General features: G+C 35.1%; 1 long non-coding RNA gene across 1 annotated transcript; it reads right to left on the bottom strand.

The window, feature by feature from the left end:
• Positions 1–106705: 106705 nt before the first annotated feature.
• LOC144291118 (uncharacterized) lies at positions 106706–107763 on the bottom strand. The gene is made up of 2 exons (XR_013358487.1): positions 107226–107763; positions 106706–106969 (listed from the first exon to the last, which is right to left on the bottom strand). It is a non-coding gene; the product is annotated as an uncharacterized LOC144291118 (long non-coding RNA).
• Positions 107764–144179: the final 36416 nt, after the last annotated feature.

Raw genomic sequence — 144179 nt, 5'->3', positions numbered from 1 at the left:
ATGTGGAATTATTCCCAGAATCATGGGGTAAGGAGGGATTGCACCGCCTGGTCTCACTCACTTCCTCTAGATAAGTGAAAACATCAATAGTCCTAAATCCCAACAATTGACCCTTATATTTTTATGGCTTCAGCAGAACTTTTAACTGCTTATTGTAGCATTTAGGAATCCTTGGAAAGAAAAATTAGTTTTTCTGGGCAAAATATTTTTCCTAGATAAAAATTAAATCCATTTTTCCCTGGCTTCAAGTTAAGAACAATTGATAAAATCCTATTAAAATGTTATCCATCTCTCTAGAGCCAGATAAATTTCATCTCTGACCATTCCAAATATCAATAATCTAGTTTCTTTGACTCTGAATATTTATAGTATTTCTTAAAAGTCTATGTTATGTAAGTAGGATAGTACGGTTTGGATTTTATTTTGCATTTATTATTAAAATTTCATTTTCTTATTTCATGAATTGTAAACTTATTAGTGCTTTATATTCTGCTGTATACATCTTTATCTAATTGCATGTTACACACAGTCGATGTTTTATTTGGCTGGTTTCTCAAATGGATTACATAGAGGCTAAAATCCAGAATTATATTTCACTTCCCATTTCTCTATTTTGGCTTTAGGCTAAGGTCGGTTACATACAATGGAAAATGAGGACATCTTAGAGGCAATGTCCAATTTTAACTAATGAGCTCAGGTGAAACTATTCTCCACAGTTCTCCTGGATTAACATCATCTAATTTCACTTACTAGATATATGCATTTCCAAAATTAGCATGTTCTATCCCAAAGTGCCACCTGAAATCATTATAACTATTTGGTAATACCATTTGGTATATTACAGTAATTAGTCAGTAATCAAGAGATAATACACGATAGGAAACTTTAAATGCCATAACATCAGAAGTACACAGTTTTGGAAGGAAAAATGCATACTTTTGCATTGATTAGAGAAGATTTTGTGGAGGAGCTTTCAGGTAGGCATTGAAGGATAAGCAGGGCGTGCGCGGATATTAATAGACCTGTGGGGATAGTCAGAGATCTGCTGTACAGGAAATAGTTGATATCCATTAATTTTCTCTTTTGGTCACCATCCAAAAAAGAAAAAGCTGTTCTAGTCTTATATGTGGAGGGACAGTGATGTGGGAAAAACTACGATAGAAAGTAAAACAAACAAACAAAACAAAACAAAACAAAAAACAACCTGAATTTTGTTCTTATTTTTATTTCTAATCAGACTTGGCTATTTGTTAACTCTGTGTAGGTTCTTCAAAGTTCAACTTCCACACCTGCAAAATAAGTAAGATGGCTTAATATTTACTAACTTCCCACAAGAATAAATATTCGACAAATTTATAGTATTTCAAAAACGAATGCGATTAGGTTTTCTGCCTTTCTTCTCTTCTTCATCTAACATGATATTTTAATCACTGAGTCTTTCTCATTTCTCTTTGCACATTTTGCTACATAATCCTGAAGTTAGCAATATGTGGTATTCACTCCACACTATTCCAATTTGACCCATGGGGCTGAGTCCATAGAAAATAAGAAAACAAAAGGTGAGGGGCTCTTGGTTGGCTCAGTCCATTAAGCATCTACCTTCCACTCTGGTCATGATCTCAGGGTCCTGGGATCCTGCTCAGCGGGGAATCTGCTTCTCCTTCTCCCTTTCTGTCTGCTCCCACCCCTTGTTTGTGCTTTCTCTCAAATAAATAAATAAAATCTTGAAAAAAAAAAAAGAAGAAAACAAAAGGGTGAGAAAATCAGGGTGAGGTCAGGTAATTGGAAATGTTTTTTTGTGAGGCTGGCTTGTAAGAAGTTAGAGATGTATAAAACCAAGACAGGCAGTAGGGATATAACATTTTATTTTATTTTATAATTATTTATTTTTACAAATTATTTTGTTTATTTATTTTTATTTATTTTTTAAGAGAGATCACACAAGCAGGGAGAGGGGAAGAGGAAGAGAGAGAGAGAGAGAGAGAGAGAGAATATATTAAGCAGGCTCCACAGCTAGCTTAGAGCCAGACTGGGGGCTCAGTCTCAGGACCCTGAGATTATGACCTGAGCCAAAATCAAGAGTTAGATGCCCAACTGATTGAGCCACCCAGGTGCTCCATAATATGTCATTTTAGATAGTTTAGACTTAATTCTCAGGAAACAGCCATTCAAGAATGTTAAGTAGGGGAAATGGCATGTTAAGATTTGCATTTTGAAAAGCTGACTTAGGACTTCCTATTTCCCACCTGGCACATAAAGAGCTTAGATGTTGCCACTCCATCGTAACAACAAGTAAAAAGCTGAACAGATTGAAAAAATCAACAACTCTTCTTAGGGATCCTAAGAGAAGGCCAAACTGCTGATCCCAAAATTGAAAGGCAGATACACAGAAGCAAAATTTACCAGAACAGAAACACAGCCACCAAGACTTCCATTGGTACCAAGGCCAGCGTAGGAAAACCTGAGCTATAATTGATGAATAGTTGGAGACAGCGTGGAAAAGCTTGAGAGTCCAAAACCCTAGGTGGACTCCCACCCCACACCTCCAAGAGCTCAACCAGGTCCTTGAGAGAGCATCAGAGAAAAATCCTCTCAGGCTTCTGTCAAGGAGAGTGGAAAGGTCACCATTTTGAAAACACCTGTGCATTTGTTCTTCTTTACAGGATTGGTCACAAGAAAAATGTTAACCAGAGCTTAAAGCCTGCTGGGGAGTTTTTTCAGAGCCTACCCTACCTGGGGGAAGGGAAATACTCAATTATACCCTCTCCAGCTCTCCTATCCATGTAAGGTAGCAGTTGGTGAGAACCTGAACAATGCTTGCAGGGTTCATACAGTAGAGCAACACGGGCTTGCTAAAATACTGAGCCCTAACCCCAGGGCTATGGAGGCTACGGAACACTCCCTTCCTGCCCACCTCTCTCTACTGAATTACTAAAGACCTTTTCTAAGAAATTCCTTTTACCTAATGCATGTCTAGCTATCCAAAAAAAAATCACAAGGTATACAAAATGGCAAAAAAAAAAAAAGAGTTTGAAGAGATAGAGCAAACATCAAAACCAGACACAGATATGACATCAATGTCAGAATTATCAGAATTAGAAGCCTACCCATCCCTACAGGTGATTTTGACACACACTGACATTTGAGAACCACTGGCCTAGAAGACAGATCTGGATACTAAATTTTCTCTATGTGATTTTTCCATCCTGGTTTCTGTTTTGTTTTGTCATTCTACTCACAGATCTACTCACTACAGACTTCAAATACTTGTTCTATGCCTGTAATCCTTACCTCTACAAAGTTATAGTAAATCCTTTGAGAGGTGTACCATGTATGTGTTTTATGTCCTTTCATGGCCTAGAATGATGATATTAAAGAAATATGTAGTAAGTCCTTAATGAAAGAAAAGTTAATAGCTTGATGCACCTGCTAGCTACAGCTGGTTATGCAGTTTTTCTGCTGACAGTGATCTGGGTAGAGCACTACTTTCTAGAAGATGTGGAAAGCCAGTGTGGCTTCGTTTAAGTTTCATGAACTGGTGATGACTCCCTTTTATCCAGAGACATTTTGTCTCATTTAAGATGATCTAAACTAGGAACTCCTGTCCTTTGTCTTGCTGTTATATAGCAAATATACAGAAGAGAGGAGACAAAATAAATCTGATATATTGACATGTTGCTCTTTAGGATCAGGTCTAGGAAAAAGGTTTGATGGAAATGACCTGTGAGTGTTTGATAAGCACTGAGGGTTCTAAGCAGTAGATACATTTCATTCATCAGGCTTGATTGAATGCAATCTAAGTTATAGGAAAAACTGATCTTTCAGGCCGATCCTGCCTTATTCTCAAGTTACCCAAGTGAGTATGTATTGCATTTTACCCGGAATTTGTTCTTCCAAATTCACTTGTGGTCTGAAAATCCTGAGCCATACAAGAACCAAAGAAAGCTCCTTTCCAAGGGCACCTGGATGGCTCAGTCCATTAAGTGTCTGTCTTTGGCTCAGGTCATGATCCCAGGGTTCTGGGATGGAGCATGTACATCTGGGTCCCTGCTCAGCAGGGAGCCTGACTCTCCCTCTGCCTTGCCATTCCTCCTGCTTGTGCATGCTATCTCCCTCTCTGTCAAATAAATAAATAAAATCTTAAAAAAAAAAAAGAAAGAATGCTGCTTTCTAGTGTAAATGGGTCATCTATAATCATGCATACCTTCTACATAAAAACCCAACCCTGTGTTCACATCATACTTTCTTCTTATTGATCAACCATAAGAGCAGAATCTCAACTGATAATCCTGACTCTCTGAAAGCTTAAATATGTATAATCTTAAAATTTCATATATGTATTAAATAAAATAATATAAATATTAATATAATATATAATATATATACTAATAATATATATACTAATATATATTAGTTATATATATATATATATTATAATATATATAATAGTCTCTATGCCCAGCATGGAGTCCAACATGGGGCTTGAAGTCACCACCCTGAGATCAAGGACTGAGCTAAGATCAGGAGTCATTGGCTTAACCAACTGAGCCACCCAGGCACTCCTAAATTTGCATTTTTTATAAGTTTTTTTATATTTATTCCACTGTTCTCAGTGATTTTCCTGTATTTAATCTCTACGATTTCCTAGTAAAAGATGTCCAGTTACAGTTACTGACTGATGGGAATCTGAGGCTCAGAGAGGTTGATAAATTTTCAACAGGTCATACAACTAGTAAAGGCCAATAAACAAACAAACACACAAACACACTTATTGTGGCAGAAAACAGGATTTCTTAACCATATTGCAGACCTTAACTAAACACTTATTTCTTCAGAACTTTAAGTGGTTATGACCTTAGTTTTTGTCATGCAATTTTTAAACTTAAAATTATCTTTTTGTGGAAACCTTGGTTTTTTTGGCTTCCAAGTAGCAATTTTATTTAGTGTTCCCTTACTGATCTAGTCTCCTGTGAATTTCCTATTTACTTCTCTGGCCAGGGGACACAGGGATGTTTGCTAACCTGCTTGTACACCATGAGATGACCTTTCAGTTCCCTTCTGGTCTTGCTTGTTGGAGATTGTCTCCTTCCCACCTGCTTTTGTGTGTACTCTCTGAACCACTGTTTGCATTTAATTTTAAAATGTCTCCCTCTATTATCTCCTCTGGTTTTCAAATCTTTTTTTATGCCACTTTCTTTTATACCTTTCACACTTTGTAATTCATCTAAAACTTTTTAAAAAATATATTCTAGAGCATGAGAAAAGATGCCAACTGGGAGTATACTCAATGAAGAAGAAAAAGAAAAAAATTAAAGTGGACAGAAATGTCAAAAAGATTGAAATATAAGAAATATTGATAGATACCTGAAAAAATTTCTTAAACAGAAGTAAAAGAAATAGAGTAAAAATGAGAAAAAAAAAAAAAGTCATACCTAGGAGTTTGGGACAGCAATTGCCTGGGTAAAGTTGCTATAATTTCACCACTGAATCCTAGAAACATAAGCTGTGGATCTAACTGTCGCCACATAAATAACAGAGAATAATCTGAACTGACTTTGTGTTTAAATGAGAAAACAAAATGAATACATGTAGACACAGGCGTATTTTTTTTTTATTTTTTATAATCTTGTAAATGGGAATTTGACTTGAATAGTTCTTTACCTAATACTCTCTGTATTGGATGGACCTTGATCAGGGAAGATGCAATATGAGAAACATGTGTTCTCTTTTTGAGGTTGTCAGAGATGATAGGGCTAATTGCTGTCTCAGACTGAACTAACCCAAAACAAAATTACATGAAAAGTTTCTGGACTTTTCACTTTTGTACCTTTCTTATCTTTGATTCTATTCATGGAGATTCCAGTAACTTTAGGTTTTATGGTTTTCTCTTTTAACAGCATTCTTCTGAAGGGCACCTGGGTTGCTCAGTTGATTAAGCATCTGCCTTCGGCTCAGGTCATGTTCCCGGGGTCCTGGGATCCATCCCCGTGTCAGGATCCCTGCTCAGCCAGGAGTCTGCTTCTCCCTCTCCTTTGCCCCTCCCCCTGCTCATGCTCTCTCTTTCTCTCGTAAATAAAATCTTTAAAAAAAGGATTCTCCTATGTCTAACTATATTAGAAATATTAAAATATTAATGATATTAAAATATCATTAAAATATATAAATTATATTTTATATAAAATATAAAATATATAATTTATATATTATTATATATACTATAATATTATATATAATAATATATAAAATAAGAAATACTTATTGCTTATTTTATAGATATAATGATTTACATAAATAGAAATATAATAGATATATAGATATAAATTTATCCATTATACTTTTAAATTTTGAATATATAATATTTTAGGGCTCACTATATAATGAGAAGGAATAGACTCTACTAAGCATTGTATATTTGTCATTTATTTAATTAACACAACAATCCCATACAGTAGCTATTGTTATGGAAATCCTAAAACTTTGTGAGACTTCTCAAGTTATAGACAGTGAATACTTGAAGGTTTATATTCAGATTCAGGTTACTAGATATAGCTTTAAAGCCATAACTTTTTACCAGAGGTAGATTCAGGTTATGTAAAATCTGAGGCATATACAATTTGGGGAAACTAATTTTAAAAATTTTGTTAATTACCAATGTATACTTAATTATGAAAGTGAGAATTTAGAGTAAGGACAAAATGCAAAAATTGCACACTTTAAAAAGCTCTGCAAACACAGCAAACATTACAAAATCCAGAAAAATAACATGTTCAATTCAATGCCTCATATACTTCATAACGCATTTTTCCTATATTTTTTGGCTTCATATCACTCAGTCCACTATCAAGGTTGATCATATATATATTATTAAGATTTTCCAAAAATATTTGAGCTTCAAAAAAAAATATTTGAGCTTCACAGATCATTACTGTTATATTACTGTACCAGGGCTGCCATAACAAAATTCCACAGACTTGGTGGCTTGAACAACAGAAACTTATTTCTCACAGTTCAGAAAGCCGAAAGCCCAAGATCACTGTGCCCCCACATGGCATTTTCTCTTTGTGCACACATTTCTGATGTTTCTTCCTCTTATAAGAAAACCAGTTCTATTGATAAGTCCATCCTTATAAATTAATTTAATCTTAATTGCCTCCTTACAGGACCTATCTCCAAATACAGTCGCCATGAGGATAAGGCTTCAAACTATAATTTTTTTCTGGGGGACACCATTCAATCTATACAATTGATATTGTCATGCAAATATTTCATGTTGTTAGCAATTTTGAAAAATTCTTCGTCAAGTATTTGCATACATGAAAATTACACAAATATCCTTCTCTCATAGTACTGCTAGAAATGCATGCTGTATGAAAACAAATGCCATTAAATTGTACTTCCAGGGACTCCTGGGTGGCTCAAAAGTTGAGCATCTGCCTTTGGCTCAGGGTGTCATCCTGGAGTCCTGGAATTGAGTCCCACATTGGGCTCTTTGCGTGGAGCCTGCTTCTCCTTCTGCCTGTATCTCTGCCTCTCTCCGTGTCTGTCATGAATAAATAAGTAAAATCTTAAAAAAAAATTGTACTTCCATAATTTTTATCAAAAAATAATAATAATTGATGGCATATATATAGTTACATATGGCATGTTATTAAGTAGACACAGATTGAAAGTACATATAGTATATGAAATGACAAACCAGCAAATTAAAAAATACTTAATCTAGCTGGGATGGTCATAAGTGTTCTAGAATTTACTCATAGGGAAGCTACAACCTATTTTAGTTGCACACTGGTCCACATTTTTTTTTTTACCTTATTCGTGGAACATTGTCTATCTCAGTTCATCTCATTCTCTTCTCACCCATTGCTTGAAATTCTTTAGTCACACTCTTTTTTCTTCCTCAAACAAATACATCTCATATCTTCCTTTAAACTTTTTCATGGATTACTTTTTCCATTTGATATATTCTCCTCCCAGATTTTCATACAACACTGCAATATGGCTCAAGTCTGTTTCCAGGAAAATTTATGTACCAAGGATTCAATTTACTTCCTGCCTGAAACTGCAGTAATATTTCATGTAAAACATATGAAAATGTTTTAGATATAGAAGAGTATAAGACAGCAATCACTTAGAAAAAAAGAAGAAATGAGATGATCCCTAAAATTGCAAAACTTCCTAGCTGGAGAGAGATTCCTGGCAATGGATGAGGGTGAAATTGCTCAGTGAGAGCCTGACAATCTCCCTGACCTAGGGTTTGGATATGGAAATCTAGAGAAGGCAAAGCAGCTCAAATGTATACGGGACAGTGCCACAGGAAGGGGGAAAAAAAAAACAACTTCACAGCGATAGTTCCAGAGATATCTTCTAGAATTGGAGATAATCCACTTTTAAGTCTTCAAGTGAGCACTGATCAGTTCATGTGGGCACAAAAACTACCCATGCTTTGGAAAATCTACCAAGTAGGAACAGAGGGTAGAATCCTGGGGATCGCATAGGTCTGAATATAATTTATATTCCTATTAGGCAGAGTTGAAAATATAATTTCTGGGCTATTGAATAGTCAAAAGAATAGTCAAAAGCTCATTGCCTTGGCAGTGTGACAAAATCAGCCCTAGAACTAAAGTCTACTCTGGTTACATCCAACAAAGTTTAAAAGCAAGTCTCAAAGGTCTCAAACATTTTCTAACTAAATTAAATTAACTAAGTATATAATGGAGCAGAACTCAAAAAATATATAAGAATACAAAAATATCCTGCTTCCTGTATAGTAGAATTCACAGTACTTGTGATCCAATCAATAATTGTTACATGAAATAAAACAAGAAAATAAATGCCATAGTAAGGAGAAAAAACAAACAGTAGAAATATACCCAGGAATAAAATAAATGATAGAGTCGGCTGAAAAGCATATTAAAACATTTGTGACTATAACCCATATGTCAATAAGGAAGCGCAAAATTAAACTTGTTAAGTACATATATGGAAGGAAGGTTGAAACAAATTGAATATCTAGAGAGCAAAATCATGCCTGAGATTAAAAATAAAATGCAATGTTTAGATAATGTAGTTAGGAGATCACATATGGTAAAAGGAAAAAATATTGCATGTGAAAACATAACGATAGAAGATATTCAAAATGAAATATAGCGAGTAAAGAGACTAAAAAAATAAGGACATAATCAACTTAAAAAAATAAAGAAGTTGAGAAACAACTTCATGTGTATTAACATTTAATTGAAGTTCCCAAGGGGGAAATTGAAACAAAAAAATTTTTTATAAAGATATAATGGCTGAATTTTTTTCCAAATTTGGTGGAAATTATAAACTCACATGCCAATAAGCTCAACATGCCCTAGCACAAGAAAACTATATAATATGAGAAAATATTAAACATAGAGTTTAACACGTGTGCAGGCGGACATACACACCATGCACGGTGGGACAAAGATGAGGATGACGACACATATCTTGTTATAACACTAATCAAAATATAGTAAAACATTTAAAAGACAGAAGAAAGCCATCCCTGAGTTTCATAACCAACAAAAATATCTTTCAGAGATAAAGGAGAAATAAAAAAATTTCAGACATAGAGAAACTGAAATAATCACTATTGTCTAATATGAGAAATGTTATAGGGACTCATTTAGGAAAATTATAAGAGAAATTTGCATTCTTCACAAAGTAATTAAGGACACTAGAAAGAAAAGATGTGATGAGAAAGCAAAAAATAAGAGGCTACTTAGAAAACATTTTCTTACATTTTAAATATTAAAAAAAAAATTAACCAACAAAAGAAAAATAATACTACTGTATTATAAGGTTTAGGATATATAGAGGTAAAATATAAAAACTAATATAACAAAGCCAAAAAGTGAGGAAATGGAATTACTATATTGTAAAGTTTTTATCATACATTTAGATGAAGGTAAAATTTGTGAAGTTAGAGATGCATATTAGGAACTGTAAGGCAACCAGTAAAAGGAATTTTATAAAGAGACAGTTAATAAACCAACAGAGAAGATAAAATGAAGTCATAAATACTAATTAAGCCTAAAGGAGGCAGAAAAGGAAGACAATGGGAATAATAACAATAGTAAAACCCATGGGACAAGTAGAACACAAGTAGAAAGATGGTATGCCAAGCCCAACCACACCAAGAATCACATTAAATATAAATAGCCCAGGGGCACCTGTGTGGCTCAGTCAGTTGAGTGGCCAGATCTTGGATTCAGCTCAGGTCATGATCTCCCAGTGGTGAGATCGAGTCCTGAATCAGGCTCTGTGCTCAACACAAAGTCTACTTCAGATTCTCTCCCCCTCTCCTTCTCCCTACAGCTCTAACTCTCTTTCTCAAATAAATAAATAAAATCTTTTAAAAATAAATGATCTCATCATATTGTTTGAAAGGCAGGATCATCAAAATTGATTTAAAAAAAAAAAAAGTAACACCCAACTCTGCATTTTCTACAAGAAACAAACATATAAAAGGGCACAGACAGTTAAAAATAACTGGCCAGAAAATAATTAGCATGCCAACACTAATCAAAAGAAAACTGAAAAGGCTAAAATGATAGAAGGCGAAGTAGATTTCAGAAGACTATTACAAGGGATTAAAATTAATAATATTTAAAAAAACCCTCAAATCAGAGGATAAAACATTCCCAAATGTTTTGAACCTAATAAAAGAGTTTCAAAATACTTGAAGAAATTTGTAGAATTATGAGATTAGATAGACAAATCCATAATAACAGTAAGTTGTACATGGGGCATTAACAGCATAAAATATATGATAACCACAGTGAAAGTCTCATCTCAATGGATTTTAAATGTTTAATAACACAATATATATTCTTGATCACAATACAAATATTTCTGTCCTCATCCTCTTTTCCCCAGAATTTTTAATGCCTTTGTTTGTGCTGTTATTCCTTCTTCTTAGTGGCTATGGATAATACTTTTGCTTAAATGCTTTTGACCAAGAAGCTACTCAGCTCAGCTTATTTGTTGTTTTGTGGAGTTCTCTACTCTAACATTTTCAGAGATGTCACTGTTGGTTTTTGTCCTTTTTTCCCTGAGTATAATCCCCTTTGCCCATGTTATGTTGTACATTGATATACACAATTCCTTTAAATTGTTGATTCATGTTTGATGGTATGGATGTACAGTTTACTGAACCATCAAATGAACGGTTTGGTTTTTCCCATATTGGGCTATTTGAAATAAAGATACTGTGAAAATCTGTATATGGGTTGTAGGTAAACATAATTTGTGTTTATTCAGAAATAAATACGATTGTGATTTCTGGATTGTGATTTCTTCGACTGTTGTAGGTTTAATTTTAAGAAACTGCCAAACTGGTTTTTAGAATTGCTGCATAATTTTACCTTCCCTTCAACAATAAATAAATTATCAAATTTCTTTGAATCTTCACTAGTTTTTGGTGTTAACATGGCTTTCTCTTTTAGTCATTCTAATAGATGTATAGTGATATCTCATTGTGGTTTAATTTATATTCCCTAATGGTTAATGAAATTGAACATGTTTTCATGTATTTATTTGCCATATGTATATTCTGTTCAGTGAAATTTCTGTTTATGTCTGTGGTACATTTTCTAATTGTATTGTGCCATTTGCTAATAGTATTGTGTATTTTTCTGTTTTGGGATATATATATATATATGTTATATATATATATATAACAGAAAATATATATATATATATATTCCCCCAGTCCTTTGTTGGAAATGTGGTTTGCAAGTACATTCTCCTAGTCTTTGATTTGGTTTTCATTCTCTTACTAGGACCTTTTGTAAAGCAAAGTAATTTAATTTCAATGAAGTCCAATTTTTCTTTTATAGATCATGCATTTGATGAGAACTTTAAGACTTTACTGCTTAGCCCTCGATTCTGAAGATTTTTTCCCCTAGGTAATTGTTGTAAAATGTAATAGCTTTACATTTAAAGCCATAATCTAATTGAGTTTATTTTTGTATAGTATACAAGGTTAGATATTTTATTTGTTTTGCTTTGTTTTGTTTTGCCAACAGATTCCAATTTCTCCATCACCATTTTTAAAGACTATTCTTTCTCCCTTAAATTGCTTTTGTAACTTTGTAAAAAATCAGTAGAGCATGTTTGTGTAGATCTATTTTTGGGTTCTTTATTCTTCTCCATTGATCTATGTATAGATCCCTATGTGAAAACTACATTGTTTTGATTACAGTAGCTAGTAATAGGACTTAATATCTTATGGAGTGGTTCCTCTTATTTTCTTATTCTTTCTAATATTGTGTTACCTATTCTAAGGCCTATGTCATTCCATATACATTTTAGAATAAGCTCATCTATGCTTTCATAATTGCTGATATTTTTTTTAAGATTTTTATTTATTTACTCATGAGACACACAGAAAGAGAGAGAGGCAGAGACAAAGGCAGAGGGAGAAGCAGGCTCCATGCCGTAAGCCCTATATGGGACTCAATCCTGGGGCTCCAGGATCATGCCCTGGGCCAAAGGCAGACCCTCAACTCCTGAGTCACCCAGGTGTCCCACTTGCTGGTATTTTGATAGGAATTACATTAAACAGAGATCAATGTGAGAAGAACTGACATCTTTACTATGTTGAATCGCATGTATTGTGATTTGTCTAATTTTTCACTGGTTTCCACATTTAGAAAATGTTTTCACATAGGTAGAAGTTTGGTTTTTTTATAGTAACTTAATCTTCAGCAAATATTATGCAAATTTATGCATAAGGAAATTATCTCAGGAATACAATTTTGGCAGTTTGGTAGGGGCAGATGTTCTCTTTTTAGAATTTGGCTTGTTTCAAAGAAAGACAATGGGGCAAAAAGATCTTCTATGTCTAACACAGGATCATGTAATTCTTCAGTTCATGAATCAGAAATATCCTCCATTTATACTTCGTATACCACTTTGTCCTCTAACAAGGCTATCAAAGTTTCTTTCAATAATTAGAATTGAACTACTCCCTTGCTCCTCCATTTTGCTTTATTTAATTGTATTTTAAAAAATTCTAGCTATACCCAAAGCTCCATTGAAATGTGTTTTATACTTGTTAGCGTCATCATTCCCCTATGTGTAGTTCCAGTGAAAACAATTTTAAATGTATGAAATTGCTTTTTTTTTTTTTCCAAAAGTGACTTTTTGTTTTCTCAAATTATACTTTATGTTCCTAAATAAGTGAAAGAGAAATACATGGAATACCCTGAGCTGGCCATGTAATCTGAATTGATCAAGTCACATAGAAGGAACCAACTTAAATGCTTAGGGAGATTGTTATCTCTTTCTCTTTGGAACTCTCTGTCTCTCTCTTATTCTTTTTTTTTTTTTTAAGATTTTATTTATTTATTCATGAAAGATACACAGAGAGAAATCGAGACCTAGGCAGAGGGAGAAGCAGGTTCCATAAAGAGAGTTCAACATGGGACTCGATCCCAGGTCTCCAGGATCACGCCCTGGGCCGAAAGCAGCATCAAACCATTGAGCCACCCAGACTGCCCATCTCTCTCTTATTCTATTCCACTGAAGAAGAGACTTAGTAGTCTCAGTTGATTCAGGAAGCCTTTTTGTGACAATAATAGACAAAGATGACATAATAAGGAAGCTAGAAATATGTTGTGATGAATAACTCTGATCATGTGATACCCAAATGCCTTTTTATGTGAAATTATAAATATCCTAATTCTTAAGCCAGTTCCAGACAGATTTTTATAACAGTCCCAATGAACTGAAATGATTAAGAATTTTTTTTAAAAGAATACTTATAGGGATCCCTGGGTGGCGCAGTGGTTTGGCGCCTGCCTTTGGCCCAGGGCGCGATCCTGGAGACCCGGGATCGAATCCCACATCGGGCTCCCAGTGCATGGAGCCTGCTTCTCCCTCTGCCTCTCTCTCTCTCTCTCTCTCTCTCTGTGACTATCATAAATAAATAAAAATTAAAAAAAATAAAAATAAAAAAAAATAAAAGAATACTTATATATCATTGAGGAAAATAAAAATATTTCCAGAGGGAAAAGATAAAGAAAACAAAAGCAATGCAGGTAGGAAGAAGTATAAAAAACCAGCAAATTATTAAAATTTGCCTTAAGTAAATTTAAAATTAAAAACATTTTTTCTCTATCAATTTTGAATATTTTAATACTAATATTTTTAAAGAAAAAATAGATTTAAATGTAAATACATACATATCAAATGACAGAGTCCTAAATTGATTTTCATGATTAAATTTGAGGATATTTGAGGGCTTTCTTTTTTCTCTTTTACATTTTTAAACTTTCTAAATACTTACCAAGTTCAAATAACATCTTTGTGTAAATAAATAAAATGACAGTTGTTTTTGAAATGTAAATAAATGTAACAGGAACAAAATATTAAATGTGTACATTATAATTACACTGTTTTGACCTATTTTTTCTTCACAACTTGCCTAGCTATATCAAGAATTCTAGCTATCTTCACAACTTGCCTAGCTATATCAAGAATTTCTAGCATTGTTATCACTAACTTATGCACGTTACAGTCAACAATTGGCCTTTTATCTACAGAATTTTTTAAGAAAAAAAATCCCCTCAGCACAAGTGCTTGTTTGCATAGTAAATGCCATGACTTATTTATGAACTATATCTCTCTGTTTCTTTTTATATACCTATAACATTTATATCTATATATCTATATGTAAAGCATCAGATATATACCCCAGATTATCGATGGAGAAATAGTTTGAAAATTTACCATACCCAAGCATGTCACGAATGATATGTGAGATTGAATATAACAAAGTGCATGAAAACCTGCAATAATTATATGACCTTCGTATACATGTGTGAATGTGTATATTAAATTATCTTTTATTTGTGCAGGGTCAATTCATAAAATCAGGCAAGTTATCACAATCTAATTTATAGTTAATAAAGATATGATCTTGATTTTCTTATTTTGATTTGTTTGTTGTTTGTTATGGGAACTCTGTGAGTAATCTTAAAGAATATAGATGGTTGATTTATTTCTGTTTACTACTAAATCCTAAATCTTATTTATTCATTTACTTATTTATAACCTTGGGGATGACAGGTTAGATAAGTAAACAGCTGTTGGATCATCTTGCTATACTCTATATATTTTGTAAACACCTAATGATATGATAACTTGTTAAAACTAAGATGAGAGCAGATGAGTTTAAATAACCTGTTTAAGATTTCACATTTAAAGAAAACGAAATGTGTCTAAAAAAGTAGGACCTTTTGATCATATGATCAAACAACCAATAGCCTTGAAGTATATTTAATAAATTTAAAGATTTTATAGTCCATATTATACAACCATAAGCTTTTGAAAGCACTTGATTTTCACACTTAAAAAATTACCTTGGAGGGGTGCCTAGGTGGCTCAGTCAGTTGAGTGTCCTACTCTTGGTTTCAGCTCAGGTCAAGATCTTAGGGTCATGGGATCAAGACTTGTGTCTGGCTGCGTGTTTCACAGGAAGTTTGCATGAGATTCTTTCCCTCCCCCGCTCAATAACCAGTGCTCTCTTTGTCATTCTCTCTCAAATAAATAAATAAATAAATAAATAAATAAATAAATAAATAAACTTTTAAAAACCACCTAGGATAAAAAGCAAATGGAAGCTAAAATCACATGCCGTTTTAAATTTAGCAAAAGAGACTAACATGTCAAAAGTATAAAATAGAACTAAAACGTCATTTGGAGGAAAATTTAAAGTATTGAATGATTTTATTAAAAAAAAAAACTACAGATAGTAACTTCAGTAATAATTTAAATGCATTTAATAATAATTTAAAAATCTAAGTAAAATGAGAATAGAAAGTACTAATTAAATGTGTGAAGTCAGTATAACAGGAAAGTTATGAACATTAAATATTTAAACTGTTGCAGATTTGGGGAACAGACTGAATGTCTTCTCACCAATCTTATTTAAAATAAACAGAAATAAAATAAAATAAACAGCAAACAAATTTAAGTAAAAAATTGTAAAAAAAATATCCCTTAATTGCATAACAAGAAATTTCAAGATATTTAATGAAAAATGACTATCTCTTAATAAGGGATAGGTAAGTAGGTAAATATATACAAATGAATAGCTTTTATTATAGTACTATAGTTACTTGTTTATACATGAAATGGGGAAAATATCCCCTTTATTATAAATAGACAACTGTAAGCATGTAGAAGTAAATTCAAAAAGAAAAGTAAGTTGGATGCATGAATCACACTAATTTTGCTGAAGAACACAAAATTTAATCTAGGAGAAATATATAAATCTTTAGAGTGGACAAAATATCAAAATACTTCAGCTTTTATAAATTAATCTGTGCATTAAATGCATTTTCAATAAGAATTTGTTTGTAAAACTGGATAAAATAATTTAAGAGTGCATGTGATTAAAAAATAGTCATTTGAGAATGGTTAAGTTTTTTTGGGGGGGGATGTTTTGAGAGAGAGAGCAAGAAAGTGGGGCGGGGGAGACAAAGGGAGAGAAGAATCTTAAGCAGACTTCATACTCAGCATGCAGCCCAACACGGGGCTCCATCTCATGGCTCTGAGATTATGACCTAAGCGGAAATGAAGAGTTGGTTGCTTAACTGACTACGCCACCCAGGCATCCCGGAATTGTCAAGTATGGTTTAAAAAGAAGACAAGTAAAAAAATAAAAATAAAATATAAAAATAATAATAAATTTAAAAAAAAGAAGACAAGTGAGAAACAATTTGAGTAGCACATATTAAAGTATGCCATGGTCTATTATAACAATTGGTAGAACATGTATTAGGTTAGTATAAAGGAATAAAGTATAGAAACAGACGGATATTTGACTAAATATATATACAAACTATATATATGTATTTTTTCTATTGGATAAATTATTCATATAAAATAGAGTATTTCTAACATCAAATAAGCAAAGAACAAAACAGAAAATCCTGATTGACAAAGAGACCAAGCAAAGTCACCCATAGCCTGTAGTGACAGTTAATTTAGAGACAAAGATTTCTAAGCAAGTTATTTTTTAATAACCTTCTGAGACCAGCCGTGTCAACTTTGTTGCCAAAGCAAAGACAGAGGAACAGCTTGGAATAATGTGTAAAAGAAAAGAAAGATACCAGTCAAGGTGGGAAATAACTGAAAATCATTCCAAGACCTTTGGTTCCCCTGGATATATGAAAGAAAGAGGCTTGAAAAATAAATGTACCAGTAGAAAGACCTCACTTCCATAATAAAAAGAAGTACCTGTTATTGGAAATACCCCCTAAAGATCTAATAATGAAAGAAAAAAAAATCTGCAACATAAATAAGAAAGCATCCATGAATCAAAAGGAAGGATATATTTGTTTCTAAAAACCATCTCCCACTAAATAGAATAAGGGCTCCTTGGAGAAATGGCTATCTCCTAACCCAGAAAAGGAAAAGTACTAGCTAATGGAATATCTTAGGTCAAAAAGCAAGGAAGAACTCCAAAACTGACAGGGAGACTCATCAAAAAACAAAGTCCAAGCCTAAAAGACCTCCCATGGGCTAACTCTGGTACATTTAAGAAACAACACCATTAATAATGTATTATTATTATTTTTATAATTGATGATGAAAGCTTAAATAGAAATATCTGATTTGACAGCATCTTCACCAGGAATAGATTTTGTTTCAAGAAACCGCTTTCTTTGCTCATCCATCAGAAGAAACTTCTCATCTGTTCAAGTTTTTATCATAGGATGGCAGCAATGCAAACACGATAACAAGGAACAGTTTGACATATTGTGAAAATTATCAGTATGTGATACACAAATGAAGTGGGCAAGTGCTGTTCAATAAATGGCACCTGTAGACTTGTTCAACATAAGGTTCCCACAAGCCTTCAATTTATTAAGAACACGATATTTGCAAAACACAGTAGAGTGAAGGGCAATAAACAGACATGTTTATAATAAGAAATTAATCTTAGTAAGAAGAAAATAGGGAATCGTTTGTGTATGAGTGTAAGAGACAGAGAGACAAAGATACATATATATAGAGACAAATGCTAAACCCAATGATTAAAGTGTTTCAGAAAAAATAAAAATTCGAATAGTGTCAGAAGATACTCCATAGATTATATAAGAATTGCAAAGGGGAAAATAAGTAGGATTTTCCTTAAAAAGGTCTAGTGGTCATTTTAGTTAAAAAGCCATCAAATTTAACATCAGTAACAGTTGGATCCTGATTTAGGGGAAAAATGCATTTTGAGGATAAAAGGAGAAAACTTAACATAGATTGATAGATGATATCAGGAAATTATTGTTGATTATTTTCTATGATTTTATTTATTTATTTATTTATTTATTTATTTATTTATTTAATTATTTGAGAGAGAGAATGTGTGAGAGCTCAGAGAGGAGCAGTTGGAGTGATACAAGCAGACTCCACACTGAGCACAGAACCCGATGCAGGGCTCAATCCCACGATCCTGATATCATGACCTCAGTTAAAACCGAGAGAGACACTTAAATGACAAAGCCACCTAGGTCCCCCAAGAAATAATTGTTGATTTTCTGTTTGAAATGGAACAACTGATTCAATGAACTGCTAAAAGGTTCCTCATTTTTATAAGATGCCTGTAAAGTATTCTGGGGTAAAATGTCAAGATTTCTGTAACTGTCTTTTAAAAAGTTCAGTAAATACAACATAGATGGATAGAAAAAATATAGTAACTATATAAAATACAGTACCTATAGATGGATAATAAAAATATAATAACTTAAAATATTAAGAGTTACTGAATGTCAATATTTCTTATAAGAGTTATCATTGTATCATACTTTTTTACTTTAAGATATACAGATTTTTTTTCCCCATAATGTGTTAGGGAAATTAACGTATACATAAGAAATTCAAAATATTGATATATTCTTGAATTCTAAACAACAAAATATTCGGAAAATCAAGGTAAAATGGCCATATATATTATATAAGTTAAATTATTTCTCCATTATAAAATTTAATAGAAACATGATAAACAAGGGGTTAAAATCACAAACACAAAGAAAAATTTGAGAGTTTATTAAAATATAGATTCCAATAAAAAGAAACATTTTACAAATTGGAAGCGCACACACAAAAGGAAAAAAAAAAAGCCAAAACTCATGTTAGAAAACTTGTCAATGTCACTGGTATTTAGATCAATGAAAAATAAAATAGTAAAAAATGACTCTTTAAATACCTTACCAGCAACTATTTTAAGATTGATAGCATGCTTTTAAATATGTGAGGGACAGGTTGCCTAGGTGGTTCAGTGGTTGAGTGTCTGCCTTTGGCTCAGGTTGTGATCCTGGGATTCTGGGATTGAGTCCCACATGAGGCTCTCCGCAGGGAGCCTGCTTCTTCTTCTTTCTGCCTCTCTGTGTCTCTCATGAATAAATAAAAAAAATATTAAAAAATAAATATTTGAGGGAAAACACATTTATACATTGTTAGTGGAAGTGTATGTTGGAACAAAGTTTTGGGGAAAGACTATGCCAATATGTATTTAAAAATAAAATTTGTTACTACACATACCACTGAACAAACAAAAACACTGCCAGGTTAGGGTATTTATACAGGCGTAGCCACTAGAGCAAGTTATCTACCTGGAAACAACTTGAATGTCAAATAATACAGAATTGGCAAATAAATTATGCTAAATCTGTAGTTAGAAAAGGAAGCAGTTCAATAAATTAGTCATTCTCGTATTGATCTAGAATTGTCTAGAACACATGATTCCGTAGTGGATACTTCTGGTTTTATAAAATATAAAAAAAGGACAAAAAGGGAAACATATACCATCTGTGTCTGTTTCCAACTATCTATATCTGTATCTGCATCATCTCCAGGTGTACCTATACCTATGGCTGTCTTTGTACAAGGTCAAAAAGACAATGGTTTGAAAGCAGAAACCCAAATGGCTACCACTGTGAAGATACCTCAAGTTAGAGGGAGACATAAGGAAGGGGAAAGCTAAGACAATTGACAATTTATAAGTAGCTGTTCTTTGAATTGTTGCAAACACATATCCTTTCTCTGATTAAAAAATAATAACACCCATTAAAAAAAAAGCCTCAACAAAAGCAACAAAAGAAATTGCTACTGAATGAATTATGTCTATTCAGGCGCAAATTATTATTTTCTCATCTGCAGACGTTTGACTGCAGGCGTATTGCAAAGAGAAAGGATGTATGAATCTTTTCATGTAAAATTAATGATGTAGTATAATGTGCGGTCCTTTTACTTTAAAGAAAGGTATCACGATGTGATACTTTATTACTATGCCATTTTAATTGCTGTGGCTCGGTGTGCTTTATTGTGAATATTTTTAGTGTTGAATTTTTGACCCTAGGCAATTTCATTATGAAGCAGGGTTCCTTTTCATAGATTAGAAAATGTTACAAATCAAAAGGATAAATTATAAACACAATAGATTATAACTCAAACTCTTAAATGTCCTCATATTTTTCTCTTTATCCTGCTGGAACAAAGCGAAGACTCAGTAAGTTAGTGTAAAGTGAATAAATGAAAGAGAGAGCTGCAATTTTTCTCATGAAGAAGTTTAGGGGAGACTGTCGCTTCAATTAGTAAATTAGAGAAATCAGGAAGCAAAGTAGGTCTTTAAAGCTAAAACATAAAATGATACCCAGGGCCTAGAAAAACATGATGCTACAGTATCGTATAAAAACTAAAGAGTAATTATGATTTATAGGATTAGAAGACCTCAAATCCCCCAATACAAGTATGAGAACAGTGTTGTAAGAATAATAATTATATGGAAACCTCTTATCCCAGGTTTTCTTATTCCTCTATTATTGTCCTTCTAGACACTACAGACATGTAAATCTGTTCTATAAAACTTCTCCTGTCCACCGGATTAATAAACTCTGCTTGGGCTTTGTTCTTTTCTTGGGTGTCCTAAGACACAAGATTCATATCTCTTTTTGGAAATCACCATCTGACCTGGCATCTCACTCATCAGACTGTGAAACCTTGAGAGTAGTAATGATATCATTAATCTTTGTAACTTCAGGAGTGAGCAAAGTACATAACTCATATCAGGTGTTGGATAAATGTTGGCTGCATCCAATGAATTGACATACATGACATTGGACACATTCGAGGCAATTAGGAAATTGAATGGGATATCTTAAACTAAATGTGATGATTTATATTTTCCTTGGGAAACACAAACCTACTCTCAAACAGTCTATGGCAATGACCCTAGAATGTAATCTTTCCCATGTTGTGAAAGGATTATCTCATGTCTATTCTTCTATCATCAATTATCTTTTGGTCTTTGTGCTCCCTTATTTATAGTTCATGAAATAAATAATGCATTCCCACTGGAAGTCTGTCATCTTTATACCATCAAATCTATCTATACGTTAATCCTATTCTCTGCTTTCTCCTCTTTACATTGGATGGGATGTCCTCATTTCTATCAAAGGCCATGTCTTTAATTTGCTTAGGATCTCATACCTACTGTCTTTTCAGAGCCTTCATTAATATAATTATACTCTACTATCAATTACTAATTTCTCCCCCTTTACTGAATCATGATGTTTGTGCTAGATTCCTATTGCTATTGTACAAATTCCTACAAATATAATATATTATACAGTAGAAATTTATTATCTAATCATTATGGAGATGAAAAGCCAAAATCAATTTTACTTGACTACAATAAAATAAAATCATATAAAATCTGGAGGCTGTAGGGAAGAATCTGTTTTTCTGCCTTTCTTCTGCTTCTGGAGATTGCCCACAATCTTTGGCTTATGGCCACATCACTCTGGTCTGTTTTCATTGTCACGTTTTCCTCTAGGAGTCTGACTGTGTCTATTCAGATTGCTATAACAAAATACTATAGATTGAGTGGCTTAAAATCAACAGAAATTTTTTTCTTATAGTTTTGGAGGTTGGGAGGTCCAAAGAAAAGGTGCCAGTTTCCTGGATGATAAGTGGATGTCCTCTTGCTGTAACCTCACATGATGGAAGGGGTAACTGAGCCATCTGTGGGCTCTTTTATAAGGGCACCAATCCCACTTAATGAGGTTTCCACCCTTATGACCTAATCACGTCCTAAAAGCCCACCTCCTAATACCACCACAATGGGTTTTAGAATTTAATATATGAATTTGGAGGGGTTGGGATCACAAACATTCAGAGTACAACACTGACATCCCTACTTCCCTCTTATAAAGACCCTGGCAAATACATAGGGCCTACTGAGATAACCCAGACGAATCTCCCAAGATTCTTAATTTGATCACATCTATGAAGTCCTTATGTCATTTAAATAGCATATTTATAGGGGACAAGGGTGTTATATTAGTCAGGGCTCTCCATATAAACAGAATAAATAGGACATTTATGGTGTGTGTATGCACATATCTATATATGTATATGTATACATGGAATTGGCCCACATGGCTATGGAATTTGAGCAGTGCCAAAATCTGCCATTGGCTAGGAGGGGACTGAGGATAGCCGGTGGTAGAGTTCTAGCCACTGTCTGAAGGCTTAAGAACTAAGGCAGCCGGTGGTGCCAGATTCAGTTTGGCAGGAGATGACCCAGGTCCCAGCACAACCCCTAGCAAAGAGAAGGAATCCTCCCATATTCAACATTCATTGTGTTCTACTCAGGCCCTCAGTAGATTGGGTGAGGCTGTCCCACATTGGGGAGTGCAATTCATTTTATTTAGGTCTACTGATTCAAATATTATTCTTACCCAGAAACCCCCCCGCAGACACACCCAGAATAACACTTAACAAAATATCTTGACAACCCATGGCTCAGTCAGGTTGACACATAAAAGTAACCATCACAGATATGTACAGATTTGGGAGATCATTTTTCATCCTGTTACAATTCTTATTGCAATTCCTGTAAGTATAAAACATGCTCTAGCATAATTATCTGAGACTAAGGCACATCTTGTTTTATTGTGTTTTATTTTTTGCACTTCACAGATAATGTGTTTTTCTAATATATTGAAGTTTCATGGCAAATCCTGCATTGGGCAGGTTTATCAGCACTGTTTTTTCTAAGGGCATTTGCTCACTTCCTGTTTGTGTCACATTTTTGGTAATTCTCACAATATTCTCAACTTTTTCTAGCTGCATTGAGAACATTCGAGATTCATGGCAAGAGATCAAAATACCAACATTAACAGGAGTTTGGAAGGCAATTATGACTCTAATGGATAACGTTGAGGAGTTCAAGACTTCAGTGAAGGAAGTAGCTGCAGATGAGGTGGAAACAGCAAGAGAATGAGATGTGGGGCCTGAAGATGGGACTGGATTGCTGCCGCCTCATGATAAATGTGTTGTTTCTTATGGATGAGCAAGGGAAGTGGTTTCTTAAGATTAAATCTACTCCTGGAGAAGATCCTTGAAATTTGTTGAAATGACAATGAAGGATTTAGAATATTCTATAAACTTATTTGATGAAGCAGGGGCAGGACTTGAGAGGATTGACCCCAATTTTGAAAGTTCTACTCTGAGAGAAATGTTACCAAACAGCATCACATGCAACAGAGAAATCACTCATGAAGGGAAGAATCAATCAGTATGACAAACTCCATTGTTACCTTATTTTAAGAAATTGCACAGCTACCCCCACTTTTAGCAACCAGCCTGATCAGACTACAGCCAGTGACACTGAGGCAACACCCTCCATCAGCAAAAAGATTATAACTTACTGAAAGCTCAGATGATGGCTAACAGTTTTTAGCAACAAACTGTTCTCTACAGTTCATTAATTTCTAGAGAGAGTGCAGGGGCAAGGTGCTGAGGGAGAGAGAGAGAAGAGAGAGACAATCTCAGAAAGACTCCACCCAGCAGGGAGCCATATCCAGGCTTCCATCTCATGACCTTGAGATCATGACCTGAGCTGAAATCAAGTCAGATGCTTAACCGACTGAGCCACCCAGGCACCCTAGCAATTAACTATTTTTAAAATTAATGTATGTACATCATTTTTAAAGACATAATGCTATTTCACACTCTATAGACTACAATACAGTGTAAACATAAATTTTACATGCACTGGCGAACCAAAAAAAATCTTGCTTTACTGTCGTGGTGTAGACACAATATCTGTTCACCCACAATATCTCCACGGTATGCCTGCGAATTTTTGGTTGATGCTACATTCTTCTCCAGCTTACTCCAGTTCACATGCAAACTTGAAAGGGTTCTGTATATTTTCTCAAGCTTTAAAACTGAATTCACCTCTAAACCCTCGTTAAGTGGCATCTGGGCCCGTCCCTTTTACATCATCTTTTTTTTTTTTTTTTTTTTTTTTTTTTACTTCATCTTATATCAAGGTAAAAATGGCCTTCGGTGTTGCCATACATAATAACCACCTCTTTATCCTGATCACAAACTCTATCTCAAGCTCTCCTTTCCTGGCCTCTATAAAGCCAACTTCTCATCATTCAAGTTCAAGTTTGAATGCATCATTGAAGGTGTCTTCTCTAACCAGTATAATTAGACCCCCACCCCCACCTCAGGCTTCAGTTTTATTTTCCTCAGGATACTTATCATTTCTGAAATTATCTTATTTGTTTACTTGCTCGCATAGTTGTTATTCTCTGCCTCCTCCCCGGACAGAATGGACGATAGGTGAAGAAGGATCTGTATCTGTCTCCATACTCTGCTATTCTAAGTGTCAGGAACAGTGCCTGCCACAAATAAGTCAATAAGTAAATGATGCACTTTCTATTATAATATGCCGAGTATCACTCTCAAAGTTTATGTAATGGATCTGCAAAAATTAAAATTGTTGTAACCAAAAGATGCAGATCTAATTTACAGGGATGTTGCATTTTACAACTAAGACTAAATAAATGAAGAATGCTTCCAGAAGGGAGTTTATGCAAAATTAGACACAGACTCCAATGATGAATAGAAATAGAATGGCTAATGGCAAATAATCATGTACACATACATATAGACACATGCACATTTGAACACATATACATGTAAATTTGTGTATATATACATAGAATACATGCATGTATATGCATATATGTGTTTGTATACATTTGACATTTTAAAAATAAAAAAGATGTGACTATAATCTGACATCACCATCTCAAAATAGTTTTCTGAGATTAACTTCAAATTTATTCACTGTTGAAGAGAACTGGATTGTTTTTTTTTTTTTTTAATTTTTATTTATTTATGATAGTGACACAGAGAGAGAGAGAGAGGCAGAGACACAGGCAGAGGGAGAAGCAGGCTCCATGCACCGGGAGCCTGATGTGGGATTCGATCCCCGGTCTCCAGGATCGCGCCCTGGGCCAAAGGCAGGCGCTAAACCACTGCGCCACCCAGGGATCCTATAGAACTGGATTGTTTTGTATTTGCTTCTGGAATAATATCTATTAAGGGCTAAGATGATCACTAAATGAAATTTCAGTTTAATAATTTTTGGAAAGAATTACATTTTCTGACAGTTCAGGTTATAAAATGACCATAGTTTTTTTTTTTTTTTTTAATTAAGATGATATTTTCATACTTTTTTAAAACATAGATATTCAAACTGTCAAGAAAAATTTGTGCCTGATTTTCTGTGGGTTAAACTCAAAATGAGAATTTCTGCATTAATAAGGCCAAGAATAAAAAGCTGAAGTTTAAATTGTTGCCAGGACATACTGACCATTATAAAAGTCAAAGAAGAATGTTTGCAACCGAATCTTGTCAAGTAAAGACTTTCTAAGTGCTCTACATTATGGAATTTCTAGGAAAAAATTTTAATTTGTGCCTTTCATATAATAATTTTGAAAATTTTGAACAGGGGAAATAATCCAGTCAAAGTTATTTGAAACAACAGGAGAAAAGTAAAATATGTAAAGGTAGAAATATACTTTACAAAGAATAATTTTGACTTAATATGAAATATAGTTTAATATAAATGTATAAGTATAAGCAGGAGGTGTGAATTTCATTTGTATCTTCTCTAAGAACCATTTGTCTATACAGTGATCCTCCTAATATGGCCTGTTGACCTTCTATGGACTCCTGAGGCCCCTTCAAAGGGTATGCAAGATGACATCAAAACTATCCTCCTCCTCAAAAAAAAAAAAAAATATCCTCCTCATAACAGTAAGATATAATTTGCCTTCATCACTGTGTTGACATTTGCCCTGATGACACCTGAGCAATCGGTAGATAAGACTCCTATTTCCTTCACACATATTAAAGCAGTGGCACTAAATTGTGCTAGGAGTCCCTCTGTTCACTGCCATGGAAGAAACACATCCTGGCAGGCCCAGGCACACACACGCACACACATACATGCTGACCAGTTATACTGCAGAATTTTCTTTATGAAGCAATAAACATTATTTTATAAAAGCTGGACCCCCTCAGGTATTGTGTGTGATGAAATGGTAAATATGGATAAAACGTTTCTGTTGCTGACCAAAGTACGTTGCTTATTCAATGAAAATTGCTATGTGATTGTATTGCAAGCCATACCAGTCACTTTTCTCAAGGAATACCATTTTTGGAAAATTCAACTGGGTAAGCACAATATAGCTATTCAGCTTTGGGTACTTGGCAGGCATTACCTCCTAAATGAACAACACAGTGAATCTGTGGCTTTAGGGAAAACAACTGACAGTATTTGTTGCTGAGTAGGAAAAATTCAAGTCTTCCTGTGTGTCTCCTTTAGAATGACATCACAACCACCACATTCACAACACTTCTGATGCCAGGCCAGTGTGGAATTCTCTCACACCAACCAATCCTCTGTGACACCAGCTGGCTGTCCTTTATTTAGCCCAATTCTGGAAGTGTCTACCTGGGGATACCTTCAGATGCCACATGGTAGGGGCTTAGTCTCATGAGACTGCCTCCCACTTCAGAGGCCAATCACAGATAGTTAGTTGGTACCCTGGTCACCCACAATATATTGTCTGATTTGACTACAAATCAGAGGTTCCCATGACCTCTTCCCCCTTTGGTTATATTATTTGCTGGAACAGCTCACAGAACTCAGGGAGACACCTACCAGTTTACTATATAATAAAGGAAATGATAAAGAATACAAATACCCAGCCAGATGAAGAGGTACCCTGGGAAGGTCTGGGAGGGTCTCAAGTGCAGGAGCTTCTCTGTCCCTGTGGAATTGGGGGCGTGCCATCTTCACAGTACATGGTTGTGTTCACCAATGTAGAAACTCTCCAAACCCCATACTATTGGGATTTTAGGGAGGCTTCATCACATAGGCACGATCAATTATTAACTCCATTTCTAGCCCCTCTCATTTCTCTGGAAAATAGGGTTGGGACTGAAATTTCTGATCTTCTAATCATGGCTTGGTCTTTCTGCTGATGAGCTCCAATCCATGAGCCCACTCAGGGTTGCCTCATTAGAACAAAAAGGCATTCCTATCACCCAGGAAATTCTAAGGGATTTAGGAGCTCTGTGTCAAGAATCAATGTCAAAGACCAAGTATTAGGAAAAAAAAAAAAAAAAGATGCCCCTGGTGCTCTCATCATGTAAGTAGTTTTCAGGGTTTTAGGAGCTTTGTACTGGGAACTGGGCTCAAAAACTAGATGTTATAACAAAAGATTCTCCCACCACTTCTATTTACAAGTGTTTGGGGAGCTCTGTGTCAGGAACCAGGGGGCAGAGACAATATATATATTTCTTAATATATCACAGGTGCCATTGATAAAATTCAACATCTGAAGCAAGAATTCAAATTTTTGGTAAACTTGTCTTTGTCTGAGCTTGACAGCTTCTCAGACTTAAAGATTTTCTGGTGAGTTCAATAGTGATATGAATGATTTTTATATTGTATAATAAAATGTGTCTTTTTTTGGGAAAATCTATATAACTCAGTGACAACTGAACGATTTTACAAATTCATGTATGGATAAAATATCCATTTTAAGTTCAAAATAAACCAATGGGTTTTAATGTCACATGATATGATTCTTTTTTTTTTTTTTAATGTGGTTTCACATTGGCCCAAAATGGATTCGATTATGTTAAGTCCATGTCACCAAGCCAAGATTTAATTACTTTCAGCCCTCCCACACATGGAATCTTAAACTGGAATTACCTGATTAGCATCAGTTAGATAATCTGTTTGATTCCAGCCTTCCTTAAAGAGAAGTAACTTTGCAAGAACTTTTTTTTTCTTTCTTTTTTTTTTTTTTTTACCTAGTATAGCTTTCTCTTTCTTGTTCCTTTCTGCCTATGAAAGTGTCTCATTATGCACAACTCCACAATGCTCCCTTCTATCTCTTAGATTGGATGCTGCTAGATTTGAATCAAATTTTGCTGAAATAAATTCAAGACATTTTTAACGTGCCTCAGTTTACCTTTTTATACAAGTAGTTAAAAAAATACTGTTGGATAGTTTTGGTGAAATATCAAAGAAGAACATGGAGCACCTGGGTGGCTTAGTTTGTTCAGCATCCAACTCTTGGTTTTTGGCTCAGGTCATGATTTGGGGATTGTGGAGCTGACTCCCACAATGGACTCAAGCTCATCTTGGAGTTGTCTTGAGGTTCTCTTGCTCTCTCTCTCTCCCTCTGCCCTTCTTCTCACTCTCTCTCTCTCACTCGAATAAATAAATATATAAAATCTTAAATAAAAAGAACATCCACAATTATCTAAAAATGTCATTAAAATATTTGTGTTTTCAAAATCTTATGTATGTGAGGCTTCATTTTCTTTATACACTGCAATTCAAACACTTCTTTCCATATAGAATGCAGATGCAGATATAGAAATCCAGCTTTCTTCTACTAAGCCAGAAATTAGGAAGATCTATGAAAATGTAGAATCGTGTCACTATTCTTACTGTTGTTGCTTTGGAAAATATAATCATATGGGATGCCTGGGTGGCTTGGTGGTTGAGCATCTGCCTTTGGCTCAGGGTGTGATCCTAGGATCCTAGATGGAGTCCCATATTGGGCTCCCCGTGGGGAGCGTACTTCTCCCTCTGCCTCTGTCTCTGCTTCTCTCTCTCTCTCTGTGTCTCTCATTAATAAATAAATAAATCTTAAAAAATATATAATCATATATCATAAAATGTGTATATATTATTTACATTAGCATCTAATGGGTTTATTATTATTATTTATAAAGAATTGGCAAGTACATATTTTTAAATTTTAAATCACTTAAAAATGTCATTTTTAAATCAATTTCAATTCTAGTCTAGTAAAATCAGTAAATATAATACACATAAATAAAAGCTCTTTGAAGTCTTCAATAATTTTAAAGACTGTAAGTAGTTCCTGAGAACAAAATGCTTGAGGAACACTTGTCTATAGTTTTAAAACTCCTTTGAAGTTTGATTTTTTTTTTTTTTCAAACACAATCTTTCTTGAAATTGCAACAAATAGGAGATAGTTTGGAGCTGCTCTGTTGGAAGTGAGAAAATCCTAGCAGCTAAATGGCCCTCCTACTATACATATGTATTTAGTAACTACTAACTCAATAGATAGACCTACTATTGATAAATATACACATATATTTATCTGTAATATGATTATCTATAACATAGTTATTTGCATACTGTATTTATCTGTATAAATACAACTTTATATAGATGTAAAATAGAAAGACACTGGATTGTGGATATGGCCCATATACCCTTGTTTGAAAATGGTTAGGTTGATTTGAAGGCAAGGTTGGTATCTGTAAATTTGCATAGATTATATGAACGAATATGTATGCTACATGCATTCCATTGCTGGATCATATTGATATTTAGAGTCACTGTGGATACAAAAAAGAATTATTCCATATCCACCTGCTTATAAATAGTTCAAACAAGTTGTATATAGATAGAATAAAACTGTCTGAGTACAGACAGCAAATGGATGTAGGACTTACAAAATTACTTTGTCAAACACCAATACAATATACTTTCACTTAGTTAAATATTAGAAAATTAAAAGGATGAGGCTGGTCAAATGATTGATTTTTAAACAATATGAAATTCTTTCTACTTCTACTTATCTTTTAAATGTGGATCACATTTTTGTGGGGGAAATACATTATGTATTATTTTCATATCCTAAAGTTTTAAGCTTTTAGTCGGGTTGCAAGTTTCTCACCAGAGGATTATAAATGTATAGGATTCTAAACATGAATGATAAAGAATACACACAGAGGCATGTAACCAGGTGATGTGTGGCACGGTGCTAGGTGATGCTTTCTGCTGGCTCACAGAGGATTTTGCTCCACTGATTTGATGGCAGGTTGGTCTAGGTCACATTTTAACAAGTTTCATTTCTGCTAACAGTCGTGTTATCATTCTCTAGAGCTTTCTTCTCTGCACAGCATTTTCCAGAGGATGTGTAGGTGAGCGAGTGTGTATGTATAAAATGCTACTCTTTCACAGTGCTGAGTATTCAATAAGCAAGGTCACTTTTAAAAGCAGTCCCTTTAGTATTGATAGAGCTGTCTCCTCTGGCTTGTTTCTCTCAAAATATTGGCTAATGGATGGCTACAGGTGATTTTTAAAATAGGAGCATTAGTCAGGGATTAGAGCATCACAGCCTCCCTTACCTGTGTGAGAAGACGCCAGTCTGATGTGTGATGGATGATCTTGTACAACGTTAGGAGCCTCTCTCTCTCTTTGTATGCAATGTCTTTGGCCACATGAGAAATAAAATCAATATATGAGGCAATACAGTTGTAGCATTGGTCTATTAGAATAACTTGTGGACCCAACTGTTTTAAATAGTCCTTGTGTAACAAATGCCACAAAGCAACACTAATAGTGCAATCTCTGGTTTTTAGAATAGCAGGCAGGTGGTTGGTAAAGCGGTGTGGCTTAAGGTTGGAATGGCAAGAGGCTCAGCCAGGTCACTCTTCAGAGGAGCCCTTTAGGGAGGTTTCTCCCAAATGGGGTGTTATTGAATTGTGCTTCCCTCCCAAAGGATATAGTAAAGTATATATTAAAGTACCACCAGTACCTCAGAATGTGGCCTTATTTGGAAATGAGTTCTTTCCAGATGAAATTAGTAAAGTTAACACGACTGGAGTAAGGTAGCCTCTAAACCAGCATGCCTGGTGTCCTTCTAAGTGAGGAGCATGCCATGTAAAGTCACAGACACACACACAGGAGAAAGATGAGATGGGGACGTGGAGGAGAAGCTACGTGAAGACTTGGGCAGAGATTGGAGTAGTCTTCTACAGGCCAGGGAACACCAAGAATTACCAGCTATCACTCAGCCACAAGAGAGGCAGGCAACAGCTTCTCCCTCAGAAAGTTCAGAAGGAAGCAACCAGGCTGACACCCTGATTTCTAACTGCTAACTTCCAGAGTTCTGAGGGAATAAATTTCTGTGGTTTTAAGCTACCCAGTTCATGGTGTCTTGTTATGGAAGCCCTAGGAAATATGAATGCATGGGGATGCCAAGATGCTTATTGTGGAAAAAAAGAAATTGTGCATGTAACATATTAAAACCATTTTCTGGTAAATTATTCTGGTAGCATCTTGTTGCCTGCAAAAGCAGAGTCATATGGAGACTCATTCAAAGAGCTCCAAGTACAATCTGGATCAAAATTCCCAAGTATTAACCACTTCTTACTTTTATTTACATACATTAGCATAACATTTACATCTAAAATATGATGCAAACAGGCCACGGAGAACCTTATGCCATTGGTTAAATTCATTAAGTGATGGAATGTATAGTCTCCCTAGACTGAGGGGAGAAAAAAGTGCTGAGAAAAACAGCCCAAATCAACTTCAGTTGGATGGCCTTTTACCTGAGCCACAATAACTGTGACACTAGCATGCCATTATCCAAAAGTGATAGATAATGAGAAATGTATTCAGTTTTTCATAGGAATAGGTGATCTCCCACATGTGTTCTCCAAAACATCATCAGCCAGCACGGTGGCCAAGCTGAGGTGAGCCTCTTCTCCTAGCAGAGATTTTTTTTTTCCTTCATTTTCTGAATGAACTAGTTATTTTCTGACTGGTGCATGCATCTTTGAAGGAATGGAGAAAACTGTGATAACATTCAGAAAACAGAAGTCTATTTCCACAGGAAACTACCTGAGAAGCTGCAAAAGTAGAACATTACACATCAACCGAGGAACATCTTTGATCTTGTCATTGGTATGGTGCTTGACTTACAGAAGTTATTTAAATGAATTGCAAAAAATAGGTTTTTAATTTAATTAATATTTTTAAATTAAATAAGGCTGTATTTTTTTTACTGCTTTGTGATTTAATTTTTCTATTGTTCTTCTGAAATGATGGCATTTATTACGAATAATTAAATCACCAGTGCTTCTCTCTGTTCTCTGTAGCCGCGTTGGTTTTTTGTTTAGTTTTATTTTCAGCACTTTAGTGAAAGATATCTCATAATTCTCTGAGAATACAGTATGGAGATGATTTTTTAATACACATATAGCTCATAGAAAATAAGGGCATCCCTTTTTAAGGACCTCGCATTCTAAATTTTAGAAAATATGCTGTAATAGTACTTCTAACTATAGATAGAGAGACATCTCAGAGATCAACCAGTCCATTCCTTTCCCATTCTATTACATATGTGAACAGACTGAGTGGCAAGAGCATTCACTGATTATCCACCACATAGCAGGTTGGGGGCCAGGACATTTATGCATGTGATTCCAATTCATCCTTAATACAAATTTAATTATCAACAATTTATAAATGTGCAAACTGAAATTCAGAGAAGTTAAGTAACACATCAAGGGCATGCAGAAAACAATGGCAAATTAAACCCAAAGTTTCCTGTTTCTCTATTCGATGATCATTAAAAAACATAAATAAAAATTGGAAAGTAAAATAGTGTCCAGCAAAACAACCTTTTTTTTTTTTTACTTTTCTTCCGTCTATATACTCTCTTATTGATATTTAAATAATTGGTAATCATTGCAATTACTTTCGTTTTTGTCTTCTGTTTTTCATTTTTACCAATATACTACCATTTATCTACCTATATGCTTAAAATTAGGTATTTATTCTATTTGCAATGCTCTTTTATTTAAAAGCATTTCATATATGTAGTAGTATGTTTCTACATAGCATGTCTTGATGGTTGAGATTATCATGTCCAAAACATACTCCCAGTTCATATTATTTCCAAAATAATACCACTACTTTACAAAACTATGAGTTCTGAACTCATTTTGCTAAAGAATCACTGGTATTAAGAGTTAATATAGATATATTTTTAATTTCTAAGAACAATATCATATTTCTTAATTCTGTTCCTGATTATTTAATAGAATTGTTTATAATTTGCATTTTTGCCTAGTTATTTTTTTGGTATGTATTGTGACTTTGTACCTATTGGGTACTTAAAGTTTTCCTAACAATTCATATGTGCCAGCTGTGATTAATGTAATTCTTAAAATTACCTTATAAGAAAGGCATTATTTTCTATACAGTTATATCTTAAATTAAGATGTGATGTTATAGCCAGCATTGGAGTGCAACTCTGCATGATTATCAAATCTTTTTGTATTTTCTACTCTTAAAAACTAGGCTGGACTTGAAGGTCCCAGAGTTCCCTCAGAAACAGTCATTGAGGGCTATTAATAAGTCTTCTAGGCTCTCTGAAATATAAAAGTCAATAGTAATTTTGGGTTATAATTTTGTGATGATATCAATACTATTTTAATTAGGAACAATTTTTAAAGTTAATATTAAGTTATTGTCTGAGGAGGAAAAATGCGCTGTGTTCCTGACATATGAACTAGCAGAAGTGTGTGCACCACATATTTGTAACTGACAGTGCCTATGGCTCCATTAGGCCTGATTCATCAGTCATGTCATCTTCTGAAAGTACTAGAAATAGCAGCAAAGCTGGAGTGCCTTTTGAGATGTCCTTTCACACTTCCATAAGGTTATTGTACATCCATTAATACAGATGACAAAAGAAATGTCATCTGAGTTGAATGAATGGATGCCAAGACACTAAAAGCCCCATTGTCTCAGGTGAAGGGGCAAGTGTGCAGCCTTGGGAGATGGAAATTTCCAATTCTCTATCTTATGTAGTCACACATGATGCACATTGTCCTTACTGATTTGTGTGAAAGAGGATCATCAACCAGCTAACAACATGACATATATAGCAGGACCTTGCAGTTAACCCACATTAGTCTTCATCTGTTTTCAACCGATGGTCTCTGTTTTGTACTAAATGTCAGTGACCAGGAGGTGTGAAACCACAATGGATGTTTTCAAGTGTTCATTATTTGGCCACTTGAAAACATCCTTCTTGTTGCTTGATTGTGATATCTTACGTATCTAAATGTCATAAATCTGTATGTGATAGGACTACAGAGTTGATAGCATGGAAATGGTGTGCTGGTTAGGAGACGTACTTGGTCATATTAACTCTGGTAGAACAGAAGATACAATGAATGTTTGTAGTTTTTATTTCTTGTTAAAAGTGAAACAAAAACTCTCTGAGCTAAGGGAAGACTTTGAAGACGAAGGGCCTCTACCACTAAGTAAGTTTTTTTTCTAAGCTAGTTCATGACTCACCTTTAGAGCTATTTAAAAATTCAAATTTCAGAGCCTTCATCAGAACTAATGGATTTAAATTATTAGGGATAAAATCTAGAAATCTGGATTTGAAGCAGATTCATAGTTGATTCTTCTTGAGATGCATTGAGCTTGACCAACCACTGGATGGGTGAGCTCAAGTTCTGTTAGCTCAGTCATTTCTTTCAGCTCCCATGTTCTCTCCCTGTCCTTAAACTCATATTTTCCTGCATTCCACGGTGTTCACAATGGAAGGGGAGGTTGATGTATCCTCCTAAAGGTCTACAATTAAAAATGAGAAGTCCCAGAAATTTGTGAACGTATTCAAGTCACTGTGATTGTGAGAAATGTGCATAAATATAAGGCAGTCAACATACCTTAAAAAATAAAAGATTGTTTTTGTAAAGGTTGTATATAGCTTATATCTTCACCAAATGATCACAGAGCATTGAAAATTAAGAGATAGGATGTTGGCAAGTAGTATTCATAGGGAACGGGTTAAATGCAATCTCTGAATAAAATGGAGGTAAATTTTCCCCTGGTAATTCTGGAGTCAAAAAAGGTTAATAGATATGAAGCAAAACAGATGAAGTCTAAGAGATTTGAATTTCATTAAGTTGGGATCCAGAAGCAAGATTTGAAAATAATTTGTCAACACAAGTCTCTTCCTGATGGGTAGGGTTCGTTAAGTCCCTTGAACAAAACCTAACAACATACAGTGGCATCACAAAAAGTTCTCTCAGTGTTGCTTTTGTAAAACCTCCCAACTTCAGTTTTTTTTTTTTTTCCAACTTCAGTTTTTAAACTAGCTTTAGAAGAGAATCTCATAGCCAGTTTCCATCTACATTCTGAAAACACAATGTAAAGTAATATTTTATAGAAATACAAAACACTGCTTTCAGTTTCAATTGAGACTGTTGGTAACCAGACTTTAGTTTTTAGTTATCTTTTTGTTAACATCCAAACTAGAAAACAATAAAAACAACAACTAAAATTGAAAGGCAATACGTTTTGATTATTTACATATTATTTATATAAATTTAAAAAGTGATAGATAACGTTAACCAATTATATGCTAATGATAACAACAAACATTTATTTTCAGTCACCATTCCAATTAATTATCATGCACTGCCATTTAATTTAATGTAACAAAGCATATAACAAGATTTCTGTGCATTATTTGGCCACTTGAAAACATCCTTCTTTTCGTTTGATTGTGATATCTTCGGTATCTAAGTAAAAAAAAAAAAAAAAAGGCAAATATGCAAAGCCACAATAGACAGGGACTTAATCAACAAGGAAGTCCCTTGTTGCACTTCTGTGACGGGATTTCATGTTCCCTTTCTCTGTGTGATTGCTGGGTGTGAAGGAGGCCTTCACAAGTTCATGACACAGACTCTTCAGAATTGGAAGGGATGCACCTTGGCTACCTACCCTGATTCTTTTATGTATCCATGCATTTGCAACAAGTGATTATCAAATGTGTCTTTTAATCACCCTCAATAATGGACAACTTTTCTTAAACATTCCTAATTAACATCTCTGATACAACTAAATAAGGGCAATGTCATCACCTACCCAAGGGATCACATGGAAGCCCCAAATGTCACTTTCCCCCCCTCTCACCTTCCATTGAGTTGAAAGGCAAACAGAATGCAGGAGGACTGGGTCAACTAGAGTTGTAGTTAAAAATTCAGACTCTGGAATAATCTGCCAGATTTTGAATTTTGGCTTTGTCACTTAAAAGCTGTATGACATTGTGAAAATCACTTAATCTATATTTTCTCATGTATGACAGAAGTATGAGATGGTTAATTTTTTTGTGTCAATTTCTCTTTTGGTGCTTGACTGTTTGGTCAAATACTAGTCTAGATGTTGCTGTAAAGGTATATGCTTCATTCTTTATCCACATATGAAGGTATATGCTTTCACTATATTTTTCAACTGAAAATTTTATTTATTTATTTATTTATTTATTTATTTATTTATTTATTTATTTATGATATGATTAATTGACATGATGTATTTTAGTTTAGAGTTCAGTGAATCATCAGTCTCATATAATACCCAGTGCTCATTACATCATATCCTCCTCATTACATCACATACCACATACGTGTCCATTACCCAGTTATACCATCCCCCCACCTCTCTCTCCTCCAGCAACCCTCAGCTTGTTTCCTATGATTAAGAGTCTCTCATGCTTTTTCTCACTCTCTGATTTTGTCTTATTTTAATTTTCCCTCCTTTCCCCTGTGATCCTATTTTATTTTTAAATTCCATGTATGAGAGAGATCATATAATTCTCTTTCTCAGATTGACTTATTTCCTTTAGCATAATATCTTCTAGTTCCATCCATGTCATTGCAATTGGCAAGATTTCATTCTTTTTTGATGGCTGAGTAGTATTCCATTGTGTATATAGACCGCATCCTCTTTATCCATTCAACTTTGATGGACAGCTGAGCTCTTTCCATAGTTTGGCTATTATGGACATTGCTGCTATAAACATTAGGGTGCAGGTGCCCCTTCGGATCAGTGTATTTGTATCTTTGGGTTAGATACCTAGTAGTACAATTGTTGGATCATAGGGTAGCTTCATTTTCAACTTTTTGAGAAACCTCCATACTGTTTTCCAGAGTGGCTGCACCAGCTTGCATTCCCATCAACAGTGAAAGAGGGTTGCCCCTTCTCCACATCCTCCCCAACATATCTTTTCCTGTTTTGCTAATTTTAGCCACTCCAGTGTGAAGTGGTATCTCATTGCGGTTTTGATTTGTATTTCCCTGATGCCCTGTGGTGTTGAACACTTTTTCATGGGTCTGTTGGCCATTTGTATGTCTTCTTTGGAAAAATATCTGCTCATGTCTTCTGCCCATTTTCTGATTGGATTATTTGTTCTTTGTTCAGTTTGATAAGTTCTTTATAGATTTTGGACACTAGCCCTTTATCTGATATGTCATTTGCAAATATCTTCTCCCATTCTATTGGTTGTCTTTTGGTTTTGTAGACTGTTTTCTTTGCTGTGAAAAAGCTGTTTATCTTGATGAAGTCCCAATAGTTCATTTTTACCTTTGTTTACCTTGCCTTTGGAGATGTGTCTACCAAGAAGTTGCTGCAGCCGAGGTTCTCCAGAGCACAAGGTTGCTCTCTGTGTTCTCCTTAGGGATTTTGATGGATTCCTGTCTCATATTTAGGTATTTCATCCATTTTGAGTTTATCTTTGTGTCTGGTGTAAGAGAATGGTCCAGTTTCATTCTTCTGAATGTGGCTGTCCAATTTTCTCAACATCATCTGATGAAAAGATCAATATCTTTTTTCCAATGGATATTCTTTCCTGCTTTGTCAAAGATTAGTTGACCATAGAGTTGAGAGTCCATTTGTGGGTTCTCTATTCTGTTGCATTGATCTATTTTTCCATTTATGTGCCAGTACCATACTGTCTTGATGATTACAGCTTTGTAATAGATTTTGAAGTCCAGAATTGTGATGCCACAAGTTTTGGTTTGCTTTCTCAGCATTCCTTTGGCTATTTGGGGTCTTTTTTGGTTCCATACAAATTTTAGGATTGTTCCAACTCTTTGAAATAAGTTGAAGTATTTTGATAGGATTGCATTGAATATATAGATTGCTCTAGGTAGCATAGACATTTTAACAATATTTATTCTCCCAATCCAGGAACATGGAACATTTTTCAATTTCTTTATATATTCCTCAATTTATTATTTTTTTTCTCTTCCTCAATTTCTTTCATGAATGGTCTATAGTTTTCTCTGTACAGATCCTTTGCCTCTTTGGTTACGTTTATCCCTAGGTATCTTATGGTTTGGGGTACAATCGTAGATGGGATTGATTCCTCAATTTCTCTTTCTTCAGTCTCATTGTTAGTGTATAGAAATGCAACTGATTTCTATGCCTTGATTTTATATCCTGCCACGTTGCTGAATTTCTGTATGAGTTCCAGCAATGTTGGGGTGGAGTCTTTTTGGTTTTCCACATAGAGTATCATGTCATTTGCAAAGAGTGAAAGTTTGATTTCTTTGCCATTTTGGGTGACATTTTTGTTTTCTTTTTGCTGTCTGATTGCTGAGGCTAAGACTTCTAGTACTGTGTTGAATAGCAGTGGTGATAGTGAACATCCCTGTCATGTTCCTGACCTTAGGGAAAAAGCTCTCAATTTTTCCTCACAGAGAACGATATTCACTGTGAGATTTTCCGATATGACTTTTATGATAATGAGGTATGGTTTTCTCTATCTTTACACTGAAGAGTTTTAATCAAGAAAGGATGCTATACTTTGTCAAATGCTTTTTCTGCATCTCTTAAGAGGATAATATGCTTGTGTCCTTCCTTTATTAATGCAATATATTACATTGATTTGTGGGTGTTGGACCACCCTTGCAGCCCATGGATAAATCCCACTTTGGTCCTGGTGATAATACTTTTAATGTACTTTTGGATCCTATTGGTTAGTATCTTGGTGAGAATTTTTGCATCCACATTCATCAGGGATATTGGTGTGTAATTCTTTTTGGTGGAGTTTTTGTCTGGTTTTGGGATCAAGGCAATGCTGGCCTTATAGAAAGAGTTTAGAAGTGTTCCTTCCATTTCTGTTTTTTGAAACATCTTCAGAATAGGTATGAATTCCATTTTGAATGTTTGGTAGAATTCCCCTGGGAAGCCATCTGGCCCTGGATTCTTGTTTGCTGGGAGATTTCTTTTTCTTCTTCTTCTTCTTCTTCTTCTTCTTCTTCTTCTTCTTCTTCTTCTTCTTTTTCTTCTTCTTCTTCATCTTCTTCTTCGTCGTCTTCTTTTCTTTTTTTTTCAACTTCAATTTCCTTGCTGATTATGGATCTGTTCAGGTTTTCTATTTCTTCCTGTTTCAGTTTTGGTAGTTTATACATCTCTAGAAATGCATCCATTTCTTCCAGATTGCCTAATGTATTGGCATATATTTGTTCCTAATATTGTTCTTATAATTGTATTTCTTTGATGTTGGTTGTGATCTATGTCTTTCATTCATGATTTTATTTATTTGGTTCCTTTCTCTTCTTTTTTGATAAGTCTGGGCAGAGGTTCATCAATCTTATTAATTCTTTCAAGAACCAGCTTCTACTTTTGTTGATTTGTTCTGTTGTTCTTTTGGTTTCGATTTCATTGATTTCTGCTCTAATCTTTATTAAATCTCTTCTCCTGCTGAATTAGGCTTAATTTGCTATTTTATTCCGGGCTCCTTTAGGTGTAAAGTTAAATTGTGCATTTGAGACCTTTCTTGTTTCTTGAGAAAGGCTTAATGGCTATATACTTCCCTCTTAGGACCACCCTTTTTTGCATCCCAAAGGTTCTGAACAGCTGTGTTTTAATTTTCATTTGTTTCATGATTTTTTTGTAAATCCTTTTTTGATTGCCTGGTTGACCCATTCATTCTTTAGTAGGATGCTATTTAGTCTCCATTTATTTGAGTTCTTCTCAAATTTCCTCTGGTGATTGAGTTCCAGTTTCTTTTTTCTTCTTTTTAAGATTTTTATTTATTTATTTGACAGAGAGAGAGTACAAGCAGAGGGAAAAGCAAACTTCTGCTGAGCAAAGAGCCTGATGACGGGCTTAATCCCAGGAGTCTGGGATCATGACCTTAGCTGAAGGCTGATGCTTAACCGACTGAACCACTCAGGTGTCCCAAGTTCCAGTTTTAAAGCATTGTGTTATGAAAATATCAAGGGAATGATCCCAATCTTCTGGTACCAGTTGAGACCTGATTTGTGAACCAATATGTGATCTGTTCTGGAGAATGTTCCATGTGCACTCAAGAAGATTGTATAGTCTGTTACTTTAGGATGGAATGCTCTATGAAGTCCATCTGGTCCAGTGTGTCATTCAAAAACCTTATTTCCTTGTTGATCTTCTGCTTATGTGATCTATCCATTGTAGTAAATGGAGTGGTAAAGTCCCCTACTATTATTATGTATTATTATCAATGCATTTCTTTAATTTTGTTTTTAATTGGTTTATATAATTGGCTGCTCCCATGGTAGAGGCACAAATATTTATAAATGTTAGATCTTCTTATTGTATAGACCTAGTAATTATGAGACAATGTTTTTCCTCATCTCTTATTGCAGTCATTGGTTTAAAATCTAATTTGACTCATATAAGAATTGGTACCCCAGTTTTCTTCTGACACAGAAGAAAAATCTGGATTTTAATCTAAACTGAGTCTCTTGGGGTACCTGGGTGGCTCAGTCAGTTAGGCATTTGTCTTTGGCTCAGGCCATGATTTCAGGGTCCTGGGATTGAGCCCTTCATTAGGTTCCTTGCTCAGTAGGGAGCCTGCTTCTCTCCCTCCTACCTTCTTCCCTGCTTGTGATCTTTCTGTCTCATGCTCTCTCTTAGTTTCTCAAATAAATAGATAAAATCTGAAAATAAAATAATAAAATAAAAGAGTCTTTTGCAGACAACATATCAATGGGTCTTGCTTTTTTATCCTTTAGATACCCTGTAGCATTAACCCGATTTATATTCAGATTTACTATTGAAAGATATGAACTTTAGTTCTATATATTACCTGTAAAGCCACTATTTCTGTATATTGTTTCTGTTCCTTTCTGATCTATGTTACTTTCGGGCTCTCTCTTCTCTTAAAGAATCCCCTTTAATATTTCTTGCAGGGCTGATTTAGTGATCACAAATTCTTTTAGTTTCTGTTTGACCTAGAAGCTTTTTATCTCTCCTTCCATTTTGAAGGACAGCCTTGTTGGATAAGGTTTTCCTGGCTGTATATTTTTCTAATTTAGCACCTTGAATATATCATGCCAGTCCTTTCCAGCCTGCCAGGTCTGCTGCCAGCCTAATGTTTCTACCCTGGTACGTTATGGACCTCTTATCAGGAGCTGCTTTCATTAATTTCTCTTTGTCTCTGAAAATCACAAGCTTCACTATTATATATTGAGATGTTGACTTATTTTTTATTGATTTTGAGAGAGGTTGTCTGTGCCTCCTGGACCTGAATGTCTGTTTCCTTCCCCAGATTAGGGAAGTTCTCCACTATAATTTGCTCCAATATGCCTTCTTCTCCTCTCTCTTTCTTCTTCTTCTGGGATTCCAACTATTCTAATATTTCTTCACTTTTTGTTAGCACTTTTTTCTCAAAATTTCCCCTCATGATCCATTAGTTGTTTATCTCTCTTTTTCCCAGCTTCTTTATTCATCATTTTGTTTTCTGTATCACTAATTTTCTCTTCTGCCTCATCTACCTAGCAGTTAGGGCCTTTTTTTATTGCATCTCATTAATAGCTTTTTTAATTTTGACTTGATTAGATTTTAGTTCTTTTATTTCTCCAGAAAGGGATTCTCTAGTGTCTTCTATGCATTTTTCAATCCCAGCTAGTACCTTTATATTTGTTATTCTGAACTCTGGTTCCAACATCTTACATATATCCCTACTGATTAGGTACCAGCAGTCACTACTGCCTTTTGTTCTTCTTTTCTGAGGTGAGTTTTTATGTCTTGTAATCCTGTCCAGAGAAGAATAGATGAAAAAGAGAACAAAGTATTAAAATGGCAACAATGGCCCCAGAAAAATATACACTAAACAATCAGAAGAGACCCCAAACCAAAAAAATAAATTAATTAATTAAATTAAATTAAATAAGAGAGAGAGAGAGAGAATAAAATTAAACAAGTGAACAGAACAGGCAATACCCTGGATTTTGTGTGTATTTTGGTCTATTTGTTAGAAAACAATCTTAAAAGTATAAAGACAGAAAACTTTACATACGTACAAAAGTAAAATTAAGTATAATGAAAGATTAAAAAGTAAAAAAAAAAAAAAAAAAAAGAACATACTCTGACCGATGAACAGAACAAAGTAATACACTATAATTTGAGTGGTTCTTGGTCTGTTTCTTAGAAGAAACCTGTATCCCAAAATTGTAAATAAAAAAACTATATATATATATATATATAAAAATACACACAACAATATATAACTATATATATAACTATATATATAATTATATATATATAACAATATATATATACAACTCTGTATATACACAAACATAAAATAAAATGAAAGGATAAACATAACTGTAAAATAAAAATATTTTAAAAGTTGATAAATTAGAAATTGGTTGAAAAGGAAATAGAAAAAATCAAAGTAAAAAAACTGAAGAATCGTGAGAAACAAAAACCATGAATTCTATATACAGTTTTCCCCTAACATTGGAGTTTTGTAGTTCTGTGTGATCCATAAACTGGGTCTTAGTTAGATGTTCTTGCTAATCTTCTGGGGAGCAGCCTGTTGCACTGATTCTCAGGTGTCTTTGCCCTTGGGGGGAATGCACTGCCCTTGCCAGGGGTCTAGGTTAACTAATCTGCTCTGGATTTCTCTATGTGGCTTTTGTTTCCTGAAGGCTTTCCATGTACTTTTACAGGTTGAAAATAAAAATGGCAGCCTCCCAATCTCCAGCCTTGGAGCAGAAAGCTCATGGCCCCCACTCCTCAGTGTACCCTCAGGGGAAAGGGGTCAGCCACTCCCATCTCCCTGGGCTCCTTCCACACTCCATGCTCACCCAGCCTGTGACTGAGCACTTCTATCTCAAGCATGTGACACCATTTCAAGTCTCCAATTTCTATAGACTCCTGTGTGCACCTGTACCACTTCTCCCAGGGGAGGGAGGGGGGTTCTCACGTGGGTACTGCCACTTGCTGGGCCCCTGCTCCGAGAGTGGTCACCTGACTGTGCTGTGGTTCATGGTTTATGGCAACCCCCAGCTGAGAGCCCACTCCTGGGCTCAGTGTTTGCAGCTGGCTTGCCCACTCCAGTGCCTAGGAACTCTGCCACACTTAGGCACCCCTGCTCTTTTAAGTGATCCCAGGGATCCTGAGACCACCTTGTCCCACCTAGGATTCTGCTCCTAGCTCACCACCTGAGCACCTTTCAGGCAGGGAGACCCCTTACTGGAGCAGATTTCTGAAAGTTCTGACTTTGCTATTATATCACTTTCCAGTAGCTAGCTTATGGAGGCTCCCTCCCAAGATTTATCTTACCTTATATCGTCTTGGATTCACTTTGCACCTCCTACCTGCAAAAAGTGGTTGCTTTTCTATTTGTAGAACTGTAGCAATTATTTTCTTAGATCTCTGGTTGAATTTGCAGGTGTTCAGAATGTTTTGATTAGTTAGCTAGCTGAATTCCTGGGACCAGACGAAACTAAGGTTTCTACTCCTATGCCATCAAGGACTTCTTCTCACTATCTTTATTAATTCTATAACAGGAAAAAAACAGACAACCAGAGGCTTTATTTTTTTATATTTTGTTTATTTTATTTTATATAGAGACAGCACACGAATGGGGGAAGGGGCAGAGAAAGAGGGAGAGAATCCCAAGCAGACTCTGTGCTGAGAACGGAGCCTGAAATAAATCTCAGTCTCATGGTCCTGAGACCACAACCTGATCCAAAACCAAGAGTCAGCTGCTTAACCAACTGAGCCACCCAGAAGCTTTTCAAATTATATAGACATAGAATGAAATTTTAGTTATTTGTATAATATATTGTCCTCAGAGAAGGACATTCCTAAGCCTCATTTGTTCATTTGTAAAATGGTTATCATGACCTCTCTTTCATGGTGGGGCCATTGTATGGGAATTGGTCTATATTAGGCATTCAAAATTGATAGTACTGTGTTAATTTTTATTCATAAATAACCAGGTTATTCTAAATTGTCTTGCACCAACAGAGGGCAATTAACTAATTGCACAAATTTTACATTCAGAATCCTTTGTTTGTGCTAACTAAACTAGGTAAGAAAATTTTCCAGGGACTGTTAAATGATGTATATAAATGTCAGTTATTTTTATCAATGATATTAAGTGATATTGGAATTAGAAACATCTTTATAATATAGAAACAAACATTATTTAAAAAAAATCAGTTTTGTCTTTGGTTCAAATGACCTGCTCAGTATTTTACCAGTCACTCATGGGGCATACATTTTAAAACAGACATCTGCTACAAATGTCTTTCAAATATGCTAGCTTTATATAGAAGGAGTACTCTACCTTTTCATTCAAAAATCAATGCACTTTACCATGGTTTCATTAATAGAACATCTTTAGAAGTAATGTGAACTGATTTTTACGGAGATGTACATTTAAGCATTTTAATAGAGCAGAAAATATCCCATAAGACTTATTGCCTCATTTAGCATTTGCATTTGCATAGCACTTTGCATCTATTAAGAGCATGACAATCATTTTTATTAGTTAGAAGTGACTAAGGTCAATATTATTTCTCTCATTTTCCAGAGAAAATATTTAAGTGAAGAGAAATGAAGTGACTTCAGCCATGTAAGTTTAAAAAAAAAAAAAAAAGGTGTGATTTGCAAATTCCATTGTCAGATTTAAAGATACTTTCATATTGTTACATTCACAAATTGTCAATCAAATATTTATCTCATTTTCACAAGAGAATGGGGGGAAATGCCCAAAGATTACAAGTATAAATATTTTATAGATTTATATCTATTTAAAGAGAAATATTTTTAAAGCTATAACAAAAACTATTGAATATTCTATAGTCATATGTTTCCTAGATATTTTCTCTCTTACCATACAAATCATGTTTAAGATATTCTAAATTCAGTAGGAAATTAAGAAATGCAAAGAGAAACAAAATAAAATAGTTGAACTGTAAACTAAAATATAATGTAGTTAAATGTGTATTCTAAGTTTTAAAAATAATTTTGCTTTTCACTGTAAATTCTAGCAAAATATACTTTCTAAATGAGTATCCAAAATTTAGTTTTAATGGGAGTGAGAAAATGATTAACCCAAGATTGCTTTTGGTAAAGAACCAAAATCAAATATAGAATTTCAAGTAAAACCCATAATTCAACAAATATTTCCTAATTATCTATCTATCTATCTATCTATCTATCATCTATCTATCTATCTATCATCATCTATCATCTATCATCATCATCATCATCATCTATCTATAAACTTAAGTGATCATAATGGAAGATAGCTATAGGTCTTAGAGGTAATAGGCATTACAAATATTATCAAAACTGAGAAAAAGAATTTCTAGAACTATTTAATATTCCATGATGGCAGTGTGTCTTTCTCTTACTTATATAGAAATTATTTAAGGCCAATCATATACCTGAGCACTGACTATAGTGCCAGAAAAATATGTAGGTAAAGGTAAGTAAAATTATCATTAAAAATGAGTTAATGTATGTAAAAGTATGTTGGAAACAGCCTTATTATAATCATGTTTTTTTTTTTCTCACAATCTTTATTTTTTTACATATTCACTATTCATTCTACAAGTGTAAAGCCACCACTTTGGGTCCCAGGAATACTGAAATGAAAATCTATTTTTAGGAATGGTGTATATATAAAAAACAAGAAATTCTTTAAGGACAAATTCTCACCACAATCTTCATTTTAGTCTATGTAATTTCCTTTTTCCTTCATCTCTAGATTTGATCTTCCAAGGTGTAGAAACTAATAGTTCATCTTTTTACTTTTGTATCTCCCAGAAAAACTTTCCCACATAGAGTGGGAAAAAGCAATGAGGAAACTAAATGTTCCTTTCTCTTCTCATAGAATAATCAACTGGCCTTGAGAAAATCAATTAATGCACTAGAATTACCATTCCTCCATCTGCAATATAGGAATAATGACACCTTCCATGGTGCCTCAAAGAGGTTATTACAAAATCAATAGAAATTTAGAAATGGATTAATATCCAAACTCCAGATCTAACATCAAAGAAAATAAATGACAGATATGGTTTGACAACATAGAATCCAGTGGGCTTTGGCCTGTGAATTTTAAGAGAGCTACTTTCCTAGTATTTTGTTTTTCTTTCAGGAATAAGTAAAGAACTATTCTTGTTGTTTTAATTTAAATTCCAGTTAGTTAACACAGTGTAATATTAGTATCAGGTGTACAATTTAGTGATACAACACTTACATCCAACACCAGTGCTCATCACAAGTGCCATACTTAATCTCCATCACTCATTTAGCCCATCTTTCCACTATCTCCCCCTCTGGTAACCAGCAGAGTGTTCTCTATAGTTAAGAGTCTGTTTCTTGGTTTGCCTCTCTCATTTTCCCCCTATGCTCATTTGTTTCTTAAATTCCACATATGAGTGGACTCATATGGTATTTGTCCTTCTCTGATTGACTTACCTCACTTAGCATTATCTTCTCTAGTTCCATCCACATCACTGCAAATGACAAGATTTCATTCTTTTTTATGGCTGAGTAATATCACACACACACACACACACACCCATATATATGATATATGATGTATATGGTCCCATAATTTTCCTATTGTAGATAATACCGCTAATAAACATCAGGATGCCTGTAACCCTTTGAATTAGTGTTTTTGTATTCTTTAAGCAAATACCTAGTAGTGCAATTGCTGGATTGTAGGGTAGTTCTATTTTTAACTTTTTAAGTAAAGAACTGATTAAGAGAGAAAAATATTTGCATTCCTATTAAAATTTATTTTCTTTTTGTTGCCAAAGCCATCAAAGATTTATATAATCCCCACTGCTAAAGGCTCATCTGTTGACTTGGTGTCAAATCTGCTGATATTTAGAGATAAAGCTGGGAGGGAAAACAAGAACAAAAAAATAAAAATTCAACAAACATATTTTATAACAATATTTTTCTTTTACAGAAAGAAGCTACTGAATGATGTTAGGAAAATGGTATAATCAGATTTTTGTGTATCACTTGGAGAGAAAATTGCAAGGAAGCAAGAATAAAGCATCAAGAAAATATTATACTGATCACATGAGAATAACAGTGGCTTAATCTTGGCATTCAGCAAGGAATGTGGAGAGAAGGAAATAATGAAAAGATAGGGAAAAGGTAGTTGGACAGTCCATACTGATTGGTTGACTGTGGGAAGTAATAATGAGGAAAGAGTCAAAAATAATGCTCAGACTTCAGGTGTGGGTCACTGGTAGTGCTTTTCATGAAGTAAGGGTGAGAGTAAAGATCAGGTTTGAAGGAGGTATAATTAGCACCTTCAGTTTGGGACTTTCATAATTTGAGCTGTCCATAGAATAGCAAGTGGTATTGCCTAGTATAGATGTCTATATCTGAGTATCCATATGTATGCAAACACATATGTACATACCCACACATATCTGAGAAATATGTATATATACACATTTGAGATTAAGAAAGAGATGTAGATTGGATCTATAGATTTGGGGATTATAATTATATGGAGAATATCTTCAGTCTCAATAGCGAAGGACATCATTCAACAAATTTTCACCAATTGTCAATTATGTATGAGCCTTGATCAAAGTGTTGTCCGTACCACAATAGAAAAAAAAAAAAGCTATGGATGTGGCTTTTCTTCTAATGATTCTTCCATATTATCTAGGATGAGAATATATAGTAAGACTCATAGCAGAGATATTAAAGGCCAAGATTTTGATATTATCAGGAAAAACAACCAAAAATCATCTGGCATACTATTCTTTTTACATAGTATATTTTTCATTTTCTATATGATTTTAAAGGACTTATGTCATCATTTTTTTAGACTTAAATTTCAGAGATCCTATTAATTTACTGTTTTTAAAATTATTAATCCATTGCTTTTTTTCCCCCAACAAGCATTATTGAGTCCCTCTAAGTTTCATTTCAGGCATTGCTATAGTTGCTGAGGATACAAAGATGAATAAAACCCATTGTCTGAAGTTGACATATGAAGTTCTTCCTCTGTTGAAATTACATAATCCATTACATTTTCTTTTCTATCACTGTAGAGATTTCAGAAGCAGAAAAATTGATCATATGTGGGCTTTGTTTAAATGATGGGAGTTATGACAATAGAGCAGAACATTCCTGAAGGACAAGGCAACCTGACTACTATTGAATTTTCTTTCTCATTCTTTTCTACTGGCATGCTCATGGAAGGTTTCCTGCCTCTCCTGCCCCTTGACATGAGGGACAATCATGCAATTTGAATTGACCAACCAAATGTGGCCATTAAGTGTTAGCTCATAGTTTGACATGCTCTGTCAGCAGTGTTCCATATAGTGAAGATTCCATCACCTTGGATCCCAAATGAAGAAAATATAAAGACACTTCTACTTACTCAGGATGAATATATACCATGAGAAAAACAAGCCTTTTTTGTTTTAGACTACTAAGATTATGGAGGTTGGGCCTGCCTGGGTGGCTCAGTCAGTTGAACATCTGACTTAGGCTCAGGTCCTGATCTCAGGTTCCTGAGATGGAGCCCTGTGTTGCCTCCCCACTCAGCAGAGTCTGCTTGTCCCATTCCCTCTGCCCCAGCCCTACTCATGGTCTCTCTCTTTAACTCTCTCTCTCTCTCTCAAATGAACAAATAAAATATTTTTTTTTAAAGATTGTGTTGGTTGTTTGCTGTAGTAGCATATGCCAGTTTATCATGATAGATATAGGAACCAGAGTACAAATCTAAATAATGGAGTTTTACTCCTAGATTGACTTTAGTTCATAATTTTGACTAATGATTGTTCTGCTATGACATGGGTAACAGGGAAGCATAGATAAAGAGGAACATGAGGGTGAAAATCTTTCACTTCTTGTATACTTTCAAATTGATGATTGACTTCAGAGATGTGCTAGGTCTTCCCCAGCCAGCATATATTGAGCTAACAACATTCCAATTTGCCTGTAACTTAATGGAAACATGAAGAACACTAAATTGAAATGTCTCTAGGATCATTTGATTGGTGTTCTCCAGAGAGTGAACTTCACTGAAGAGCTAGTTTCAGTTTTTTGCTGATTAATTGTTTGAAGCATCGTAAAAGAAAAAAGTTGATAGACTTTTTCCCTTTATATGCACTATTTCACTCAATGGGCACAACATGTCTTGACAAACAAGACATTATACTCATTTTTATTTCACAAATCTGAAGGCATGAATACAAAATGTTTGATATTCTTGCTGTGATATCTTGACAATCCCATGTTTGTTTGATGCTGGGATAAACTACCAGTCAAGAGTCTCTTGAGAACTGGATAATATCAGAGAAAATGAAGTGTTTATTTCATTAGCTTTTTGATATGTATTACAGTTTCTTGTCTCAAACTGCAGGCCAATTCACCTCAACGAGCTTGGCAGTTTAAATATCACCTCTGCACATATAATAAGGAAGCAATATCCTTAATAGTGAATGATAGCAGAGATAATTTAAAAGGAGCAGTGAGTACAGAAACATTAAAGCTATACTCATTAACTTTAAACCAGGGCAATGTAGAACAACTCACTGATGTTTCATCTTTTTATTCTGGCATATGGATGACAGCAAATCTTTGGTAGCTGAAATCAGGATAGCAGAAGGGAGAGTATGAAGACTGGATGATCCATTAGAATAGTTGATGAGAAGTTCAAAGTTGTATTTTACAAAATATTAGAATCTCCAAGACCAGTGATTTTCAACTGTAGATAAGTTTGCTTCCAGGGGCATTTGGAGACATTTTAGGTTGCCACTACTAGAGGCTGATATGAATGCTGCTGGCATCCAGTGTATGGCCTAGAATAACAATATTGTCAAATTGAGGAATTCTATTTTAGACAAGCCTCCTTATTTTATAAAGACTATATCTAAGGCTTGTTAATCCATACCAAAATATTTACTAAATTCCCATGAGTGTTAGGCCCTATGTTCAGTAAAAGGACCACAAAAATGACCCCAAACAGTAAAAATTTTGCCCTCAGGAGGTTTGGGGACAGAAGTGGAAGAAAGAGATATTGTGATCCATTAATACTTTCAGCAGAAATATCAAGAGAAAAATATCTGGAATTTTTGAAGCCTGAAATTTTCCTGTGTTCATGTTCTCCTTTTTTCTCAAGACCTGACATCTAATAGTCTAATTTACTAAGTGAAAGAACAAACAAAATAAACCTATTATCATGCCCTAAAATAATAAAATCCAAAATGCCATAATTCAGCTTTTTTATAGAATAGTAATGGATTCCAAGCACATTTCTAAATGTTGGGCATATTGGAGTTAATAAAAGAGGCAAAAATCCTTTCTACCATTGAACTTATGTTTTAGGGAGGAGAGACATAAAAACCAAATAACTTGGTAATATCTATAACTTTTAAGGCACTTAGCAAAAAGAATAATAGTTGAAGAGGAAGAAAGAGAGGTTATTTGCTAAAGAATTGATTTATAGTAAATATTACCACTGAAAAAAAATACCTGGACTGTCCTTGAAAATATAAAGACACTTTTTATCCTTAACAGAATATTTAAGTTTAAGATAGAAAAAAAATGAATAAATGAACAAAGAAGATGGTGGTAGGGAGTTCTTGAGCAGAAGCAGAATTAAAATCTTAAACACCATGATCAAGGAATAATTGGCTGAGAAGATGACATGTGAACAAACCAGAAGAAGCAGAGGCAGTGAACCATGTAGATAATGAGGTGGAGGTAGTATTCCAGAAATAAAGAAATCATCAGTGCTGTTTAAGTGAACTAATACGCCTGCAGTGGAATAAACAAGAGTAATGGAGTAGGACATGGTTTCTTAGAGTGGGGCTGGAGGTGGGAGGTAGAATATAGCAGAGTGAAGGATCTTCCTCATGCTATAACAAAATTGTTCTGACTGAGTTGAGATAGTGAGGCAGGGAGATGGAGAAGAAGGAAAGGAAGGCCAGAGGGGAAGAGTGAGACCAGTTGGGAGGCTACCTCCATAATCCCATTGACTGTTGATGATGACTTGGATCAGAGGAAGATCAGAGGCAGGGACGATCATGAGAAGTGTTCACTCCTTGCATATATTTTAATAATATTGAAAGTAAAGCTTAGATAATTTGCAAGTGGATGGAATGTAAAGTATGAAAGAAGAAGAGAGTCATGGGTGGCTCTAAGGGTTTCGTCCAGAACACTTGGAGGATAAGAGTCTCCATTTACTGAGATAGTGAAAGTTAGGAGGAGCAGTTTGAGCTGAGTGTGGGAGAGTAACCCAGGAGGTCAAATTAAAAAAATCATTGATGTTAGGTTATTTACCAAAAAGATGACAATATGACTGGGAAGTGACTTGAAAAAAACATTAAACATATAGGTAGGCTTCTCACAGCAGGTAAGCTTGTATGCTTCATACTTCTTTCATCTTTTACTTATTTGACCCCAACTATCTCATTTGCATTCTTTTCAGAATAGATTAATTCTCACCTCTGTTTCTGACTGTACTTTTTTTTTTTTTTTTAATCTCTCAAGATTTAGTCCCTGCACAGGCATCATACAATATAATCACATGACCACTTTAAGGTTCGTCACACTGCAAGGTTATTAATACTGATTAAGCCATGACCAAAAGGCTTCATGGGACCTGACAATGCATTTCCTTAACAGGAGCCTCAGAGTTCCCCAATTTGGGGATAAAATAATCTGATATCTGGAATATTATATTTTTGTAGAGACACAAAGAATTAAAAACTTTTTTCCCTTAATATCTGAAAACATCTCTAATAGCAAAGTAATTTCATGAATTTAGAAATGTCCAGCAATTAAAAAGAGCACTTATGGTGCAGATAAGAAGTGGTATAAATTGAATCCCAACAACTATATGTCCATGTACTACTCTCAAAAGAGTTCATTAAAAAAAAAGCTGTTTTTCACATTTCATTCCCCTGTGTTTGAGATCATATATGTGCCTGTTTTTCATCTTGGGTTTGTATTTTGCTTTTCTTTTGTCAGGGCCACATGGATGCTCAGAAATAATTGTAGTTTAAGGAAAAAAAAATCCTTAAGTCCCTTAAGCTTTTCTTTTATCCACAGGAAATATATAAAGTTAGTATCTGTCTTGTAATTTGTATTTTGCTTATTGGTCTTTGTGTTTTACATGATGGTTAGGGCTAGTGGATTTATGCACAATTTGTACAACTTCCACTCTCGGTGTCTTCAGTCCCTTTTGCTGATCATGGTAAAAGCTGCATTTCCCTACTTCATAGTGTCATGTGTTTAAGTGTGTGATTGCATTTCCTGGTTCATCATCCCAGGATGGATGTGGAAGGAAGAGACAGAGAGGGAATAGGCTTTGCCTACAGAACCCAAAACTTTAAAGGATATAAAATGGCCTCTGTAGACTAGAACTTAGGTATACTGTCTTGCACGCTTTGTTGAATTATTGATTCGCTCTCTGCTATTTCTCGATATCATGTTTCACAGGCATAAGCTGATCTGTGTATTAGAATTTTTAATGACAGTCAGACCCTCATGAAGAAATATGGAGAAAGTAGATGAGGTTTACTAGAAGTTTACCATGTGAAAATATGCTTCAAAAGCAGCTGAGGGATACACATCACATACCACAGTCGAGTTTTAAAAGCATCCTACAAACCACAGAATTAAGCCTTGACATTTCAGCTCAATATAAGTTTTCTTCTGAGTAACCAGCCCGGCTAAGATCTTAGATAGAGAGCCCAGCTTGGATCTGTGGGTAGGAAGGGACACACTTGGGGAAATTTGCAAGTTAGTGAGGATTCGGCAATGTACAAACCTACCTTAACATTGACGTGAGAGAACACTCCAGATCTTCATCTTATTTTTTGTCTACTCTTATTTTGGGAGAAGTATACGTGGCCTCTGTTCCTTCAAGGCAGTCTATTTATTATTAGGAAAATTTGTCAGCAACCTCTTGGACTGTAAACTCAGCACCTCTGACGTATATGCCTCTCTATTTAGAGTTCTAACTGTTACATCTTAGATGTAGTGTAGAATTATCAGTGAGGTGGAAAGAGAAAAAGAAAGAGAGGGAGATTCAAAAAGACTTAAGAGACTGAGAATATATTGGGAAATGTCTATGGAAGAAATAGAGCATGGGCTATAAAGAAGCAGCGGGTTTGTATACAATCTTTATACATACTTGCGTGCCCATCACGCTTTGCCAACAAATTAGAGGCTGAGATTTGTCCTGACAAGTCAAATCCTTACTGGTATTATTTTGTGCTATGCTCAGTGCTCTGGGAACCTAACAGTGTGACAGTAACACTGTAAATGACAATGAGTGGGAATCAGGTCCCATCACTAGGTATATTAGTTCATATATGTCAACATCTAGGAGTAACAGAAGACTCCTGCTTTAATGGATCTAACAATCACAGCACAGGGGGTCTAAGGCTTAAATTCAATTCTCATCCTAAAACTGAGAAGAGTAGTATAGAACCTCTCACAGTTAACAATAACAAAATAACAAAATAAATCCAAGATAATGCAATAAATTTGACAATATCTAACAAAATCAAACCGAAGGGGAAAAAGATCTGCAAGAGCAGCAAAAGAACATGTGTCAACATATCACTATGTGTTATGGGCTTTCTCGAGGCTGTTAATGCTAATTAGTATCTAGTCATCACCAGCAAGTACTGATGATACAGGGTTGAAATACAGTGAGTTGAAGAGAAATGAGTGCTGGCTGAGGAAGAGAGACAGTTCACACGCAAACTCTTAAAATACATATTTTGACCACAAGATTGTAATATTTGATGCTAATGGGCCAATAAAAAAATCCCTATTTTATATTGAAAGTTGACATTAGTGGGATGGAGCGATTAGCATATAGCATTGGTGATAAATGTATTTAACAGCCTTACCCGATCAGGTTAAATTTTCTCTAACAATGTTTTAAAACCATTTTGGAAATTGGCACTTACCCAGTTCTGGTATATCTTGGCACATATTCTATAGTAAACTTCTTCTTTCAAATTGACATAATCCCCATCTAATCATGTCATATATCCATTCTATCCTCAGCAGTGTGTCCAGCCCCCTTAAAATAGAGGAAAACATATCATGAGCCAAGATTCATTTATCTTCTGATTCACCAATTGTTTAGACACATGGCATCTGGCACACAGTGGTTGCATACCACATGCCCCAAAATGCAAGAATGCACGTACTGTTTAATAATTTATTGATGTTTATACCATTCATATTTGCTGTGTGATGAAACTAGTCTGTAGCCCAGTATTGACATCAGGAATCGCTTTCTGCATTTGCTCTAAGTACTCTATAAAATGACAAGGCCACTTACTTAAATCTTCAGTTCCTACCTTCAATTCATGACGTAGTTAACCTAGCCCATCAATTTAAACATTTTAGTATTCACATTAAAAAAATAGGCCTGAATATTGCTTAAAGCACTTATGACAGCTTAAATCAGACTACGTTTCAAGTATTTTTAAATATCATTTTATCATTAATTATCATTAAAGAAAAATAGTGATCTCTATTTTATTTGATGAAACAAATATTTTTTTTTAAATTTAGAGATACTGTAATCAGAAATTAAAGTCACTATGAGCTCACAAATGCAAAATGCCTTTTTTAAGAAGCCCCATTCACAATTCCAGGCTAGAGAACAAGATTGTCACAGATCTGGCCTCTGGTGAATTGTTGGCTATGTGCAGAGGATTTACTGCAATTACCCATGCTGTGATTTAGATTAAGCCACTTGCAGCTTCAATTCACAAGCACTTATGAACATTCTCACTCAGATTTACTTAAAAGAGTCCCTTAAACTTCAGACTGTTGTTTTGGATAATCACAGCAGCCCATTTACTTTAAATGTTGGATAAAGTAAATGTTAATATAAAATTTACCAAACAGCACACAAGTAAAATAAAATTCTTTTGCTGCCGGAAGTTTAGTAAAATCTTGATCATACCTCATTCAGGTGAAGTTGGCTTTGGTAATAATAATAATAATATATAATAGGACAGATTGGTCTAAATGTTTATGTTATTGTTCATCTCACGGGAAAATAATTTAGTCTCAATCCTTATAAGAAAGAATTCTGTGGTTTGAGCCCCTTTGGAATGAAAAAAAAAAAAAGAAGGAATGAATACATGAATACATATTCATACAGTTCTGGAGACTCATCAGAGGTTATTTTCTCTTCAACTCTGATGTCAGATGCCATGTCCCTTTTTTTGTTTTTGGTTTTTAATATTTACTTATGGGTGTCTAAGTGGCTCAGTTCATTAAGTCTGCCTTTGACTCAGGTCATGATCCCCAGGTCCTGGAATCGAGACCCACGTCAGGCTCCTGGCTTCTCCCTCTGCCTCTGCCTCTCCTCCTGCTCATGCTCTCTCTCTCTCTCTCTCTCTCTTTTTCTATGTATTTCTCTGTCTCAATTGAATACATAAAATCTTAAAAAAAAAGATTTATAGTTTTAGAAAGAGAGACAGAGATGGGAGAAAGGGCAGAGTCTTAAGTAGACTGTGTGTTGCGTACAGAGCTTACATGGGCCTCAGTCTCATGACCCTGAGGTCACAATCTGAGCTGAAACCAAGAATCAGAAACCCAGACCACTGCACCACTCAGATGCCTTAGTTGTCTTTTTTTTTTTTTTTTTTGACATGTTCTTCCTCTTTTGTTTCAGTAATCCCTTGCAGCTAATTCCCCCAAACATGAATGCTTTGCCTTTAAATTCGCTGTCTTCTCTCTCTGCTCACGAAATAAAGTCTGTGCACTCCACCAACACTACCTGTGTTGCCATTTTGACCAACAGTGTGTTGAAGCCCTCCATAGGACAAAGTCTCTAACATTTGCCATTAAAGTGAGGAGAATACTAAACTGCTGTCCTATGGTGCACTCTGTAGTGTAGACCCTGATATTTTAATTTATGCTCCCTGGGTCTCACAAATAAATGATACAAATTGATTAGTTTTTAGGCTATGGCATGAATGGATAGGCATTGGAATTGAATGAAAAGACAGGGGTAGGTGCTATACCTTGTTCTTTTATAGCTTATGTTCTTAGGTTTCTGTGTTCGCGTATGACTCCTTTGCCCAAGAATGTGTGGATTTCCAAGCTTAGCAATAGAAGGGGGTACATGTATGTCCCCTAAGAGCAAGTGCGACAAAGATAGGAATAGCATAGTCTTATAGAGGAGAAAAACAGGTGATTGTAAACAGCATTGCAATCCATGAAGCTTTGTAAGTCAGAAGAAAGCGCTTTGACTCTCTTTGGTGTGATTGGAAAATCACTGAATAGTTTCAAAATAAGGAATTAATGTAATATATTTTATAGTTTTAAAGATCTGGTGGTAGCTGTGTGAAGATGAGACTGCATAGAATTTAGAAGGAATGTAAAAGGTCCAATTAAGATTTTCATGATGGGATGGCCTAGGATTATCCTCAAATGATACAAAAGAGAAAAATGAATGAAATGGGCTATGATTGGAGGTATGTCAACTCAACAGGAATCACAGGGATATGCGTGGATGAAGAAAATGGGATGACTCAAAGCTTGCCTGCTTTCAGGGCTCCTCCTTAAGGTAAAAAGGATCAGTAGGATTTAAAGTAGGTCTTCCCATTCTACATATACCCCCAGTAAGAATAAATGTTTGTCAAAATTTCTGTGTTTTTGATTATTTCTGATTTTAATGAGAGTATTGATTCTAGGACACTGAGTCATAAGCAACTTTTCAAAACATTTTTCTCCCAAATACATCAAATAATTCTTTAAAATATATTGCTAAAATGTTTCATTTTATAGTTGATCTTTTTAAAAAAAGATAAAGCATTTTGCCTCTTTGAAAGTTGTCTGCACTTGTACCTATATTTTCATTATTATTTACTCTTCTCTCCTTCTTGCTCTTCTTTCTCAAACTTTCTTTTCTGTGTTTTCTTACTTGAACTTCTATTCTGGTGACACATTAACCTCTTAGCCCATTCTCTTCTTATCTCATTTCTGTCCTCCACTTCCACCTGCCACAAAGCTTGCCTTTTGTCCTTGACGTCTTGTTTTCACATTCTTACTAGATTGGGAAATACTTCTCTCAATTAAATACTCTACTAACATAATAGGTTTTGAGTTAAGTCCAATTTAAGAGAAGTGGGACAAGGAAGTCCACCTAATTATCTCTATTCTAGAGAAAATGGGAGTTTGCAAGTTTTCAGAGAAAAGTTCACTTCCTAATTTTCAGATGTGGCCAGTCAATTTCTAGCCTGATAAAATGCAGAGGAGTAATTTCAGTGGGAGAAAGGATGGTAACCTGAACACTACAATAGTCTCACTCATCTTTCTTGTATTGCTTCCCCTTCTCTGTTTCTACACCGCTACGTGGACTAAACCTATAAATGCTGACATCAAATAACAGTGATTCTTTATAACATTTATGCCATTCTTTTCTTCCAGTTACTTTAGTGGACTGTTTTGCCTGTTTTATAGGCATGCATTCATCCCTCCAATTCCTCTGTGTTATCATGATTTTAGAAAAAAGAAAATTAAGAGACTCAATGGAGCTTTAAACATTTACACACATACCTTATATTAGAGCACTGTATAAAACCCATCTATTATTTTTAAAATATATATTTTATTTATTTATTTGAGAGCAAGCGAGCGAGCAAGAGACAGCACAAGCAGGGGGAAGGGCAGAGAGGAGTCTGATATAGGGCTTGATCCCAGGGCCCTGGGATCATGACCTAAGCCACTGCAGAGGTTCAACTGACACAGCCACTGGGCATCCCTAAAAGTCATCTATTTCTAATATAAAAAACTCTGGTTAAAAGATATTTATTTATTCAAAAGCATTGGGATGCCTGGGTGGCTCCATGGTTGAGTGTCTGCCTTCAGCCAGGGCATGATCCTGGAGTCCTGGGATCGAGTCCCCCATCGGGTTCCCCTGGGGGAGCCTGCTTCTCCTTCTGCCTATGTCTCTGCTTCTCTCTCTCTCAGTGTCTCTCATGAATAAATAAATAAAATCTTTTTTTTAAAAAGCACTTATTGAGCTCATACTCTGAGAGTCACTGTACTGGATGCTGCTGATTCAAAAACAAATAGGATGGGCATGATCTTGTTTGTATTGGTTTTTAAAATTAAAAAAAAAAAAAAAAACAGAAATAAAAACAAAACCAGTCACCACTCCCATCCCACTGCTCACAGTTTGGGAGGTGAAAGGACATATTCAGGCCTTTGAATTTCTCCCTTTGTGAGTTTCTAAATATACCTACAAGTCCAGAAGACTGAAAGTGCAGATTTCCTCCTGGCTCTGTCAAAGAAAGGAGAGAAGTCTTAATTTAATATCCAAGGAGGTACTAGATACTCATTATCCTTTGAAGCTTGGCTCACTGAGCACTTTTTACAATGAAATCCTTTCACTTATCTTGCCATCTGAACCAGATAAAATTCCCCTGCATACTTAATGCCTTTAGATGGGCCAAACCAAAAGGGAATAATAACATAAATAACCACTACTGAAATTTCTCCATTTCCCTATAAAATATTGTCATAAAGAATTATGTTCTATATTATTTGAAAAATAGATTATTTCCCTTCCTGCATATAACTCAGCTTTGGAAGATGACACGGTTAATATATTTCCATTTGGATTTTTCCTAACATCAAGGACAATTATGATCTGTTATTTTCTAAAAGGTAACAGCCAAACGGAGGTAAAACACATTTTCTAGCATTCTAGTGTTTGATTGCTTTTTTAAAAGGAGGTTTTCCATTAACTTTAATTAAATATTTAATAGAGATTGCAGCCAGAAACCATAATTTCCCATTGAAATTAAATTACTTTCTCCAAAGAAAACAACGTGGGTGTCTAACAGGGTGGGTCGGATTCTCCATAGAACTCTGTCTCTTTCCTTTACAGAGTAATTACTGACCTGTTATTAACACTCCAGGAAATTTTTTTTTTGATGATTTACATTTCTGGATCATTCTTTCCTTTGTGTGCAACTACACTAAATACAGGATTTATCCTTTGTTCGGCATGTGCAGGAACAGATGCTTCAGCTACTAATTCTTTGTCTCATTTGGAGCATTAAAAAATGAAAGGCTAGTTCCTGCACAGATCAAGACGGTCCCTTCAGTGGCAGAGGCTTTTACATACCTTGAAGAAATGGGATTTGAGAGCCTTTCTGTGCCCAGGGGGTTGACCGGAGGAGGTGCAGATTTTTACCTTCTGACCTGGGTTCTCTCTACAGGTCTTTTAAACCTTTCTCAACTAGCACTGCTCTCATATTCTCCAGCTTCTGTCAATTCATTAAATGCTGATTTAGATTTTTATGGCAACATTTGTCTCAGATGAGAGTTACCGTAAAGCTCATCATTAAACCTTATAATTTTTAGTGCTGTATGTAATTTATGGTTCCATTTTAAAATCAAATCCACCATAATAAATTGTCTTAAGACTTTGAAGATACATCATGCAGTTAGAGCTTTTTCTTGCAGCATCATTTATAAAGACAGGATATGACTTGATGCTTGAGGAATACATTTTCTTTAGAGCACAACAATGCATTGATGGATTTGTTATAAATCATCTCCAAAGAAGAGTATCTTGGAGGAATAATTGCGTACATAAATGACCTATGTCCATACACAATGGCACAGCGATCATTTTGGAAGCATAACAGACAATCAGGAAAAAATAATTGAACACAGTTGTTTTCTACTTATCTTGAATGGAATCAGTTGCTGTATGAAAAGTCTTCCATACTTTGGGTCTAATTAACCTCTCTGGCCTAAGCTGAAATTCCGAAACAGAGTTCTTTCTAATACACATTATAGAACATTTCTGCTAAGGGATTCATCATTTCACCTCTAGACAACTATAATATTTTGTGATTTTTCACCTATCCTTATTATTATCCCCATGTCTAAATCCATCCTTTAAATTATTGTTAAAATCAGCCATGTAAAGTAAAAGTGTGATTGTGAACCCCCAATGTTTTTTAAAATAATCTAGTAGCTTTCCATTTATTATAGGATAAAATTCAGCATTTTTTTAAAAGATTTTATTTATTGATTTGAGAAAGCAGGCATGTGCATAACTGTTAGGGGAAGGGACTGAGGGGGGAAGGAAAAGAAGGCTCCCCACGGAGCAGAGAGCCCCTCAAGTGGTTCCATCCCAGAACCCTGAGATCATGACCTGAGCCAAAGGCAGATGCTTAACTGGCTGAGCCACTCAGGCACCCTTAGGATAGGGATCAGCATTTTTTAAATGACTTTTATTAATTCATTTGATAGAGAAAGACAGAGAGCACGAGTGGCAGGCAGAGGAGGAGGGAGAAGCAGATTTCCTGCTGAGCAGGGAGCCCAAAGTGAGGCTCTGTCCCAGGAACCACGACCTGAGATGAAGGCAGACACTTAACCACTGAGTTACCCAAGTGCCCCTAGGTTCAGCATTTTTAAGAAAACAAGGAAGAACCTTTCTTAATATCATTATTGTCTTCTAAATCAGAATCCATCTTGTTATATAGATTATCCTTAACAGGCTCATTGGTTTGGTGCTGCCTTCAGCCCAGGGTGTGGTCCTGGAGTCCCAGGATCGAGTTCCACATTGGCTCCCTGCATGGAGCCTGCTTCTCCCTCTGCCTCTCTCTCTTTCTCTCTCTCTGTCTCTCATGAATAAACAAACAACAAAATCTTTAAAAAAAAAAGATTATATATATATATATATATATATACACACACACACACACACACACACACACACATATTTTAAAGGTTTTATTTATTTATTCATGAGAGACACGAGAGAGAGAAAGAGAGAGAGGCAGAGGGAGAAGCAGGCTCCATGCAGGGAGTCGGACGTGGGACTAGATCCTGGGTCTCCAGGGTCAGGCCCTGGGCTGAAGGTGGCACTAAACTGCTGACTCACCTGGGCTGCCCAAAAAGAAGGACTTTATAAACAGAACACTTCCTTCCAGGGTGTCATTGATTTCCGTGAGCTTTTTCCTCTGCCTGAAGTTTGTCCTTCACGGGCTTTTCCACATTCATCTGATTCAAAATTGACATTTCTAGAAAATGTTCTTTACTTCTTTCTTATCAGAGCTGTTCACTTCCTTTCTGTTCCTCCTCAGACAGCACATTAACCACATTACATCATTTCTGTATTGAGGGGAGGAAAGGAGTATGTTGGGGAGGAGAGGAGAAGGGAGGGAGAACTCAAATTATCGCCCTAAAAAACACTTTTGTTTTCTATTAAAAATCTACCTATTCCTCAAGGCCAGGTTAAAAAAAAAAAAATCTAGCTTTCTTTATAAAGTTGTTCTTGATTTTCTAAGCCAGATATGTCTTCTTCCTACTTGAAACTCCAAGTATAGACTTATTCTATGGGTTTATTTCATTCTACTATATGACCTTTTTGTGTGTGTGAATGTGTGTATGTGTGTGTCTACTCAACTCAAAGTGATTTCAAAAGCCTTGAAGGTAGGTTCCAGGTTTATCCATTGATTTCAGCATTTTATATATTTTTATTGAATTCGTAACATAAAACAAAATTATCTTTCTATTTTAGCTTGTTTTATGTCAAAGTCTCCATACTCTTATTGATCTCTGTAACTTGTGCCTGTTTGAAGTGAAACTGTAAACATAAATCATAAGATTTGCAGGACAAATTCTCTGACTTGTTTCCTAGCCAGGGGTTTTCAGTGTTGGCACTACTGACATCATTATGGGTCAGGTAATTTTTTTGGTGTGGGAGTAGGGGCTGCATCACGCATTGCTGAATATTTAGCAGCATCCCCTGTCTCTACCCACCATGTAGCAGTAGTGCGTTTTCCCCACATTACTGGTTGTGACAACCAAAGATGTTTCTAGTCTTATTTGCCTGATGTGTCTAGGTAACAACTACTGCTTTTAATTATGAAAAAGTCTTGGTTTCTGCAGATAGAAACTGGGAAGTCTAAGGATTTTCATTAGATTTCAATGTTCACAGAATGCCTACAAGTCTGACACAAAGTAGATGCTCAATGTTTATTATTATGACTGTTATAATAATTGATTTCCCATATCTTTCCTAGTGAAACCCATTAGCATACTGTCCTTTTAGGTCAAATCATCATATTTCTCCAGTAACTTGAGGAAATTATTTTTAAAGGTTTGAATTTTTTTTTTTTGTTATTAGTGGTGGTGGGAGGTGGGAGAGTGGGGAGTGTCACATTAGCTCCCCCAAATTTTACCCTCATGTAATTGTGATTTTAATTATTTTCCAAAAAAAATATATATATATATATGACTTTAGATCTCCCCCTATTGTCTGCCACTCACACTGATAGTGAAATTTTGAATTGGAATCCTATTGACTTGATATTTTAGCATGTGGGATAGATTAGGTTCATTGGCAAGCCACAATCATGTTCTATTTCTTCTAGATCTTTTATGGGGGAAAAAAAGTTAAACAAAGCAAAACATCCACCCAAGTTACCTATTCCAGTTTTTTTTTTTTTTTTTAAATATTTATTTATTTATGATAGTCACAGAGAGAGAGAGAGGCAGAGACACAGGCAGAGGGAGAAGCAGGCTCCATGCACCGGGAGCCCGATGTGGGACTCGATCCCGGGTCTCCGGGATCGCGCCCTGGGCCAAAGGCAGGCGCCAAACCGCTGCGCCACCCAGGGATCCCCCCTATTCCAGTTTTTAAACAATTTGTAGCATGGAAACTTGGGTAGCAATGCTTAAAACAATAATTGATTCTCTCTGCCCTCAATTGTATGTAATTCCTCAAGGAACGATTGCAAGTATCTGTTTTTAAGGCAAGCATTTTCCCAGAAAGATGTTTGTATTAACATAGTCTTTTCCAGTCTGAGATTTATAGAATTCTCTAATATTAAACCAATTACCCAATTATGTTCTATAATGTTTACTTAAAATTACATAATGATCACTTGATTAGATATACACTATTTTATCTTTCTGTGATGTGTGTATTGTTTATCAATGTCATATTTAGAAACTTATATGATTTATTATAGATGTCTAATATTTTTCTTCATAAAATCAATGCAAAATTAGTGGTATGGTTTTCCTAGTCTTTTCAAACCTCACAATTAGTGTTAATGATATCTGGATTGCGTTTGTTTAGATACGAAGGATGTAATTTTTAAAGCATATGTTCCCAAATTGGTGGCACATATAATTTAATAAACTTAGGTAGATCTTAGACATATGTACTGCTAATTACTAGTTATGGAATCATTTTAAATGCATGCAAATTAGTTTTTACTTTTATTCTAGATACTTAAAACTCTTAATTTGTATGTTGATAGTTCATTTTCATTCATATATATATTTAAACTTTTCAGTTATATGTATATTTTTTCTAATTTGATTCCAGATTGCTCATCAAGGTAAAATATTAATTAAGATTAAGAAAAATTCAAGCTAGGATGTACTATACATGAAAATAAATGAAGACAAGAGTATCAAAGTCTTAAACTGGGAAAAAATATTCCAGATCATTAAGATCCTATCCACTCACTAGCAAATGAAACAACAAAGAAAGGGTGTGCACAATTGCCTGATGATCACTACTTGGATGTTGTCTTTGTATCCTAATTTCTAGGTCAATGATATTCATAGTGCATCATTCCATCAAAAAGTTTTAGAAGTGCAAAGTTTTTCTCCAAATCCTCTCATCTACCTCTCTTCTTTCTTTGAAAGCTTTTTATTTTTTTTATTTTTATTTTTTTTAATTTTTTTATTTATTATTTATGATAGTCACAGAGAGAGAGAGAGGCAGAGACATAGGCAGAGGGAGAAGCAGGCTCCATGCACTGGGAGCCCGACGTGGGATTCGATCCTGGGTCTCCAGGATCGTGCCCTGGGCCAAAGACAGGCGCCAAACCACTGCGCCACCCAGGGATCCCTTTGAAAGCTTTTTAAAGGACAAGGAACTTCATCCTCTCTGACGATGAAGAATGTACCTATTTGTTTAATGTGTATCTTAATTGTTCAACATATCTTCCATATGCTCCCGATTTCCTTATAAATTTTGTCACTGGCTTTAGTTTTGTTCTCTAGTTCACTATACGGCACTATAAGGTTTTTTTTTTTTTTTTTTTTCAAATGTTAAAAACAACCATCAAAATAGATATCTCAGGTTTCTCCGGTTGCTTTAAATACACCTATTTCAGTGATTCAGCTATATAATTTCTTATAGGAATATTCTAATTTGCTGTTATTTCTCTTCTTCCAAAAGGGTTATACCTGGAATGAAATGCAGATTTTGAAGCATTGTCAAATGTTTGAAACATTGCTGCCTTTGTTGTGAATATTGCAATTGTACTCATGAAGCCAATCTGACCATTTTATTAACTCAGAGAAAAGTCAATTCAGTTAATTCAATTATATTAATAGAGACTGTAATCTATACTAGCCATTGCATTAAATGTAGAAGTTAAAAGATGAGTAAGGCATGATCTTGCTTCTTTCAGTTATACAGTAGGATTAGCTAATGTAAATCAAAGCTAATCCAGAGGAGAAGGAAATAGTTTTTACTGGACACTGCAGAAAGAATAAGGATTTAATATCTGATCTAAATGTGTGCAGAGATGTGGTTTCTCAAGAAGAAAAATAAGTGAAAGCTATTTTATGCAGCAGAAATAAATCATATAAAAAGAAAGAAGACCATACATTAATAATTTATTTTGTGAACTATAAGTAGTTGTCTATTTCCAGATCATAGATTATAAGGAGATACAAGAGTAGGGAAATAAGAAAATATTTTTTAATGCGTATGTATTTAGGATCTTTTTTGTTGAAAGTTTCAGAAAATGCAATCTATGCTATAGACTGACCCAAAAGCTGAAAAAAAAAAAGGAAGAAATGAAAAAAAAAAAAAAAAAGAAAAAAAAATTGGTAGTTCATGAACTTATTTAGTTTGAGGAAACACTTCACCAAGGGGCTTTCATAAATACACCAGGATCTGGTCTCTCCACTTCCCCTAATTCTATTCTCCTCTATGTTGCTAGAATCTACTTGATAGCAAAATGGATGACAAGAGTCTAGCCTTACATCTTTGCACTGTTAAGCCAACTTGAAGGGAATTCCCTGTGTTTGAGCAGTTTTTAAAAAAAGTTTGAGTACTGACTCTCATTGGCCCACACTAGGTTAAATTCCTCTCTCTGGACCAACTATAGCATTTCTGGAATAGAGTGTACTATTTTGGCATCCCTGATCTCACAGAGAAGTAACAACTTTATCTAAAACATAGAAATTGAGGTTGGGATAAGTTTATCACCTTGCCACCCCTAACACTAAGTTTCTGATGACAGGAAAAAAAAATTAAAAAAAAGAAGGCCAAAGTTATAGAGCAAGGGGAGATGTGAATTACAAGGTATAATTTTATCTGAGAATATACCAAAATCACTTCTGTTGCATGAGCATCTGTTTATTCAATAATTATATGATTGGCATTACCTATTATTTATAATCCTTGCAAATTCTCTGGAGGCTTTGTAATTTTACTCCATTTTATAATTGAGGAAAATGAAATATTTCAAAGTGTATATAAGGAATGGTTAAATTTAATCCAGGCAATTTTTAAACTAAAACTGATACCTTTTCTTTACATTTTAATGTTTTCATAAAATAATAATAATATTTAAAATAATCTTTAGCTGTACCTTCCAAAGAAGGATTTATTTATTTATTTATTTATTTATTTATTTATTTATTTATTTATAAATGTTATATTTTTAAAGATTTTGTTAATTTATTCATGAGAGACACACATATAGAGACACAGAGAGAAACAGTGACATAGGCAGAAGGAGAAGCAGGCTCCATGCATGGAACTTGATGTGGGACTCTATCCCAGGACTCCAAGATAATGCCCTGAGCCAGAGGCAGACACTTAACCACTGAGCCATCCACGCGTCCCAACCAAGGAATGATTTGTATCAATATTTATGAACATTGGCTGCACATTGATATCACCTGAGAAATTTTTTAAAATACTGAGTTCTGGTTCACATTTAGAGATATTGATTTAAATTAACATGTGGTAAGGATCTCTAAACTTGCTTACAGGATCCAAATCTGCCACCGGGCTTAAAAACCAAGTATACTTATGCCGAATATAAAAAGCAAAGCAAATACAAGAATGTCACTCTATTTTACATCTAAGATATTCTTTTCTTTTGGGAGAGAGAGAGAGAGAGAGAGAGAGTGCATGGGGTGGGGTGGTGGAGTAAAAGGAGGGTGAGAACCTTAAGCAAGGTCCACACTCAGCATAGAGCCCAACGGGGGCTCAGCTTGATCTCAGGAAACTGAGATCATGAGCTGAGACAAAATCAAGAGTCTAATGCTTAACCTACTGAGCCACCAGATGCCCCTTATGAGATTCTATATTAACAGCAAAATGTCAAAGTCATGACATCAAACTCAGATAGAGCCTATCTCTTTGTATGGCCCTGTTTAGTCTTACAAATGACTCTTACAGGTCATCACCATTATTAAAATCTATACTTTGTTTTTTTTTTTCTTTTTTTTTTTTGCATGGTTATTTACTTATCAAAATTGAATTAAATAGAAAAGACATAATCACCACTATGTAGAGATTTCTCTTTCTGAGCTTCAGAACAACTCCCTCCTCCTCCAGATATGTAGTAGTTGACTGAGACAAATCTGAGAAGAAAGAGGAAGCAGAAAGAATGGCTTCTTTTTATCCTCTGTGCTTTTCTGAGCCATGTTGACCAGGCTGTCCTCCTTTCTGCATGCATTCCAAACACACAGAGCAGGAATCTGTCTTTTCAACATTCTCATAGACCCTTGAGTAGTGTGTCATGAGTTTCCATCACATACAATCCTCTGCGCCTTTATAGAGGTTGGTTCTGAGAAAAGAGAGATAATTGTCTCCTAAAGTTTGAAATGATGTGTCATTATATTTCCTACTTAAATTAAAAGGCTGAAGAGCATAGACAAATACAGTAGTGTCAAATCTAGTTGGTAAGGAGCTCAGTTTAGCAATGAAATAAAGTCAGACTTGGAGATCAGTACACATTTTTTATCATGGGCAGAGTAATGTATAAAACTCCTTGAGTGAGTGCCTAAAAGCCATTTAAATCGTTGTTGAAGAAAAAAAATAGTCAAGGCTAGGGTAAAAATGAGCCAGTTTTATTCTCAGAGCAGTGTCATACTTCACTAGAATAGAGTTTCAGAATATGTTCTCTAAATGTATTAAAATGTATGCTACTATATGGTATATTAAATGATATTCATGGTCTCATATAAATTCTTATAATAAACTACAATAAACGCTAAAGTTTAATGTATTTCCTCTTTTCTCTGTAGATGCTATTTCCACAAAGAATTCATTCAAACCTTTTCTAAGGTATATAAGACCCTCTTTAAATATTTAGTAGAGTGTCACTTCTTTCTGAGTCTGATAAAAGTGAGACTTTTCTTTATCCTTTAAACATAAAAGAAGCAATATCACTGACATCATTCTCTCCCTTAGAAGACTGTTTTCAAATTATCAAAATGAAAAACCCTTTCTTCTCTAACTGAACTTAACTCTACTGACCTTGAAAACAATGTCAACCACATGCAGCATTTTAATATTAAAAAAAAAGAGGTTTCCATAGACTGTAATTATTTTCACTCTCTAGATGGAGGATTGTGTGGTCTAATGTATTAGGAAATGCCTTCAACTTCTTAAACATTATATACCCATTGAAAATACTTGAGGAAATATAATTCAAAATGCATGTTTTGAAGTGCAATGTGTAGAATGCCAAGTTATTTAGAGGTTCAGGATTCCCTTCACGTGACCTGTAGCTATAGATTGAGATCCTCAACACAGACCAGGACCGGAGTCAGGCACTAAAGCCCCCACACAGTCTTGAACTCTGTGTAAGAGAATTTGCACATGATTTCATGGAGGGGAAGGTATGTTTTTTTGTTTGTTTTGTTTTTGTGTGTGTTTGTGTGTTGTTTTAAGAAGAAGAGTGACTCTATATCTTAAAAGATAATCCTATTATCTCAGTGGATAACAGTTTGGAGAGAAACTACTATGAAAATGGGAATTTTTGGTAAAATAGTTTGGACTTCCCAAGGATACCAAACTCTCACAACAGGCTAATTATACACTATGGGAATTTTTGGTAAAATAGTTTGGACTTCCCAAGGATACCAAACTCTCACAACAGGCTAATTATACACTATATGATTGCTTATTTTCTTAAATATTTGCATAGAAAAGGTCTCTAAGTATTCATGGCAATATTAATGTTCAACAACCTCAATCTATGGAGTCTTTATATGGGGAAAAGACAGTGGAGTATAATTAAGTGTATAAGCGAAATTATTTTAAATATTTAAAACTTATTACAATACTGTTTATGTATTTGAAGTTTTCTTCCCATATCAGACTTATAAGATCATGTACTTCCTTGAATAGGAATTTCTGCGTTGGGCTCCCTGCAGGAAGACTGCTTCTCCCTCTGCCTATATCTCTGTCTCTATTTATGTCTTTCATGAATAAATAAATAAAATCTTAAAAAAAAAAGGAAACACACAAACAATTCTAAGAATCATCAAGAGGAGAATGGGCCTATTTCCAGCTATCAGATCTGCAAGGACAAGTGCCATTCACAGCACTGGACCAATTCCATGAGGAAATGTGCATGGAGTAATTGTGAAAGTGACCTCATGGAGGAGATAATCTAGAGAGAAGTTGTAAATTAATTAAATCATTCAATACATGTGTAGTCCCAAATATGTGCCTGACCATGAGTTGGTTCTTCAATATATTAAAATAGAGGGAAAAAATGATGCACATGGAATTTGTTTCAAGAAAGGAAGCTCGAAATCTTATTTCCTCAAAGAATTATTAATAGCAGCTCTGAAAGACATTGCATATCCAGCTAATATAAATACTCTTCTTGCTGGGATGCCTGGGTGGCTCAAGGGTTGAGCATCTGCCTTTGGCTCAGGGTGTGATCCTGTGGCCCCTGCATCCAGTCCACATTGGATTCCCTGCAGGGAGCCTACTTTTCCCTCTGCCTATGTCTGTTTCTCTCTCTGTGTTTCTCATGAATAAATAAATAAAATCTTTAAAAAATACTCTTCCTGCTATAGAGAAACATAAGTCTTTTTTTTTTTTTTTTTTTTTTTTTTTTTTTTAGAAATTGAATACATCTAACAGCGGACTATTTCTAGGTTCAGATGATAAATAGAACATATACTTTTCTTCTTTGGACCCACTTCATATAACAATGAGGTGATTTAAAAAAAAAAACAGGTCTAAAACTACAAGGATAGACAGAAAGGAAGAAGTTGAAAACATCAACACTAAGTTTTTGTATAAATGTATATTTTCAAGAAAAACTCTACCAGGCAAGGTTAAAGAGGCAGGAAAGACTTTATTCAAGCTCATTATCACAGAGGAGAAAGAAAGATCTTGGGTTCACCGAAACAAAAGATGGGAGAGTGTTTAAACCCTGGGGTAAGCCAGTATGAAGTACTGGAGAATGTTAGTGGGGAGGTTGGTCAATGTAATTAGGTCATCTCTACTTGCTTATCAACACTTATTGACTTCCATGGAGAATGAAAGATAAAGATCCTGTCTTCCACTATGATTACTTTTCAAAGAGATGGCCTCTAGGTCCTTGAGAAAAACATTCCTGGATTATAAAACTGGCAAAAGGCTAGGAGAAGATTTACATTTCAAAGGAGCGGAGAAAGAATTTACAATTGCAAGTTTTCTAAAAGAAGTGTTCTAAGGAAAAGAAGGTCAAGGGCCTATGGTCAGGAAGAAATCTGTCTCAAGGGTAGTTACCCTGAGGGGAAAGTTAAGGCCATCTCAGTTAATATATGTGTGTACTATTTATTTATTTATTTATTTATTTATTTATTTATTTATTTATTTATGTTATTACTAAATGAAGCAAAGACAATGTAAGACGGGAAATTATAGACCAATTTATGACTAAAATTAGGTTTAAAAGTCCTAGATTACTAGGTAGCAAACCAAAGCCAGCACCGTAAAAAAAGGAAGGAAATTATGGCAGAATGAATCCAACATCTGTTTTGAAATGAGTTGATTCTATTACATTAGAGGTGTTTTAGACAGTGGATAAATTGAGCTCTTTGGGCCTCTGTAAAATAGTGATAGATTTATTTTACTTAAATGGCTGTTTCAAAGATTAAGTACTGCATTTTAAAAAGTGCCTAACACAGTGTTTAGTGAAAAAGAGAGAAAAAGAGAGAGAGAGAGACAGAAACAACTCAGTAAATAATTTTTAATGTTAATCAGAATCTGATTTCATAAGGAAAATAAATAAGGTTGAAAACATATACATACACATACATGCACACACACACACATACTTAAATGCACAGAGGTGTGAGGGAGTATGTTATATTTGGAGAAACGCAAATTGATGTAACTATAGAGTAAGAACAAGTGTGGGGTTGACAAGACAGGTATCTGTAGGGACACCTAGGTGGTTCAGTGGTTGAGTATCTCCCTTTGGCTCCGAGCATCCTGGGATCCAGTGCCACCTCAGGTTCTCTGCAGGGAGCCTGCTTCTCTCTCTGCCTATGCTTCTGTTTCTCTTTGTGTGTCTCTCATGAATAAATACATAAAATCTTTTTATATACATTTTTAATGAGGTTCGATTTGCCAACATATTGTATAACATCCGGTGCTCATCCCATCGAGTACCCTCCTCAGTGCCCATCACCCAGTCACCCCATCCCTCTGCCTGCCTCCCCTTCCACTTCCCTTGTTTGTTTCTCAGAGTTAGGAGTCTCTCATTTTTTAAAAAGATTTTATGTATTTATTCATGAGAGTCACAGAGAGAGGCAGAGACACAGGCAGAGGGAGAAGCAGGCTCCATGCAGGGAGCCCGATGTGGGACTTGATCCCTGGACCCCAGGATCATGCCCTGAGCTGAAGGCAGATGCTCAACCACTGAGATATGAAGGGGTCCCAAGACAGGCATTTGTAAAGATAGAACAAAACTCAACTGATAAAAGGTAGCGTGTTCTGTACTTTGGAAATTATATAATTTATCATGTGAATGTTAGAGATTCATTAAGAGATTTAAGCAAGACAATGGCATGGTGAGATTCAAATGTTAAAAAGAACTTTCTGGCAGTAGTCTGGAGGGTGAGGGCAGCAAAATTGAAGTCTTAAAGAGTACATTGGAAGACGGTAGGCAGTTATTGGAAACCACTGATGAATGAATAATGAATAGTGAATGAGGTCATGATGTGGTAGTAACATATTCATTAAAAAAGTTGTTACAAGCCTAATAGGTGCTGGGCTCACTGAAAGAAGTTGAGAATAGCATCAGGAGTAAGATGTAGACTCTTGTCCTTAAGACATTTACATTTGTGACTCCATACCCAGAAAAGACTCTAATAAAAGTATGGGAGCAAGAATTCCTCCACTTGTCAAAGCTGAAGTCAGGGAGTAGAAGTGGGAGCAATATTATGGCAAGTTCTAAAAATATATACTTCACATATTTACCTGCTTAAACCATATCCCATTTCTGGCTTCTTTCTCCCTTGGAAAAATAATTGTTAAGAGTGGAAAAATAATTGTTAAGGATATTGGCAGCCTAGTGTAACATATTTTAAGATAGGATAGTTACCTTAACTGCCATGCATTCAAGAAGTTCAAGTTTTCAATATGGCTTTATTTTCTTGATATAAAGTAGTCACCTAAACCAAAGAAAATATAGAAGAGGTGTTCTAATATAAGCAAATAGTCCGCACTCTTTTCCCAACATCATTTGTTATGTTTTCCATGCCATGACCTTGGATCTAATGAGGATCCCAATGAAGACTCTTAAGAAGTAAACTCAGATGCTCACATGTGTATACATTCAAAAGTCTCTACACATTGGTATGTGTGGTAATAGCAAGGGATATGACAATAAATCTATTCCTTAAATGAGCAAACAATATATTTCATGCCTTAGAGTTTGCCTGGAATACATGAGACAGAAATTTTTATTTTTTTTATTTTTATTTTTTAAAGATTTATTTATTTATTCATGATAGAGAAAGGCAGAGACATAGGCAGAGAGAGAAGCAGGCTCCCTGCAGGGAGCCCGATGTGGGACTTGATCCCTGGATCCCGGAACATACCCTGAGTCCAAGGCAGATGCTCAACCCCTGAGCCAGCCAGGCGTCCCGAGGCAGTATTTTTAAAAAATGGGTGTAACTTCACAAGACCAACCAGCAAACAGCAAATGTCCTTCTGTTAGTAATAGTGTAATATAAGTGCTGTGTCTATCAATTATAAAATAATTAAATGATTTGCTGAAGATCATACTGTTAATAAGTGGTAGGCTTGAATTTCACTCAAAATAAATGGGTTATTTCCTTCTAATTATTAGATCATCATTTTATTCACAAGTAAGAAATGATTATTTGCTTGCTTAAAAATAACTTTTATAGGTACTGTATAACTTAATATTGGTATTGTAAGGCAGAATTTGGTTGCATGTAAATATAAGTATACTTTGGGAAAATGTGCATAATTTTCATAAAGCAGATCACATATTTAAAATAATTTGTGATATGTTGATGTTAGGTGAGTATATTGTAATGGAGATTATCTAATACAATGACATAATTTTGTTAGCCACTTTATTGATGGCATGAACGACTGTCATGGTAAAAGAGGACACATGCACTTTTACTAGATGAAGGACAGGACTGGAAGTCATCATTGGAAGTCACAAGGAAGCAGATTGCACCTCAACATAAGCCACTGTCTAAAATAAGAATTTCCTGATAACTGAGCTAAAGGCCTGATTAGCAGGCAAGATAAGCAGAGAACTTTCAAGCTGAGAGTTCTAGAATTTTTTTGTGAAGGTGAGAGAAACGATCTGTGTTTAGGGGAGCCTTGGATCTGTTCCCAAATGGAACATAATGCTAACGCTGGAAAATAGGAATGTGTTCCGTGTCATACTCAGTAATTGTTAGTTCACCACAAGTTCATTCATTTTCTGCATTGCAAAGTTGCAGGATGTGAATTAGGGCAATTAAGAAGAGGTTGTGACAAGAGTCTGAAAGCAAGCAAACTACATATTGAAAGCAGTTAGCTAGAGGGTGGAAAGAATGTGAGGAATGAGGTAACCAGAAGCAGACATCTGGATAATGTTGATTGGCAGTTTAATGGTTTGTCTTCCCCCAAATGAGGTATCCAGTGATTGTCTCTATTCCTTCTTATCAAAATGGTGTCTACAATATGGAAGTTATGAAGAGGGGGAAATGTAGTAAGGAGACCAAAGAGGGCAATAAATACCCACCGACCACGTGCAAATTCTGACTCAATAGGGTCAACAGGGAGTCTTTCAGCTTTGTGTGTCCTAGATATTCCAATCCAAGGGCCTTGAACCATTGTTTGATCATGTGATTCTCACACTATGAAATATAATCTATTTTTTTAATTTTTATTTATTTATGATAGTCACAGAGGGAGAAAGAGAGAGAGGCAGAGACATAGGCAGAGGGAGAAGCAGGCTCCATGCACCGGGAGCCCGATGTGGGATTCGATCCCGGGTCTCCAGGATCGCGCCCTGGGCCAAAGGCAGGCGCCAAACCTCTGCACCACCCAGGGATCCCTGAATTTTAATATTTTGACTTGTGCTTAGTTTATGTGTGCAATGATCCCCAGGGAAAGGTATTTTCCCCTGGAAAGTGCTCAGCCAGTCTCTTAGCATCCAGTCCGCCTGTATCTGCACTTGGGCATTCAATCTGCATATATCTGAATCTGAAATTCAACCTGGCCCAATCAAAATATAAAACCAAACAACTGTTGTTCTACATCTTGCATTTTATTGTCTGGTACCAGTCGCCCCACATTTGCCCAAATCCAAATCACCCCAGGCACCTGATCTAAGGCACCTGGCCTAAGTCTCAATGCTTTGTCATCAACCACATCCAACCTGGACATAGGCGGTCCTGCTGAGTGAATAGTTTCAAGATAAAAAGTGTAACATGGAAATGCTTTTAATCTCTTAGCTCTTCTTAAGTGTTCAGAGGATAGAGGTCAAAGTCCTCATTTTGTACACAGATGTAGTTTCCAAACCATCTTTCAGGCTTTGTTTTCAGGTAGCAATGCATTATGATACACTTAATAGTCTTCTTTAAGTAAATTCATCATTTTCCATTTAAATACTTATTTCAGCCTCACAATATGCATTAAAAAGCTTTTGTAACAGTTTGTGTGCATTTTCTTCTTGACTTGTATTAAAATAAACAGATATTTTAAAACACTGCTCTAGATATGACTACAATTATCTAATATGTGTATGACAAATATCGGGAGGAACTCTCATGAGAACATGGGACAGTTTAATGTTTTGCTTTGTCTTCCTTCTCGAACTGCTCTCTTTTTCTTCTCCACCTCCATCACAGCATATAGAACGATCTATAGCTCTCTTGTGATGCCAGATTACTTTGGATGTGGATTTTTTCTTGAGTTGTGCTTCCCCATGAACTTACCTATCTCTCAGATACTGGCTCTTCTTTGAAGATCCAGCATTTGGGTTCTTTGCTGTATAAATTGCCTCTTGACTTGCTTTATTTAAGTCAATACAGAAGATTTGAAATCCCTTGCTCTATCCACTTTTTAAACTGGTCTTTTTATGTTAGTAATCATGGTATTTATGACACATTTTTATAGATATGTTTTGTCAACTTTTACTAGGCATGGCAGGATACAGTAATTAGGGCATTAGGATCTAGAATCAGATGGCGTGGTTTTAATTTCCAGTTCTGACAACCACTAGCCATGGGACACAGAGGAGTTACTCTACTGCCCAGTTTCATCATCTGCAAAACGTGGGTCAAAATTTGTTTCATGGATGATGTGATTAACACATGTAATGAGTTCACCATGGTACCAAGTTCAAAATAAGCCATAAGTATGGCTAATAACAATAACAATAATATTTTTTATTTTTAATACTTTATTAATATAACACTACAATCTTCCCAGAGATTGCATTTTATATATGTCTCATTGAATATCCAAAATCTGCCTACGCATCTACAATTTAGTAGGTGTTTATTTCATGTTTATTTAAAGAATGCAATAATGGTTCTATTCACTTAGCATTTAGGTACAAGAAAGCAATAATGGTCAGTTTTTATTGTGTATTTTTATATTTGTTCCTATGTAGATGCCTAAATCTTTTGAAAAAATAATATCTGAACTTGCAACAAAAGTATATATCCAAATTTATCTTTAAGTTCCTAAAGATATTTGAGAAGACTGATGGAATTTATTCAGCTTCGAGCTGAATCTGTGCTTAAATTTGAGATCAAGGCATTAATTTCTAAAGAAATAATACAGACATACAGAAATACAGGCACACAGAGATGGTGTTTGATTCTATGTTGCCAAATAGATATAGAGATAATATCAGATGACTCTGAAAAAAAGGTTTGAGTCACTTTAACCAAATGAAACATCTTTACCTCAATGACTCAAATTGGTTATTTAATATAATGGTGCATGTATCTGTGGATCAATTTTAACCTCAGTGGTTTTCGGGTTTGTTTTTTCCACTTAACAACACAGAAAAATATGTCTGATCAAATTTAGTTGTGTGCTTTTCTTTCCTGTTTGAGGTCTATATCACTGGCTGAATCGCATTCAAGTTGGTATACTGTTAGTTGAAATTTTCACTCCACTGACTATTTAAGTTCAAATGGTCATAACATGCTAATAACCTGATGCTTGTTCTACAACTGGCCCTGTCACTCTGAACTAATGAAGGTAAATTATAAAACAATAAATAAATAAGCAGCAATTACCCTTGGGAGACACAAGTACTGCTTTTAATTACTTTAAAGTAAGCTTTTTAGAGCCAACAATATGAACTCATTGTTTGATAAACACACTGGAGAAACAAGAGCTCTCATTTTGGCTTTTTATAAATTTATGAGGTTACATTAATGGAAGACCTTAGTCATACAAAGCCTGCTATAATGGAGTTGTGTCATTCTGGGAGTAACTATATAATGATAGCAGTAACTCAATGGAAATAAAATGTACTTATTCAAATTGCTAATCTTGCTGTGAGACAACATAAGATGCAATAGGAACTTTGATGAGGATATGTTGTAAATTCTAGTCCTGAAGTGTATTTATTCAGTCTGTATAAATACAATTATATTAAGAGAGTAGCTATGTAATGTATTTGCTTTAATGAAAATAGAAGAGCTCTTACGGGATCATTCAGTTTTGGTGATATGGATCCAGAACTATATTCACTCTTTTGTTTGTTTTTAAAAGATTTTATCTATTTATTCATAAGAGACAGACACACACACACACACACACACACACACAGAGAAAGAGAGGCAGAGGCATAGGCAGAGGAAAAAACAGGCTCCATGCAGGGATCCCAGTGCAGGACTCCATCTGGGAAATCAATCCCGGGACTACAGGTTCACGCCCTGAGTCAAAGGCAGGTGCTCAACCGCTGAGCCACTCAGGCATCCCCTATATGCATTTTTGCATTTTCTAACTCATTGCACCAAATTCCCCAATGCTGATGCAATATTTGTCATATCCAGAGAAAGATGGCCAAATAAGCAACTCATTGAGAATGTTGCTTACCATCTTTTGAGAGGCAGAGAGAGAGGTGGGGGAGGGACAGAGGGAGCGTGAGAAAGAGAATCATAAGCAGGCTCCATGTCTAGGATGAAGTCTGAGCAGGACACGATCTCACAACCCAGAGATCATGATCTGAGCCAAAATCAAGAGTTGGACACTTAACTAACCAGGCCATATAGGCACCTCACTTACCATCTTTTTTTAAGGTTGAATAGTGTTCCATTGTGTGTGTGTTGTGTGCACTTGAGTATATGTGTGTGTGAGTCTGTGTGTGTGTGTGTGTGTGTATATATATATATATATATATAGGATATATATAATATATCACTTTTTCTTTGTCCATTCATTTGTCAGTATTTCTGAAATAGTCAAATTCATAAAATCCAAGATAAAATCATTACCAATGCCTGGGAGAAGGGAGAAATGGGGAGTTATTAAACAGGTATAAAGTTTTGGTTAAGTAACGTAGATAAACTCTAGGGATATATTGTACAGCGTTGTAGCTATAGTCAATGTAATGTACTGCTCACTTCAAATTTGTTAAAAAGGATAGATTTCACACGTTAATATATGTTCTCCAACAATAAAATAAAGAGAACAAGAGTATTGCTTACCAGATACACTGTCCTAGAGACCAGAATTTTGACTGCAGATCTATGTGACAGTTATTGGGTCTTCCCAAAGAGTATCCCTTGAAACTCTAGTCCAGGGATTTATTCCTGGGTAGAAATAGATATAGATATAGTTTGTTTGAAAATAATTTAACCTCCTTATCCCTTGGAAATCTAGTGTCCATTACGAAGTTAACTATTTTATAAAGTTCTATATTTATCCTTTCACTTATTATTCAATATATATTAACAGGTATTAACAAGCCAGTAATAGAATGGTGAATAAAACAGGAATGGTTCTTTCCTTTACAGAACTTTTTTTTTTAATAGAAGGTGGAAAATGAAAAAAATAAATATATTCAGGTGGCAGCAGTGTTGTGTTAAAAGTAAAGAATTGAAAGGGGACAAAAATACTTTGGAATACTATTTTCTAAAGGTTGATTAGGGAAGAGTCTAAGAAAAGAAGACACCTAGGCAGAAATCTGCAGGCTATGAAGAAGCAAGCCACACATATATTAGGAAATGAGCATCTCAAGCAAGGGAAGGAGTACAAAGGTCTTGTGACAGGAACATACTTAGAATGCTTATGAAATAAGTCAGCCAGTCAGCTAGGAGTGGTGTGAATAAGAGATGAAGTCAGAAATTTAGCAGAGATCACATATGCCACAGTAAGAATTTGGCTTCTGTTGAGTGCATATGAACATGTGAATGTCATGATTTCATTTTCATTTTAAAGAATATCATTGCTGATGAGTGGAGAACAGATTTTAGCAGAGCAAAGGTAGAAACTGGGAGACAAATAAAAAAGAACTTTTGTAATAATCTAATGAGAAATAATGATGACTAGAGATTGGACAGTGCTGCTTGATGTGCTGGGATTCTATGTATATATGTATAATATACATATAAATATGTATAATTTGTAGATAGAGCCTATAAAACCTTGTTGATAGGTTGGATATGAGATGTGCAAGAAATATTCATTGGCCTGAGAAGTGAGAAAAAAATAAATCACCAATTGCAAAGATGAGGAAGACAATGGAAAGGGCAAAAGGTATTTATTTTGTGAAGTGTCAAATATTCTTTTTGGAAAATATAAAATCAAAGCTACTTATTATATACGTAAGTGAGGATGTCACAACTTTATTGGACAGAGGAATCTGAAGACTAGGCTATGTAAAACTAGACACTAGATTAGATCGTATGAAGAGTGAAAGCAGACAGTGAAAATAAGTCTAATAATTGAAGTCATGGAGATGAGGTGGGGCTTGTAAATGATATTAATTTGTAAGAGCCACAGATACAGAAGTTGAAGTGAAAAAGAATCATGTCCTGGAAGTCAAGAGAAAAAAGCGATTCGAGAATTGCGTCATCATCTGTGTCAACTGATCTTAATGAAGAACTCAAATTGGATATGGAGATGAGTTGAAAACAAAGATTTGACAACAAGAATATCTTCAAAGACCTTAGCAAGAGCCTTTTGGTGGAGGTGAAGGTTTGAAAGCCTGGCTAGAGAAGGCCTACTAGATGATGGGAAGACACGCCCTGGAGAGTGTGATTAAAAGCAACTTTCATTTAGAGCAAAAAGTTGAAGATTGTGAATAAGAGACTGTGGGCTCCTGAGGACACAGTAAAATGTTGGCTTGGAAACGGGTAGATTTAAAGTGCTCCATCACCATGTTCTACACTGAATAAGTGTCCTGATTGACTGTTACAACACTCTGATTTTATTGATCAGATTCTACTTGCACATATCACACATACAGTCCAAATTTCTGGCACTTAAGGTTGTGAGACAATTGCACTAATTATTAACTTCTTCTACACTAGCACTTTTTTTTTTTTTGAAATTATATTATCTCAACAAACTGGGTAACTGAGAAAAAAAATCATGTATGTATGTATGTACGTATTTTTAGTAAGTAGTGAGGCTACGTTATTTCAATGGAATATAACGCATTTCATAACTTCAAGATTACTTTCAAGTAGGTAGCTCTAAGTAAATATATCAGTCCCAAACTGCCAGTATTTATTTACTGCTCAATGCAATCTTCTTTTTTAATGAAGGTTCTCTTCATCCTCTTACTCTCAATGATACCTGGTTGTCTCCTATTAATATTGATATCCTCAGTGAACTCTCAAAAGCGATCTGTTTTCTTTCTTTTTTTTTTCCCTACCATTTGCTACTTATGTGAGGTCTTCAAATGATGAACCTGTACTCCTTATCCACTAATGTTGGTCACTCCCTCCTACCGCCTTCAAAAGCTCAAGCCATGTGAAACATACACTCAGACCATTCCACTTAGAGTTCTTTTTTTGTGATTATGGCTCTTCTCCAGGCCATTATTTTTTGTTTTTTCATTTAACTCATGGTCTTCTTCCTCACTATCCCAGCCATTGGCTCTTTCAGAATCCAAATGACACACACAGCACCGATCTCTCCATTTCTTCACTCTTTAGCTCTAGCAATGCTTTTTTCTTTGTTTTTGTCTTATTTTGTTTTGTTTTGCTTTGCTTTAGTTCCACCTCAGCCACCACTAGACTTTGTCATCAGGACAATCCATTTTCAAATATCTCACTCTGTTCATTAACTCCACTCTTAGCTCACTTATCATAGTTTCCTTTCACCAAGAATTCTTTGACTCGCAAGATTTACATTTCACTTACTTATTCCTACTAATTATATTTTAGCTCAAGCATGTGATCACTATCCTCCAAATTCATGTAAATTCATGTTTCAGCTCTTTAATGTTCCCTCAGAGTTCCCTTAATTTATTTACCCATTTCCTTTCCAAATCACTTACCTTACAAAACTCCAATTCTGGTTTTACTCAAGTAGCCCTTTATTATTTTCCTGAACCGATGCAGTTGAGGATTGTGAGAAAATACTACACAACAAAGATGGTTGGACTCACTTCAAATTTGTAGTTACAAATCTCAGACACGAACTCAACAGTGCCCATCAATACTTCCATTCTTCCCTGGTAAAATCAATTGTTCTCTTGCTAAGATTAGATGCTCATAATTTCCTCTGGAATCAAATTTTCACCTCCTTCCATTCACTCTCATATGATGACCCCATCGTAGAAGTCATAAGAAAATTGATGTGATTTTCAGAGAACTATTTTATCAATCCACTACCAGTTTCATCAAGCTAGTTAAGTTAGTCCTAGCTAAAACCATATACTTTGTTAACATTAAAATGGAAGATATACAGCATTCTCTACAAGAAAAAGCCAACTCCTCCCCCCCCACACCATAGTATTCACTCTTTATTCCCTCTTTTCTTGTTTCTTAACAAACTTTATTTAGGCAACCATATCTTTTTTTCTCTATACTACTTTTATTTCTCTTTAAAGAATGAATCCCATAAACATGTAAATAAGATTTAATTTCATCCATTCATCTATCAGAGGAATAAAATACACAAATGATGGCAATAAAAATAAGAGAAAGTCTTTTGATTCCCACACTGCCCCATTTTTGTGAGCTGCTGTAGAGAGAAACTACTCAAAACACAGAGTATCCAAACATAAATATACTACAGAGGGTCTCCAAAGTCTCTAGGCACTGGGAATATAGCATACCTTTTATACCCATTTAGTATAGACAAGTGGACTTTTGGTATTAGATTTAGAGGTAGCATGATTGAAAAGGCATCTGATGGTTAAAACCGTGAAAAGACTACTAGAAAATGTAACTAACATTTTAAAAATAAGTTTATCCCATGCTTTCTACCTTTTGGGGTTGCCTGTAGTAATCTAAACCCATTTATATGTTTCCAATTGTTCATCCCTATTTTCTTGTCATCTTGTTCTATTTGAATATTTGTCTCTACCTCTCCACTGTACTGTTTTTGTTAAAGTCATCGAAACTGGTGATTAATTCTCTGATTTGCTTTTACCTCACCTCTCAGTAACTTTAGTTTTGATATAATAGCCCTTTATCCTTGTTACTACTTTCTTTTCTTCAGGGAAATGGCAATTTTTAGAATTTCCCACGACCTCATTGTCCACTCCTTCTTAACCTTATAAGAAGGTTTCTCCTTTTCTAAAGATCAGAGTATCCTAGGGACCTTGCTTGAGTACTCTTCTACTTTCATTCTATGCTCTCAACTTATGTGATCTCACCCTTTTCTACACATTTAATATTCTTATCTTCCAGATTGTCATTTCTGACTTAGATACCTTCTATGACCTACATCTATCCTAGTGTTTGCAATTAGCCATAATTACAGGGCCAGATCCTAGCTCCCTAAAAATCTTCCTTTTCTTAGTGTATGCTACCACAGTCTACTCATTTGTGCCAGTCAAAAACCTATAAATTATCTCAAACTCCTTTTTTTCTTTCACATACTATATCTAATCCATTGGCTACTTTTGACTTCACTGTGAAAATATATTCTGAAGATGAACATCAAATATACTCTGAACAAGGATATCATATCCATCCTTCTTTTCATCAAAGTCTCTACAACTGCCACTGTGACCATCATCAGGCCTTGCCAGGACTACTTCAAACTCTAACTGGTCTCACAGTGTTTTATTTTTGCTTCACTTCAACACATCCAGTATTGAGCAGCAAGTATGATTACTCTCAGGTACAAATTAACTGACATCAAGTCCCTACAATAGCTTATAGCATATGAACAACAAAATTGATCATTTAAATCAAGGTGTACAAAATCCTGCAACCTCTGTCCTAGGTTTACTTGTTCTCCTTTCACTCTTTCCTTTACTATCTTTGCTACTTTTTCTTATTTATTTATTTTGCTTGTTCATAACCTCAAACATTCCAAGTTTATCCCTGGGTTACATATCCATCCTTGTTGGCCCATAAGTGTTGAATGGTCCTTCCCTGATCTTATGAATATCATCATCTTATCATTTTGATTTTTTTTCCAAAGTGTCAGTTCCTCAGAAAGTTCTTTCCTAAGAATTCAGGGGTATCCTCTGCAGTTCTTTGGGGCTTTCTGGAGAGTGCCTTGTTCTCTAGAACGTTGCCTCACCAAGGCTAACTGCCCCCATCCTCCTCAGTCTCAAATGTCTCCTTAATCCAGTGAGACCACCAGACTCTATCTGAGGTTCCCTTCCCTGGGAAGCATCATACAAATTCCCTCCATTCCTGCAGCATGGGGACAATAGCGTTTAACTGGCTGATGACCACCTATCACATTTCAAAGAATAAAATAAGATGAAATCAGAGATGAAGACAAACCATAAGAGACTCTTAACTATAGGAAACAAACTGAGGGTCCCTGGAGGGGAGGAGGGGAGGGGGATGGAGTAACCGGGTGATGGGCATTAAGGAGGGCACATGATGTGACAAGCACTGATTGTTATATAAGACTGATGAATCATTGCTCTCTATCTCTGAAACAAATAAAATGTTGTATGTTAATTGAATTTAAATAAAGTTTTAAAAAAGAGCATAGTTCTGAACTGCCTATGGACATATCTGTTAATTTTTTGTTTTCTAAATTTTCCTAGTTTTCTATTTGTTTCATCTGTAGGGCAAATCTCATCCCTGTTAGTTTATCATGCCTAGAGGCAGAAACCTCCTAACGGTTTTTAAAACCGTAAAAACAGGTGTTTTTAAGGACTTGATATGCCAGTCAGTTTCTTACTAGAAGAAGAATTATAAGAAGAAGAACTTAATAGGCATGGGATTTACATGTTTCGAGGTACCTTAGCAGTTTTATATTATTGTTATATTATGTTAAACTTTTCTGTTCTTACAGTTTTGTGTAAGATTAATTGAAACTTTAACACCTATTTAATAGGAAATAAACAACAACTAATTATATGACTTACCAACTTTCTTAGACAGATGGAAAGACTTGGCCTGGAGTTAGATTCCTTCACCTCTCTTCACTTTTTTTTTTTCCTCAAACTTATTCTGTTGACATGGGAAATTATCAAGTATTGTGATCTTAAAATCTTGTCCTGAAGGTGACAGTAAAATTTCCATTTTTTTAAATGTAGAAATCTATCTGTAAATAAGACAATTTTTTTGATTGTGGAAGAAATTTAATTTTCCAAGTATGAATATGTATTTACCTGTGTGTCATATAGTTATTCTGTGTTTATTTAAGGAGTTTAGAAAATAATTATATTTTTGTAATTCAACAATTTTAATTATCATCTTTTTTATCATATCAATTTGGTGAAAAATGACGCTTCTAACTTAAAATAAATTCAACTGCTATTTTGTCCTTATAGGCACTATCTTCAAAATACATTTATAGGGCAGCCTGGGTGGCTCAGTGGTTTAGTGCCACTGTCAGCCCAGGGCCTGATCCTGGAGACCAGGGATTGAGTCCCACGTTGGGCTCCCTGCATGGAGCCTGCTTCTCCCTCTGCCTGTGTCTTTGCCTCTCTCTCTTTCTGTGTGTCTCTCATTAATAAATAAATAAAATATTTAAAACAAACAAACAAACAAATACATTTATAATAAGTTTGCAAATGTGGCTTTATATATTTGTTGAACTACATATATATTATGTATTAATATCCATTTATATTAATATGCACATATCTTCCTAAAATAAATTTCCATGTCTGTGGATTGGTTTATATACAATGGGAAAATCTAAAAGCATAGTTTCTTTCCATTGAAAATATTTATGTACATTTTGATAATAATCTGATTAATATGCTAATTACAAAAATGTACTTTTTCTATTTTTTTAACTTTGTATGAAAGTTATTGTACATAGTTATTTTCATCATCTTTTAATAGGTTGACAACTTATAAGCAACTGTGGATTTAACCAATTTCTTACCATAATCTTTTATTTACCAATGCACAACTATCACAGTTACCTATTCTGGAAAATAAATTGGATTCTTGGATGGTGATAGTTTGAATAGAAAAGCATGTCACTGTTCCAAGGGTGGACTAAGACACATTGGTATGGCACATTGGACTATGGTGGTGTTGTGTTAGAGAGAATGAATGGCTTCTTCTGGTGAAACATAAATGGATTCCAATATAAGAAAAGTCTCTCCTGAAATGGAGCAAGGAAAGAAATAGCTGTAAATTATTCCTAGGGCTCAGAAAGGAAGTAAATCCTCAAAATAAGCATAGAAGCAATCTTCAAAACCATGTCCAGATTCCTGCTCTCTTAGGTTCCTTCCCTGACACTGATAATGAAGAATAGGTAAGCAAACACTGGTATGTAGGCATTGGCTGTTAGATGCCTTAGTGATTGCAGGAATAGTATTAAGGTTGTTTAATACTTCAATAATTAAGGAAGAAGTACAGGTGAGCAAAGTAATCCAATGACTCCAGGATGGAAAGAAGCATGCATATTTCAATAAATCAGATATCTTGAATATGCTAAGTCAAATAGTGAAAAAACTTGACTTACCCTAACTATCAATGCTCTCATATTTAAATATTCTAGAGACACTTTGGATATTATAATTATTATCTCTTTTAGTAACAGGAAGTAATAAATTAACATTTCAAGGCTATAACTACACTGATCAAAAAAATTCTTTTGGTTTTACAACTCAATCCTTATTTCTTTAATTGATTTTTTTAAAGATTTTATTTATTTATTTATTCATGAGAGACACAGAGAGAAAGGCAGAGACACAGGCAGAGAGAGGAGAAGGAGGCTTCATGCAGGGAGCCCGATGTGGGACTTGATCCCAGGACTCTGGGATCATGCCTTGAGCCAAAGGCAGATGCTCAACCACTGAGCCACCCAGGGGTCCCTAATTGATTTAACATCCATTCAACTATAGCATTTTTAAAAAGATTTTTTAGATTATTTATTTATTTATTTATTTATTTATTTATTTATTTATTCACGAGAGACACAGAGAGAGAGAGAGAGGCAGAGACACAGGCAGAGGGAAAAGCAGGCTCCATGCAGGAAGCCTGAGGTAGAGTTCAATCCCGGGACTCTGGGATCATGCCTTGAGCCAAAGGCAGATGCTCAACCACTGAGCCATCCAGGTATCCCACAGCTATAGCATTTTTAAACAATACTCAGTACCTTTTCAAAGATGTGCTTGCATTTTCTTGAATTTTTAAAATTTGCACTTAATTTTTTATTACAAGTTTAAAAATGGAGTTAATCTTGACCTAACAAAATATAAAACAATTTAAAAATCTTTAAAGAAGGTATTGAAAAAAACTTATAAAAAAAAAACTCTTTGTGATTACTGAAATATTTCTGTAGCAGTCGATCAATTCATCAATAAACACCATGCTGCATGAATAGCAGGTAGTTCTGATTGGTTTACCCGCCAAAAGGATTTGAACATTCACTCAGACTGCTCTGTTCACTCTAGTCTCAGCTAGTACTCTGCTCGTCTCCCTTTGCCATCTTGTGGTTTAGGGTTTCTGGGGATTTGTGTAAGTGTGTTGCAGGGGGAGGTCTATGTGTAAAGTGTCTGCAGATTCTGGGTTTTGACACCTTGTTTGTCTTTTTCATTGCTATTCTATGTAGGCTGTCGGGGAAGGATGGTCTCTACAGAATGGTGCTCCGTAACCCTGAAGCATATTTTGCCTCCGTGGTTTCCCTTGTTTCCAGGATCCTGAGTGCCACCAAGCTGCATCATTTTTCCTTAATAGAATATTGGAATGAGGGGCTGCTGGGTCTTGATCTTGCTGCTCACAGTTGCAACGTCAGGGCCGGGAATGACTGTGGCAGTGGAAGCTCCTCTCCAAGCCTGTTTACTACCAGACTGCTGGAGCTGCTCAGAATTCTGGAGTTTTCCATCCACTGATGGTAATGATGGAAGACAGAGGAGCATTTTGAAGGGGAACAAATTTGCATTAAGTCCCAAACTCCCCCCGAAAAAAGTCCCAAACTTCCCAAGACATAAAGGTAAAAAAAAAAATCTAGGGTCAGAGATCTTAGGGGAATCCATGAGGAATTTTAAGTCTATGTGATACATACCATTGTATGCACCTGTTGCACTAAGATGACCCCTTCACTGCGTTCTCCCATCTTCGGGGTGCCCTCCTGGAAAGCCCTGTGTGCATTTCTGCACTGCCTGGCTGACAGGTTAGAAGCCACAGTTGACTGGAACAGCAGCAAGCCCCTGACATGACCTGAAGACTTTCCCAGGAAAATGAAGTTATGACCATTTTATGGCACAATTGTTCTGTAAGCCTGTACCTACAAAGGTGTGATTTGGGGAGAGTCATGGGTCAGGACTTCACTTCAGTCCCCATGTGGATTGAATGGCAGAGAAATTCCTTCTGCCAGGAAGGGATAGTGGTGCTAAAGTCCATAGATGAGAAGATAGAAGACAAAGAGAAGGCTATTTAGAAGTTTGTAAATAATGTGGAAACCTAGAGCCTCTATCATCCAACAGCTCCCTAAATTTCAACCTGTTGTAGCTTCAACCTGTTAGCATTTCCACTAAAATTTCCATCAACAAGTCTTTCATAGTATATTTTTCCTATGCATAAATATCCATGCCCTAAAATCCACGCTTATCTATTACTAGGTCTCTAATCAAATTTAAATTCTTCCTGTGGTTCCAATATAATTCTCTCTCTGTCCTCCATTAGATGACTCCATACCGTTAAATTATCCTTTACTCCTTAAATTAGCTCAGGGTGAGTTTTCATCTTTGCATTTACAAACAGATACAGCCCATATTTGCATAAATATATGCCTGTATATGTGTGTATATACATATCAATAAATATATCTATATGTACATATAGCTTTACAGCTTATCAAGGAGTTTTGAGTACTCACAATTCACAAGTCTACATTTATAACTATTTATATGGTGAAGCATTTGTTTATTAGAACACATTTGGCCCTAATGGTGACAGAATGATCAAATCTATCATTCTTCTTTTTTTTTTTTTTTTTCAAAAATGGATGGAAATTTTAAATGGTAGTACACCAATCATAGGTGTAGAAAAGCATTCTGAAGGATGTTGTTGCTTTTCAGCATCATGATGATTCAGATGAGTAGTAACAAAATATTTTGTTTTCAAGGTGTGCCCTCCAAAAAAAAAATGCATCTTTATGTTCCAAGGTTAAAAACATAAGATATGTTTAGGATTCAATGGAATCAGAGTGATTCTGAACATCTTCTATATGGCTCAAGGAAAAGGATTTCTGTTGTGTTTCTCGACCGGTGTGTCTACATCATCTGTGTGGTGGTGGTGACTCTTCCTGGCAGATGGCACCATCGCACCCCCCAAGTATGCCCTGCTGCGGAGGGAATCCAGCCATTTCTCAGGGAAATCACAAGGCCACTGTGTCCCTCAAGCTCCTATATCTGGAACCATCACTGCAGATACGTTCTAGCTGTAGTAAGACTCAGGGATCAGGCATAGATTAGGAGAAGTACACAGACTAAAGGCACAACTTCAGGATAATGAAAGAAATCAGCACAATCTATCATTCTTGGCCTTATAAAGGTGTTCGCAGAATCACGTTGATACTGCTCCTGTTCTGCTGTGAGCTCACTGTGGTTAGTTGCTTCTGATACAGGCACATGACATACTGAATTTCAGTCATTGGCTGCTGACCTTGAGATGGGCTACCTCAACCTTGGAGAGGGTGGGGACAGAGATGACATATGTGTCATTTCTATCCCTATGTGATATTTTGATCCTCTGTGTTTCAGCAAACTTACTTCTCTTTCCCCTGGCCCTGCCATAGGTGTGAGAGAAGGCTTGCAATAATTAATTACACCCTTCATTCCTGTGCTGAAACTGTCTGGGAGCTTACTTCTAATATGCTACTTTTCTCGCATTGAATTCCCCTGAAGAGGTTTTGCTACAACACAAAGTAAAAATATAGTGAATTCCATTTAATAATTCTGTATTTAAAATTTTCATTGTTATTCAAAAGTGAAATGTAGTATTTAATTTTAATACACTGTGTCACCTTTTTCAGGTCTTGGAATCATTTTATTACCTTCTTTAAAAAAATATCTCAGAAGTTTCCCTGAATTCTCTGTTCTTGGTAATTTGTTTAAAATAATCTATTTCTGAAAGGTGTAAAAGCCCTTTTGAATCTGTTAGGAGACCTGGGAATTTTTTGGTTGGGGGACCTTTGCTCTAATCTGTTTCTTCTTTTATGGAAATTAGTTTTTTTTTTTTCCTAACTCCACTAAGGGCAATCACTCCTCCTATGGTTGTGTCCATAAGATACTTCTAATATATCACTTTTATATGTTTTGTTTTCTACTAAAATTTTCTACTAATATTTGATTCAGATCTTCAAATATATTTGCACAGATATTATTTTTAAAAAATTCTTTTAGTTTCTTATTTTGATATTTGTGTGTTCTACTTTTTAAAATTTAAAGTATTTAATGATGTGTTTTTTTTCTTCTGATTTTTCAAAGCACAATTTATTTTTCTACTTTGTCTTTTCTAACTCAATAAACTTGGCTTTTATTATCTCTAATAATTTCTTTCCATTCCATTTATTTTAGGTTATTTTTATCTTTCTGTATGCAAATGTCTACTCCATTTGTTATTTGTCTTGATAAAGATATTTAATACTATGAATTTTCTCTGAGCACTGCTTTGTTTATATGTTGAAGAGTTTAATATATTATGATACTATTCTAAATTTATAAAAATTATTTCAATTTCATTTCACATTTCCCCTTTGACCCAATACATTTTTAAATCAAATTTTGTGATTATTTAGTTTTTGTTTCCTGGACGAAGAGACTTTTTGTTTTTTGATATTGTTTTCAATTTTTAACATTATTGTATTTTGGCCAAACCAACACTTGTGTGTGATTGCTGGCTTAGTTTTTGAGTTAAGGTTTTCTGTGTTTTAACATGTAATTAATTTATTCCCTCCTTCATCTGCCAGAATAAGACAAGCCTCATATTATGCCTATTTCCCCTTCTATGTCTTATTGATTCTGAGGTTGGTAAGAGCCTGGTTAGTTGCAGGAATTTCAAGAAGCGATGTGTGAATAAAGCCCAGCCTGAATAACAAATTATATGGTCCAACTACTGCCCGGGAAAGCCACACTTCAGGGTAGGAGCCTAGGAGCTGAAGGTTAGTGCTAAATTTGGGTATGGATGTCTTGCCTGGTTTTGAGAGATAATCATTCTCAGTTTGATGCTTATGGTTTAAAGTTTACATTAACAATTGGGTAGAAATTGTTATTTCTATTCAATTGTTGAGTACAAAGATGCTACATATTTCAACTCAATTGTTGAGTAGAAAGATGCTACATATCCAATCTGAGGAAAATTTATTACAAAGCAAAAATCCATTTTTAGAAAAAGGAAGGTTATTAAATCAAATATGAGGTATGCTTTTTTGAGCACAAAACATAAATAGACTTTTTGCAATAAAATTAGTATCTAAGCAATTTGTTTTCTTTAGATACTCATTTTAGATTTCAAAAGTTTGCTTTGCCTTACTTTAGGGCAATAATAATAATGGTAGCTAACACTCTTCAGTCTTCTCATATGCCAGATATTTTTCTAAGTGATGCACATATATTAATTCACTTAATCCTTAAAATCCTTTGAGGCAACACAATTTAAATAAATTATTATCTTTTTAATAAGTGAGATTTCAGTATTAATGAACAGATCTGTGTATATTTAATGCAGCTGAGTAGCATAAATTAATAAACTTTGAGTTATAAAAATTAGGTTTTTGCATATATTTTTTTCTGAATATATTTCCTATTTATCTTTTAAGCCATCAATTAATTTTTATTCTATAATTTAATCCTATGTGAAATGCATATACATGATAAAATCTATACTTGAATTTGTCATACATCTTATTATTTATTCACTAACTAACATCATATGTGTGAAGGGTTGAGTTAATCCCACTGTTTATGCCACATGGATATCTTTGAACTATTATATTATGAAGTACTATTATATGATGAATGTTATCATTCCTCTGGGGAAAATTGTGTAAATGCATACTGTTATCTATTCTTTTTTCTCTTCTTTTGCAAAAATCTTCTCTTTTTTGGATGAATTAGGAAAAAAGGTAGTTTGTTGCCACAAACCATGTACCTGAGGTCCTGCTAATCTACTTGAGCAGAGACACTATATTTGAACATCTAACACTATGGCTAAAATTTGTCCTGATACTTGAATGAACTTGCAGTACTCTACACTCGTCTTCTAAGCTTTAACTGGATTCAGCAGGGGACTTTTTAATTGCCCAGGGAAGGGGGCATCTGGGGCTGCTGTGATGCATGATGATGCTTTAGAGCTTTTGGCAAAAATTCAATTCACACTTGGTGTTCAAAGGTCTGTGAAACATATCAATATGTCCTTCCCTTAGGGACTATTACCATCTTACTTAAGAGGATGTTTGAAGGCTTTTCTCCCTGCATATATGGACACTATACATTGGTTTCTGGATCTGAAAACTTCCTTGAGTCTTGAAAACTCTACATGAAATCATGACTTTTACTGGAGTGACTGGTCTCTGCCTTCCAGGCATCCATCATTGATTCCTTCTGCTTTCACAACTTGAGTGTCAACATCACTTTATGCTCATTTCTTTTATACTTCAGGATGTTGTATTTTATTAACTGTCTTTATAAATCTATATATCAGGCCACTTTGAATGCCACTCTGGACTTGGTGACCGGTGTGGTAATTGTGACCCCTAGCTTCTCATGGTTAAGTGTTGTCAAGTCTTGTCTTAGATTCTATCTTCATAGTCATCAGAAGGCCAAGTTCTTAACAGTATTTTGTCTTACTCTCAGGCTTGGCTATAGAAGAACTACAACAGAATCTTTTTATGATATCTTCTCAACAGTGTATTTCTCATGGACTTGGCAAATGGTATGCTGTAGCCTTCTCATGAAACATAATCATCTGATGGGTGTTCTGGATGTGGACAGCTTATCTTTTTTACCATGCCCATATTACCAAGTCTCTAAATCTCTTTCCATTTTCTTCCATGGGAATTTAGGGATTTCAGTTTTGCTCACTATGCTCATTGTTTGTTCAAAGCTTTCAATAGCCATTGTATTGGATGGTGACACCATCTTTGAAGCCCTTCCCAGAGCCAGAGCTTTCTATCTAGTATTTTGGAAGAATACTTTTAAATCTATAAACTCCTCTCTATCCAATTTTATGATCTAGCCCTCTTGGTCACTTTTAAAATCCAATGCCATATGTACTTCTCCATCCTGAGACGTGAAATATACTTGTGACATTTATTTTTCCATGTCTATTCACTTTACTTATTTCTCCCAAAGTTCTTTTTCATGGTGGTTATATGTTTATCCCATTGGAGATTTTCATTTCATTATAAACTTCAAACTTAACTCTCAAAATATAATTGAGAATCAGGATAAAATTCAAAGCAAAATGACTTGACCAGATATTATGGATTGAAATGTGTGCACCTTAAATTCATAGGCTGAAGACCTAGTTTCCAGGACCTCAGACTGTGACTATATGGAGAGCTAAGATTTTAAAGAGATAAGTAAAAATACGCTAATTAGGGTGGGCTCTAATCAGATATGACTATTGTCTTTATAAGAAGCTGATATTTGGATACAGACAGGTACAGAAGAAACACCTGGTGAAGACACCCATCCCCACGATGAGAAGAAGCTTCAGAAGAAACCAAACTTGCTGACAACCTAGATTGTTCATTTCTAGCCTCCAGAATTGTGAAGGAATTAATTTCTGCTATTTAAGCAACCTAGTCTGTGGTGTTTCATTTTGGTAGACAGAAAACACTGTATCAGAAGTAAAATATCTCGATTTTGTCAGATTCTGTTTCATTTTATTGAAAATGCAATTTATTTTATTTTTTTAAATTATTTATTTATTCATGAGAGACACAGAAGAGAGGCAGAGACATAGGCAGAGGGAGAAGCAGGCTCCCTGCATGGAGCCTGATGAGGGACTCGGTCCCAGGACTCCAGAATCATGCCCTAAGCTGAAGATAGATGCTCAACCACTGGGTCCTCAGGCTTCCCTGAAAATTCAATTTACTTTCTTTTGGTTTTGAGCTGGAAGATACATTTGCTCCAACACTCTCTCATTTGGCTTAAGTGACAGTTTGGAGAAGTACATCTAAATATTGATTCTTATTCTTGGAACCTGAAGTGAACTTTTGTTTTTAACATTCTCTTATCATTGTATTGTGAAAGATAACCTTTTGAAATATGGATAGAAGAAGAGATAAACAGGATTGTTTAAAGAGAATAATATGGAAAATATAAAATTTGTATGCGAATTACTTATTAGTTAACAATTTATCAGCAATGTACAATTTAAAGGAAGGATACATGCAGTGATGGAATTATATTTTACTGAACTCAGAAGATTTAAGAGATTGTATATTAATTGGACTTTAACCTATGAATACTTAATTTCAAAACATAACGTGTGTTTCTGTGTATTTGTGTATATCTCAGAATCATAAGATTGTTCTGTAGAGATAATGTACTAAGAGAAATCAAACTAAGGTTTGACTAAAATGTGGGATCCTGAAAATATATTGGAGAGAGAGGACCTTTAAGATTGCTTCTCCTGTAAAAAATTTTAAAACATATTTTATAGTTAAGATACGTTTGAGCTATGCCTTCTTTCTCTCTTCTTTTTTTTTAAGATTTTATTAATTTATTTGACATAAAGAGAGAGAACAAGCAGGGGGAGCAGCAGAGGAAGAGAGAGAAGCAGGCTCCCCACTGAGCAGGGAGCCTGATGTGGGGCTTGATTCCCGAACTCTGGGATCATGACCTGAGCCAAAGGCCTAAGCTTAACCAACTGAGCCACCCAAGTGTCTCTGTCTCTCTCTCTCTCTCTCTCGCTCTTTTAAAATGTTTTCTAAAAAAAAAAAAAAAAAAAAAAAAAAAAATGTTTTCTAACCTCATTTTAGAGTCTCACTTAGAAAAAACCTCTCCATTTACTTGTGAATCATGAACAAAATCATATAAACCTCTGAGTCTAGTGCACAATGGCTTCCTATAGACTTTACCATGTAAGTCAGTCACCTGGTCAGTCACAAAACAAAATCTGTTCTTTAGAAAATGAACTTTTACAACTCTTAAATTATAAGATTCTATTTGATACCCCTCTCCATACTGCTTTTTCATAAACGGGAGATCTCTCTCATTTGCAGTGTCACAGAGGCCTCTTATTGTCACAAAGTCCCCTTTTCTTTGGAGGTCACTCTTTGAGGTTTCTCTTCCATACCTGCCCCCAAATTTTGTGTATACTACCTAGACTGCGTGTCAATTTACAGTATCTAAAATACAGCTTCAAAATTTGATGAAAATCTTGTTTTTAGGTATGACTGTAACAAACGAAAAAGCCTAATTTTGTTTGTATATACTTACCTTTCAACATTTATCACAAAACTTCACTCTAAGTAGACCATTTGATGATCAGAATCTACATTAGAAGAACTGGCTCAGAATAATTGGTGGTGCATTGTGTATTTTGTTATCTGTATGATTTAGATAGCAGAGATAGAACAACCATTTGAATATTTATCCATCCATAAGCAAGACTTAAAATAAAAACACACAGAATCAGAACATGTCGGTTTGTTTTTAAACATCCCTAAGAACCAGTAATTTTTCTTACAATAAACCAGGAAAGATGTATAAAAGTGTCATAAATGTTTCAATGGATATAGTAAACCATGATATTTTGTTCTTGATTGTGACTTTAAAAGAATCTCTTTGTGGATAGGTATATGACTGTGTTTGTAAATAATAAAGTGGTTAGTGAATTGCAACCAAAATTGATGGTGTTGCCTAATTTTATATAAGCCCTTATAATTTGAGGAGCTACCTGGGATTCATTTACACCTAACGAATTGTGTGACACCATGTCACTATTAGATTTCGACGAAAGAGATGAACAGATTTGTTTATTTAGTTTAAAGTTTAAGTCAAGTGCCTTTCAGGACTTTGTCTTTTGGTTTTAAGAACTTATCCAAGATAAGAGGGGAAAACGAAAGATAACTGTACCATTGATACTCCTAATTAAAATTTTTTCCACTGAATACCTTTTAACAAAAGAAATACAATAACAATTATAGTTGCTCACAAAGGATTATAGAAATGGTAAAAGGGCCAGCTTGAAAACTCCTGTTTTTAATCTTGCAGAGAGAAACTGTACTCTTTCATTTCCGTTGTACTGGAGTATAAGAAATCAATGACAGGTACATCTCTCTTTGGAATAACTTTTATAACCTTCTCTCAAAAAAGTCTCTATTCTCGGCATGCCACCCACAGTTCACTGACTTTGAACTAGTCATGTCCAATCCCCAGCCCAACTAGGTTGTTTCAGCTATCTCTGGTGGAAAAATCCCCTGAGACTTCTTTGCCGAGATATTTCCAGTAACTCTTCTCATAATAAAGATGAGTTTTAGAGGCCAGCTATGTTACTCATCAAATGGAGTTTGGGGCTTATTTTCTTTTTTAACATTTTGAAAGCCATATCAGTTTACCAGTGTATATTGAAAAAAATAAAAAAACATACCTAAAAATTACTTCTTTTATCCCTGTGTTTTATTACTTCAGAATGTGTATATAATCTTGTCCTGTATCCTTTTATTATTTTGCAATTGAGAGAATTTATTCTCTCGGGAATAAAAGTGCTTCCAGTCAGGACTGTAATTAATACCACAGTGGGCTCCTTATCCCTATTATATTATCTGTCTTAAATATATAGTTAAAAAATAAAGTCCCAAAAATCTGATGAGAAGGAATTTTTTTTTGCCATTATAATGTAGGCTTCTGCTGCAGTAAATAAATAGATGATAGATAGATAGATCAATAGATAGATATAAACTTGTATATAATGAAATATAAGTAACATATTTCATTATATACAGATATACAGTTATTCATTATATATGATATATAAATATATAATATAAACACAAATTTAATTTATTACAGGCAGGTAATAATATATATAAATATATAAATTTATATATAAGTGCATATTTATTCATTATATATATATATATATATCAATAAATATTTGTTGAGTTCCTACGGTATGCCAAACACTCCACAGTGGCACAGAAGCAGTAAGAACTAAGAAGTTCCATGAATTTTAGGGTGTACTTATTAATGGGAAGGAAAAGAAGGAAAACATGGATATATGTTCATTGCATAGCATGGTAGCAGATGAAGCATGCTAAGGAGAGCTAAAGTATAATTAGTTTGGGTAGTATGTGGGGGTTTCCTTCTCTCTTTCTCTTTCTTGTTTTTGTTTTTTTAATTGAGAAATCAAGATAAGACTTGAGGAGAAGGTGACATTTAGACACAGTGAGTCAAGCACAGAAAACAAACATCAGAAATATTCACGAGATAGGAACATATCTGGCATATTTGAGAAAAAGCAGAGGGAAGGGAAATGAAGACAGTGCTTGTGATTAGTTCACAGTTTTGAATGGCCTGCATTGTGCAGAGCATGTTAGGCCTTTGGGAAGCTACTAGCTGTACTCTACAAGAGATGAGGAGCCACCGGAGGGTATTTAGCAGAACAGTGAGCAGATACCCTGAAAGGTGTTGAAAGGGACCCTCCAATTGCTGTGTTGTAAGGAGACTCTGCAAAGGGGTGGGAGGGGGTGGAGGAAGAATGGAAGTAGAAATAGGAGACTATTACAATAACCTGGGTGACCAGGAATAGTGCCTTAGAGAAAGCTTGGGAGTGGAGAGATAAGGAGATATCTCAGATATGCAATATATATGAAATGTTTCAAAGATGAAGCAAGTTTTTGTTTTGTTGTTGATATTGTCTCTCATCCCCTGAAATGATACAGGCTGATTATGGGGAAAAAGATGTGTGTGGCTGGAGCAGATTCTAGAGGAACCATCCAAAGTTGTGCTTTAAGGACTTCAGGTGTGAGATGTTTTAAGTAGAGATGCCAGTACACAGTTCTATAGAGTTTTATGGAATTTAGTAAAGAAGAGTTTCATTACATAGATGATAATTGTAATTGCGAATCAGAAGAAATGATTGGCAAGAAGAGAAAGATAAAAGATTCAAAACAATGATCCTTAGGCCACTCCAAAGTTAAGATGTTGGTGAGAATTGGACTCCAAAAAGTGAGACCAAATACATAATAATAATAATAATAAATAAACAAACAAACAAATAAATAAATAAAGCGAGACAAAGTATGACTAGCACCAAACATCAGAGAATGTGATGTCCAGAAGCCAAATGAAGAAAATACTTCCTTGGATAAAGAAAATCTTCACTTCGGTGCCTGATGATATGTCAGGATCATGACCAAAATATGATCATGAATTAAACAATGTAGAGGTGAATAATGACCTTAAAACAAACCTCATTCCTTTCAATCATAAATATTGTTCATTCTTCCCAAATTTGGTAATTTTTTATCGAATATGTGTATATCAATAATTAATATACAGTTTTGTTTCATAGGTATTCAAACTATATAAATGGGATACTCTTTTATAATGTAAACACTTTCTGTTTTTACTGAACAACAGTTTTTCATATATAACTACATGAATTGAATATATATATGGCTCTAGTTCCCTCCTTTGAACTAGCCATAGATAAAGGGAGACATGATATTCCACAATATATTTATTTTATTTAAAATGAATATTTACATTGTTTCAAAATTCCTGCCCCATGCAATGTTGCTACTAACACCCTATGCATTTCCTTCTGCATACTAGGTAAGATTTTTTATTTCTTTTTTTTTTTTTTTTTTTTTAGGAGTGGAACTGCTAAAGTATATGTGTATTTTCAACTTTATTAGATATTTAATTTTTTTGCTTAGTCTTGCTGGACTGGTTAAGATCATTTTAACAATATTAAAAGTTGTGGGAACTCATGCATGATTGATGACTTAAATGAGAACATGTGTAATACTTCTTCATTAAAATATTTTTTTGAGGGCAGCCCCGGTGGCTCAGTGGTTTAGCGCTGCCTTCAGCTCAGGGTGTGATCCTGAAGTCCCAGGATCGAGTCCCAGGCTCAACTCCCACATCGGGCTCCCTGCATGGAGACTGCTTCTCCCTCTGCCTGTGTCTCTGTCCCTCTCTCTCTGTGTCTCTCATGAATAAATAAATAAAATCTTTTTTTTTAAATAAAATCTTTTAAAAAATATTTTTTTGAACATATCTATTTTCTTACTTTGTCACTTGACATGGCCTAGAGTCAATTATGCTGTAGTGGAAATAAGCAAATCTAGTCCATAGATTTTGGGTTTTGATAATATTCTCCAAGAAACGGAACCGAGGCCCTTTGAAATAATGGATAATTCTAGAATTAGGGCATTAAAATGTACAAGAAGAGCATGAATTGCCTTTTTTTTCCAGAAAGGAAGGAAGTGCTAAGTCCAAAAACCCCCAGTAAAATGAGGGTAACTCCAAGGAACAGAGGAGTCAACTTAGGAAGTTCCCAAAGGCCAAAAGTGAAGTATTTTTTAATAACAAAATAATGAAATGTTGGATCATGACCCAAAGTATAAAATAAGTATCCATGAATCTGTATGAGTTATAAATAAATGATTGAATAAATAAAAGGGAGATAATAGACAAATCTCTCACACAGAGTAATTATAAGTAATTTATTATAAATATTCTGCCTTTAAGAGGAGCATAAGGCCCTGCTCCTTAAATGTGGGTTATTCTAGTGACTTCCATCCCTAAAGTAGAGTATGGGATTAAGTAAACCAACTTTTTTTTTTTTCAAGATTTTATTTATTTATTTATTCATGAGACACACACACACAGAGAGAGAGAGAGAGAGAGAGGCAGAGACACAGGCAGAGGGAGAAGCAGGTTCCACGCAGGAAGCCCGACGTGGGACTCGATCCTGGTTCTCCAGGATCAGGCCCTGGGTTGAAGGCGGCACTAAACTGCTGAGTCACCCAGGGATCCCCAGTAAACCAACTTTATAATGGAGAAAATTTGACAAACACTGTCTCAGCCAGGTGATCAAGTTTAGCATCACCAAAGACAAATCACACTGATATCATGTCATCTTTATATATGGTGATGAAAATAGGGCTTTAGTTTCAGTGGCCTTCATCCTTAAAACATAAATACCCAATCTACTATGAGAACAACATGAGCCAGATTACAGTGAAGTGGCCTCTACAAAATATTTGTCCAATACTCTTCCAAACAGTCAAGGTTATCAAAATCGAAAACAAACAAACAAAAAACACGAAAAAAGAGAAAAAGAAAATGTCACAGTCTAGAGGTGCTTAGCAGAACATGCCAACTAGATGCAGTGCACTCTTCTGAATGGGATCTGAAATAAAAAGTCATTAGTAATGATTAAAAAAATTTGAATTAAGAATGGACTTTAGTTAATACCAATTGAAGTAAAGTTCTCCAGGGAAACAGAACCAATAGGATATAAATATTTATTAATGGAATTAATGGTAAAGGAGGCTGAGAAGTCCCAAAATCAGCCCTGTGCCAGCAGAGAAACTGGAAAGCCAGGGGTATAATTATTTCAAGACTAAATCCCTGAAAACTTGGGGAGAAGGGGGAGGTGGTGGTATAAATCCTGATCTGAGCCTGAAAGCTGAAGAGCTAGGTGCATAGAATTCTGAGGGTTGGGGATGCCTATCTTAGATCGAGCAGAAATAATGAATTTGCTTTCCTCAACCTTTTTGTTTTATTCAGTCCCTCAAGGGATTGCATGATACCCACTGGCACCTTTGAGGATGATTTTCTTTACTCAGTCTACTGATTCAAATGCTAATCTCTTCCAGAGACATCCTCACACTCAGTATTGTTTTACTGGCTCTCTGGGCATCTCTGAGCTCAGTCAAGTTGACACATAAAATTAACCATCACAGCAACATATCAATATTGGCTCAGTAATTATACAAATTTTCATACTTAATTAGGGAAACTGGGTATTACTCTTTGTATTACCTTCATAAATTTTCAGAAAATCTAAAGTGTTTCTAAAATAACAATTGCATTTAAAATATTAAGAGTTTTTATTAGGACTTTTCAAGATATTAAACTTCTTCCTATTCCTCCTTTGCTAAGATTTTTTTAATATGAATGTGAAATGAAAGCTAAAATACATTTTCTCATACACTGATATAACCACTCTATTTTCACTTTTGGTCTGATATGAAATGAAGAAAATTATATTAATCAATTTTCTAATATTAAAGCATCTTTAGTGAGATATTATAGAATAGGCTAGAGCAAAAATCAAAAACAAAAATAAAACAAAATCCCCTAAATCTCAGGAACTTAAAAGTTAAAGGTTTACATTTCTCTAGAACTACATGTTTATGGCAATTTAGTGGACATTCTGATCCATGTCATCTTCACTGAGGAGATCCAAGTTAAGCAACTTCTATCACCTATATATCACTGAACACAGTGAAAACAAAAGGAAATATGATTACAAGCACAGAATCACATTTTTCAAAGATAATTTTTGTTGGATCTTTTCTTCCACCATGTATAGTCTATAGCTTGGTCTCTCCAGTGAATTTTTCATTTATTATATTATATTATATTATATTATATTATATTATATTTTATTTTATTTTATTTTATTTTATTTTATTTTATTATTATATTATATTAGTTCCACTTGGTTTTGTTCTCTTTATTCTTATGTTTTCTCCTTGAGGGAGTTGCTGGCTTATAAACTAGTATCTGAGAGACTAAAAATCTGAGAATTATAAGTAGACAAATAAAGCCAAAGTTAAGAGTGATACAAAGTTCACTGGAGTTCAGGGAATCCTAAGGAGAGGAAACCTAGAAACATGTCAGATATTCCATTGGGATTCATAACAACTCTACACGAGGAATCAGTGTGAAAAGAAATTTAACTTCTTCTTAGAAGGACTTAAGTTCGTCCTTGAATTTTGGCATCCCCTAATTAGGTCAAGATTATATAGAATTGCTGGTTCCCCAGGCCTAGCTGTCTGAAAGAAGCAAAAATAAATCCTCTTTGAAAGAGTATAAATTAATCCAGTACTTTAAAGCATTAACTATATATATTTTCTTATTTGTAATGTTTGGCACTCAATTCATAATAGTTGAGTATATGAAAAGACAAGTCCTGCCCATTAATCAAGAGACAAAAACAGAAAACACATACAGGCTCACAGGAAATCTAGATAATGAAATTACAGACCCAGACTTCAAATTGACCTGATTAATAAGTTAAGAAATGACAAAATATGCTAGAGAGAACTTATGAGGAAAATTGGAATCATTGGAAATTCTATGACTGAATATTTGTCTCTGTCTTTCTATTCACAAATTCTTTCTTCAGTGATATTTACTCTGCTGTTAACTAATCCATGAAGTTTTAGTTTTCATTATTTCATTTTTCAAGAACCATGCCATAAATATGAAAAAAAAAAAACAGATACCTGAAATGATATATGTAGAGGCAAAAATTGAATAAATGACAGAGTCTGAAAGCCAAGAGCATAAATTTCATGTTAAGCAAAAAGGACAAAGAATAAAAGAATGATTTCATTTATATAAAGCCAAGAAAATGGGAAAATCTAATCTATAATGTTATATGTCTTCACAATTCTTAACTTTGGCAAGAATGAGAAGATGGTTCTTGGGAGAAGGCAAAGGGTTACGTCTTCATGGATGTTACTACTCCTCCATGTACTGGCCCGACTGGTAGTTATGTGGTGTACACCCTGGGATGTTTCTTCAGGCATATAATTACTTATATCTTTACTCTCTTACATTCATTTTATACATCAGAAAAAAAGCTTTATAACAAAATAAAGGCCTTTACGGCTCATTGGACAATGATCACTCCTTTCCCCTACAAAAACAAAAACAAACAACAAACAACAACCACCACCCGAGGATCACATCAGTATTTACCACATTTTATTTTGAAGGTAAGTGTGATCATCTGTCAATTCTGTTTTCATATTGATAATGTCAAACTTTAAGAAGAGTCTCACTCATCTAGGTGTCTACTTGTTATTCGATTTTGGTCCCTGTGTGTGTTGGGAGGTCAGCTGAGCTGGAAAGAGAGCTGAACTGTCAGGTATCCGAGTAGTCGTTAAAGCAACAAGACAAAAATGAAAGTAACACTCAAGCCTTTAATCACTAACCATGATAGCATAAGCAAGAGACTCAAACCTGTTCTATTTTTCCGATGAAACAGCAGGTGAATCAGTGATGAAGGAACTCTGAAAAAAGGTCCTGGCAGTTTTATGGACTCTCGGGTCAGTTTCCTATGATTAGAGCTTTTTTGGTCCTATCGAAAAAGTCTTTGTCTAGTCCAAAGTTGTGGAAAGTTTCCTTTATTTTCATACAGGATCTAAAATACTGGCTTTTACATTTTGGTCTGTGATCTACTGCACATTGCTTTTCTGGTATGATGTGGTATAGATCAAGAGGTTTTGTTTGTTTGTTGTTTGTTTTTAGTATGATTATTATGACTGTCCTTTTTTCATTTCAGATTAACAACTTTGTTGACAAATGATTGATCAGATATGTGCAATCTATCTGGACTCCATTCAGTTCCATTAATGTATTTTGTTTATCCTTATGTAAAGCTGTATTTTCTTAGTTACTATAGTGCATATTGCTGCTAAATGGTTTTAATTTTTCCATATTTTTTAAGATTCACAATGTATTATTACCCTCTTTTATTCTAGTTAAATTTCATATGTTCTACTTCACATGAACTTTAAGACAAAACAAAATGATATAATTCCACTTACTATTCCAAACCTTTGTGCCTTTGTTGTCATATATTTTATTTATTTGTGTTATAATAATTATATATAATAATTATAGTCTTTGCTTTAGTCAGTTGTCATTTAAAGATCTTAAGAAAATAAAGATAATCTTTATATTTATTATTACATTTTCCATTTCCAATTATTTCCATTTATTCAGTATGTCCGAGTGTCTATCTGGTAACACCCCTTCAGCATGAAGAACTTCCTTAATCATTTCTTATAATAATATTTCAGTAGACTTCTCAGCTCTGTTTATCTGAATTTTTTATGTCAAATTTAGCTCTCTTTATGCAGATTAATTTCTTAAGATACAGAATTCTAGATTGACGATATGTTTTTTAAAACACGTTAAATATGATCAGCCATTTTCATCATGCATTCATCATTCCTGACAAGTCTACTGGAATTTTTATTAATGCTACCTTGTATCTAGTTTTTTTTTTTTTCTTTTTCATCCTTTGTCTTTTCTATTTATTTTAGGTTTTGAGAAGTTTGTCTATGATATGCCTATATGTGGTTCTTTATCTCCCTTTGGATAACTATAAGCCAAGTATCTTGGATCTGTGGTTTCTTATTTTTCCACTAACCTTTGGAAATTTGAAGGTCAATATTTCTTCAAAAATTTCCTTCTCTAATTTTCTTTGGGGAATCCAAATGCATGTATGCCACATTTGATCCTTCAGGTAATCAAGTTTCTGTTTTGTTTTCCAACTTTTTATCTGTTTGGATCAATTTGAATAATGTCTATTAGCCTGAATTCAAATCACTGATTTTTCTGCTTTTTAAATCCATCCTGTAACTTTCACATTTCAAATATTTTATATGTGAATTTCTAAGAATTCTTCAGACTTCTCTGTTATAATTCTATTTATTTATTTTGGCCAAGTTTTTCCATTTGTTCTCTCAGTTGTGCTTCTTTTCCTGCAAATTATGTACATATTTATGCAGTCTGTTTTCAAGTCCTTTTCTGTGAAATACATCATCAATGTCACCTGTTGTTGAAGTCTGTTTCTAATAGCTAGCTCTTTAATGCCTTTTGTGGAAGAATTACATGTTTCTGTGTTTTCGTGTCCAGTAATTCTGACTGGTTGCTAAATTGTAAATTATCTGGATTATGTTTCTTCCTTTAAAGCACTGTGTTTTGTTCTGGCATATAGTTAATGATTGATCATTATGAGCCTTTATTTTAGGCTTTGTTTGGGTAGCTCTGTTTCAATATCTTTGCTTAGTCTTAACCTGTCATCTTACTTTGGAGGCATGGACTTTCTGGAGTGTCAACTGCATGCCTGGGATCCCCAACAGGAGTCTGCTCTAGCTAGACCATACTGTGATATTTCCCTAAACTGAGCAGCCTCTTGTGTCTTCAATCCATTATTAGGCCTCAGCAGCTGCTCTATGCCAGGCCTTGGAATCTCGCCCTGAGCATTCAGAACCTTGCCTTCTGCAAGGAACAGAGGGAATAATATGCTAGCATAAGACTTTCTTCTCTGCACAGCTTTCCTTTCTACCATCTAGACTCACAAAATTATTCCACCTCAAGCCCTGGACTCTGATTTCTGCCTGCTTCATTCATTGAGAATGCAGCTTTCTGCTTGGGTTCCTACTCTTTGTGTGTGGTCTAAAAAAATCTCTTAGGCAGGAAGTCAGGATAATGTGGAGCTCATTTATAGAGATGTTTCCTTTAAAAAAAAAAATCAAATAAAATAGCCTTGCACTTTTTGTTGCCCGTTGCTTTCAAATAACTGTCACATAAATTCTGTCTTTTTTCATATTTGTTTACAAAGGTGCATAAGTCTCATATAGGAACTGTGTTATGGCCAGAGGTGGAAATCCTAAATATGTTTTATTTCCAATTAGCTAAAGAAAACTTGAGGTATCTGGTTTGCTATATTTATCTTAAAGTAAGACTTTGAGGGAATATGGGAACTACTTTGAGGAAAGTGCATTCCACTTTGTCTCAGCGTAAAAGGAAATTTAGCTTGATTTAATCTAACTTGTTAGAATGGTCTAAAATGGTCTAAAATATTACCATGGAGACAACAAAATTTAAATATTTACTTTGGATTTTTAGGCTGATAAAATATCATCCTCACTCTCATCCTCCTCATCATCATATCACAGCTAGCACTGAATATTCTTGCACATAGTACATTTTTTAACTCATTCACCACTCATGGCAATCTTGTGATTTAATAATATTTTATATGGGGAGACATAGAGAGATTAAGACATTTTCTCAAAGTCACACATAAAAGATGCTTTGGAACCAGGAATCTAACAGAAGCAACCTCAGTACATACTCTTCACTAGTATGCTTTCCCACTCAAAGCTAGCCATTTCTCCAATGATCTCCAAAAATAGGCTTTTGAGGAGTACAGAAAAGGTGGAAAACACAGTCTATGTTGGAATTATAGAGAGGACAACTGATAAGAGCAATGAAAATACTTAGGAGAGATAATCTTATCATCGGAATGACTTATTTAAGACTTGTCTGTACCTGCCCTCTAAATTCTACCTTAAAGAGCTATTATTCATATTCCAGGATTCAGTTTGGATGTCCCTTCCTCTTTGAAGATTTTGCTAAATGCTCACCCCCATCTTACCTCCAAATTGTATGAGATGCTCCTCTTTTGTGTGTTGGAATCTCTATCATAGTACTCATGATACTATCCTCTAAATTCCCCTTTACTCTACTCATGGACTCCAGACTCAAAAACTTGAGTCTTGAAAGCTGGAACTTGTGTCATTCATCGCTTTATCTCAAAATACGCATGCAGTGCCTAAACCACAGTAGGGGTTCAATTTCTTATTTTAAGTTTCATATAGTACAATTAAGAAAATTGAAACGCACCTTTACGTCATATAGTCAAGATCTGCCCTCAAAGACAGGATGCCCTCCACCCATGTCATCACTCTGATGACAAAGCCCTAGTCTGGTTATGCTATGATTATTTCTAGCCTTTCTTCTGGAAGCATTTGCCAATACTTGAACTGAAGAAGACAGGCTCATATACCTCTTGAGAAAGTCAAAGAAAGACAAGCTTCTTCGTGTTGACTATATAGCTGCAAAGTATTCTTTTTTATCAGGGATAGGGTTTTTCTTATCTCCATGGATTGTTTTAGAAAATAAATGATAGTTTAGACATTTTACAGAAATTTGTGTGTCAAGTGTGAAAGAATCATCTAACAACATAAGATTTTAATGGAAGGTCCTTCATTGGCAAGAAGATTCTTCTCTATCCAGATGTACAATCATAGTGTTAAAACAAGTGGCCAAAAATGTTTTAAAGGGTGACATGGGCCATGTCACACATTTGACTAAATATGAATTCTTTCAGGAAAACAATCCTACAAAAATACCTAATTAACTTTTAGCTAAAAATAATATTTTTTTTTTCCTTTTCTACTTTTTCCTTCTCTACTAGTGGGTCTCACTTAGTAAACTGTTTAGGTTGCCTCAGGATATGAAATCTGTCAAGAATATTATTGAGACATGGGAGAAGGTTGGTAGAACCTTCTCCATCAGAATAGATGACAACTAATTATAGTCCAGAAACTGGAAACGTTTGGGGAAGAAATGAAGTCTGAGTCTGCCCAGATAAGATTGTTTGAGGCTATTTTTGAGGGTGAGAGTATTTATGAGTTGTATTAATAATAGATGAACGAATGTTGTAGCACTAAAATATGAAAGCATTCACATTCTTATTTGACCACTAGGAAGTTGCTTGCTTGGCAACAATACATAATAAAAATAATATAAGCATTAAATAATAAATCATTTCTTTAAAATTTTTTCATGATATTCTTTAATATTCATAAAGTTGTTAACAAAGGTTTTTAAAGCTCTGCAGTGTGACATTCTAAGAAAAATGAAGGAATGTGTTTTCCTGAAATTAAGAGATGCTTTGTGATTTTTTTTGTATGATCACTGTGATTTCTTTTTTTTTATCACTGTGCTTTCTGAATGCTAACATTGTTTTCTGTGTGTTCTCTGTTATTAAGCAATTAATATTTTTATGATAAAATAACACTATTAGCTTTCCTTTCTGTGATTGAATATTTAATCATTAGATGAAGACTCTTGAGATTTCATTCTCTTTCTTGACAAAGGAGAGAAAGGGGCTTGCTGGTCTCTCTTACACCCGCATAAAGAGCTTTCTTCTGACTCAATGAGTGCACCTGGGGAATACACTGGAGAGGTATCACTGGTGTGTTTTGATTTAAGAAGCATCGAGTAAACTATACTCTGAAGCCTCAGCTAGACCTTGGTGCTGCAATGCCCCCAAGTGTGTGAGAGCCCTTTCATAAACCAGGGTCCCTTTGCTTCAGGCTTTAGCTGCAAAGCCATCTGTGTGCAGATGTGGGGAAGGGTGACAATGCCACTGCTTCGGTATAAAGAAAGTATTAGATTCTCTGTCACTAAGACTTGACATATGTGCAGAAGGTGATAGGAAAGGTCCATGTGGAATAGTAAAGACACATTTTATTTTCTCATTTTCCAACTCTGTACATAAAACTCAAAAGAGATGGAGACAGATTGGATAAGTAGCTGATAGCTAAAAAGTGATGTTGTTGAGGCACGAAACCCGAGGCTCCAGAGACTGTGACCTTAACTTCTCTTTTAACAGCTTCTGCATTCACCTCCAGATGTGGTGGGAGCAACACAGATCAAGCCTCACTGGGGACAGGAAGGGCTGCAGGCAGCAAGACCTCTGGCAACATATTAGCTGTAAGCATAACGCTTGTGTTAGAATCTCCACTTCCAGAATTGTGCCTTCCATCGCTCTGTCCCCCTGCTGCCAAGTGATTTTTCTAAGATGTAAATGTGCTCACATTGTCTAGGACTCCAGGTTCTTTGGGGGTCTCAGAGCTCCAGGGTGCAATCCTCTGCCTTCTCATGGTAGAGGAAGGCTTCATGACTTGGCCCCTGCCTTTCTTCCTTACTTCGTTTCTCTTCAATCTCCTTTTCCTCCCTGCACTTACCTGTGTGTAGGTACATGTTGTGCCTCAGAAATAAGGAATTACTTTCATTTGTGAACATGAAGGACGTCACGTGTCTTCGGATTATCTGTAATGTAAATGGGACTCAATACAAAGCTGTTGAGTGGATGAACACATGCATACACCATGTCAGCATCTTCTCTTCACTCTCCTTTGGCAAGTTCTTACTATTTTCACTCTCTCATTGAATACTCTCTTCTGGAAAGCTGCGTTTGGCTCTCCAAGGCAGACTTTTCCTATTGTCACCTAGTCACTCAAAGAAAAACATGTCTAGATTTGCTTTCCTAAGCAATCTAAAGTAATTTCATTTTGTGAGAAATACAAACAAGGGGTGCCTGGGTGGCTCAGCTGGTTAAGCAACTGCCTTAGGTTCAGGTTATGATCTCAGGATTCTAGGATTGAGCCTCAGAATAGTCATGCTCCCTGTTCAGCTGGGAGCCTGCTTCTCCCTCTCCCTCTGCTGCTCCTCTTGCTTGTGCTCTCTAGCTCACTCTTTCTGTCAAACAAACAAACAAACAAACAAAAAATAAATCAATCTTAAAAAAAGAGATGTGAGCAATATGAAAAACAAAAACATAAATAAAAAATGCATTCTGAAGTTTTATTACCCAATGATTTTAGTAATCACTGGCATTTGCACATTGTAATCCCTCAAAAATATCTGCTGATTGACTATTTGACTACTTGCCTATTATCCACAAGTGGCCTTTTAATTAATAACTTAATGAGGGTGCCTGGATGGCTCAGTGGTTGAGCATCTGCCTTCGGCTCAGGTCGTGATCCCAGGGTCCTGGAATAGAGTCCTGCATAGGGCTCTCTGTGCGGAGCCTGCTTCTCCATCTGCCAATGTCTCTGCTTCTCTGTTTCTCATGAATATATAAATAAAATCTTAAAAAAAATAAGTTAATGGAAAAACTACATTTTTGCATAGAGTCGTTCCTGATAATAAAACTTGGTAAATTTATTATGTGCATGTTTCTAGATACAATATATTAAAAGCAATTAATCCATCATCAAGATTTTATTTAAAATTATCCTTAATTTCATGCTGTTATGCGATTGACATTTAAAATAAGATTATATAGTAACTGCTCAATAAATTTTAGCTGATTGTTAAATCTCCAAGCTGAAAACTTTAACGTGCTTATGCATATTGATATACTCAGCCTTCCAGATGTCAAAGCTTTATCTCTCAGTAATATAAGTCAATCACTTATATTTGCACTATCTCTTTATCCCTTCTTGACAAACAGAATGAAACTAGTGAAAGAAAAGAGCTGATACAATTTTCCAAAGGCAGCTCATGCTGGTGGTGGTGTTTTAGGTGTTCTTTTTCTTCCTTCTTCCTCTCCTTCCTTTCTTTCATCACCTCATTCACCTCCTCCTCCTCCTGGTTGGTGCAAGACTGGACAAGACAATAAAGAATAGTTGCATCCGTGTGTGTGTATGTGTGTTCAGGTATCCTTTATAGCACCTATATATAAATTTATATTCATATATATAGATACATATACGTGTATATATATATATATATATGAACACACAGATATATGCACATATGCATATGTGCATAATAAATCCTGCGGTAAAAACAAGCTCCAAGGCTCAGTGAATTATGCATGAGACGTACTGAAAGTTCTTTATGTTATCTGACGACCCTAAATATAAAGCACTTGCCCAAATGCCAGAATATGACACCTTCATAGCAGTTAGTTTTTGCCTGCTGGTGCACTCGAGCTAAAACAAGTTTGGGGAGTAGGAGCTAAGTAAGTATTTTAAACAGACCTCAATTTTAGAAGCCTCACTTTTCAAAATGCCTGTTTATTCTGATGCGTTAATATTAAATCATCTTGTCTCCAATTAGCAATTACTTGAGATTTAACATTTGTGTGTAAGTTCATTGTTTGGGTCTTGGCACTTATGCTTTTAAGGGAGAGTATTCTAAGGAAGAATATTCTTGTAGTTCCTCAGGCCATATCATAGAGGATTGACACACACTATAGTTTAATGACTTGTTAAAATGCCTTTGGAATCATAGTTTTGAACTCAGGAGAGTGGACACATTTTACTCCTTTTTCTCTGACACTGGAGATGGAAGCTGAGTAGTCTCTTCTACTACAAGACTCACTATTCTATCCTGGAAAGGATTTCAATCTCCCAGCAGAGCCTGGTCCATATAGAATTGTGGGTTTTGTAAGTTTAGTTTTAGTACCTCAAGGTTGCAGTTTATGGTACAGAGGATGCATTTTCATCAGATTCTCTGTTTTAAGTGGCTTTCTAACCTAACCCTTGATCAATAATTTGCTTAAAACTCTCTCTGCTGATTTTTCCCTGCATTTTTTTCAGGCATTTACTTGGGGAGTTGTATGGTTATGATGAGGAGGAGGAAGAAGGATACGGACAGAACACTTACAAACAGCACTGCCATCCTTGAGCTTCGGCTATGTACCAAAAAGTGTGCTAATCACTGCTATCTGTGCATTCCAAGGATTAATTCTCACTGCATTTTTGTGATTTAGATGGTATTTCCATATTGTAGAAGAGGGATCTGAGTCACAGAATGATGACCCATGTATGCATAGTTGGTAAATGGTATAGGTAGGATTTAAACTCAACAATTTTCTGTTTTAAAGCACTTGTTTTTATTCATAATGCTATATTTGGACTCAAATTTCCATAGATAAAGTAGCTGAGAATTGACACATCTTATCATACCACAGTAATTAGTTGAGATGGATAGAGCCAGATAATTTCATTAAAAATGTGTAGCATAAAAATAGCCCTGCATAACATTTGGGTTTCAGGTTTTTACCCTTTTTTGTTTGTTTTGTGTGATATATCAATATTTATAAAGATTTTATAACATATAGATAATAGAAACCTCCATTTTTTTTAAAAAAAAGTCAGTAAGGAAAGAAAAAAACAGCAGTAAAGAGGTAAAGCAGATTCTCAAATACGTGTTCTCTGACCTTGAGTCCTTCTTTTCCCCAATATCATTTTTTTCAGACATATTTTTAACAGTATTTCATAGTTGTCTTAATAAAGCTTCTAAATTGGGACGCCTGAGTGGCTTAGTGGTTGAGCATCTGCCTTTAGTTCAGGTCGTGATCTCAGGGTCCTGGGATTGAGTCCTGCACTGGGCTCCCCACAGGGAGCCTCCTTCTCCCTCTGCCTGTGTCTCTCTCTGTGTCTGTCATGTATAAATTGAAAAAAAAAAAAAAAAAGACTTTTAAATTGATGTATTATATTCCAAACTGATCAAAGTGAAAACTATGCAATTTTGTAAGATATTTCTTCCCTTAATCCAAACGTTGCAAAAAATTGCAAAGCCTTCTAGGTCATATGTGGTGTAGCAGATACTTCATAGTGCTTGTCACATTATGGAAACTTCATGATAATAGCAAAAAAATAAAAATATTGAAAAAATATACATCATCATTCTTTGAATGATAACTATGTGCCAGTGGCTATGCTCAGCTTTTTCCGCAAATTTCTCTTGTTTAATCCATCAAAAGGACTGAATGATGAGAAAACAGAGACTGGCTTTCCCGAACAAAGATAGTGCAGCCATCTTTCACATTTAATAGCTTCACTGGTACATGACCCCCACCCCCACCCCCACGATGAAGCCCCAAGTTTCAGACAATTGTGTAAAACAAATGAAATGTCACCAAAAAAACCCCAAAATATGGAAGCATAAGATTGCAAATGCTAACAAACAACAGAATAAATGAGGCATTGGCATGGGGTGATTTTCTCATTGGAACGAAAAGAGGAATGTTTACCTCATTAATCCATTATTCACTCATGAAATGACAGTCATAAACTTCTGAAAAATGTCACAGAAATTTTAGAATGTTTTCCTGGACTTTATTCTGCTACTTAGCCTTTGCAAAAACTCTTCAACTTAGAACACTATTTCTTAGTTGATTAACTCCTACTTATTGCTTTGGGGTCACTTCTTCCAGAGACTCTTCCTTGGCACTCCATACTTTGAATAGGGATCCCCTTCTCCGCATTTCTGTGGGACTGTAAGCGGACATCATCAGGGGACTTTCCCAGGCTGATGACTATTCTTGTTTATTCATCTGTGCCTATGCAATTTTCTGTTTGATCTTAATACCTAGCATAATGCCTGGAACAGCATAAGTCTAGCAAAAAAAAAAATTATTTGTTGTTGGATGTTGCTGGATGTCCATGACTGACAGTGCCATCCCCAACAGAAAACTTACCTCTGGCTTTTCTATACCTTACTGATCAAAGAAGCCTAGAGTCTTGCTTATGACACAGGGGCCTTTCCTCAGCAATGACCCCTTACTCTGTAAGTTGTCTTATCTCTCCTCTTCTTCATACTTTTACACTATGATGAATAATTACGAATTTGCTGTGGGTCCTTTTATCCCCCTCTAAACAAGAATGTCTCACTGCTCGTGTGCAGCTAAAGGTGTGGTGTGTTTGGGTGGAGATCAACAGGTTCCTGGACAAGACTGAACAGTCCATGTGCCAACCTATAAAAGCTGAGTCTGTCCTATAGTCTGATGAGTCAATGGAGAGTTTTCATTAAGGGAGTGATAAGGCTAGATTTTCATTTTAGATAGATCACTCCGCTGGCTCTGCTGAAGATGGGTTTGAGAAGAATATATTAAAAAGGAGGAAAACCAGGATAAGAGTAGTCAGTATTATAGACCTGTGTATGAAGGGCTCATCCAAGAGGTCAACAAACTTATTTTCTGTAAAGAGCTAGTTACTACATGTTTCAGACTTTGTAGGCCATATGGTACTCCCATGAATACTTAACTCTACCTCTGTTGCTCAAAAAGTAGACAAAAATGTAAATAAATGACCATGTCTGTGCTCTAATAAAAATTTATTTATGGAAACTAAAATTTAACTTTCATATCATTATCATTTCTACGTAATATTATTGTTTCATTTTGTTTAATAATTAAAAAGTAACAAGCATTTTTATTTGCTGACCATATAAAAAATGGTAATGAGCTAGAATTGGTCCCAGTATCATAGTTTGCTGATATCTGACATAGACCATTCATTTGTTCATGGAAGAAAGAAATTTTTCAAAAACTACTTAAAAAACTTTGATTCACTGTCATGTCATGAGCTTCTCAAAGAGTACATGACAATTAGTAGATACTCAAATATGTTTTGAATGAAGGGAAATATATGAAAACTTAGTGACATCAAACATGGTGAGGAAGGAGACCAGAATAGATATCATATTTTCAGTTTTGGTTACTTAAGGTATTGTGCAGCCACTAACCATCAAGGAGAATTCTGGAAAAAAGAGTTCACCTGGAAGGCAGAGATAGAAAATATTTGTCTTCTTTTCTGCTTGACTGGTGCTTTTTTGGTTTAAAATTGATTAGAATTATCTACTTAGCCTCCATATATCTCGAGTTTCTGTGCAAATGCTTCTAGAATTCTCTCTGGCTGAAAGATTATCTTATTACCAAGTTTCCCATTAAATATTTACACTTTAGTGAATTCTGCAACTCCTTTCAGTTGAGGACTTTCCTTTTAAATTATTCCATTGGGGAAAAAGGGGGAAATTTTCCAATTTTCCTCAAATAATTTCTTTTTGATGTTATTGCTGTTGTTCTTATTATCTTCAAGTGTAGAGATGAGTGGTCCATGGTTATGGACACTAGGTGGAAAAGCAGGTAAAAAATTATGTCACTTACAATATTATGTCAGTCTCTAATTCTATTTTTGTCTAAATCTTACCAAGGCCAAAGTGAAGAATGCCATTAGGATCCCTTCCCTGGTATTCCCTGCCTTTCTCTGTTCCATCTTGCATCTTACATATTTCAGTGATTTCTCCAAACTTGTAGATAATTCTTCTCCTCCACCATCTCTTTTTCTCTTTACCCTCATGCCCTCTTTACCCTCATTTCTCCAAACTTGTAGATGATTCTTCTCCTCCACCATCTCTTTTTCTCTTTACCCTCATTCTCTTTACCCTCATACCCTCTTTACCCTCATTTGTAGGCTTTTATGTACTTGAGACTTGTAGCTTCTAATACTGAGATAATATTACTAATGTCTGGAGTGAAATTTAAGTATTTTATATCTCAGTAGATACATATCTTCAGAGTGAAAGAATTTACCCTAAATCCCCAAAAGCATACAAACATACAAATAGAGAACAGAGGAGATGAAAGAGAATATATCAAACACAGCATTGTAGAAATTTACCCACTAGTCCTCATTCATTCAAATAATCTGGAAAAAAAATTAAAAAGAAGTCATTTTGGTACCATCAAATAGAGAATCCAAGTTTAAGCTTGAAGGAGCTTCATTTTGAGGGTTGTAACATGAACTGGGTCTCACAAAATATTGTTTTTGTAAGATAAGCAGACTTTCATCATACAAGAGATCTCTAGAATTCAGAGCTATAAAGAAATTGGAAAACTTCTAATTAGAAAATGGCATAGGGGAATCCTACAGTCTGATTGGGTCAATTGCTTCCTGGCCTAGTTTTATGAATTAGAATTACTTCTGCTTACTAATGGCATTACATAAAACACGAAAATATTTCTTCAAGTCAAGGTTATGCAGGTTAATAAGAACAGGGTCCCCTGGCATCATTGAATACAATGTTTATAATATTTGGGCAACTATTCACAAGTAAAAGTAGGATAAATATAGGATTATATTGCATTTAGTGTTTTGAACATAAATTATTTTGAAATGGTCTCTTGCATTCTTTTCATTTTTCATTTCTTAAGTTTTCCTAGTTTGCTTATTATTTTTTATCCCTATCCTGGCCTGTTTTCTTTTTTCTTTTTTTTTTTTTTTTTTTACTTTTAACTTTTTTCTATTTACTTTTATAATTGCATGCCCCAAAAAGGCTTTTTAAAGGATTTGTGTTAATTGATTAAAATATTTTGTTCTCAATGATTAAAATCAGAAGCAAACATAATATGATCCTGAAGATAATCCTCCCCTTTTCCAAGTATATGAAACAAGGTAGAAAAAACAAAACACACGATTAGAAGACACACAAATCTCATTTGAATTCTGACTGTCTTATTTCTTTACTTCTAAAAACTTGATTTAGACTGGTTTAAAATCTAATAATATACAGTTAACCTGGTTAGAATTGAGCAGCTAATCCTTGAATTAATTAATACATTTATTTTTTATAAATACACTTTCTGCATCCCCATCATGAAGAAGACATTATGCTCAATATATTCAATGATTAAAAAAAAAAGATTCTAAAGCATGAGATCTGCCATCAGTGAACTCAGAACAGGTGGTTGATATGTGTATATTTATATGTGTGCATCAGTGTATGATACATAGAAATATAAAATGGAAATATGAGTGCCTTAAAAAACAAAGAAGTGAATATTGATCATAACATGGTGAAATATTTCAGTAGATAGTCCAGAACTGACTTTTGGGAGATATATCATTGTATTTTGACCTTCAAAGATAGATTTCATAAAGACAAATGACCAGAGGGGAGAGGTAGATGAAAATTTATTTATTTTAGTATTTCAGGCAAGAAGTTTATGGAAGTGGATGAAGTTTGAGAAAATAGAGATAATACGAGTTTATGTAGAGGTACAAACAGTTTCTAGAGTTTAATCTTGGAGTTACAATTGGAAAGTGAAAACTCCTAGCAACTGAGGCGTTAGAATAGTAAGTCGTGCCGGTTCTATCTTCTCCCTGACCCTAGCGAAGAGCAATGATGACAATGATAATAATATCAACACAATCGCAACAATAAACATCTTCCAGTGCCTACTATATGCCAGCCCCGGAGAATAAACTGTAAATAAATCTGTAAGTTAAGTACTATAATTGATCATATTTTATAGATGAATAATTTGAAGCACAAACGCTAAGCAGGTTGCCCAAGATAACAAAGCTTCAAGCACTTAGAGCCAGGACTTAAGCCACCATGCTTCAGTCCCTTTGGTGTCTGGAAGAGGATAACAATAGGTCAAGCAGAGTGGAATATTGGGGCACTTGGTTGGTTCAGTGGCTGAGTGTCTGCCTTTGGCTCAAGTCATGACCCTGGGGTCCTGGGATCGAGTCCCACATCAGGATCCCCACAGGGAGCCTGCTTCTCTCTTGGACTATATCTCTGCTTCTCTCTCTGTGTCTCTCATGAACAGATAAATAAAAATCTTAAAAAAAAAAAAAGGAGTAGAATATTGATAACAAAACACATCTAAGACGGACAATTGGAGTCACTGATGTCCTTGATCTCTTCATGCCTCTAATCTTGGCCTGAAACCTGATCACAACTCATTCTTCCTCTACTTATTGCATTCCAATGTTGTCTATTCTCCACCTTTCTATTATTCATGAGAATTCCCTCCATTGGCTCTCTAACAATAGCCTCACATTAGTCCCTGAACATCTCTTGCTTGACTTAACCACCATAGGTCTATGGCTTGTGTCCCTCTCCCCAGTTTTCCCCATGTCTTTCAAACTATAATCAGCGATCTTCTTAAAATGTAATCAGTGTGACACTCCCCTGTAAACAGACCCGCCTCGTGTGCCTCAGAGCTCACCAAATAAAGTCTAAATCCCTTCCTTTGGCAAAATATGCTTTACCTAACAAGTGTCCTATTTTGGGCAACTTTAATCTCCAGTAATACAAATGCTTTAAATATAATTTTTTTCTAATGAGCAAAACTCTTTCATTTCTACAAACCTTACAGTTTTCATGCCTTTGTCTGGATCTCTCCAGTTAACTATTATTTCATTTAAAGATTTAAATCAGGCCTGACCTCCTTTATGAACCCATCTTGAAACTAATGATTAAAACCTATCTTCCAAATTGCAAACCCAGAACCTACACTTTTAGTGGAGCACTTATAATACCCCAAATATTCCTTCATTTAAATCCTGACTACCTGTAAGATCTTTGAAGTCAGAAACAACATCTTATTGTTGTTGGTATTCATAGGGACCTGATCAGCACCTAGTGGGTGCTGAATAAATGAAACACGAATTAATGAGGAGAGTTGTAGGTATTAGTGGGAGATCCCAGCTCTAGCAGTTTACTCCCTCTTTAAAGGAAAAAAAATATGCAATTGAAAGAAAATAAGTAATAAAACATGAGCTTTTCCACTGTTCAATTTGTGGTATAATTTGGTTAGATCTTGTGTCAAACAAGCCACGTAGGAGAAGACCAAGAGTTTACTGTGTGCATTTGTGCCGATGCCTCAGCTTTAATCTAACACATAAAAGGGGGGAAATCTGAATTAAAGTAGTTGAGAGCTGTCACACATGGTTGTTCTGTGCTCCCAAAAGATGCCTGGAAAGCCAGATTTGAGGGGGTGGGGTAGGAGGCCGAGAGCAAGGCAAAAAAGACAGGAAAGAGGGAGAGGGGGCGAAGTGAGAGAAATCCAGGAGGGCAGCGAAGAAGATGCAAGATAATTAGCTGCCATGATTAAAAGGTTTCATTTTTCAAAGCACTTTTCAATCTAATTCATACCATGTGAAGTGTTAAGATCTATTTCTAGGCTGAGTAATATGATGTAGCGCAAAATCTTGATAAATAATTATCTTTGTATTTTACCCATAAAAATATTAAGACAGATTCATTTAATTATCATAAGCGAGCTCGACAGGGTGCTGGTTCAGCCTTGATGGATTGCAGTTTCCAGCCTGACCTACGCGTGTGGCCCTGAGCCTCATGTCTGAGCACCTGGGGGCAGAAACTGGCCCATCTCTTTCCAGTTCACAGCGGAGTGTCGCGTGTCATACTGCTCATTTTCTGATGTGCAGGCTTTGCTCTTCCCTTAGGGAATGGGACTCTGACAGGCATTTTATCTCAACACATTGAGTCTTGTATGAAATTGTCACTTTCTCTCGCCTCCTTGCTAGTTAGTTCAATACCATGATGAGATACAGAGTGAGATTTTTATAGTGAAGCCAAGGCAGGCAACTGTTGTTTTAGGGGAAGTGCACTGCTTTCGTTATACACAGTTCCAAGGAACAGCAACTCTAGGAAGACAAGGAAAGGGCAGTGAAGCTGGCCATTTCACCTTAAGATGAAAGTCTTTTATTTGAATAACTCTTTGTGTGTTCACACTTATTATCTTAGCTGCTCCTCACAAACTATCAAAGAAAGTTATCATATGCCCTCTTTTCATTATCAGAAAAATAAAGTTTTAGCAGGGGCACCCGGGTGGCTCAGTCAGTTAAGCATCAGCCAATGGCTCAAATCAGGATCTCAGAGTCCTGAGATCTAGCCCCGAGGGGTTCCCTGTTCAGCAGGGAGCCAGCTTCTCCCTCTTCTCCCTGCTTGTGTTGTATCTCTGTTTCTATCTCTCTCAAATAAATAAAATCTTTTAAAAAAAGAAAAGGAAGGTTTTAGCAAATAGCAGTAACACATGAATTAATTTTAGGCAAGCTCCTCCCTCTGTGCTATTAAAGCTTATAAGTGAGTTTATGAAAGCGTCAACAGACAAGTGTCGAACAAAATGATAAATGTAGAGGATTAGTCCAGAAAATCATATCCTTCCAGTGAATAAAGAGCATTCCAACTCATGCATTTTGGGGAAATATTTAAGTATCTGATGACAAACTAGTATTTTATTCAATGGTCATTCCGTCTTGGCAAGTCTCTGGTCTGCACTTTAATGATAAGGACTTTATAGAAATGAAAATTTCACCCTTTAGAATGAAGCATAAAGAGCATCTAGACACTAAGTTTTGGTTACCACCATCTGATAAATTATAAAGGTGGGTGTGGCGTATGTACCTTCGTATTTCTGTGATGATTTTCTCTTGTACTGGATAAATATTCATCATATCTTATTACTTACTGGCTGCTCATGCCTATTCTCCTGGCTCCCACTGAAATTACTATAAGCAGATAAATAAAGGAACAGAGCCACAAGGACAAAGAATGAAGAGAAAGATAGCACAGCATTTTGAAATCCTCAGTGCATAGAGGCCGGTGGCACAGACCGCGCAAAGCCATCTCAACACTGGCAGAGCGGAGACCCAGAAGCAGGATGAGTAGGAAGGAGCAACTCCAGGATAAGTAAGAAGGAACAGGGCTCCACTTACAGGATTCTTTTTAAGTATTTGAGACAGTAATGTTGGATGCCTTCCAACCCTCGCCGGGCACTGCGATGACTCCCTGATGCCCCCACCTCACCCCACCCAACTGTAACCCAACTGTGGCAAACTCACTGGAGACACTAGCAATGCTTTGATTAGGAGACACAGGCCAGTCAGAGGATGTGAGTATCATAAGTAAAATCAGGATAATAATGGAAATCTCTATATTGAATAATGAGACCTCCGTCAACCACTTTCTTTACTGTGAGAATACCTCTAGGTAGGGAACTGGGAAATGCCTTTTTGGTAAAACTACAAATAAAATATTTACATGGTGTGAAGCTTGGTGGATAGGCAGAAATAAAATCAACATGCTTGCTCTAGATTGAAGAACAACAGTTAACAAACTACCAATGCACATAGAGACTCCAATAGCATTTTATTTCCTAGATCTTTAATGTGAGTTGCTAGCCAAGAATCAATTGATATTGGACAAAGGGAAAATGAAATAGACCATAAAATAAAAATTAAAAAATGAGTAAGTAAAACAATAAAACCACTAACATGTCAGAGTGACCTGGATAAACTAAAAAACCAAAAAACAAAAAACAAAGGAAAAGAAAAAATATATCAGAGGAAAGAAAGATGATAAGGAAAGTAGAACATTTAAAAAAGGAATATTCTTAGAACACTCCTCAGAGAGAGTAGAGACCATGAAAAAAAAAGAATTAACAACTGAAGCAAAACAAAACCACCTTCACACACACATACACACATACACACACACACACAACCTGTTAGAGACCTAGAAAGATCTTAGACACACAAAATAGGAAGAATTTTTTTAAAGTCAATAAAAGAGTAAAAGATAATGATAAAAGTTGATGATATTTCCCAAAAATGAAAAACAACAACAAAAATGATTTGGAGGGCAGCCCCGGTGGCGCAGCGGTTTAGCGCCGCCTGCAGCCCAGGGCGTGATCCTGGAGACCCCGGATCGAGTCCCACATCAGGCTCTCTGTATGATGCCTCCTTCTCCCTCTGCCTGTGTCTCTGCCTCTCTCTCTGTCTCTATGAATAAATAAATAAAATCTTTAAAAAAAAAATGATTTGGAAAATAGGAAAATAAAAATAAGAAATTTGGAGGAATAATCCAGGAAAAGTAGTATCTTAAGTAGGAGACGTTTAGAAAAAGAGAGAGAAAAGAGATATGAAGAAATTATAAAAAAATAAAAGAATTTCCCATGATTGAATGTCATGAAATTATATATTTTCATAACTCAAAGTGCATTCAGATAAATTGATGATAAAACGTCCTTCCCAAGATCCACCAAACTTCCTTCTTTATATTTGTGGACAGGTAATCAGGCATATGAACAATTTGGTTATCAGAACAGCGTTGGACTTCTCTATACCCCTGCAATCTCAAAGACAGTGGGGTTCTGCTTCAATAAAAATTTCAGACCATAAATTATGTAGCCTGACAAACCACCAATAAAGACATTGTTATCTATGAACGTTCTCAATGCTTTTGTTTCTCAAGGACCCTTTCTCAGGAAGACACAAAGAGATCAGGTCCTTCCCTCTGATGAGGAATAAACTAAGAAAAAAGTATGAATCAGAAAAGAGAATTTCCAACACACAGAGTTTTCCAACTTTAAGCATCATATTGACAGAAAACATTCAAATATAATTGCTTAAAAATAATATTTAGTGACGTGAACGCTCAAGGACTCAACAGGTAAGCAAAAATAATATTGAAAATAATGTAAAAACAGGTAAGTGTGCTAAAATACTTGTCTAATAATATACCAAATACTGTGTCAAACCCTGTATACATAACCCTCAGGACAGACTCTGAGATGGATATTACTGTGTCTACTTTGTAAGCCTGTAAACTGAGGTTTAGGGAAGTTCATTTGCTTTCCCACAGTTCTAATAAGTTCCAAGTATAAGATCTGACATTCAAGCCGTGCTAAGTCTTAATATAAGTCAAATATGAGATGACAGTCCTCCGTGGCATTGAATGAGTGGATGTAGAACTTCAAATTTACCTTGACCTTGACCATGAATCTCCTACCTTGGACCAAGGTCTGGGTGGAACATTACTGACTAGAAAATTCATCCTTATAAATCAAAAAGAACAAGAAACCATTAACAAGAGTGACAATTTATTATTTTTATAGTTTTGTAAAACTAAATACAGTCGTTCAAATTCACATCTAGCCCACTCTGCTCTTTCATGTCATAAACAAGTAACCTTTATCAACAAAAACAAATGTGGTTTTCTAACCCTCCTTTGCTACTAGAGTTTTGACCATCATGTGAAAGTATAATAATCATTACTTTGCAAGTTAATTGTTTATAAGTGCTCTTTGAGGCATGCCTTATGACATAATTAGTTAAACTAATTGTTTCCTTTTCTACTACTAGAGTGGGAAAGCCACCATAATGTATTGAACACCATTAAATTAAACTACTTAAAACAGGAAAAAAAAAAGTTTTAAGCTCTTTTACCTGCAATGTCCACTCTTCAAGTTTTCCAACTTTAAGCATCATATTGGCAGAAAACTTTCAAATATAATTGTTTAAAAAATAGTATTTTTTAAGCATCTTCAAGGAGGGCCCATGATACTATGTAGTCATCATCCTAGAAAGAAAGTCTGAGACATCCATGACAATCCAGCTATCTATATTTTACTCGCATGATTCTAGTTTAGTATTGGAAGGGTATTCAGTCTGACAATAATCAAAGCCAACTCTTAAATAGCACGAGGATGTGCCAGGAATGGTTTTGAATGCTTTGAATTCAATGTCTTACTCATTGTAACATCTGTATATGGTAGATACATTATTCTGATTCTCTCATTACAGATGAGGACACAAACTCACAAAGACAATAAAAAACTTCATGAGGATACCCAACCGATAAGTGATCAGAGTTGGGATTCACCCCTTGGCACTCGGGCTTTAGAGTTTATTCTCTCAATGCAACTCTAGGGAAAAAATGAGAAACTGCAGGCATATACATTCATATTTGAGCACCACGTTTGTAAGCTGAGTGACCTGAATAAAATAGTTCCACTCTCTGGTCCTCCATTTCTTCATCTATAAAATTGGGATAATAATTACTTAGAGGGCTCAACGACAATATATGTGTGAGCAATTTGTAAACCCTTAAACATATAAAATGCTATTTACTTCTAAGGGAAGCAAATTCACATGACAAACTTTTTTTTTTTTTTCTTTGAGACACAGGTCACAAACTAAAATATAGACTGGCAGAAAAGGCAGGAACTTGTTTATAACTTCTGACCCCTGTAATTCTACAGAGCTGACCTTAAGACTCCTTTTAATTTAGGGACAATTGAATGACAGTGTGCACTGCAGTGGGGATTGCAGAGTGTGGTAAGACATCAATAAGCTCACCTATGAGCAACAGAAGTGGAGAACTTGGAGAGTCCATGAGATTTTCAGGCGTAATAGGACAAATGTAATTAACTGAATATTAAGTCTTCTTTCCCACAGGACTGCAGTGGAAATTGGCCTTTGACAGAATAGCATAATTTAGTCAATAATCATATTGAAGTGGTGAGTATAATTCAAAAATGAAAGCTGCAGTGAAATTCACCAAGGAATAAATGCTTCTGAATCCTCAGTTCATTCTCATGGCTTGAGCATTGTTAAGTAGTATTTTTTCACAGTTTGGAAAATTCTTAAACTTAAGAATTGTAAGTTTTGAAGGTCCTAGGTGAAACATGACTCTTTCAAGGGCAGGGGGAAATAAATCTTTGTTCCAGGACCACCCACTGCCAGTTCTATTTTAAAGCAAAGAAAAAATTAAAATATCAAATACAACTTGAATAAAGAGTTAGGCCTTTTAATCACGGAAAACTCAAATTTTACTTACTCAGTTAATTAGCAGCTGGCACATCAAATGATATATGATGCCAATGCTGGTAAAAATGGAACATTAAAAAAATAACCTACGAGTAGGTAGAAAAAGCTTTTCAAGTAAATAAAGATCAGTAACAGTCTGCAGTTGGATCGGGGTTCAAAACATGTCAGTTTAATTAATTTCAGCAGAAAATTATGTCAACTCTTGGAGAATCATAATCATCAGTGTGTATTTCTCACACATCTGCTACTGAAGCTTTCAATTGGCAATTAAGCAAAGAGGAGAGAGTAAGTATGAAATTCAATATTTTATTGTTGGTTCAATATTTGTTGAGTTCAAGGTCCATAACAAGAAAATCTCTTTTGTATATATATTTTTTAACTTTGCAGCCTTGATTTCTTGCTGCTTATATATATATGTCTAAACTTTCTAAGAATGAAGAAGATTAAAGCAAATTGTTAGGTATTTCTTCAAGATCATGTGCTGGTCTTGCCAGCATTTTACCCACAATGCAATGTTACATATGCAGAAATGAAAAAAAAAAGGTATAAGAACAGATTGGGAAATAACTAAGTTTTGTCAAACTAGGAATTCTGAGGGAAGCTAGCAGCCATAGGTATATCAAAAACTATGAAGAAAAAAAAAATTCCAAAAAGACAGCTTACAAAAATGGTGCCCCTAGAACACCTGGTACTTGCTTTCATGGTCAAAATGAAAGGAAAATTGAAGAAAGAGCCTAAGTGTTCTTGGAATTACCAAGGGCAGATGCGTGTGGTTTCTCATTGTCACTTTTAACTGTCTCCAAGAAAAAGAAATGAATTGCTTTAAAAAATCTTTCTGTAATATTTTAAAAAGCTCTGGAAACAGTACATGCTTAATGATGCAACCCAGTTTTTAAATGGTCTTTATTTGATTGTGTGATGATACAAAATCAACATTTTTTCTTGGTATTTCTTTGGCTAATACTCTGTATATCTCTATTTCTTTTCCCTGACCAGTGAGGAGGCTTCTACAGCAGTTTTAGTTATTTGAAACAAAGCAAAGAAACTTTTGTTCAAGTTAAAGTTCCAGCCACACACACACACACACACACACACACACACGCACAGTCCACAGCTGTATGTATACACATAGGTGCACCGGTATACCTAGGTGCAGTGTAAACAAATTTGCTATTTCATTCTGTTTTTCTCCCCTTTTCTGTCCCAATCTTCTAAGAATAGGAGAGAATTCAGAGGTTACTTTAGACACCTGAGTCCTCTTTAACATCTTTTTTTTTTTGGCTGTTGATTCTCTTCTGGTGGGCACTAATGACTATCATTGTCCTCTGTGTGTTGAACAACCAAAAGGTGGCTTGACAGTGGGGAGCATTGTGAGATTTTTCAGAGCCCGGCAGAGGAATAAATTCTTTAGTTACCTTGGGTAGATTTGCTCTGACTTGACCAGCTCCAAACATAGTACCTCCAAACTCTCCTCCATCCTCTTTGTTGATGTCATGCTAGTTGTCATGGGGTAAGATACCATCAACATATCTATAGCTTGCTGATCTTCTTCATTGCTCAAATCATTGCTGCAAAATGCATGCATATTTGCAAGCCACTCATGCTCTTGCTAGCATTCTTTTCTCTGCCCTGCTGTCTTTCTTCAATGCCTTGGTTATCCTTCTCAAAGAAGGCTGGCAGGCAAACCTGCTATTTAGATAGACATTCACCCAGGGATGGGATGCTAGCCTAAATTTTAGGCATCCCTGATCTTTATGAATGATTTTATTGAGGTCTTTTGATTCATTCTTAATTTAGATGGGACTAGAGGGCTTTTAAATCTTCCAAATGCCATAGTAACTTAACTGCTTTTAGTCTAGTGATTTGAGATGCCCCTCAAACTCCAAGTCCTTTTATAGACAAGGATGATGATTGAAAATAGACAGGACAAATCAATCCCCCGTGTAACTGCTTCTAAATAATCATTATATCTTACCCTAATGCTTGCAATCACCTGTGAAACGGTGCCTAATCTAATCCCTCTACAGCATGACTTCCAAAGTTTAGTCAACCAATAGAGGTAGTATTGTAGGCTCTTCAAGCCTGAGAACTTCTCCCTTGTCCAGCAAGGGCATGAATGAAGAAATGATAATGAGAGAGGTTAATGTCAGGAATGGACAAGAGCCCTGAGAAGGGCTTTGCCATTACTTTTATTTTTGTGACAAAATCAGAGATATGTGCTTGAGGCAGAGATCACAAGGCGATCACTACCATATACTAAGTCTAGCTAATAATAGGTGGCAGGCATTTATCTCATAGTGATTACAATCTGTGACAGCAAAGCTAATGAGACATGCAGTTTAGTCAGAGGTTAGGTTTTAAGTGTTTCTGTTACGTTCCTGGTTAATCTTGGGCGTAATCACCCTGGAGAGTGGCTTTCTACCTTAGAGACAGCTTTCTGGGGACACTGGGTGGCTCAGCGGTTGAGCACCTGCCTTCAGCTCAGGGTGTGATCCCAGGGTGCCTGGATCTCCCTGTAGGGAGCCTGCTTCTCACTCTGCCTGTGTCTCTACCTCTATCTCTGTGTCTTTCATGAATAAATAAATAAAATCTTTAAAAAAATAAAAGAAAGACAGCTTTCTGCCTTATGCTATTCTAACCCACTTGTGCAATCACATGACTTTCCTAAAGCTATCCCCCATAAAGCAGTAGTGCACAGTACTAAGAGTCAAGTCCCTGGGTTCAAATCCTAGCTCTAATAGGCACTCACTGGCTCCATGGCTTTGGGAGGTATAATTAAATCCTCTATCCTCGATCTCCTCATGTGTAAACTGATAATAATAGTGCTTATTTTTTAATGTTGTTAGAAATATTAATAATAGAATCTGTGTAGAGAGCACATAGCTAGCATTTAACAAATATTGTAGTTACTTTGATTAAGAATCCTTTTTACGTAGGATCCACTCTATTTAAAGATAATATAAGAATGTCTTTCTCCTCATTCTTTGGAATAAATAGTATTTTCTACATTTCATAAGAAAAAGATAGCAGTTGATAGAGAATAAATACTTGCCTGAGTTCCCACAGGTGGTAAGTAGAACAGTCAGAATTTTAATTTTAACTCAGGATATTCTGAAATTTAAGGCAATCAAAAATCAAAAACAAAAGAAAACATAAGCATTAAAAACATACAATAAGAAACTTGATATTTTTCCTTTACACAGGCAGGCATGTTGTGATCAATTCTTTTCAATGTTAAGTCCAAAGTCCTTTGCAAGGCAAATAATCTTCCCTGATTTGGTCTTTTCCTCATCATCTAAACAACAACAACAACAACAACAAACAAAAACAACACAATATCTACCTCCCTGGACAGCTGTGACCATGCTAAGTTAGTTCTAGTTTTTTTGCAATGACCAGGCTCTTTCCTCCCTTCATATCTCTATATGTGGCATTTTTCCAGCTAGAGATGTTCTCCTCCTTTCCTTCACCTTGATTCACCTGGAGAACTTTTGTTCAATTCAAGATGTCCTTCAAGATTCTATCTCTGGAGTCTTTCAGGATTGACTTCCTCAACACATCATGGTGACTTTATGTGATTTCATTATTATTGCTAATATTAGTCATTTTAAATTTATCATGTGACACACTGTGGAAAAAACCTGAATTGATAACCAGGTGACCTGGGTATTATAATTACTAAATAAACAATTTAATGTACAATTGACTTAAAGAAATATGGTCTTCAGTTTGTCTCAGTTGTTTTCTGGATAAAATACAGATAAAATCACATCACACTTATCTCTAGCATAGCCTACATATTTTGAAAAATTTGAACAAGCTCTCCTTGTTCCCTTTAACTCATGACCCTGAAATCAAGACCTGAGCTGAAATCAAGAGTATGATTCTTAGCTGACTGAATCACCCTGCTACCCCTCCTTATTCCCTTCTATAGAAAAATAGGTTTATAGTTGAAGACAAAGAAAAATTTATTAAAATTAATGTCTTGATCCAAATTTTAAAATTTTTATTTTCATCTTTCTGGTCTCCATTTCTCATGATTTGTTTCTCAATTACTTCCTCTATTTTTCGTCCTTCTACAACATGTTAGTGAGAGAGATTTTTTATGTATATATGTATATTATATATTATACATATTTATGCATATTATACATATATTTATGCGTATGTATAAAGTACATGTTCACTTTATACATATACTTACATGTTCTTTAATTGCCACAACACAATCCTTAAGAAAATTAAGACCAGTTCTAGGGGTACTGGGTGGCTCATTTGGTTGAGCATCTGCCTTTGGCTGGGATCATGATCTTAGGGTCTTGGGATCAAGTCCTACAACTTGGGCTCCTTACTCAGTGGGGAGTCTCCCTTTCCCTTTGCTCCTCCCCTAGTTTGTGATCTGCTCTCTCACTCTCTCAAATAAATAAAATCTTAAAAGAAAAACATTTCTAATTCCTTCATTGTCATGTCCATCTTAAAACTTATTTAGGTTTATTAAATATCTCACATGTTTTCTCAGTTTTCAAGCTAAAGTTTAGGTGGGGCAGATTATTTTGGAATTCTGTTGATATCAAAGCAAAAGGAGCTCTTGATTTCACACTATTCTAGCAAGAAAATATACAACTAAACATCTTTCACCTTCATTGAATTTAATTTGATTTTATTAGAGAAAGGCAAAAATTTCCCATAAATAATGTTTAATTTAAAACTAACAAAAAAGTAAGCCTTTCAAGTTTACAATTTCAGGCAATTTTTTTTTAATTTAAAAATTTGTTTTTTTATTCCATAGGTTATGTTATTTTTCACACTTCAACACAAAGGTTAATACATTACAAGCCAGGATACCAAAGTTCTTTTTAAAAGTTTCTTTAACTTCAGCAGAACCCCCAGGACTGATGAAAACATTAAACTCCATTTATAGTTGTTTGCAAAATCTGAAGAACATGTAGCAAGACAGTAAAAATGTGAAATCCTCTCCTCTGGAATTCAGGGAATATAAAAATACAACCACACACATATGTTGGAATGAAGGGCTTCATTTTAGGGGTTCAAGGAACATAATCATGACAGATTATAAAAAATAGAAATAATCTCCATTACAGAAATTAGATATCCAAAATGATGTCAGGGAGAATAAGTAAAAGGTTAAATATACGGGCTTTGGAGTAAGTTTGACCTAATTTTTTTTTAAGATTTTATTTATTCGTGAGAGACACAGAGAGAGAGGCAGAGACACAGGCAGAGGGAGAAGCAGGCTCCATGCAGGGAGCTTGATGTGGGACTCGATCCCAGGACCGTGGGATCATGCCCTGAGCCTAAGGCAGATGCTCAACCACTGAGCCACCCAGGTGTCCCAGTTTGACCTAAATTTAAAGGTTGACTGTAACAGTTATTAGGGATATGAGCGTGAACAATTTTGGAACTTGGTGTAAGTAAGTTTATCCATATGCAAAGTGAGGATAACACAAAATTCTTAGAGTTATCATAAGGATCCATAACAATGGATGTAACTTATAGGGTACATGATCTGAAGCCTAATAATTGTCTTGCAAGCACTTGTTTCCATCAGGCAGATCATGCTAAACATTAGTGATAGCTTGAAGATTTCTTTTACTTTTTTTGACAGGACTAGCAAAACTACAGTGAAAATTCTCATTAACAAATATGTCTATCATTAAAGAAACGGATCGGAAATTGCATATATGAATTATTATGCGTGTGGAGTCTATATATCACGTATATGCATTCATATCATTTATGGGATAATAGTTTAAAAGCTAGACTATAAATCTGTAGTATCTAAAAGGAAAGCAATGTAATCCAATTTTTTTAAGATAATCTGATAGCATACTGGGGAGAAACTCTTAGAACATGCTAAATACCAGGGTTTGGATGGGAGGTGGAGGGTAGAGAGAATTTAATATAATTTACAAAAATAGAAATTACCAATGCTATTGATCTGTTGATGATTTAAGTATTTAGACATATGTACATCTCCATTTGAAATCATGTGTATGGATATATATGTGCATATATATATAACATTGTTAAGAACAAGACAACAGGCCCCAAATGGAGTCACTTGTGCTAAGCCTCACAATACCAAAATCATACTTAACTAAATTATAGTTTCAATTCTCCCAGAAATGGAATCTTAACTCAGTCAATCAGGAATCACCTGATTGACTACACTAGTTAAATAATCTGCCTGATAGAACCCTGCCATTCCTTAAAGGGAAGTTACCGTGCAATAACCAACCTGCTTTTTTGCTTAGTATTATACTTCCTTGTTTTTGTTCCCTTCTGCCTATAAGTCTCATTTTGTACAGTCCCTCTGAGCTCCTTTCTATCTGCTAGATTCGATCCTGGCCAATTGGAATCCAGTTTTGCTCAAATTAACTAAACAATTTAATATGCCTCAGTTCATCTTTTAACAATATGTATGTGAGTAGATACTTATAAAGTTTATAGAAAAACTCAAAATCATGTCATGGTGTCTCAAGCAACACTAAAATACTAAATAAATTTTAGACCCACTTTAAAAGTTACTATTAAAATAACACGACTCAAATAACTACACATGAGTATTTTTATGCTATGTAGTTTCAACGTAGACACATAAACAGAAATTAGTTGTTACAATACCAACATCAGGTAAAAAATAAACAATGAAAAAAGAGAGAGTCATTCTATAATGATGAAAGGTATATGCCATGATCAAGAACAAATTGAGTTAAAAAAAACAAAAAAAAATAAAAAATAAAAAATTAAAAAAAAATTAAAAAATAAATAAATAAAAAAAGAACAAATTGAGTTGATTATATTGATTGCAGATAATAGAGCACCAAAACATATAAACAAATAATGAAGGAAATTTAAAGAGAAGCAGAGAAGCTTTTTAATAAGGGAAGATTTTAACAAATCTCCTTTTGACATTGAAAGAGTAATCGGAGAAAAATAAATAAGAGTATAATGAATAAAATTAATCAAATATGTATGTACTAACCTTGATCCTATATCATACAGAGTCCATCCTTTCCTAGGACCAAGAGGTAGTTTTATAAAATAAATTATATTTATCAAAGAAATATGAGTAGAAAATTTAAAAAAAAGTTTAAAATAGGAAATTCACATTTGCTTAAAAAACACTCAATAATAAAGCAATATTAGGCAATATTAGCAATCCACATGTGTATAATGTATAACATATAACATAATGCATAACAATACATAACAATATATATTAGAGAAAATGATTGATAAGGAGACAAAGAGAAAAGGAAGAGAGATAAGCAGGTAGATTATCTACCACCTAAAGTGCTTGAAGAGGAAATACAAGCCACAATCACAGACTATCTAGAATTTTTATAGAATACAATCTATGAGTCGTGGTAAGATGTATATCTAGATTAATATTTATGGTATGCAACCACTTTCAGTACTGAAGACACACACAAAAAGAAATTTAATATAGTGATCATAAAATTAAAGAAGATTAAGGAAGCAGAAATGGCAATAAAAATAAAGTTAGACATAAATAATTAAATATTTTAAGTAGGATTATTAACATATCCAAAATCTTTCTTTGCACAAAAGAAAAAATATATATACAGTAATTAAATTAACATAATTAAAATAGAAAATGAGTCCTCAAACACATTGGGATTAAAATAATTATAATAACTGATTACATAATACATTATATTATACAATATATTGTTAATTAATTTGAAAATTTGAATGATGTATAACTTTTAAGGTAATGTTTGTTTCAAAATATGTTTTCCAACATTGACATATTTGTCAAAAATAAGGAATCCATTCGTAGTTCTTACATGAAATCTTACAACTGCCAACATATAACATGAATAATCTTATATAGAAAATAAAATAAGGACAATAGTTCAGCTTTTTTTGTTTTCATAACATATCAATATATGACAACACAACAGACAAAAACCAAACAAAACAAAATTTCATTCTATTTCACCTCTAAAATGTGATGTAAATCCTAAATTACACTTTAGGAAATAGAAGAATTAAAATAATATACAAAACAGTAATATGTTCGAATAATTAGGGTTCATTCAAGACAGCTCATATAATGAGTAACTCAATTCAATAAAGCCATAATTTAAGGGAGTAAAAAAAAATCACTCAATAAGAAAGCAAAAAGTAATTTGGTAAATTCAGCTTCTATTTCTATTTGAAGAAAATTAGCCACAAACAATTCACATAAAACAACCAACCAAAACAAACAAATCATCAGTAATAATAAAAATCATGTCTACCATTTCTACTAACAGATACATTGGTTCTGAAATAACTGTTCAGGTATAAATAGATTAAAGAAATGCATTTCCACTTTTTCTCCCAATTATATTTTTGTTGCTCTTCTTTTCCATCAAAAGTCCTAAAACTAGTTATCTACACTGAATGCTTTCAACAACTCTCCATACTTTTAAAATCCCAGTTCAGTTGGGATTTTGTTCCAACTAGTGCACAGGACACCATGCACTTTAAGTTTTTGTAGATAGTTCACTGGCTGCTCCTTCTCAGCTTTATTTCCTAACTAATCACCTCTTCTAAACATGTCAGCTTTGGAGCACTCCTGAGTTCAATTCTTGAACCTCAACTATCTCTATCTGCCATTACTCTTTTTTGGTAATTTCTCTACTTATATGCGATTAAATAAATCTATATGCCCACAAATCCAAAATTTTTATCTTTACCTCAGACTTTCTTGCTGATCTTCAGATGCTTATAAAACTGCTTGCTGGATATTTGTCCACATCTCCAAGTGGACATTTCATACACTTAAAAATGTGTATGACCGAAAGTGAAATCTGTATTTTCCCCCATTTTACTCAAAAGAAGCTTTCCAATATAAGTTGATGGCAACTCCATCATTCCAGCTACGCAGGCCAAAAACCTTGACATCATCCTTGAGTCCACATTCAATCCATCAAGAAAATCTACTGATTCTTTCAAATTTCAGTGTACGTAGAATCAGACCATAGTTTATAATCTCCATTGCTAATACTTCCATTCTAGCCATCATTAATTTTCATTTGGCTAAGTGCAATGACTTTCTTGCAGATCTTCCCACTCTACTAGACCCCTCTCTATAATTTGCTCTCAAAACAGCAGTTGGAGTTAATTGCATAAATGAAAATCAAATCATAACTCTTCTTTGCTCAGAACTCTGTAAAGATTCTACACTTCAGTCAGAGTCAACTTCTTACAAAGTTATCAAATATCTTACATGATACAATCGCTCTTTTTCATTTATGTTCTTATCTGCTATCATTTCATCATTACTCACTCTATTTCAACCATATCAGTGCTTTTTCTGTTCCTTGGTAACACTGGGCATATCCCAACATGCACCCCTCTCCCTGGAAATGTCTTCTTCTTGATAAATCTTCTTTCAGTCCCTTCATATTGTTGCTTAACTATCAGATGTAGATAGATAGAAGATAGATAGATGATAGATAAATAGATGATAGATACATATAAATATATATATATATATATATAAACTTTCACAATATCATGTCAATTATCAATTTATTTCCTGTACTTCCAAATTCCTACTTCACTGCCAGTTGTGTGAAAATGAAGCTGAGCTCTTTAAATTTTTTCTCTGTCAACTGGTATAGGTTAACCTTTGTCAGGAGAGGGCACTCCAGAGACATTGCAAGAGAAAGGGGTTTTTCATCAAGCTTCCAAGTATTCTCTCTGAAGGCTCCTGCAGAGCAAAGGACTTTTCCAGTATTTGGATCCTGAAGCTGTGGCTTCTCCAGCATCCAGATTCTATAATAATCTCTCCAGCACTGGGATCCTATAGACCATTATAGTTGGCTTGGCAGCAGCAAGGAACTTCTCCTTAGGAAATTTTACTTGTGAACATCTTTCCCTAACACTCCGGAAGGTGGCTTCCAGCAAGTTCTGCCCACAGCACCTCAGTTATTTCACTGCTATTCAGTGCATCACAGCCATGCACTTTCAAACAATATCTAAACTGTGGTTTTACTTTGCACGTAAAGGTGGTTGTCAGGTTACTTAACAATAGAAAATTCTGCCTTTGTGATCAGAAAACAATATTACTAAATATTTTTAAATATGGCTGATGCATTTCTTTGCACATTTTCATGTACTTTAAAAATTATTTATCTATATCAAATAGATGCAGCACTTATATTGTGCTTACAACTGCTTTATGATCAGCCATTCAATGTGTATTGGAGAACACAGGAAAAATAAAGATTCACAATTTTGTCACAGGTCTGAAGAGTCTAATATTTGTTTGTTTGTTTTTATAGCGTATTTGTTTGTTCCTAATTTGGTGACTGATTATTTAGCAACATGGCCAAATATAAGTTTAGAAAAGATATTGTCCAGTATTTTACTATAAATTAAATAAGAAATTAGTCAAACAAACAGAATAAATTTATTTTTCAGTGCTGTAAAATGAAGAAGAAATAAAATTCCCAGCAAATTAGGACAATGAAAGAAAAGAAGAAAGAGAGAGAGACAGCGAGTCACAGAAAGACAGACACAGAGAATGAGGCTATGGGGACAAATTATACTGAGCATTCTCTGCTTCCTATCAATCTTCAAGCAGTTCTTTCAGAAAGCAATGGCCCAGAGCAGAAAACTAGATTTTTGCTGTTGTGATCAAAACCCAGTTGCCCGATACTGCCAATGTCTTGTGTGCTAGAAACACATTTAAATGATAATAAAACAGCAGTATTGAAGATGTTCCAGCTCATATTCATTTGACAATGAGAAAATATAGTATGCTTTGATTGTAATTGCTGTCAGACATTGAAATGGTCCTTCCACACATATTTGTTCTAAATTTATTTTCCCTGCAACTTGAAATGGTGTCACTAGCCAGTCAGCAACTGGGAAACAACAGAAAACGTTTTAGGTAAATTGAGAGTCTTTCATGTGGGAAATGTTAGGACTAAAAATATAGTTATGCTACAGGCTGATTTATGGTGGTGCTGTTGGTTATTTACTGTGTTATCATGAAATAACTCTATTTTTTTTGTGATTTACCAAGTGCTTTATGTAAAATTCTGGGTGGTGATTTAACCCAACTCTCTAAATAATTCCTCTTTCCTCTCTGGATCCTGATGCTGACACTGATTTATGATGTCAGACTGAAAGTAAGAGGCTTCCATTAAAAAAAAAAAATGCAAGTAGGAATCTTTGTATGGCAGCATGCTAGACACCAAAGGGTGTCATTTAAGAGCTAAAATGGCAATAGGCATGGCCAGGGACTGTCTGTAGATTTACTTGTCTCCACAGCTGTCAAATTCCCATCCAATCTGTTGTAGCCAAGACCACCTCTGAAGCTCACTGAATTTCCCATTTACTTTGAAGTTTGGAAATTTGAAAATTCCCATTTACTTAAAAATTTGGAAGAAAGAAATTGGTCTATGATAAGTAATAAATCAGTTTGATATTCTCTTTTTTTTTTTTTTCTCCTTTTCATCCAACAAATCCAAATGGTCATATGGGTACTTTTCCTAGGTTTGAAAGCACAAGGTTATTTGGTATGCTATGTTCTATTCAATATTTTGGCGAATACAGATGCTAAATCAAGTTAGTTATCTCTCCAGCATATTTCACCAGCATCAACTTATTTTTTTTTCTAATATGATGGCAATATTAAGGGACAGTCAGCAATTATTCAGTTAATGTGATCAATCCAGGTAGGTGATAGGCCATGGCTGATTGAAACTCTATTAATAATTGGAATAATGCTCTGGTCAAATTGACTTTCTGACATTAGTTATCCATTATTACATTTGCTCAGTTGAAAAGATTTATGCCATTTTGGATCTATCATTTTTGCATGTTTTAAAACATTACCAACATCAATCAATTTAGATAATTAGATAAAACATTAACTGATAATAAAGATATGTGTAAAATTACCCCAACATTTTTGTTCATTTTAAGCCATGAATCAATAAGTAGATTCTGAGGGTCATCTCATCTGTTACTCTTGGGAACCAGTATTCTGATCTGTATCCAGGTGGAAACTATAAGTATTAACTTTTTTGTGACTCTGCCATCCATGCTTCTTAGAAAATAAATGTACCTGCAGCATGACTTGATTGAACCATCCAGTCAGAATGAATCTCAAGGTTATTCTAGCTGCATGTTTTCAGATAGAGGTTAATGTGTTTTGTTATTGAATTTCATAGCACATCCACCATTAAGGAATCAATATTATTGGGTATAATGTCTGAATCTTCAGACTTATCACAAATGGAAAATCTGTTAAAAATATCTTTTATACAACTATACCCTTATTTTGTTCTTCTTGTAATTATAGAAGTCTGTAAAGTAAGCCATTCACTTTCATTTATGTGTAAAACGCAAGGTCATGTCAGTAATTGTGTGTATGTGTGTATTTCAGTTCACACATGCAACATTAGATAAACTGTATTTTCTTCTCTGTGCAATTCTCTTTCTTGTTTTTTATTTCTACTTATTTCATTCAACCACTGGTCTCTGGTGTTTCTCAGCCTCTGTTTTCATGCTGGAAACAGATTTCCTACCTTGATGAATGAGCGCTGCCAAAGCTTATATACTTTGATGGCCTAGCACCTCTTGGAGTAATAATGAGAACTGCTGCTTCCTAATGGGTATTGCTGTTAACTCTAGTGAGAAAAGGGATTTTACAAGATGATTTATTGACTACACAAAATGATTCCCAAACTGATTTGCTGGCTGACAAGTCACAATAACATTACCAGTTGATATTAAACTTACATAAATGGGAAGTTAATATAGAAAGCTGATTTTTAAAACTTTTTCTGTGCTCCCATATCTAAAATGAAAATGTCTAAGTCTCATATCTTAATGGCTTGCAGGCTTGAAAATCAACTGCGTGTAACATGAGTAGTCAAATGCCTGATGTCTGTGACAGCTCATAGGTAACCCTGAGACAATAATTATCTACACATCTATCCAATTCCTTGCCCTGATTTTTCTCATCCCAATATTCTCCAAAATTGGTGTCCCAATATTTGTGATAATTGCATATTTTATCAGGATATGGCTTGAAATATCATGTGACCATCTATTGAATTCTTGAACCCTGATCATAGTAAAATAAAATAAACTCTGATCATAGTAAGCATATTCTAAAGAGAATATTATCCCTTTGCTCTATAAAGAGAGAGGGGAAATAAGTTTTAGTTTCCACTGCATGATGTATATATATAGAGAGAAAGAGGGAGAGAGAGAGAGAGAGAGAGGGAGAGAGAGATGTGAAGCAAAATTCCACAAGAAAAAACAACTTGTCCTGAATCCACAGACCTATTAAATTTGGAATTAAAATTTAGGCCAGTCTAACTTTATAACTAATGCTTTTCCCACTATTTAAATACAAGCATTTTTGATTTCTTATTCTAATTATTATTGACTCTTTGCGATTAGAAAATGTGCACATTTTGAGAAAGTATGTAAAGAAAATTTTAATTTGTTTGTTTATGACTTCTTTTTTCATTAAGTCATTTTTCTGAAATTGAAGTATAGTTGAAACTGATATTCTATTAGTTTCAGGTGTACAACATAGTAATTTGACAATTATATACATGATGAAATACCACAGTAAGTGTAGTTACCATCTATCACTATACAGAGTTGTTAAAACATTATTGGTAATATTCTCTAAGATGTGCTTCTCATTCCCGTGATTATATGTTTTATAACTGGAAGTTTGTATCTCTTAATTTCCTTCATCTATTTCACCTATTCCCCCACCCCATCACCCCTTTGGCAACCACCAGTTTATTCTCTGTATTTGTGAATCTGTCTTTGAATTTTGTTTGTTAGTTTGTTTTGTTTTTGTTTTTGTTTTTGTTTTTGTTTTTTTAGATCCCACATATAAGTGAAATCATATGGTATTTGTCTTTCTCTGTTATACTTATTTCATTTAGCATAATACCCTCTGGGTCCATACACATTGTCAAAAATGGCAGGGTCCATTCTTTTTTATGGCCAAGTAACATTCCAGTGTGTGTGTGTGTGTGTGTGTGTGTGTGTGTGTGTTATCTTGTTTATTTGTTCATCTACGGATGAACATTATGGTTACTTCCATATCTTGGGTATTGTAAACGCTGCTGCAATAAACACGGAGGTACATATATCTTTCGAGTTAGTGTTTTTGTTTTCTTTGGGTAAATATCCCAAATTGGAAATACTGGGACAGATGGTATTTCTTTTTAATTTTTTGAGACAACTCTACAATATTTTTCACAGTAACTGCACCAGTTTACATTCCCACCAATGGTGCACAAGGGTTGTATTTTCTCTACACCCTTGCCAACCCTTGTTATTTCCTGTCTTTTTGATACAGATCATTCTGACAAGTATAAGGTGATAACTCATTTTGGTTTTGATTTGTTTCCATATGACTTCTGTGAGATTCACCAAGAAAAGCAAAACCAGGTATCTCTTTTCTGTACCAGTAAAGAATATAAAAGTTTTTTTTTTTTAATTGTATTTATTTATTCACGAGAGACACAGAGAGAGGGGCAGAGACATGGGCAGAGGGAGAAGCAGGCTCCCTTAGGGGAGCCTGATGCAGGACTCAATCCCAGGGCCCCAGGATCATGCCCTGAGCCATACGCAGACGCTCAACCACCGAGCCACCCAGACATCCCTAAAAGCTTTTAAAACATATTCTGCACAACAAAGTTCTTTGAAAATTTCCAAAGAGGAGGAAGTACTGTGGTTTAGAAGCTGTGTCTTCTGCTTTATGCCACCTTCTTGTACCTTTTCATCCAAAGATTTTATTTGGTTCAGGCTCTGATTAACTCAGGATGTTAAAATGGAATCACTGGCCACATATACTCCTCATTTCATAGATGAGGCATTTGATGCCTAGAATGAAGCAAATTATTGATGTTTACCCTGACAGTCAAAGATCTGGGACTCAAAGTCCTGTTCCTGATCCCTGAACAGAGCCCTTTGCACTTTTACCAAGCTGCTTTTCTGGTATTTGACTAGCTTTGGAAATTACAGATTCTAAAGGCTATGAATCCAAATGCTTGTACATTTGGCTTTTCCTTTGTACATTTTATAATAGCTCAGTGGCTGTGGAGAAGGTAATCTACTTCTCAGTGTGCATGTTCTTTTACTACAGGCGATAATCTACTGAGTTCTGGAGTTCCCATAATATAAGCAACTCCCTTTGTGACTTTCAATTGCTGTAGGTCTGTAACGGTGCTTGGCACTTTAATAATTAGTCTACAGGGAGCTTTAATAGAGTAGGGCAACTGTTTTAATTAACTTAATCCCCAGAACATGAGTTGACCATTAGACATCAAATCACAGTTTAGCTCTAAGAGTATTTGAACTCTGAAGAAATCACATTTGTAACTATAGTGGGGATAGCATTATCTTCTGTTATAAAACAATGCAGCTGCTGCTGATTTGGCTTTACTGGCCTCTGACACTGTGGTAAATGGAAGTCATTATTTTCATTGGAATGAATGTATAATGGAAACAGCTTAAGAGTTTGGCTTTGGGTAGTGTAGAAATGATGTGTGCTGGCCTAATTCATGAGAAGCAAAAGACAAATAGAAAGGAACAGCTATTTTAAAACTTGCAGAATGCATATTTTCAGCTGAGTAAAGAAATGCATGTTGAGAAGCGGCTTAGACTTTTGAATTTGGCTCAAGAGAACAATATTGTAATAATGTATTTTTATGCTCTGATGATTTACTTTATGTTAGTTTTTTAAACTTATAGGACTGACTCATTTTGGTCACTCATTTATTCAGACACCATCACTACACATAGACTATGTATAGGGAAGATGCTAGATGCTAGGACACAGAGAAATATAATTGTAGCCATAAGAAAATCACAAGCTAGAGTTTATAGAATATTTTTTTTCACCTTTGTAATGGAATTTTGTTCTTATGACCAATTGAAGAGACTTTTTCCCACTGTTCACGTGTTCTCTTCTATATCCCACATATATTTGAAACATTTATTGTATGAGGCAAGGTACTAGGCACTGACAATTTGAAGAAAATGAAGTTTATCTACAGTAACTTCCAAGAACATAACATGAAGTGCATAGGACAACCAAGCAAAGGGACAACTAAATACTGTGTGATTAAGTCCGATGATAATGTTAATTATACAAGCTACAGGAGGACATGGGGAGGGCACATATTCAATCTTGAGATTCTAGAAGGTTTCATAGATGACATAATAGTTGGATTAAAGAGCTATAGATCAAGAAGCTGTAGACAGACCGAGAGCTGGTTAAAGTTGTTTCAGGGGAAAAAAAAAGAGTAAGTGTGCAAGGACCCACATGCAAGGGAAAATTTATCCTATTTTTAATCGTAAAGCAATCATGCTGCTGGAATAGAAAGTACGAGGAGGATGAAACTAGAGGAGTGATTGTATCATAAAGAGCCTTTTATACCTTGCTTTGAAATTTACACTTAATTATAAACTGCATGTAAAGTTGTGCTGAAGAATATGAAGCAAGACAGCTTCAAAGGAATGAAAAGCAAACAGAATAATAAAGTTTACTTAACACCATGTATTCAAAATATTGTGATTTCTACATGTAATAAGTGTAAAAACATTATTATGATATCCTACATTCTTTTTAGTACTGTTTGGAGGTTGATATGTATTCGACACCTGTTACACATATCAATTTAGATTTAGCACATTTCAAGTGCTCAGCAAATGTATGCAGTTAGTGTCTATATTACTGGACAGTATAACTCCAAGTTTTACCTGGGAAATGAAAGGACCTGTCTCACTACAATTCTTTCTAAGACTGCATGGATAATTCTGTCTGTGGATAATTCTGGATAATTAGATTGTGCCTAACTCTGGGGGTTAGTGAATAGGCACATTTAAGTTTCAAATTCAAACCACATCTGCAAATTCAGTAATGAAGGTAATGTTTTGGTTACTACCTGACAATCCTTTTAGTTTTCTTTTTGCTCAGAACATATGTGGAAAAGCTGGATTTGTATATTGGATGAGTCCTTGCAAACACCAAGTAACAAGAATCAAGGGATGAAAAGGGAATCAGCATTACAACAAAAATTTTTGGCAACTGGATGGATAATTGTTCCATCCTTGAAATCAGAGAACCTCTCAGAAGGGGAGCAGATTTGGTGGAGCATGGGAATTTCCATGCTTTGGGTAATTTTAGAATGCTTGATGGACATCTAGACAGAAGTCATTGCTAAATGATTGATCTTGAGGACGCAGGACTTAGTCCCACCACCTTACCTCCAATCTGCATGATACTGACTCTGATACCCCTAGCCCAATGAGAATCTTCACTTCTGAAACATTTCCATACACTTTTAATATATAATAATATGTTGATTTGGGTGTAATACAGTAAATTCAAAAACACATTGATTTTGTGTTTGTTTTAAATATTATATAGCAGGGTGCCTCTGAGGATGACTCAGCCTGTTGAGTGTCAGACTCTTGGTTTCAGCTCAGGTCATGATCTCAGGGTCATGGGACTAAGCCCTGCATCAGGCTCTGAACCAGGTATGGAGTCTGCTTGAGATTCTCTCTCCCTCTACCCCTCCCTCTGCTTGCTCTCTCTAAAGATAGATAAATAAATAAATAAATAAATATTATACCACTTCTCAGATTTATTGAAAAATACTTATTATGTTGTATGCATTTTCATAAGCATTATATAAAATTCTTCTTCAAGCAAACCTCTGAGTTAAATACTATTGAACTTTAACAAATTAAAGCACATTTTCTACTGGCATGAAATACAGAATCACAGTTATAGAATATCAGATACTTGAAGGTGCCTGTAACAGAATATTCTTCAAGTAACAGAATGCTTGATACCTTAATGGTTTCTTCAGTATTTCTGACAAGTCTTCATTTAGTATAAGCTAGAATGCCTTAGCCATAATATCAAGAATATTCATTACTTTTTGAGCATCTTCAACACTGTTGAAATTTTCCTTGACTTTTGCCCATTTTTCCAAACCCTACTATTAAAATCATAAGTAAATTTGAGCTGTCTTTAAGAATAGTTATTTAAATTTTTGAAGATGGACATCAGGCTCCTAGTAAATCTCATTTCAAGTCAACAACTATCCCTTGGAAACTTATTATATTTAAGCACTTGGATTATAAAATTATGAGGCTGGTTAATTGTGCTTTCAAGGGACATACTATCAACCAGTGAGACAAGCCTATAAAATATTGACTCTAATGCTAGGCAGAGTGATGTATATGCCTAATTAAAGTAATTGCCACTAAAATGTGCCACCTAAATGCAGAGAAAAAATCCATATAGTTTCACCTGGATATTAGGGGAAGTGTTAAACTGATGCATTTTAGATGAGCCCTAAAGAATGGGTGCAGAATGAGGTGAAGGGAACTTGTACATGGCCTGTTCAATGTCTATAAAGATGGGACTGTTGCAGGGTGTTTACAAGAATGTAGGAAGAGATAGAAATGGAAAAGGAGTATGAGGGGTGTCTGGGTGGCTCATTTGGGTAAGAGTCTTCCTTTGGCTCAGGTCAGGATCCCAGGGTCCTAAGATTGAACCCCATGTCGGGCTCCAGCAGGGAGCTTGCTTCTTCTCCTCACCCTTTCCCCCTTCCCCCTGCTCCTGTATGCTCTATCTCTCTTTCTCCCAAATAAGTAAAATCTTAAAAGGAAAAAAAGAAAAGAAACGGGGAATGAGTGCAAACTCATGAAAAGAACATCATGAGTTTCCAAACAAAAACAAGAGAGAGGGAGAGGAAGAGAGAAGGAAGCTAAAGTCTACTGCACGGAAGTGAGTAATCAATATGTCCCCTTCCTCCCTGGCACTTTATAAAGGACAGAATGCCTGCCCTGACCAATTGATCTATTCTATTTTAATGCAAGGCTTCTTTGCAAGTTGGTTTTCTGAAGTAGGATACAGACTTTGATTTTCAGGGTAACCTCTGCTCTGTTATCAGTTTATCCTATTAGAATTTTGACTTCCTCACCAAAGCCCAGAAGTCCTTATAGAGTGCCTTGAAACAAACCCTTAAATATCTCTATAAAAGCTCTCAAATTGTTCTTTAAAAACAGCTTGATGTTAAACTGTTATTTTAATGTTAAATATTTATTTTAATGTTAAACTGCTAAAATAACTAGTAAAACCGTTAAAGCATTTTTAAGATTTTAAAAGTCTCCTAAAATCTGGAGCTCTATATCTCTAAATACTCCTATCCAAGGAGTAATCATACTTCCATATATTTTAGCTAGGATGGGATAATGATATGATATTTCCAGTTGCATCCATAGCAGAAGGGAAAGAGTAACCAAAACCCTCTCCTCTGGCATCAATGACTCTCTGGCCAGAAGCCCCATCCTCACTCCTGATACCGGTTCCTTTGAGGTTGAACAATGCTAAGGGCAGCAATGTCCACATTACAAATCATTAATCTGTTGGAACAGTCTCTGAGTTTCAAGAACTTACAGGGACCTTTGTGCTCCATTCAATACGTATTCTAAATCAGGATCAGAGGTAATCATTAGAAGAATAAAAAAGACTGCAGTCAACCAAACTTTTATATTTGCTCTGGCTGAGCAAATTGGATAAAGAAAAATAAAGGAGACCATTCTTATAATTATAGATTGTGGCACCAGTCCCAGATAAAATATCAAAATTGGCAAAGCACTCGCTTCTTTCAGGAAACTATGCACAAGGTCCAATTGAGTATATACTAGCCCATCACTCTGATGTCTCTTTATTGGATAGCCTTTTCACCCAGTCCCCACATTCATTTATTCCAGTCACTTAATAAGCATGTGCTGAGTGTCTTTTATATGTCAGGAATGGTCCTAGGCTCTAGGAATATATTAGAGATAAAATCAGACAACAATCTCTGCCCTTGGGAAGACAGATAGTAAGTAATAAACAAGAGACGATAATGTATGTTACGCTAAGAGATTATAAGCCATATCAAGATAGAAGAGCATTAAGGAGTCTAAAGCAGGGGTTAAAAGTGATGGATGCTACTGGTGACATTGAGAAAGTGCCATAAACAGAGACATAGGCTGGAGGAGGGAAGGGGTTGACCAACAAGGGAATCTGAGGGAACACTCAGTGCAAAGGCAATGAGGCAGAGAGCACCTAATAGACTCCCAGAGCCTGAGAGTTCCAGCAGGTAGTGATCATGGAAGAGAGAACTAGGAGATGACAACAGGAGGGAATGAAGGGCCAGATTGTGGAGCGCTGTGCAAGGCCTTGCAAAGACCTGGCCTTTTACTTCGTGAGAAAAGGAGTTTGCCACCAAAGGACATGAGACAGATGAATGACATGTGATGCTTCATTAATTCCTTTTTAAAGGAATCGTGCGGCCTCTGTGTTGAGAATGGTTAGAAGAGGAAAAGGGGTATGAACTGGGAGACCGAGGAGGAGGCTACTGTGATAATCCAGAGAGTGATAGCAATGGGATATGGGGAGAAGTGTTCTGAACTTTTATTGAAGGTAGAGAAAACGTGATTTCTTAACTGATTGATATAGGGTATGAAAGAAAGAAAGGAATCAAGGGGTGTCTCCAGAGTTTTAACAGAGCAAGCTGGAAAGAAAGTATCGACATTCCATGAGTTGAGAAAGACTGGGGATAGAGCAGGTTCTGGAAATGCACAGGAAATTAAGAACTCTACTGAAACAACAAGAAAATTCATCTTGAAAACTCCTATTGCCTTGGGCTGAATAATACCTTCATAGTGTCCACAGGAGCCACAGGGCTCCATTCGAATGAGCCATGTAAAACACAAACATCTTAGAGCAACCATCAAGTGTGAGCAGTGTTAAAATACACTGAGGTGTTTTGTTTTTTTTTAATCACAATCTCAAAGTGACTCTTAAATCACACCATGTGTATAGCTTCCTACCCTGACCCTGAACCAGGCCAGTGCCAACTTATCCATTAGGCAGAGCAGCCATACAGTCTTAGGACCCATGATCATTTTAGAGATGTCCAAAATGCTTTAATTTATTGTAAAATCAGAAAAAATAAATGAACACAACCAGCCTGGATTATATTCATCTTTATACCAATACAATCATAAAGTGCAATTTTATTATTTAGGCAGTGAGTTGAAGATGGAGCCCACAAGCACAAAACTTCCCAGGGCCTGTGAAAATCATAATGTGGGGCAGCCCGGGGGGCTCAACGGTTTAGCACTGCCTTCGGCCCAGAGTGTGATCCTGGAGACCCGGGATCATGTCCCATGTCAGGATCCCTGCATGGAGCCTGCTTCTCCCTCTGCCTGTGTCTCTGCTTCTCTCTGTGTGTGTGTCTCTCATGAATAAATAAATAAAATCTTTAAAAAAATCATAACGTGACTGAGAACTGGTTTGGATATAGACTACTCCATGCTACAGTCACCTCAGATTATTGAGTATATTCTTTTGCACGAGAATACCAGTTCTGTATCATCAGAGACATGAAACCCTACACAACAAACTATACTTTTGGAGGGATATGTGTTAATAAAGATGGTATGCTTGGTTTCTGAATATTGCATATTAACTCTTAATAGCAACCCATTATGATGCACTCCAAAATAAATCTTTTGAAATTAAATATTAGAGAAGTAAGGAGAAACCTAGTTTATGTTCCTTTTTCACAAACCAAGGTGTTTCTCTTTTTTTTTTTTTTATGAAAGTCTCATTTGATATTCTCTGTAAAATGCTGGAAATATGATTCAATAATCAAGAGAAATAATTGCATGAAGGCACTGGACTGGGGCAATCTAAAACAGTAGGTAAATTTAATCCCCTATCTGATACTCCACAGGGTTGGCAAACCCATGTTTGCTCACCTCGAGGAGTCTAAAAAGGATTGATGGACAACAGCACAGATGGAGAACAAAATGAAACTGCAGTGCCAAATCTGCTTCTTTTTTTGCAAAATACGCCAAAAAGGTTTTTGATTTATT

The sequence above is a fragment of the Canis aureus genome, chromosome 2 (assembly GCF_053574225.1).
Source record: "Canis aureus isolate CA01 chromosome 2, VMU_Caureus_v.1.0, whole genome shotgun sequence".
NCBI lineage: Eukaryota > Metazoa > Chordata > Mammalia > Carnivora > Canidae > Canis > Canis aureus.
The sequence above is the reverse complement of the archived record's forward strand: the minus strand, read 5'-3'. Positions and strand labels throughout refer to the sequence as shown.